Genomic DNA, 144,179 nt, shown 5'->3' with positions numbered 1-144,179 from the left:
TATTCTAAGTTCGAGGATCTGCAAGATCCATTACTTACTGGACTTGTTAAAGAGGATCTAGTTCAGGTTCTAAAAAACCCTGTTGTTTGTTGGTCTAGAAGAATAAATGTGGGGAAGGGTCCCTTTGGGATGCAGAATACAGAGAGAGAAGGTTTGTCCTGTCCTGCCTGGGGTTGGTATGTGTGTGGAGGGCTTCCTCCCCAGAAGCCAAGTAACTGAAGAAGGATAAGAGTTGTAGAGATTGAGGATTTGGGCATGACGGGAAATTATTGGCATTCTATTTTCAGCTAGTTTCTATCAGCCTCCTGACTCTCTGACCTGTCCTATACTACTTGAGTAAGAAAAACAGAGTTGGAATAAAATGGTATGTGGGGCGCTCTGCCCAGGAAGGATGCAGAGAAGCACAGTTGCATCTTGGTTCCCTATTCCCAGGAAGTTGAAGATGCATCCTTCATATATGCATGCACTCTTGGTATTCACTGTAGCAAGAGAGATGGAAACAAAATATGGTGACAGAATTTGAGAATGGAAGTTGAAGTAGAGGTATGTGCCCATCAGAGAGTTGCAGCAGAAAGCTGATGGTCATACTGATAAGGAGATCTAAGTCTCATATGGATCATTACTATTTAGAAAATTCTGGCAGGAGAGAGACTTGTAAGTGGGGCCTGTTGCAGTTATCACAGATCATGGTGAAGTTTGTAGACTGTGAGCTAATGCAGAGAACTCATGTGCCGCAGCACCTGTTAGGCACGATGCCTAGCCAAACCACAGACAGCTCTGGTTGAAGGAAGGAGATGATCTTTGAATTCAGTTTGACATAAAATGTTATAAATAAAAAAGATTAAATTTTAAATGCTAAACAGAGCTAGTTCTATTAACTACAATATTCACGAAAGTAAATAAATTAAGCCACAATATGATTAGAGATGCCATTACTCAGATGGACAGGACCAAACAAAGCACTGTTGGTTACCATCATTGGAAGGAACAAAATTACATGTTTATATTTCTAGTGAATTTTATTTCCCAGCCACCAGTTACAGAAAAATCACATCTGTATTTGAGGTCACCATATACTTTAATGTGAACTTCATTATTTCAACGGCCACATTTCTATTAATATTTTCTCTGTATCCCTTACAAAGCTCAGATCAGTGTTGAATACCTATTGATCCCAATTATTTTACCAAGTCATTTCTCCCAGAGGTTGATAGAATAAATGTGGAAAAAGAAAGACTGACATACCTGTTGAATCAGTGCATACCATAAGAATGCACACAAGGATCTCATGGGAATGCATATCCTACATTATATTATATTCTAAATTATATTTTGTCCTTGGAATCTCATTGCAGACCTCTATGTGGCTCTGACCCACAGAGTTTGGCCCATTTTCCATTATTGTTTAAAGTCTTTTCTGGAAACAAGCTCCAATTTTGGCAATCTAGATTCATTCATTCTTTCACCTAACAAATTTTTTTCAGTGTTTCCTATGTATCAGGTAGAGTTTCAGGTTATCAAGAGTGAGCAGGGTTCATTCGGTTAATCCTCTGCCTGTGGCACCAGCATCCCATATGGGCACCAGTCCTGGCTCCTCCTCTTCCAGTCCAGCTCTCTGCTGTGGCGCAGGAAGGCAGTGGAGGATGGCCCAGGTGGTTGGGCCCCTGCACCCACATCGGAGACTGGGAGGAAGCACCTGGCTCCTGGCTTCAGATTGGCGCAGTGTCAGCCATGGTGGCCATTTGGGGAGTGAGCCAACGGAGGGAAGACCTTTCTCCCTGTCTCGCTCACTGTCTATAACTCTACCTGTCAAATACATTAAAAAAAGAGTTAGCAAACCACTTCTGGTATTATGATTTGGGGGGGGGGTGTACAGTGAATTAATGGAGGAATATCACTAACTATAGATAGCAAGTGAAGCAAGTGTTATGGAGGAAACAAGACTGACCCCATGAGAACATGTGCTAGTGGAGGACAACATAGAATAGGTTGAGAGCTGGTGATGAGTAGCAATTAAGTGGTAAATGGAAGTCCGATCAGGATTTGGGAGGGGAGTACTATTTCTGACACAGAGTACTCAGCACACAAATGTTCTTCAGGGTGAAGGAACATGGAATCTTTGAGGAGCTTATTACCTAGCTCAATGAATCAGAAATTAATTAATGCTTATGTGATTCTACTGAAATGGGGAAATAACCTCCCATTTTATTTACTCTCCCCATTTAATCATACACAAAATGGTAATGGGAAGAGGTTTTTTTTTTTTTTAAAACCAACTTTCTCATTGAAGACTAGTGTTAAGGTTCTACAGATAAACAGAACCAATAGGACAAATAGGTAGGTAGGTAGATAAAGAGGTAGATAGATGGATATATGAGAAATTGGGCCACATGATTCTGAAGGCCAAAAAATGCCAATATATGATATCTGTAAGCTGTAAAAGCAGGAAAGCTGGTTATAGAATTCAGGCTGAGATATAAGGGCTGAAAATCAAGAGTTGATGGCATAAAATCTAATCTGAAGTTGAAGGACAGAGAACCAGGAAGCCATTGGTACAAGTCTTGGAGTGCAAAGACCCAAGAACTAGGAATTCTGATGTCTGAAGGCAGGAGAAGATAGATGACCTAGCTCAAAGGAGGTGGTGTTGGGAGGGGTGAGAGTATGTGTGACAGAGAAAGAGAGAGCAGACTTTATCCTTTATCCTTCTTCTGCCTTTTAATCAATCCTGGCCCAGGTTGGATGGTTATCCACATTGATAGTGTGGGTCTTCTCTACATGGTCCACTGATTGAAATGCCATTATCTTTCCAAAATACCTTCAGAAATGCAACTAGATGCTCTCTGGTCATCTCCTAGCCTAGTCAAATTGGCACAAAAAACCAACCATCATAAAACCTCTCACGGGTATCCCATGACATGGATAAAGGGTCAAAAAGATGCTAACTGGACCAGTTGACTTCAACTGGACAAGAGATTCAAGGGGAAGGACCCAGAAGAATGAAAGAGGAACAGCCTCCTAGGTTGTGTTGTGTCCATTTGGGAACTAAAATGTATCTACCTCTGCCAGTATCTTTACAGTAAGTTTAAGGGAAATGTCTTGAGAAACATTCCACCAGAAACCAATACTAAAATCGTCTCTTAATCCAAATTCCTGGGAGATGTTAAAAACTAATGCACTAGGAAGGCACAGCCTACAGGGAGAGCTCTATAGGCACAGCTCTACAGACCCAGTTCCCCATTGAAGCAAAGCAAAATTTCCTTCATTAAAGACTCAGGAAGGAGGGGAGAGAATAGGATGAAAGGAAAATCAATAAAGCAGCTACCAGCATTTTCTCCCCATCAAAGTGCCCCAAACTGATAACTGATGCACCACAATATGATGCCTCCTAGAGCCTGACTATTGAGTGTACTGTCTCTGGAGATCATAGCTAACTTCTATGCCAAAAAGAATGGAATTTACCCAATAGAAATACTGTAATTAAAAAGCAATAGTGGTTTTGTTGTAAAACAAAATAAAAGATCATATAAAGCTTAAAAGGGTCATTTATAAGAATAAAATTAAAACTTGTGGATTCATCATATAGGATCTGAGTTGCTCCCACATTGCAATCATGCTGTTCTCCAACTTTGCTCACTTGAGTTCTCTTGTCTTTCCATTGAATTTATCTCATAGAGGTATCCATAGAGCCAGGTGGACCTGGAAGCAACTCTCAGGCAGGTTGGTTTTTTTTTTTTTTTTTTTTTTTTTTGACAGGCAGAGTGGACAGTGAGAGAGAGAGACAGAGAGAAAGGTCTTCCTTTGCCGTTGGTTCACCCTCCAATGGCCGCCGCGGCCGGCGCACTGCGGCCGGCGCACCGCGCTGATCCGATGGCAGGAGCCAGGAGCCAGGTGCTTTTCCTGGTCTCCCATGGGGTGCAGGGCCCAAGCACCTGGGCCATCCTTCACTGCACTCCCTGGCCACAGCAGAGAGCTGGCCTGGAAGAGGGGCAACCGGGACTAGAACCTGGTGTGCTGGCGCCGCTAGGCAGAGGATTAGCCTAGTGAGCCGCGGTGCCGGCCTCAGGCAGTTTTTGATCACGCTGTACCTCAGTTTCTTTGTGAGGCATGAGAATTTGGTAGTGGACAGCATAGAGCTGCGGTGATGATTAGTTAGTTCATATCTGTAAAGAACTTAGTATCTGGCACACAACGTAAGCTCCATGACTATAGGCATTTTTGATCATTGGTGCCTCCTGGCACCTAGAACAGTGCCAGGCAAAAAGCAGGTGCTCCATAAGTATTTGAAAATGAATGAATGGCACATGATTCTCAGAGTGTTACCTATTTCTGTATTCCCTTAGTGGAGTCCAATTCTCTTGAGAGACATGTTTTCTCTTCTACTTGCAACTTCATAACATTTTGAAAGCAGATAAGGGCTCCCTACATCCCTGATTGAATTTTTCTTTCCTTCCTCTAAGTATAAAGAGAATGCTATCCTAAATCCCTTAGGTGTTTTCCTCATGTCCTTGGCATGGAATCTAATAACCTAAAGGTAGTTTACATGTACATCATGATTTGAGCCTTGTTCTTCTCTCAGTCTCCATTTAAGGCCCTTGATAGCAAGCTTCTTCTCCTCCCACTCTGTGCTCCAGTTTCGTTGGACTGCCGCTTCCTCCAATGTGCTGTAACTTCTTGCCTTCAAATTTCTGGGCCTTCAAACTTACTATTGCTTCACTCTCACTATTTGTTCATTCTCCCTCATCTGGCTCTCCTATGAGTTTCCCAGAGTTCAAATCAAGTGTTTCTTTCATTGTATAGTTCCATTTACTCTCTAAAGTATGTAAGGTACCTCATGTTATAATTTCCCATAACACTTCACATACTTCCTTTATATTCTTAACATAGAAATATTTGTCCTCTTTGTACTCCTACTTGATTTCAGAAGTCCTGAAGGCTAGCACTCTGTTTTGTCTATCATTGTATCCCTGCAGCCTAGCTAATGATGTAGCATTCAATAGGTTTTTTTTGTTTGTTTGTTTGACAGGCAGAGTGGACAGTGAGAGACAGAGAGACAGGGAGAAAGGTCTTCTTTTACCTTTGGTTCACCCTCCAATGGCCACTGCGGCTGGCGCATTGTGGCCGACGCACCGTGCTGATCCGAAGGCAGGAGCCAGGTGCTTCTCCTTGTCTCCCATGCGGGCGCAGGGCCCAAGCACTTGGGCCATCCTCCACTGCACTCCCAGGCCACAGCAGAGAGCTAGTCTGGAAGAGGGGCAACTGGGACAGAATCCAGAGCCTCGACCTGGAATAGAACCTGGTGTGCTGTTGCTGCAGGCAGAGGATTAGCCTAGTGAGCCATGGCGCCGGCCGCATTCAATAGGTTTTACAAATACATTTGTAAATTAATAGCAAATGAAGAGCTAAGACTTTGGAGAAAGGCATCTCTGAGTTCTGATTCTACCTTTATTACTTGACAATCCTATGATCTTGACCAGTGTTCTTACCTTTACTGAACCTTTATGGAATCTTAATTTTTACTAATGTAAAATAAGGTTAATGTTATTGATATCATAGGATTTTAAAAGATTACATTACATGTAGTAATACTTCAAAGAATAATTGGCCCATAATAAATGCTTAATAAAGTTAATGAAAATCATTATAATCATTATCATTAATAATCTGTCATGGACTGACCTTGAAAATAAGCTATTCATCTACCTATCTAGAACAAGTACTACTCAACAAATAATTAAGAACACTTGCTTTACTTATTGTATTCCTTGATTAATCCCTGATATGAGGTGAGCTAAAGATAGTATCTTATGCTTGCAAGATGACAAAAACTGAAAAAAATGAAGAAAATTGTGCATAGAAACAATGTGAACATAAAAAAATGGTAGATGACGGCAGGAGACATGCATCAGGATTGTCAGGATTGTCAGGAAGGAAGCATTGGAAGGACCTGGAGCTCCTTCTTCTTCAGCCCCTCCTCTTCTTCAGTGACAGATGGTTCTAAAGTGCCCTTGCCACGTCCTTGTGCCAGGAGCTCTTCACCTGCTACTAGTGCTTGCATGTGCAGGCGTGGTGTTCCCATGAAGAAACTGTTCAAGTGTCTCTGCCTTGATATTGCCTGTGGTCACACACCAAAACCCAACACACATTGCTGATCAGCTTTTGGAAGACAGAAAAGATGAGCAAACATTCTAAACTGGATTATAGAAGCCAAAATTTCATCAGGTTTTGGCTATTACTAGCAACTTAACATTTATTCAAACAACTACCTTTTATCATGTGATAGAATTTAAATAAATTTTACCTCTATGGGTGAGGGTGAGTATGTTGTTTAAAGGTTTCAACATTGAGTGTCCTTTGCTATAACTGTTTTTTTTGGAGGTCGTTGGTTTTGTTTCTAGGACTTATAAGTTCGTTTTGTATGTGTGGAATTAAAGTGCTGTTGTCACATCCTATAATGACTTAACAACTTACACTGATATTGAGCATTTCTTTATTGGGCCTTCTTTTACTTTTAATAATCCATTGAATGGGCACCGGTTCAAGACCTGCCTGCTCCACTTCCAATCCAGCTCTCTGCTGTGGCCTGGGAAAGCAGTAGAAGATGGCTCAAGTTCTTGGGCCCCTGCAGCTGAGTGGCAGACCCGGAAGAAGCTCCTGACTCCTGGCTTTGGATCGGCACAGCTCCAGCAGTTGCGGCCAGTTGGGGAGTGAACCAGCGGATGGAAGACCTTTCTCTCTCTCTCTCTGCCTCTCCTTTCTCTGTGTAACTCTATTAAGTACCTTTCCACCACATTGTGGCTCTGTATTTTGATAGGAAAAATTCAAAAGTAATCAATGTAGCTTGATACCAATGAGTGACAATTTTACTGAAGGCCGGTATGTTCTTCATGGTTTATTACTAACTAATATAACATATATACATAGCCCACTCAGACTTCGGTTAGAAGTAGAAAAATAATTGGAAACTGATTTTTTAGTTCACAAAATACAAAAAATATTTTATCTTTAAAATGATTCATATCAACCTGTTCTTTTTTTTTTTTTTTTTTTTTGACAGGCAGAGTGGACAGTGAGAGAGAGAGAGAGACAGAGAGACAACCTGTTTTTTTTAAAAAGATTTATTTTACTTCTTTGACAACAGAGTGGCAGAGAAAGACAGGGAGGGAGGGAGGGAGGGAGGAAACAGAGAGAGAGAGAGAGAGAGAGAGAGAGAGAAATGTGAATCTTCCATTATCAGGTGCACTCCCCAAATGGCTGCAACAGCCAGGGCTGAGCCAGCAGAAACCAGGAGCCCAGAACTCCATTCAGGTTTCTCAAGTGGTTGGCAGGGGCCCAAATACTTGGACCATCTTCCACTGCCTTCCCAGGCATATTAGCAAGGAACTGGATTGAAAGTGGAGCAGCCTGGCCTCAGAATTGGTGCTCATTTGGTATGCTGGCACTGCAAGTGGCAGTTTAACCTGCTCTACCACAAAATGCTAACCCGAACTAGGTTTGTTTTTTTTTTTTCTTTTTCTTCTTTTTAAACTCCATATAGCAACTTGATTCATGGTGGGGGAAGGGGGAGTGTGAATATAATTTTTTTTTTTTTTTGGACAGGCAGAGTTAGAGAGAGAGAGAGAAACAGAGAGAAAGATCTTCCTTCCGTTGGTTCACCCCCCAAATGGCCACTACGGCTGGCGCGCTGTGCCGATCCAAACCCAGGAGCCAGGTGCTTCCTCCTGGTCTCCTATGCGGGTGCAGGGCCCAAGCACTTGGGACATCTTCCACTGCCTTCCTGGGCCACAGCAGAAAGCTGGATGGAAGAGGAGCAACCAGGACAGAATCCGGTGCCCCAACCGGGACTAGAACCCAGGGTGCCGGCACCGCAGGCAGAGGATTAGCCTAGTGAGCCACGATGCTGGCTAAGGTGAATATAATTTACACAGAAGAATTTCACTGATTTCCATGGGAGAAAATGTAGAAATTAAGCATAGTGGATACATAGTGCTTCACTCAAAATTAACTCTTCCTGTGCCATTTTTTCCCCAGCTCCTGGTAGTTGTAGGAGCCAAATACTTTTGATTGAATCTATCTCTGGGAACTTGTCTTCAACTGAGGAGAGCCACCTTGCCCAAGATAACAGTACCTCCTCCAGGTCAATCCACACGCAGGGACTGACATACTTGGGAGAATAAAAGGTGTGACCTCTAGTCTCAGTCTGGGCCAGCTCTGAAGTGTCATACATTTTCCAGGGCTTTTCAAAGTAAAACTTACCAAAGTAAAACTTGCCACTCTGAGTCCCTGGACAGGAACCCTGCTGACTTATCACCAATGATGGCAATGCTTTACAGTCTTTGAGGCCAATTCAGACTCTTTTGAAATTTGGCAGCTTATACTGTCTTTGAAGTAAAAAAATGCTATTTGAACATATAGCTCATTTGATGCCTCCTCATATGGCACACCTATGTGTTTTTAATTCTATTAAGTACATATACAGTTAGGAATTAATCAAGAGGAACAATGAAGCTCTTTTTGGAAGAAAGAGCACAGAGGAATAAAGAGAAAGTGTTCTCTTAACTGGAAATTAATTCCACCAATTAAATCAGCAGCCTCTGGCTGAACTAAAACACTCTTTTGAACAGATCTGGAACATCAGGTCTGAAGCAAAAACATCTAACTTTTCCTGCGGGGTGTGTGCTGTGATGCGCACTTTCTTACCTTGAATAATTAGGGACAGTTCAGGCCTGAATAGGGCCTGGATTTTGCTAGCCTTCCCTGTGGCTCCTGAGGGAGGTAAGAGGCAGTAAATGTTGAAACTTGAGGTTAGGCAGGAGCTCTCCCTATATCCTGGTTAAGGGGATAACATTGCTCATAAAAACATGACACGGGAGTTTGGTTAATTTCCTGTTAATTCCTTAGACTCCAGGTCCTCTCTTGAGTTCATTGATTGAACATTACCCCCACAGTTGAACTATTTCCACGCCAGGCTCTGATCGTCACTCCAAATTCTTCCTCATCCCATTTGGAATCAAAGCTGCTAGAAGGATGCCTCTTTGGTGCCTCTTTACTCCAAAAATGAAGAATCAGTGGCCATGTTGCCCACCATAAACTATTGCAAAGTGAAGATCAACACAAATTCTAAATTCTTCCAATGAGCTGGGCATGGGTCCAGGTGTTTTTGCACATATTTTCCTCTTTTTGTCTTCCTGACAAATCCCTGGAGTGAGAATTATTATCTTCCCTCTATAGATTATTTAATCAAAACTAAGTAACTTATTCAAGGTCATTCAGCTAATAAATGGCTGAAGCAGGGTTTAGAACCTGGACCAACTCCAAAGCCTATGCTTCTTATAAAATCTCCCTGATCCACTCTTGATAGTATCTAAAGTTTCTATCATTACATTTGTTATTTCTGTTAAAGACTTTTATTATTGGAATATATTACTAAAATACAAACATGAGACAGATCAATGAGACATTAAAACTCACAAAAATATTCTGTTCTGAAGAAAAAATGAGTCATATCTTGGATAGGACCCATACAACACAAAGCATTGATGCAAAGATAATGTGCTTTGACACCAGCTGAGATTTGACAGCACCTTTTTACTAACAGAGCCCTCAAACGTGTAGAATCATATTAATCCTTGCAACAAATCTATGGAATTGTCTTACTTTTATCCCAGTTTATAACTGATGAAAGGAGTGTAAGAGAGTTGTGGTTTTTTTTTTTTTTCTTTGACAGGCAGAGTGGACAGTGAGAGAGAGAGAGAGAGAGAGAGAGAGAGAAAGGTCTTCCTTTGCCGTTGGTTCACCCTCCAATGGCCACCGCGGCCGGCACACCATGCTGATCTGAAGACAGGAGCCAGGTGCTTATCCTGGTCTCCCATGGAGTGCAGGGCCCGAGGACTTGGGCCATCCTCCACTGCACTACTGCACTCCCTGGCCACAGCAGAGAGCTGGCCTGGAAGAGGGGTAACCGGGACAGAATCCGGCGCCCCGACCAGGACTAGAACCCGGTGTGCTGGCGCCGCAAGGCAGAGGATTAGCCTACTGAGCCGCGGCACCGGCCAAGAATTTTAATAATTTGTCTAAAGTCATCACCTACTAACTGGCTTATAGGGCTCAGTCCCTGTGATTCTGACTCTGGTTGTTACTGTTCTGAAACCTTTATCTATTGATATATAGTGATCTTCAATGGTTCTTAGAACCAAAAAAATAATAAAATAAAATCAAGCCTTACTTCCACTTGTCCCAGTGACTGACTGAGTTAGAAACACTTCTTAACTAAGTTAAGAGATGAAAATAGGAAGATTCCAAGATGACTGAAAAGGGAAGGGCATACTGCACTAGGCTAGGGGTGTATAGTAAAAAGAAATGTGTAGGAAGTACATTTTCAGGGCAAAGTTAGAAAGCCACAGAGGAAATTCTACAGAAGGAAGAAGAGTGCTGGGTTGATGTGGAACCTGCAGAGTCACAGCATGAGCACAGACACAACATGTGATCCCAGCAGCTGAGACCCAAGGAAAGCATCAGCTTTGGAGAGCGAGGTGAGATCAAGCTGCAGCAGCCCATGCCATTGCTGATATAACCAGAGGGAGAACATGGTGTGAGTCTGGCCTGAGCCCTAAGAGGGAGAGTGTTCCCACTGACCCAGTTAAAAAAGAGGCATGCTTCTCTCATCCCATCCCCCCAAAAAAACGCACCCGGCAACTGGGTGAGAGATGGTAGGCACCATTTCTAGGCATAAGCAGCAGCCATAGAAGCTCTTGTGTGGATAAGACACCATCTTGTCAGCAGTACCACAGGCAGCAGCTTGGGTGTGCACACCCAGCTGCTGGTGGAGAGAAGGCAACATTCAGTGGGTGGCTCCTGTGCATGTGTGTAATCCAGAGATTCTAGCAGAGGGAAAAATCCATGTACCCCACTGACTTTGGCTGGGAGGATTAATAGGGACTGGGTACCCATGGTAAGACTGGGAAGTATCCCTAGCCTCTCAATATCACAGGCTCTGGGGATCAAACTGTCTAGGTGGAGCACCTGCAGGCAGCTGGCTCAGGGAATGTCTCTGCTTCTTTGTGGTCAGGACAGGCAAGTGAGGCAGAGTGGATCCTCTGCACCCCGTGACTGTGCGAACCTTGTGTGCTAAGACTTTGATTCCAGGAGAAGCAGCAGAATGTAGCTGGGACACTGGGAAGTCAATGTGAGTGGCTCCACCTGCTCAGAGTTCCCTGATTAACTAGGGTGGGTCATTATGACAGGATCCATGCTCACATGAGGATTGCACAGATCCTTTGTGTTATTCCTATGGCAGTATGGATGTGTATTTCCACTCTGGGCTAACACCTGGGCATTGATCACACTGGAAGAGAGGAAGAGAGGAGGTGAGGGTTTGATTCACCAACTTAAACATATCAATAACCAAGATGGAAATTGAATCAATAATAAAGACCATTCTAATAAAGAAAAGCCCTGGACTGGATAGCTTCACTGCTGAATTCTACCATACATTTAAAGAACTAACTCCAATTCTTCTCAAGCTACTGAAACTAATTGAAAGAGAAGAGATCCTCCAAACTCCTCCTATGAAGTAAGCATCACCTTAATTTCTAAACCAGAAAAAGATGCAGCAGAGAAAGAGAAGTATAGACCATTATCCTTGACGAATGCAGAAGCAAAATCCTCATCTAATCCAACAACACATCAAAAAGATCATTCACTTGGACCAAGTGGGATTTATCTCTGGTAAGCAGGGATGGTTCAACATTTGCAAATAAATAAATGTAATATATCACATTAACAAACTGAAAAACAAAAGCTATATGAGTATTTCAAAGATGCAGACAAAGCATTTAAAGAAATGCAACACCTTTCATGGGGAAAACCTTAAGCAAATTGAGTACAGAAGGAACATTCCTCAAGACAATCAAGGCAATTTATAACAAACCCATGGTCAGCATTTTAGTGAATGGGGAAAAGTTAGAAGCATTCTCACTAAGATCTGGAACCAGACAAAGTAGCCCACTCTCACCATTTCTATTCAGTGTATTCTTGGAAATTTTAGTCAGAGCCATTAGGCAAGAAAAAAAATCAAAGGGATACAAATTGTAAAGGAGGAATTCAAACTATTCCTATTTGCAGATGACGAGATTCTATTTAAAGGGAAACTGAAAGACTCCACTAAGAGACTATTGGAACTCATAAAAGGGTTTAGTAAAGTAGCAAGATATAAAATTAACAAACAGAAATCAATAGCCTTTGCATACACAGACAATGTCATGGCTGAGAAAACATTTCTAAGATCAATCCCATTCACATTAGCTACAAAAAATAAATACCTTGGAATAAATTTAACCAAGGAAGTCAAATATCTCTTTGATGAACATTACAAAACATCAAAGAAAGAAATAGAAGAAGATATTAAAAGTGGAAAAAATCTTCCATGTTCATGGATTAGAAGAGTTAGTATCATCAAAATGCCCATACTACTAAAGCAATTTACAGATTCAACTCAATCTCAATCAAAATACGGATGATATTATTTTCAGATCTAGAAAAAATTATGCTAAAATTCATGTGGAAACACAAGAGACCCAGAATAACTAAAGCAATATTATAAACAGAAATAAAGCCAGAGGTATCAAATATCATATTTCAAGGCATACTACATGGCAGTTATAATTCAAACAGCCTGGTACTGGCACAAAGACAGATGGATAGACCAATGGAACAGAATAGAAACTTCAAAATCAATCCATGCATTTAAAACCAATGTATCTTTGACAAAGGAGCTAAAATCAATCCCTGGAATAAGGAGAGTCTCTTCAATAAATGGTGCTGGGGAAACTGGATCTCCACATGCAGAAGCACGAAACTGGACCCACGCCTTACGTATTACACAAAAATCCACTCAAATTGGATAAAAAACAGTAACAAAAACAATCTCATTAAGAAATGGGCAAATGACTTGAACAGGCATTTTTCAAAGGAACAACAGACACATGAAAAAACGCTCAGGATCACTAGCCTTTGGGGAAATGCAAGACAAAACCACAATGAGATTTCACCTCACTCCAGTTAGAATGGTTCTCATACAGAATCAACAAACAATAAATGCTGGTGAGGATGTGGGGAACAAGATACCCTAATCCACGGATGGTGAGAATGTAAACTGGTGCAGCCACTTTGGAAGACAGTATGGAGATAACTCAGAAATCTGAAAATAGATGTATCATATGATCCATCATTCCTATTCCTGGGAATTTACCCAAAAGAAGTGAAATCAGCATATGAAAAAGTTATCTGTACCTCCTTGTTCACTGCAGCTCAATTCACAATAGCTAAGCTATGGAATCAAACCAGGAATCCACTAATTGATGACTGGATAAATAAATTGTAGTATATAAACACTATGGAAGACTACCCAGTGAAAAAAATTAAATCCTATCTTTTGCAAAAAAGTGGATGGAACTTTAAACCATTATGTTTAGTGAAGTAAGCTAGTCCCAAGAAGACAGATACCCTGATCTGTGGTAACTAATAGGGTACGTAAAATGTAATGTACTGGAGTGAAATCCACATTTTGAGATTTGATGATTGTTTACAGTCCTTGTCTCTACTGTTGAGCAACAATGTTTTATTTTTCCTTCATACTATTTGTTGAACTCTACTTAGTGTAGGGTTAATCTTATGAGTATGATGTAAACTGAAAGTAGATCTTTGTAAAAGTTAAGAGTGGGAAATAAGAGACAGATGGGGAAGAATTTGTGGAGCATAGGCAGGAGAGAGGGTAGAGTGGAAAGTATTACTATGTTTCTAAAACTGCATATAGGAAATACATGAAATTGTGTACCTTAAACAAAATTTTAAAAAGTGGTACTGTAAAAGGAAACATCAATTAAACAGTTAAAACATTAACATGGATCATTTTTCCCAATTATAATCTCACAGTGTTCAATGTAGCTCCATAAATCTTTAAAATGGTTTTCAAGTGTTTGTTGACAACAGAAGTGTGGAAGAATAATGAGGTAATTGAGAGAGAACTTTGGCGTTGAACTTCATCCTCACGTCATTGATATTGACTACTCATTCATTCACTCATTTGACTTATTCTCCCTTTCAGTCAATATGTATTCTTCGAGTGATTGCCAGAACTGCAGTACAGATATGCCAACAAATGAGGGAAAAATCTACTCCTTTATGAAGTTTACAGACATGGAGGTGGTTTTAATATATAAAATCATAAACAAATGAAATTATTTCAGAATGCTTTAACAGCTGTGAAGAAACTAATCAGGCTAATAGACCACATAGCAATTAGGAAGGCAGGAGTGCAAAGAAATGTTTCTGCTCTATGTGTTATGAGTACTCTTTTGAGGAGTTGATGTTGTTAGAAATCAGGAAAAGAATTCAGCCCAGAAAGTCATTTCAAGGAGAGGAAACTTCAAGGGCTAAGACTTGAGTCAATGAAAGTCTTGGGGAGTTCAAAGAATAGAAAAATGGATAGTAAAAATGGAACTTGGTTAGTGAAATGTAAAACAGTAGGAGATGGGGTGGGAGTCAGAAGCAGGGGACAGATGATGGAACAAATTTAGTGACAAGAGCTTGATTTCTTGCAATTATAAATGGAAAGAAATGGCCTAAGCAAACAGGTGAACGGTGACATCCTTAACTTGATGGGAACAACTGAGAGAATAGCAGTTTTGAGACAGATTCACTGGGTTTTCATTTGTGAGATTGCTTGCTTGTTTGTTTTTACTGTACCAAGTTACATTATCATCATACTATCTAGGGAAGGGAGTATAAAACTTAGAATTTTATGTTTTTAAGAGAGTAAGCCATTCTTGATGATAATTCCATATATCTGTAATATCATCAAGCTTCAGTTAATACTGATCTCTCTTCTCTCTAACAGATAGATTGATTATTCATACTGCAACCACACTCTGCTGGAAAGAAACAGATAAAGATACATTTATGAGATTGATAGTACAGCTTACAAATATCTGCAAAGCAGAAGACTGTGTCAATCCGTTCTATTAATGTGAGAACACCCAGTTTCTGTCTGCCTATTGCCTGGTGAAGGCTGTAGTCAGGAGTATGGATATCAGCATTCTTTCCAGGTGTCTTGGTCCTGATTATGTTAATTACCTAGATACAGAATCCCAGATCTTAGATACAGGTAGAATTTTCATGGACCTCAATTTACCATTTTATCAGTAATAAAGTTGAAGTTCAAAGGTTTCAAGTGAATTGCCAAATCACCTTGGAGATGCAGACCATAAGCCAGTTCCTCTGACAGCCAGCTCAGTGCTATTTCACCTCTGGAGTCCCTTGATGTAGCTAAGTCCCAAGTACAGGGACACCAGGCCATTTGGGAGCTCAGAGAGTCAAACAGCCCTTTCATTGATATGCACCATGTTACTCAAGAACAAAGCTGATGATTTCCTATTTCCTCAGACTCCCCTGGGGATAGGAAGCTCTGAATTCCAAATCAGAGACTCATCTTTGACTCTGAGATTTTTAATGGAATGCATCCTACTATCCTTGTGAACTGGACAGAGCAAGGACAAAATACTGTACTGACTGAGGAGGCAATGACTTGATGAAGATTATCGTGATGTGTTTGTGCTCAGTGGCCTGAGAGCAGCATGTCATAGCTTTTAGCCACATTTATCATTTTAATCAATTAATTAGATCCCAGCTTTAAAGGGCCATTAATCTCTAGATTTTATCTGACAAACTCCAGAATCTTTCTTCAGTTGGAAAATATGCTTCTCTACCTGCAAACCATGGAGTAGACAAAAAGAAAACACCTAAGGAGCTGGCATGTCATGCAGTCTTGGCTGGCGATGGTCACTGCTGTGAGCTGACTCATGTTCTTGCTGAGGACATGGCTGCCAGGTCAGTGCCCTAGAAACTCTGCTCTCCTATGGTGAAATTGAAAGACATCAAATGTTTATGCTGGGGTGTAAGGAAAAGAGGCACATATTAGTGCCTCCTCACATGGGACACCAAAAAGTAAGGAAAACAGGCACCGAGCAGAGAGGAGACAGGGTACAAACTCACAGCCAGAGTGAATTTATTCAAAGAAAATAAACTCACAGAGGTCAACCAACTGCCATGATCACAAACTGAACACGTGGCAGAGGCCCAGACCCCAACAGGCTGGGCCATTTTATATCTTAAGTGGGCTAGGGGTGGGAGTGGGGGACGGTAGGCGGAGTTGAGCTTCTCCATACTGGTTCTTCAAGTTTTGCCAGCTGGCTTCCAAACCTGGAGAGAAATGCAGGGGGTGGGGTGGGGTGGGGTGGGGAACAATACAGGAAGTGAGACCGAACTGGTCTCTTGAAAGAAGGCAGGGGTAACAAGAATCTAAAATGGCTGAGGTTTACATCCTTGTTCTGTCACAGAAGACTTGTAAGTGTTAGAATGAAATTTTCTTTTTTTTTTAACTTTTATTTAATGAATACAGATTTCCAAAGTACAGCTTATGGATTACATCGGCTCCCCGCCCCCCATGACTTCCCTCCCACCTGCAACCCTCCCCTTTCCCGCTCTCTCTCCCCTTCCATTCACATCAAGATTCATTTTCAATTTTCTTTATATACAGAAGATCAGTTTAGTATACATTAAGTAAAGATTTCAACAGTTTGTACCCACATAGAAACACAAAGTGAAAAATACTGTTTGAGTACTCGTTATAGCATTAAATCTCAATGTACAGCACATTAAGGACAGAGATCCTACATGAGGAGTAAGTGCACAGTGACTCCTGTTGTTGACTTTACAAATTGACACTCCTGTTTATGGCATCAGTAATCTCCCTATGCTCCAGTCATGAGTTTCCAAGGCTATGGAAGCCTTTTGAGTTCATTGACTCTTATCTTATTTAGACAAGGTCATAGTCAAAGTGGAAGTTCTCTCCTCCCTTCAGAGAAAGGTACCTCCTTCTTTGAAGACCTGTTCTTTCCACTGGGATCTCACTCACAGAGATCTTTTTGCCAGAGTGTCTTGGCTTTCCATGCCTGAAATACTCTCATGGGCTTTTCAGCCAGATCCGAATGCCTTTAGGGCTGATTCTGAGGCCAGAGTGCTGTTTAGGACATCCGCCATTCTATGAGTCTGCTGTGTATCTCGCTTCCCATTTTCTTGTACTCTCATCTTGTATGCCTTCTCATCCCCATTTTTACTCTTGCCCTTGAATATCTCCTGAGAATCCCTTCAGTCTAAATTGCATAGTTGTGAAAGAGCACTGCAAAGTGATAGGCATCTTGACGTCTATTCTTCATTAGCTGCGAGTCCTTAGCTTAGTCACTCAGCATGCTTGTGCTTTCTGTCAGTTTTCTATGGCTGCTGTAATACACCACCATAAATTCAGCAACTAAAAACAACATACACTTATTCTGTTATGGTTCTTAAGGCCAGAAATCCAGAATCAGCATCACAGTACTACCAGAAAGATGTTGCTGGGACAGTGCTCCTGTTGGATGCTCTTGAGTTGAATCTGCTCCTGAGTCTTCCAGATTCTGGTGGCTGCTGGTTCTCCTTGGCTAGTGCCACTCCTGCCTTCAGATGTATATCTTCAACTCTCTCTGTCCCAACTTCTCCTTGTTGCTGTCTTGGTGTATCTGTTTGTAAAGCATACTTGTGACTCTCTTTTATCAAGACATGCATGATTGCTTTTTGGGGCCCATCTGGATAAATCAAGATACTCTCCCCATCTCAAAATTTTTAAATATTTTTTAAAAAAATTATTTATTTGAGAGGCAGAGTTACACACACAGAGAGAGAGAGAGAGAGAGAGAGGGCGGGCTTCTATCTGCTGGCTCACTCCCCAAATGGCCACAATGGCCAGAGCTGAGCCAATCCAAACCCAGGAGCCAGGAGCTTCTTCTAGGTCTCCCATGTGGGTGCAGGGGTCTAAGCACTTGGACTGTCTTCCATTACTTTCCCAGGCCACTAGCAGGGAGCTGGATTGGAAGTGGAACAGCTGGGACCTGAACTGGTGCCCATATGGGTTGCCAGCACTGTAGACAGAGGATTAACCTACAACTCCCCAAAGAGTCCCAAGATCCTTAAATTAATCACACTTCCAAACATCCCCTCCCGCCTCTTTCCATATTAAATAATAATCATGAATTCCAAGGGTTAGGAGGTAGGGTCTTTTGGGTACAGGGAGAGGGTATTTTCCAGCCTACCACAAACTTCAAATGTCTTATCTGGGAAACAAAAATATTAACCCTTTAACTACTTGACTATGCTACTTTGAATTCCATTCCAGCTGTGAGACTAAAGATGCTAAGACTGGAATCAATTACAAAGTATTCCACATTTCAAAGTAATCTGAAATAAAGCTAATTTTATAGCCTGAATTTAAACTGTGCTTATAAAACTAACCCTATCTAAATCAATAGATCATGGAGATTGGTCCATTTATCACAACCATCATTTTTCCATACAGAGGCCTATGGCAGAGTGCACTAGCTGTCCACTGGTAGTTTGGATACCCTTAGCCATAACAAAGAGTCTTTGCTGGGAAGCAGCTCCCTGACTGGGGGACTGTATTTCCAAGCCCTCTTGCACTTGGGTGTGGCCATGTTTGGTGAAGTATGGGAGGAAATGATGTCTGCCACGTATAGTCAGGGATCACTCAAGACTCCCATGTAATCTTTCACACTTTCTTTGATGGTCTATTCCTTGGTTGTAGGGTCCTGGGAGAAACCTTACAAACGGAAGATGGCAGATAATTCATTAGCCCCAGTTCCTGCATGTTTGAGTAGGCCCTCACTCCATTCTCCTGCTGGTGATTAAACTTACAAAAAGATTTTATTTATTTGAATTGCAGAGTTACAGAGAGAGAGAGAAAGAGAGAGAGAGAGAGAGAGAGATTGACCTTCCATCTGTTGGCTCACTCATCAAATGGTCTCTCACATGAATTCCAGTGGCCCAAGCACTTGGGTTATCATCTGTTGCCTTCCCAGGTGCGTTAGCAGGATGCTGTTTTAGAAGTGGGGTGGCTGAGACTGATACGGGATATGGGATACCTTTATTGCAAATGCTGCCCTATATGCTTTTAGAAATAAATTTACATTGTGTCAAATCACTGATGTTTTGGAGTTAACAATCCTAACCAGCTGTCCATCACTTTCAATAACATGGCTTCCAACTAATTTCCACTGGTATTAACACATGAATTAGATGGTAGCAGAACAGAGCTGGCAACCTTTTTCAAAGCATGACTGATTGACTCCCTTGATATAGGATCCCTTGAATTTCTGCATGCTTCTATATCCTATCTGAGATACATGAAATGATGATTATAGGAGAGGTGTCTGGTTGCGTGGTGGTATGGCTTTTTTTTTTTTTACACATTTAAAATCATCTTACTAGGTCATCCTTATGCATTCTAAACTTTGAGGAAACCAGCTTATAGTGTTACTTGACACATTTTTGAGGGGACTTCAGCTCTTGGTGCAGGGGTAGATGACAGGGGGCTATATAGATTCTCTGTTTCTTTTTGAGAGCAAATCTTGTTCTGAGATCACACAGGAGGACTCACAAATTGTTTATCTGGGAATGTGAATGTACAAGTACATTTCACATTAATATCATCCTGCATGTTTATTGGGTGTTTGATTACAACAAAGTGCAAATATATGTCAATGGTAGTTATTCCAAGATTGAGATTATGGTCAACTTCGTGAGATAATAACTGAGGCACAAAATTTATTTAAAAATCACCAAAAACCTCAGTAATTATGTAAGTAATATTCAAATGCTAGATTTTAAAGGTCAAAATTAATTAAAAATGCATAATAATATTTTAAATAAAGACAGAGACAGTAGCTACCAGGTGAAAATAGAAATTTTCAAATTACTATTTCTATTTTTATATTCAAAGTTAAACCATATGCAGTTTTATGTATTCTCTACTCCCAACTCAAAGGTGAGTCCAAAGGCGCCTTTGATGAAAGATGTGTTATACAAGCACAATGATACTTGACAGACTCCATCCATTTTATGTAATGAATATTTATTATACACACTCTCTTGTGATACATTTGCTGGGAATACAACAGCAAACAAAACAGATTAAGTATCTGCTATTATGGAAGCTAGGCTCAGTGGCTTCTGAATAAGTGGGACTCCTCAAATAGTCATTGAAAGAAGACCAACGTGTACCCTTTCCCCACTCCTGCTCTACTACTGTTACCTATTGAAGCCTTATGGTTTTTTCAAAGTTTGTCTTAAATGTCTCTTCCCCCATACAGAGCTTATCTGAATCCTTCAAACACAGTATTTTACTCTGATGGCATTTACCATTTCTATCCAACTGTTGGCCACCATTTAAAAACTGTGTTTTTCACAGTTTCTTGAGGTTTTCTTAACAGGATCTCAGACTCACCCTAGTGTGAGGGGAATCTAAAGCTGAGCTTCACTCAGCCAGGGCAGACATGTGTATCCAGTTTCACCTCTTAAACTGCTGAATAGGATGCCATTTGAAGGTGCACTGTGATCAAAAGCATGTGGTAACAACTGGTCTTTATCAATTGGTCTCAATCTTAGCTAAAATAACAATGCTTTTGGAGTTTATGCCTGGCTGTAATTCATTTCACTTTGGTCTAAAGAGTCAGTAGTTATATAGGAGTGTCCTTACATCCATAGGCAATGCAAATGCACATCCAGGTATGGAAGCTACTGCCCTATATGGCTCTAAATTTTATCAGGTTGTAAATCACTTGATGATTAAGTATTTCTGATTTATCTTCATAATCTCACAGTGAAAACATTTAGTAGATGCTCATTCGAAATTTTGAGTCTTCAAGATTGTATCAGTCAGGAAGACTGGGTATGTTGTAGTAGTAATGGCAACAAATCAAAACAAATTTGTGTATATGTGTGTGTGTAGGTATATACACACAACGATGTTATTATAATGAATTAGCACATTCGTTGACACCCATTATATACATTAGATATCCATAACTTGCTTATAACTGAACATTTGTGTCTTTTGATCAGCATCTTCACATTTTGCCCACTTTCAGCCCCTGACAAGCCTAATTCTTCAGAGAAGTGAGTTTGACATTTTTACACTCCACATACAAGTGAGATTATTTGGTATCTATCTTTCATACCTATTTGGAACAATGTAAATTAGGATTTATGATCAAGAATTTGGAAAAAAGCCAGTAGTTTCAAATATTTTGATATGCCAGGTCAATTATTTACTTATTCTAATCCCCAAGCCCCTCATTTCTAAGATGGAGACAAAAATCTTACATTTCTCATGGGGTTTTGGGTGTGATGTTCTCTGATTTATAACAAATGCTCAAATGATGCCTGTTGTAGCTATTGGCTTATGGAGCCTAATTCCTTTAATGAATGTCAGAAATACTGTAAAACAGATTTCTCTTTGATTAACAGATTACATTATTTAAAGTTGCCTTATAATTTAATATTTTTCTGGACCCTTTGCTCATTTTAATCCTAAATTAGTATTATAATTATGAAAGAGCAGTGTTTAGTATATAAATCCCCGGTAAAAAGCTTAAAATAATCCTTGACTCTTAAAGGCCACAGTGTGGTAATAGGACAGGGGATGTCTTTTGCATGCTGCCAGTATTGGCTGGATGCTGAACAGACACACCAAAGCAAAGGACTTGGGGACTTGGTGGCAGCATTCCCAGGGCCATAAGCCCAGAAATGCTTTCTTCTGTAGAGATTGCTATTTATAGATTCAATTTCTGGAGGGTATAAGTCAGTCACCTCAAAGGAACTTCATCAAAGGAAAGAGAGAAACTACAAGAAGAAACTAATTTTCTTTATATAATTGTGACTTTAAACATGATCATATTGAAAGTTATACATTGAAGACGATGTATATCATGATTACATTTGTAACTTATGAGTTATTGATCCCTATAAACAACAAATCACATTTCTGTAGTACTTGCAAGTCTGCATGTGCTCCCTTTGCATGTGCATGAAGCTCCAAGTCCTAAAAAAAGAGCAAGTATAGTAATCTGACTCATTGTAGCAAATTAGACTCTTTGGTATGGAAAGTTCTCTTAACGGTGACTTCTACATTCATTTTCCTTCTGCAAACAGAAATAGAAGAGAAAAAGATGGCAATACTGAGCTTCCAGCAGAGGAAAGGCACGGGATAAAGGAATTTGAGTGTCCTTTCCTAATTATTTTCATGCACATAAAATTCTTCTTCACTGGACACTGAATCGTTGTATTATCAGGATTTGTGATGCTTTACCTAGTATGAGGGTCTGGATTGTAGTCCAATCTCATGCCTAGAAGAGAAAGGGAACTATGATGAAACTAACCTCACTACTTTATCAACTTCTGTAATCAACACAACCGCCACTTAAGAAAACATACCAGACACTAAACCAGACAAATAAACTGCTCACTGGATATAGTACCTGATCCTTCTTAATTGTTTTGATAAGAGAACATGGTAAATAAATCCTGGTTTGAAAACCTTAAATTATTTTTTAATAATGACTGGATTGAAGTGTTTGAAGAAATGGATCTTTCATGGAAATTAAGGGTATATCCACAAAGATATGGTCAGTTGGGTCAGTATCATTTAGCTTCATAAACATTTTATGCCAAGGTACTTCAAACTGAGAAATGGAATTAAAAGATAAGTTTATGTTGATGTCATAGATATTTGAAATATATGCATAAGTGGTCTTCAAAAAAATTCATGGAAAATGTGTGTTATGAAAAATGAGAATGGATTTCAAAACTTTTTGTGCCAAAATAAACTTATTTTCTAATACCATTTTCCATGATTATTTTTTGAAGTATCCTCATGTATAGAATTTATTTATTATTTGTTTAACATTTATTTATTTATTTGAAAGTCAGAGTAACAGAGAGAGAAAGAGAGACAGAGATAGATCTTTCAAACACTATGTCACTCCTCAGATGACCACAAAGATTGGGGGTGGATCAGGCTGAAGCCAAGAGCCAGTAGCTTCTTCCAGGTGGGTAGCAGGTGCCCAAGCACTTGCTTCAATATTCTGCTGCTTTTATCAGGTGTTTAGCCGGGAGCTGGATCAGAAGTGGAGCAGCTGTGACACAAACCAGCATCCTTATCGTACCTGCATTGCATGTGGCAGCTTTATCCACTATGCTACAATGCTGTCCCCTAGAATTCATTTATTTAAGGTTTCATAGTTCGTATGTGTAGGAAAGCACCAGTGAGGTAATTGCTAAAAACTTTAAAAAGGAGAAGCAAAATTTCTAACCAAAATATTGTAAATATGTTATGCATTTTATTAGTTAGGATATGCAAGGCTTTACTCTAGTGAAAACAACTCCAAAGTTTGAACATCAAGGTTTGTTTCTGGCTCATTATATGTAGCCTTCACAAGTTATCTTGAGGTCTGTGTTATACATTTTCTTTTCTTTGTGACCCAGAACAGACTCTTCTGGGAATATTGTCAAATTGTGTATCCTGGGAAATAAAGAGAACTCTAGAGAGTCTTAGAGTGATATGCAAATATTCTTGTCTAGAAATAACATATAACATTTCCACTTGAAACTTAATGTGTCAGAACCAGTCACATGGCTGGTTCAAGGAATCTATAAAGTGTAATTTTATCATATACCCAGGAGGGGTCACTATAAAAACTATTATGATTGTTAAAGAAAATGATTGGCTCACAGGTCAGCATTATAGATATAAACCATATTGAAAAAGTTAACATATCTGAAGACTATGTTAATTAGATTGTACCTGAAGGCCATCATACTTAGTAACATAGAAATAGTAATAGATACAGATGTAGACAATGTGTTGTTCAAAGTCCTTTCCGGAGAAGTGGAATTAGGTAGAAGTATTTAGTTTTGATAGATAAATTCCCACTGTAGAAACTGAAGCATCCATTTAGCAAAGCCTCATTCTTTCAGTTTCTCTGTATCTCATTCTATGGTCACCAAGCAATCTTCTGAGAATTAGATGTTCATGAGGCTTTTCTACAAAGTAAGAATGGGACAGTCAGGTGAATGTCAGCATCTTATTGCGTTAGTGTGGTTTTATTTTGAATACATTCACTTTCTGGTTTTATAAATTGTTTTCTTGCAAACTTAGTTTGAATTAGCTTCAGAAGCAAATCAAGTCCAGGTCATTGAATAAATGGTGTATTTGAGTCTATGCAACTGAGAGACAGGGATGAATAGAGAACTCACCAGAGGAAGTTAATTTACCCCACATAACAAGTGGTCCTCCCTAACCTTGTCAACATCCCTTTCCATATAGTCTCTAAAAATGTTTATTTAAATTTATCAGGAGGATGTTTATATCCCATACATCCTAAATTGAGTTGATAATCAAACTGAAATCACAAAATTAATGGGAGGGTTCCCAGGTGACACTATCTTAAAAAATGTATATACAAATGGGAGCCCAGTTCCCTATGTTTTGTTCCCAAAGTAGCATAGGAAATGTCCTAAGACAATGCATTAATGACTATAGTCTTTTTAGTACTTACAACTTAACTTGAGAAATAGAGAAAAATTTTTCTCTATGTGGTGATTTATTTGAATGTAAAGGAATGCTTCAGGTATAGTATTCTGGGCAGTAATGCCAAGGATATAACCATTCCTTATGGATACCACTTAAGGAACCAAGGGGGAGAAAATAGGGGTATTTTAAGAAGTTCAGGGAGAAACAGCATTAAATATTACTTTCAGTAAAAACCATTTTGAAATCCATGCATTTTTCCATGATATGCATTTTCTATGAACTTTCTGTGGTACCTTCATAGGAGGAGAAGCAATACAAAAGGATAATAATGTTAAATGATGATTCTTTGAGATTCACTATATTTTTATAAGCAATATGAAACACTCAGTCTCATGCATGACTGTATGTAAGTATGTTTTTAAATTAGATTTGGCAATCAAATCAATTAATATTGTAAGTACTTTTCTGTATCAAAGGACTGTGCAAGCCAGGGAGAATGAAATCCTTTATGCAACTTCAAACCCCATTAATGACTTGTTCTGTGGTGTCTAGTTGTATTTGTTACTTTAGACTATTGTGATGATCAAATTTATATATCAACTTTACTGGACTAAGGGATGCCTTCATGGCTGGTAAAAACATTGTTACTTGTGTATTTGTAAGCACATTTCTGGAAGACACTAGCATTTGAATCAGTAGACTGAATAAAGAAGATCACCCTCACCAATTTGGTTGAGCATTGCTTTGTTGAGGGGCTGGATAGAACAAAAAGACAGAGGATGGGAAAATTTGTTCTCTCTGCTTGAATGAGATCTCTCTGTTCTCTTTCCCTTGAACACTGGTATTCCTAGTTCTTGAGTTCTCAGACTCAGTCTGGGAATTACACATCATCCCCTTTCCTCAACTTCTTAGGACTTTAGATTTGAGCTGAATTTTGTCATGGGCTTTTCTGGTTCTTCAGCTTGCAGATAGCAGATCATGGGACTCCTCAGCCTCCATGACCGTATGAGACAATTTCTGTATATAGATGGATACAGATAGATTCTGAAGACTCTTGAATATAGTTTTGCTTCTAAGAGTCTTTCTCTGGAGAATGCTGACGAATAATTTCACAAATTTACTTAATTAAGTATGTGAAAGTGATTTGAAGCATCGTTAATATCTACAGGCAGCTGACTTTAAGTAAAGAATATATATAATATAATCTGAGCGGACCTCATCCAATCAGCTGAAAGACTTTAAAAGAAAATAGATTTCCCTGAAGTAGAATAACTTTTTCCTGTAGACTTCAGTGTCATTTGTAGACTTAGAGTTTCCAACCTGCTGGTCTGCCCTATAGATTTTGAACTTACTGGTTCCCATATCACATAAACATTTCCCCCTCTCTCCCTACCTCACTCCCACACACAGACACATGTTCTGTTTTCAGTATAAACTCTGCCTGATACACATTTATTTCTGGCATTAGGAAGTTGGATGCTGCTGCAACAAATATCTACATGTGCGTGGGTGGCTTTGGAATTGGGCAATGGGTAAAGGCTTGGAGAATTTTGAGAAACATGATAGAAAAAGCCTAGATCAGCTTGAAGAAAGTATGGGTAGAAATATAGCAGTGTTTCTTGTGGGATTTCAGAAAGGCAGTGTGGAGCATCTTATTTGAATCTGGAGGAAAGATAGCTTTTTTTTTATAAGGTGGCAGCAAATTTGGCTGGACAGTGTTCTGGTGGTGGTTGGCAAGCAGAACTTGTAAAGATGATGTTGGATATTTAGCTGAGGGAATTTCTAAGCAAAGTGTATGAAGGATCTCACTGACATGTGCAATCTCTGAAAAGCTGAGCTAACTGATCTCATGAGCAGCATAGTGGTTACCAGAGATCATGGAGAGTAAGTGAGGATGGAGAGAGATTTCCTGATTTTTTACAGCCACATCCAGATAGAAGAAACACATGTCGATGTTCTGCTACACAGAAGGTGGTTATAGTTAATAGTATTGTATTGTGTAATCCACAATAGTCCAAAGAGAAGATTTTGAATGTACTCAGCTCAAAGAAATGGTGTTTGAGATGAGGGATAACCTAAGTATCTTAACTTGAACAATATATAACACATCACACTATACCCATAAAGATGTACAGTCATTACCTGTCAATAGAATAAAAATAGGACTTAAAGCCACACTTTCCAGAGCTGGCTTTGTGGTGAAGCCGGTAAAGCCACCATCTGTGGTGCTGGCATTCCATATGATCTCTGGTTCAGTCCCAGCAGCTCTACTTCTGATCCAGCTATTTGCTAATGTGCCTGGGAAAGCAGTGGAAGATGGACCAAGTGCTTGGGTCCCTGAGCTATGTGGGAGACCTGGATGAAGCTCCTGGCTTTGGCTTGGCTTAACCATGGCCATTGCAGCCATTTGGGGAGTGAACCAGCAGATGGAAGATCTCTCTCTCTGTGTGTGTGTGTGTGTGTGTGTGTGTGTCTCCCTCCCTCTGTAGTTCTGAATTTCAAATACATAAATAAATAAATCTTTCTTTTTTAAAAAAAGAAACTCCATGTTTCAAACCTGAGTACAGACGAGCCAAGGGGGAGCATCTTTTTGTTGCTTTAATTCATTGCATCACAAAGATAAACTCCATGTCTGGTCATTGGTATGATCTGATAGAGTCAACTTTATATGAGGCCAGCATATCTGTTATATATCTGGTTAGATCTCTGAGAATCATATTTGTTCTTCACTTTCCTACATCTTTTAAGGAATTCTTTAACTTTCCAAGAGTCTTCCTACAAGAAGTGTTCCGCATTACTTGTCTCTGGAAATGATCTTCCCTTCCTTACTGATGTATTCTGTATCCCCTCCCGCCACTTGGGGGCCAGAGTCAGAATGGGGTGTGGTTTTGAGCATGTAGGCAGCTGTTTTAACCGGGGGAATAGATTGCCTAGACCACTAATACGCACATTGCATCATTTTAAATTTTTCCTCTATTTCTATTTCTTCTATTTCTATTTCTGCTTATTTTTACACAAATGTCTCCATTCACTAGCTTTCTCCCTTACTGCAGGTGAACAATTGGCAGGAGGCATCGGAGCACTGGAATCTTTCTACCTGGTTAAGTGAGGAGCTCAATTTTGCCCAATAGGCCTATGTTCCTAGGGCTCCTTCTGATTTTGAAAACAGGAAATCAAAGAACCTAGATGAGGACTTTTGAGGATGTCAATTTTATTTCAAGTTTTTTTTAAAAAAATATTTATTTATTTACTTGAGTGGCAGAGTTACAGACAGAGGGAGGGAAAGACAAAGAAAGGTCTTCCACCTACTGGTCTACTCCCTAAATGGCCACAATGGCCAGAGCCGAGCCAATCTAAAGCCAGGAGCCAGGAGCTACTTCCAGGTCTCCTGCGTGGGTGCAGGGGCCCAAGCACTTGAGCCATATTCTACTGCTTTCCCAGGCTATCAGCAGGGAGCTGGACTGGAAGTGGAGTAGCTGGGACTCTAAACGGCGTCCATATGGGATGTGGTGCTGCTGAGAGATGCTTAACCTACTATACCACAATGGCAGCCCCTATTTCAAGGTTTTAAAAATACAACATCACCACTGATTTTGTCTTGTAAAGAGAATATTTGCCTTCTTAGCTGCTGTCTGAATGTCCCCATATCTCTGTATTGCTCATTATAAAAGTGCTCGCTAGCAAATCAAAAAGTTTCTGCAAAGTTCTAGATATTTCTAAAAAAAAAATAACAAGAAAAATATTGCACATGTTTCTTGAGTACCATTTCAGCCATTCTTAATCATGTCTTCACCTATGTACACATTCCTGGCACAGAAAGGCACCTTCAGAGCTGAGAAACTGAACCTGGATCAAAAGTGAAGGAAAGACTTTTTCTAGCAAGTCTCCCACGTTGTGTCTGCCTCATGTCCATCATGTGGGCTTGTCAGGCTGAGGCAGGCTGCACACAACTTTTTTTCTTTTCTTTTTTTTTTTTTTAAGATTTATTTATTTATTTGAAAGTCAGAGTTACAGGGGGAATTAGAGACAGACAGAGAGGACTTCCATGTGCTGGTTCACTCCCCAGATGGCTGCAGCAGCCAGAGTTGTGCCGATCTGAAGCCAGGAGCTTCTTTTGGGTCTCCCACGCAGGTGCAGGGGCCCAAGGGAGACCTGGAAGAAATTCCTGACTCCTGGCTTCGGATTGGTGCAGCTCTGGCCGTTGTGGCCATTTAGGGAGTGAACCAGGGGGTGGAAGACCTCTCTCTCTCTTTGCCTCTCCTTCTCTCTCTGTATAACTCTGACACCCAAATAAATAAATAATTAAAAAAAAAACTTATTGTAGCCAGGTTTCTTTAATGGTGACTTGATCTCCCAGACCCCAACATTCCTTTTCTTCATGTTGTCTAGCATCCTAGTGCTCCAAATTATAAAATTCCGGAGAAAGCCAGTTAATTTACTGTCAGAATTGTGCTTGGTACCAGGCAAAGATCCTAGCTTCTGTCCTCCAAGTTGTTAATTTGCTTAGCGGTAGTTTGTAAGTAAAGCACCTACAGAGCTAGTCCCATACTCCACAACTAACATGCCTAGTGCAAAAGTGTTTTGTCACTAAGACAGAACAATGGATTTACATCTCAATTCACAGAGAAAACAAAATTATGGAATGATTTCTTTTAAAGATTTACTTATTTGAAAGTTAGAGTTACAGAGATGGAAGGAGAGAGGACAGGGTGAGAGAGAGAGACAGAGACAGAGAGAAAGACAGAGAGAGAGACAGAGACCCTTCATGGATGCAATGGGCAGGGCTGAGCCAGGCTGAAGCTGGGAGCCAGGAATTTCACCTGAGTCTCCCACTTGGGCCATCTTACACTGTTTTCCAGGTCATTAGCAAGTGCCTGGATTGGAGTAGAGCAAACGGGACACAAACTGGCCACCAAATGTGATGCCAGTGTCACAGGTGGCAGTTTAACTCTTTAAGTCACAATGCCAGCTCCCCGAATTATGGAATAATCGATATACAGTTTAAGCTGTTTCTCCCATAAATATTTTGCAATCTTCTAACATTAAATGAACAATTGGCTCATGAAAATATAAAAGTTAGTAATATTTTTAAGGTGACTGAAAATATCTCCCCTTGGAATCCTAATGTTGCCATTTATGTGGGTGAATTAATCCCTGCTCCTTAGCTTCCTCTATAAAATGGGTATATAAGGACTTAGTTCATTCAGAATTTATATTCAATTAGATAATTTCTATGTCTATTAAACACCTTAGTATAGCAACTTGCACATATTACACATTCTAAAAATGCTTGTCATTTCTTAAAAGGTATGGATACTTGAAAACAGAAAATGTAATCCCTAGTAAATTATTTTGCACCAATTGAACAATTTATGGTTTAGATGTACTAGATGTATTCAGAAAAATATTTCTTTCCTTTTTCTTTTTTAAATTTTATTTTATTATTTAAGTTATACAAGTTTCATGTATTTCATATATACAGATTTAGAAGCATAGTGATACTTTCTCCCCTACCCTCCCTCCTGCCCATATTTTAACACTTCTTCCTCATTCCTCTCATATTCCCACTCTTAATTTTTACAAAGATCTATTTTCTGTTTACTTAATGATCATATAGTTAACCTTAAATAAGTAAAAGTTCAACAAATAGTGTGAAAAAAAACCACCATTCTTCATCAAAAAAGACGAGGGCTATAAACAATCATCAAATCTCAAAATGTCCATTTTACTCTAATACATTACATTTTAAGTACTCTATTAGTTAACTTGGGTCAGGAAAACCATAGAATATCTGTCTTTTTGTAACTGGCTTTTTTCACTAAGTATAATGGTTTTCTGCTGCTTCCATCTTGTTGTGAAAGAGGATTTCATTTTTTTTTAATAGCTGAGTAGTACCCTATAGTGTATATATACCATAATTTCTTTATCCAGTCAACAGTTGATGGACATCAGAGTTGATTCCATATCTTAGCTATTGTGAATTGTGCTGCAATGAACATGGGGGTACAGGTAACTCTTTCAGATGCTGATTTGGTTTGGGCAAATTCCCAGGAGTGGGATGTGTGGATATTATGGTAGGTCTCTGTCAGCTTTCTGAGGTAGCTCCTTAATGTCTTCCACAGTGACTGCACCAGTTTACATTCCCACCAACAACACCTTTTTCCCCACACTCTTGCCAGCATTTGCGGTTTGTTGATTTCTGTATAAAAGCCATTCTAACTGGAATGAGGTGAAATCTCATTGTGGTTTTGATTTGCATTCCCTGATGGCTAGTGATCCTGAGCATTTTTTCAAGTGTCTGTTGACCATTTGAATTTCCTCTCTTGAAAAATGCCTGTTCAAGTGCTTTACCAATTCCTTAACTGGATTGTTTGTTTTGTTATTGTTGAATTTCATGAGTTCTTTATAGATTCTAGATGTTAACCCTTTATCAGTTGCATAGTTTGCAAATAGTTTCCTCCATTCTGTTGGTTGCCTCTTCACTTTGTTGACTGTTCTTTTGCAGTATAGAAGTTTCTCAGCTTGATGCGATCTCATTTGTCAATTTTGGCTTTGATTGTCTGTGCTTCTGGGGTCTTTTCCAAGAAGTCTTTGCCTATGCCAATGTCTTGTAGAGTTCCCTCCATGTTCTCTAATGATTTGATGGCATCAGGTTGTAGATTTAGGTCTTTGATCCATTTTGCATGGATTTCTGTGTAAGATGCATGGTAGGGGTCTAGTTTCATACTTCTGCATGTGGAGATCCAGTTTTCCCGGAACCATTTGTTAGAGAGACTGTCCTTGTTCCCGGGATTGATTTTAGTTCTTTGTCCAAGATAAGTTGGTTGTAGATGCATGGATTGATTTCCGGAGTTTCTATTCTCTTCCATTGTTATACGAATCTGTTTTTGTGCCAGTACCAGGCAGTTTTGATTATTACTGCCCTGAAGGATATCTTGAAAACAGGGATTGTGATGCCTCCAGCTTTGTTTTTCTTATATATGATTGCTTTAGTTATTTGGAATCTCTTGTGTTTCCATATGAATTTTAGCATCATTTTTTTCTAGATCTGTGAAGAACATCATTGGCATTTTGATTGGGATCACATGGAATCTGTAAATTGCTTTTGGTAGTATGGACATTTTGATGATGTAGATTCATAAACATGGGGGATCTTTCTATTTTTAATGTCTTCTTATATTTCTTTCTTTGGTGTTTTGTAATTTCATCTTAGAGATCTTTGACTTACTTGATTAAATTTATTGCAAAGTATTTAATTCTCTTTGGAACTATTGTGAATGGGATTGATCTTTAAACTTCTTTCTCAGCCATGGCATTGTCTGTGTATACAAAGGATATTGATTGTTCTGTATTGATTTTATATCCTGCCACTTTATCAAACTCTTTTATGAGTTCCAATAGTCTCTCAGCAGAGTCTTTTGGATCTCCTATATATATAGAATCATGTCATCTGCAAGTAAGGATAGTTTCATTTCCTCCTTTCCAATTTTTATTTCTTTGATTTCTTTTTCTTGCCTAATGGCTCTGGCTAAAACTCCCAAGACTATATCAAGTAGCAATGGTGAGAGTGGGCATCCTTGTCTGGTCCCACATCTTAGTGGGAATGCTTTCAGCTTTTCCCCATTCAATAGGATGCTGGCGGTGGTTTTGTCATGAATTGCCTTGATTGTGTTGACAAATGTTCCTTCTATGTCCAATTTGCTTAACATTTTCATCATGAAAGGACATTGTACTTTATCAAATGCTTTCTCTGTGTCTATTGAGATAGCTACATTATTTTTTCTTCAGTTTGTTAATGTGATGTATCACATTTATTTATTTGCAAATGTTGAACCATCCCTGCATACCAGGGATAACTCCCACTTAGTCTGGGTGAATGATCTTTCTGATATATTATTGGATTTAATTAGCTAATAATTTGTTGTAGATTTTTTTTTCATCATGCTCATCAGGGATATTGATCTATAGATTTCTTTCTCTGTTGTATCTTTTTCTGACTTAAGAATTAAGGTCATGCAGGCAGCCTAAAAGAAGGAGAAAGCATTTGGAAGGATTCCCTCTGTTTCAGTTGTTTTGAATAGCTTGAGAAGAATTGGAATTGGAATTAGTTCTTTTTTAAATGTCTAATAGAATTTCATCATTGAAGCCATCTGGTCCTGTTTTTTTTTTTTTTTTTTTTTTTTTTTTTGAGAGGGAGGTCTTTATTATTGATTCAATTCCCATCTTGGTTACTGTCTATTTAGGTTTTCCATGTCTTTATGGCTCAATTCTGGTAAGTTGTATATGTCCAGGCATCTATCTATTTCTTCTAGGATTCCCAATTTATTGGCATTCAGATCTTTGTAGTAATTCCTATTGATTTTTTTATTTCTGTATATCTACTGTTACATTTCCTTTTTCATTTCTGATTTTATTGATTTGGGTCTTCTCTCTTTTTTTGTTTAGTTAGGCCAATGTTGTATCAATTTTGTTTATTTAACAAAAAACTTCATTTCACTGATATTTTGTATTTTTTGTTTTAATTTTGTTTATTTCTTCTCTAGTTTTAACTATTTATTTCCTCCTACTAATTTTGGGTTTGGTTTGTTGTTTTTCTAGGTCCTTGAGTTGCATTGATAGCTTGATTGCTATAACCTTTCCTCTTAAATTTATTTTGCTGTATCCCATATGTTTTGATATGTTGTATTGCCACCTTCATTCATTTCCAGAAATTTTTTTATTTCCTTTTTGATGTCTCCTATGATGCACTGTTCATTCAGGAGCATGTTGTTCAGTGTCCATGTGTTTGCATATGATCTAAAGATTCTTGAGTTGTTGATTTCTGGCTTCATTCCATTGTGGTCAAAGAAGACGCACTGCATGATTTTTTAAAACTTTGTTGAGACTTGCTTTATGACCTACCATATAGTCTGCCCTAAAGAAATTTCTATGCACTGCTGAGAAGAATGTGTATTCTGTAACTGTGGGGTGAAAAGTTCTGTAGATATCCATTAGGTCCATTTGTCGATTAACTCTGTTGTTTCTTTGTTGATTTTCTGTCTAGTTGATTGGTCCATTTGATAAAAGTGGAGTGTGGAAGTCCCCATTACTATTGTATTGGTGTCTATGTCTCCCTTTAGATCTATTAACATTTCTTTTAAATAGCCCAGGTGTCCTGTAATTGGGTGTGTATACATTTATTATAACCACATCTTCCTGTTTAATTGATCCCTTAATCATTACATAGTGCCCTTCTTTGTCTCTTTTAACAGTTTTTGTGTTAACGTCTGTTTTGTCTGATAATAGGATGGCGACGTTTGCCTTTTTTTGCTTTCCATTAGCATTGAATATCTTTTTTCATCCTTCACTTTCAGTCTTCATGTATTTTTGTTGGTGAGATATGTTTCTCATAGGCAGCAAATAGATGAGTTCTGCTTTTTAATCCATTCAACTAGTCTTTATTTTTTAACTGGAGAGTTGAGGCCATTTACATTCAACGTGATTATTGATAAACAATAACTTGGCCTTGCCATTTTTCCATAAATAATCCTATTTTTTATTTCTTTTGTACTTTTACTGGGGGTTTTTCTACCTTCTCATTCTTTCATAATGATATCTATCTTTCTGTGTTTCTGTGTGTTGCACATCCTTAAGCATCTTTTGTAAGGCTAGACTAGTGGTGACAAATTCTTTCAATTTCTGTTTGTAATGGAAGGTCTTTATTTCACCTTCATTCATAAATTAGAGCTTTTCAAGGTGTAGTATTCTGGGTTGACTTTTTTTTTCTCTTAGGACTTGGACTATATCCCATCATTCCCTTCTAACCTGTAGGGTTTCTGATGAGAAGTCAGCTATGAGTCTAATTGGAGGTCCTCTGAAAGTAATCTAATGTTTTTCTCATGCATATTTTATAATCTTTTCTTTATGTTTTACTGTGAAGAGTTTGACTACAATGTGTCATGATGAAACTCTTTTCTGATCATGACTGTTAGAGAAGTTCTATGTGCTTCCTCTACTTGGTCATCCCTTTCTTTCTCCAAATTAGGGAAGTTTCTGTAATTATTTCACTAAATAGGCCTTCCTAATGTCTATAACATCCATGGATGGGCCAGGGTGAAGTCAAGAGCCAGGAGATTCATCCCAGTCTCCTACATGGGTGACAGGGGGCCATCTTCTGCTGCTTTCCCAATGCATTAGCAGGGACCTGAACATGAAGTGGAGCAGCCAGGCCTTAAACCAGCATTCATATGGGATGCTGATATCTCAGGCAGTAGCTACTGTGCCATAACATTAGCCCAGTCCAAAATTTCTTTACAATGAACAGTCCTACTTCTAGGGCAGGGTATGATACTTCCTGCCTTGGATCAGATGTACATGGGTATGTTAAAAAGTTTGTGGGAAATGGAATTCAACAGTTGATTTTGGTGCAAAAAATTTGTAGTCTATACATAGCTTTTTCACAATTGCACATTTTCCATGAAATTTTGAAGACCCTTCATATATTGTTAGATAGTTTCACAGGAAAATATTTGATCAACCGGGATGGGAAGGCAGCAGCATAGCACAGTTAGGAGAGTTTGGACTGTGGAGTCTGATTTCTTGGTTCTCATTCTGCTCCCATAACACTCAAGTTTCACAGCTTGGGCATGTGACTCTGTCCTCATTAGTCTTGCTCTGTAAAATGAAGACAACTGCAACAATTCCTCCCTACCTCACTGAGTTTTGGTAAGGCTCAGCTGAGAGAGGATGAAATACACAAACCCCATATGCTAAGTTGTTAAATATTAACTCCATACCCTCATTTATCTGAGCAAATTCTTTTCAAACTCCTTCAATAACTTTAGCTTGAAAGAAGGTAAAAATTTGTAAGCAAGTTAGTGTTCACTAAACATTAAATATGAGTTTCACTCTCTGTTCAAAGCCATAAAGGTAAATAATAAAGAAAGAAAAAGTATATATGATGGTCCTAACCTTAATAAATTTATGAGCTGATCATGGAAATGATATAGATTAAAAAAACAAATCCTGAAAATTTTGGGACAATGTAGACTTAAAGCCAATTGGGTGTGACCAATGTTGTGTGGATTCACACATAATTGAGGTAGAGGGTAGAAGGTTCTGAGGCATGGAGCAGCAAAGGCACCATGGAAGACGGGCACAGCTGTGAAAAGACGTAGGCATTTAGAGAGACTGAACCAAGGGAAAAGTCATCCCTTGATTGTGCCATTCCTGAGTTGAGGCCAGAAAATGATGGATAATTGAAGAGAAGAAGACAGAATCCAAAACTTAGATCTTAGCACAAGGTTCTTTATCTTTCCAGGAAAATGATAGAAATGTGGCAAATGTATAAGGAAACATGATCTATGGAATTACAGAGAAAGCAACTACTGCTATTACTGGTTCATACTATGGTCAATAGGTACAATTTATTTTTACTGATTTATTTATTTTTTATTTATTTGAAAAGCAGAATGATAAAGAGGGAGGTAAACAGGGAGAGATAAAGGGAGACAGAGATCTTTCATTTTTCCTACTTGCAACAGTTGGGGTGGAGCTTGTGGAACCAGGAATGCAGAATTCAATCTGAGTCTCTCACGTGGTTAGGAATCCAAGTATTTGGGCCATCACTGGGTGCTGCCTGGGTGCATTATCAGGAAGTCAAATCAGAAGCAGAGTAACAGAAACTTGAGCCACCACTTCACAATGGGACTGCAAATAATAGCATACAATCTCTCCTTGATTTCCAACATTATTGTGTTAATCATAATGATATCAATTTCCATTTTGTCATCTCTTGGGGTACATACCCTAAAAACCAAGTTCTATTGAAATAACTGTTAAAAAATGTAAAACAAGGCAGGAATTCATTCAGATATAATAGTCACATATGACCAAAATTAGATGGAATTATTAAAGCTGCTTATTTATTTATTTATTTATTTGTTTATTTGAGAGACAGTTATAGAGAGAGGAGAGACAGAGATAGAGGTCTTCCATTTGCTGGTTCACCCCCCAAATAGCCGCATTACCTAGAATTGGTCTGTTTTGAAGCCATGAGTCAGGAGCAGGGGCCCATGCACTCGGGCCATCTTCCATTGCTTTCTTAGGCCATTAACAGGGAACTGGACAAGAAGTGGAGTAGCTGGTTTTGCACCAGCACACATATGGGATGCCAGTGCTGCAGGCAGAGACTTAACCTACTATGCTACAATGCCAATTCTAGAATTACTGATTTGAAACTAATGTTTTTAAAATCCTTTTATTGCATAAGATCAGAGCAATTTTCTATTACCATATTTTAACTTCAGGTTTTAGTAGAAATATCTAGGGGCAAATTCTTCAATTGAATGCACCTGAAAGACAATTTGTTATAAGAGACAAATTGACCTAAAATTTCTTTTGTGCTTTTCTTTGCCAAATTAAATTTAAATAAAACTTGTGATACTGGATAAAGGCAGATTGTTTTCATTTTGAGGGCCAGTATTTCAGAAAGAACATTTGTCTTGGAATTTAACAATTACTCCAAGTATCCAGACTACAAAGTCAGGACAAGGTAGAATGTAGCTGTGACAGTGCATGATTCAAGGGCAAATATAAGGATAATACCCCTGGCTGTCCTTTGAGAAACTGCCTTGTGGTACTTCAAAGCTATGCTCATAATGGTACTTAAACCAAGCAAGCCACAGTCTGATTCCTCCGGGTTAACTCTGCAGAAGATGAATGACCACGTGGGAGTGGATGAAAGCTGAGTATTTCCCTCAGACATCTCCAAAGGCCTTCAGAGGGTCTCTTCCTAGTGATTCTGTTCAATAGTTTGACACAAAGGTCAAACATAGGAAAGTGGAGAATTCTGTGTACAATTGTGCACAAAATACCGTGTGCAATGCTCACATTATAGCCATAATTATACACTGTAATTTAATGAAAAAATAAAAAATAATAGGGTGTTGTGTGAGACTGTAGAGATAAGAAGGAAACCAGAAGAGAATAATAAGTATTTTTGATTCTCCAAAATAAATTTTATTAGAACCTCTAATAGCCAAAATGCAGTTTTAATGAGAGCACAGTGCTGATTATGAAGAGATTCAGCATATTAAATATGATCACGCTGAAATAATGAAATTATATTAAAGTTGACTAAGACTCAGGCTTTGTTGCACTCTTAAGCAGCTTAACCCTTGTACTTAAATCATCTGATTAAATAAGTCAGACATACTGTTTGCTTCTTTTTTCCCTGACTGGTTCCTTGACAGAAGAGTTCAGTTTTAATGATTGAATTGTGGCTGCACTGATGGTGTCCAGATACACAGAGCAGAGAGGATTGTGCAGTTTTAGACTAGAGGATACATTATATATTTCTTATTCATATGCATTAGAGATAGTCTATAAAATTCCAAGGTCGAAGGAATTTGGAAGGACTAATGATACATTTAGTAAAATTTGACATTTGGCTCTTGTGTAGAACTAGAAAGAGTTTGAGTTTGAAGGGTCGGAAGAGTTGAGTTCAAGTCTTAGTTTTATTTCATATAACTGTAAACCTGGCCAGGTGATGATGTCTGGGAGCATACTTTCTCATTTGTAAAAGAGGGACGGTAATAACTACATGGGTCTTTGGAAGAGCTATATAGTTTTTATGTCTGTGTTCATCGGTAATGATCATGTGTAGAACACATCCACAGGGATGTTGGATGCTGGGAAAAGAATGAAGAGACAAACGAAGCAGGCATATGTTTTCCTTCATTCTATTTCCAATGATCCAAATCTTTTCTTGAGCCCTGATTCCTTCACAAACCTTCATCTCATCAGATGTGTGATGGTTAGTTTCTCAGTTCTGTTTTTACAGATTATCTTTTTATTGCTCTTTGGTGTCTTTTTGCTCCACCTAAATAAATTGTGAACATTTGAGTGTCAGAAAGCTGTTATTTCATTATTTCCAACTGAAACCAATACGGTGCTGTCCTTACAAGATGCTTTTAATAAACATTTGCTTTCCAGTGGACTGAAACCTTGCCTGATGATGAGACATCACAAAGTTGCCAATGGAATGGAATTGCAATTAACTGCTCTGTGTTACACCAATGCATGCAACGGTGTTAATATTATGTATCATTAGTTTTGAAAATATGTATTAAAAACTTCTTGCTCTTTGAAATTAGCTGCATTTTATGAAGACCATTTGCATTTTATTTTCCACTTATCTTTTATGATATCATCAGGTTTTTATTTGCACCAAAGAATGTTCATGAATATTTTCTTAGTTGAAAAACTTCCAATGAGAAATCTAAGTTCCCTAACATTCTAGGAGACATAGAACTTAAAGTCTGCTAGAAGGATTAGTTTTTGTCTGAAAGTTTGTTTTTCTTTCCAATACTTTGTAGTATGTTTCCTGACAATTAACCACTGTGTGGTTATTGTTAGATACTATTAACTCAATACCCATTAATGCATCCCTCCCTGCTAGCTACCAGGCTTCCAGAGAAAAATATAACAATTTTTTATCCAAGGAACTTACTTTCACATGATGAGAACATAATTTTAAATACTTCACATCATGGCACAGACAGTGATGGTCCTGTATACAATATTATGAGATCTTCTGTGAAGTTTTCCTAACCCAGACTGAAGGGAACAATGAAGGCAGGGAGGAGGCAGAGAAGAGACAGAGGACACTGCTTCATGGAGGGCAGTAAAGTCTTGTTAAGAACTTGAACTTAGACCTGTGTACCATGAGGATTACAGAAAGTACCTGCTTTAGAGTCAAAGATTTCTTTGTTCTGTCACTGGCAGCCATGAGTAAGTGTATTCAAAGGAACCAAGCAAGAATGGAGAAAGCAAGATTAGAATTAAAGCTGTTAAATAGTCTGGGAAAGAGAATGAGTCCTACTTGCAGTTATTTTCCATGGAATTGAATGGCACTTCCCTCATTCTGTAAACATTGACAATAGTTAATGAATACCGACTATATGCCAGGAACTGGGTACATAGGGACACAGAGGACATCTAATCACTCTCGAAACAGGGAAATGCAAAAGTGTTCCAGGTGCTATGAAGTAGACATAATCAGGTACGTGGCAATATCACCCTGGGAACCAGGAAATACAGACCCGAGAATCCACCAGAGAAATAAGGTGCAGGTAAGAGATTTCCGGGCATGTACAACAGTGTATGAAAGTGCACAGAGGCATTTTTAAGAGATATATTATCTTCAGGGAGATGTGATTAATTCTACAAGCCAGTACACAAACACCTAAGAGGAGGCCAGTGAAGCGCACTATGCTATTAAAAGGAAAGTATGTTTAACACGAAAGCATTTTAAAAGTCGCAAAAGGATATTTAAAGGATATTTTCTCATTTGTAAAAAAAGATTTATTGGTCCTTGGACTAGTGAGATGGCAATGGTACATGCCACCTTGATGGGATTGAATTGGAATCCCCTGGCACATTTCTAACTCCACCATTTGGGGCAAGTCAGCTTGAGCATGTCCCAAATTGTACATCTCCTCCCTCTCTTATTCCCACTCTTCTCAGTTAAAGTTAAACACCTAAGAATAATTGTGTGTTAATTCAGTTCACAGTTGATCATACTGATAGGTCTAAGAGTCAAAGGGATCAAATAAACAAGACTAGTGTCTGCAAATACTAACTGATAGAAAAAAAAAGGGAGAGAACTATCCAACATGGGAAGCGGGATACATAGAGTGGGAATGTGAGAGGGAGGAGGAAGAAGGGTTGGAGTTTGGGTGGGAGGAAGAGTGGGGGTGGGTATCACTATGTTCCTAAATCTGTATATATGAAATACATGAAACTTGTATAATTTAAAAAACAAATGCCCCACACTTTGAAATCCATACATGTAATATCTACTCAAAAGTTCATGGAAATTATATTATGAAAATACTACACATTGATTTCAATTTTTTACATAAAAATAAGCTGATATTTTAATTATATTTTCAATGAACTTTTCAAGTACTATTGTATTTACTGATTGATATCCCAGGAAGTCTCTTTCAGGAGTTGAGGACACAGTAATAAGCCATGTATAACAGAGAAGGACTGACTAGCCCCAAAAGTTTCAAATGAGCTGTGCAGTTAAGTTGCTTTGGTGCTAATACTAGTAGAGACCTACGTGGTGTGAGAAAAGATAACATTAGCTGTCCACAGCACAGACTATGGAAGCAGCATAGCACAGTCTACACTGGAATCTCAGGCTAGGATAGAATATACTGGAATATTCATGTTTTAGACTCATTCAGGTCTGAGTATGGATTCTATTCCAATGTGTAGGATGTAAATTCCAGAGAAAGTAATCAATCTCTCTGAGTCTCAGTTTTCTCATTTGTAAATGCACTACAAATATTTGAATTATATATATATATATATATATATATATATATATAAATATATATGGGCTTAGGAAAGGGTCTGGATCTGAGTATGTATAAAATCATCTGAATTGTTTTTATCCTCATTCCCTGTTTTATATAAATAGAGAGAGAGAGCTTTGATAACATCCCCACATGCTTCAACTAATATACAGAGTATCCTGGGGTTTAATCAACAGAAAGGAACAGGGTGTTTATTGAATATGCAGGTTGTCTAGGCAGAAACAGCACACAGCAAAGAGAGAGCGAGAGCGAGAGAGAGAGAGAGAGAGAGAGAGAGAAACGAACCATGGGAGAATCAAAGACCTGGATCCTTAGAAGATGGAAACCTGCTTTGAATTCATTGAGGCCAGTATGGGCCCAAGCTGCACATATCAGAGTCCACTGAGTACCAACAATATACTAGGTACTGCGTTGAAGATGCAGTGATGAACCTTGGGTGCTAAGGGAGGACTGACTAGCCCCAAGGCCATTAAAGGAGCTTTAATAGTAAGTCCATTTGATATTTATGCTGGTTAATGGCCAAAGGGACAGGCCTCCTGTGGAAGGACCTCAATGTAGCCACTCCTATAAATTTGCTTGCCTTTCCACTTGTCTTTTAGTAAGTGAGCTCTTACATTGCTTAATAGAGCTGGACTACATTTTTTCACTTGCTTTTATTAGGTGTCTAAATTTCTCTACTGGGAATTAAAGCAAATGAAAAGTAATTTATGTGTCTAGAATCTATTATGACTACTAAACTCCAGTGATCAATTTAGTTTATGATGCAGGCAACCTGCACATTCTAAGATAATGATGAAAAAGAACATCATGAGATGAGGTGAACTAGAGCTTTGATAACATCCCCACATGCTTCAACTAATAGACAGAGTATCCTGGGGTTTAATCAACAGAAAGGAACAGTGGTGTTTATTGAATATGCAGGTTGTCTAGGCAGAAACAGCACGCAGCAAAGGTAAAGAAGATAGTGACTTTGTGTGCGGAGCTGAAACAGTTGTATAAGCTGAAGGATCAAGCAAAGGCAATTATTGTCTCAGTTGTTAGAGTTACTCTGCTATTTGGGTTACATTTATGTTGTGGGATTGAGGGTTTGTTATTTAGGAACCATTTTAGAAGGCAGACAATGACATAACTTCAGGAAGTACTGAATCTAGGACTTTAAAGTTGGGTAAGTCTATATGAATATGAAAAAGTAGAGGAGAAACATAATGGTTTTTAGACCCTTCATCTAACTTTGTAGACCTCCAATAACTTTTCCAGACTAACATGCAATGCCTTCTCTCTCTCCAAGGACAATGTTTAAAATATTGGAATAAGAATTTGAATCTTATTTTTCCTGGGCAAGTTGCCTACTATTTCAGAAGTCTTTAACCCCATCTGTAAAATGGGAGTAAGCACCCCTGTCTGGAGTTACAACAAGAAGTAAACAGGGAGACCTTTCAGGGCGTGGAGGGCTAGAGTCTGTGATTATTTTTCTCCCTTGCTCCTTTTGGCTCACGAAAGCACAACACTGGGACCTGGCAGAGTAATTCACCAAGCTAACAACACACAGTCTTGAATTCTGGAGCTTTCTCTGTCACTTGCTCTCCGAGTGTCCTGAGCAAGTCTTCTCCCTCACTGGGCTGCAGCCTGTGCCCTTTCCTTGTGCTCACTTCCGTAGCTCTGCTCAGGCAGTCTCTGATGCATGCACAGCTCTTCTTTTCTCCAGCTCATTTTGACCCCACTTACCCTCTGAAATAATAACACGAGGTTTTCTGTGTGCATCACTTACCGTGTGAGCAATTGTAAGCAGTCTTCTTTTATTCCTTACCTTTCCAAACATCCAGTCTTTCTCTCCCTAACTAGAACAAGAAAATACTTCTGAGAAAAAGTGTGGGTTTTATGTCTCTTGGTTTCCTTTAGTTTGTCTCAGGAACAAAATAGGTGATTAATAACACCTTATTGAGGCAATAGTCAACATTAAGTATACAAAAACAGAGCCATGTGAGTTTAGCAATGCAGAACAAGCAATGGTACCATTCTGGCAAGAACTGAATCTGGTCTTCCTGTCCAACCCAATCTACTTATTCACTATTTTTCTTTTTTTCCTGCCTCTTCTGCAGAGGCCTGTGAATTTTCTGAAAACTTACCAATGTGTGGGGAGAATTAAGAGCCTAGCTTCAGTGTGAATTTTTGTAGCATGATGTCCTTGTCCAGCTCAAACTGCAGTTTCATACCATGAGAGATTTTAAATTACCTTCTTCTGGAATCCTATGGGCAGAACTAACCTGCATATCTTGTACCATTGAAGTAGGGCACAGGGAGGTGTGTGACTCACAGCATGTTTGACTTCCAAGAACATCTTTCCATGGGGGTAATGGCTAATGAGCTCACTTCTGAGCCTGCCAACAAAGCTACCCTCAGAGACAAATATTAACAGATGGATTAATGTGGTTCCTGTACAAGGATGACATCCACATCCATGAAACACAGAAATGTGTTATGGAAATGAAGTTGGGTATGGAAAGACATGTGGTTTTGAGCCAGAGACCCCACAGCCAGCCCACACTTTTAGCCAAGCTGCTTCACATGGAAGAACCTTAATTTTTTGAAGAATGAAATAGAGAAAATAATATCCACCTTTGACACTGTTAGCAGGATAAATAAATCTATGTATGATGCCTACCTTGAATAGTGTTGGGCACAGCTGTATACACTCAATAATGGCAGCTGTGATTATTAACTTGGGTGTATCCTCTAAGTGAGAAAGTCCTTCCTGTTCTCCATGAACAGAAATCCTCTTCATCTGTCTATTACCAACTTGACATCAGCTCTGGAAGACCCCTCTCTGGATTTTCTGGGTTTCATCCTCTAGGCTCCCATTGAATGTTGTTCATGCTTCCATTGTATCATATTTCCATTTGATTTACTTTGGAGGTTTTCTTCCTTGCATGTCATCTATTTTACCAGTCTGCTTCCCTTTGTCCTTTGGCTGTTCTGTCCACCAGTCCATTGAGGGTTCATTCCACAAGCTTCATCTCTTGTCCACTGAGTGTCTAGTACTGTGCTAGCTACTCAGGTGCTGTTTTGAATATAGTTCACTCTGCATACAAACACCAACATTGGCATTCACTAGGGAGGTGACATATAATTTCTTTTCTTTTCTTTTCTTTTTTTTTTTTTTTTGACAGAGTTAGACAGTGAGAGAGAGAGAGAGAGAGACAGAGAGAAAGGTCTTCCTTCCGTTGGTTCCCTCCCCTAATGGCCGCTATGGCCGGTGGGCTCCGATCCAAAGCCAGGAGCCAGGTACTTCCTCCTGGTCTCCCATGTAGGTGCAGGGACCCAAGCACTTGGGCCATCCTCCACTGCCCTCTTGGGCCACAGCAGAGAGCTGGACTGGAAGAGGAGCAATTGAGACAGAATCTGGTGCCCCGACCAGGACTAGAACCTGGGGTGCCAGCACCAAAGGGAGAGGATTAGCCTAGTGAGCTGCGGCGCCGGCCAACATATAATTTCTGAATGTGCGATTGACGATTGTGACTGAATGTTGTGCTTTACATCTTATCCATCATTAGTGAACAGCTCTTAAAAAGATGGAATTAATGATGATCCAGTGGTGCTAGAGAAAGAGAGAGATGGCCTGAACCTCCATCAAAAGCACAGCACCCTGATACCTTGCCTTCTAACAGAACTTCCTAATTTTCAAAGTGCTTTACACTTATTTCTTATTTCTTTCATTTATTATAATTTAGACCTCTGATAGATCTTCCTCCCCAAAATTGGAAACCAACTAGAAATCCATTTTAATTTTAGAACATATAGTTTGGGTGTCTACTATGAATAAACCATTTTGCTAGGCATGAGATATCTACCAATAAATAAGAAAGATAGGAGTCCTGCCCTCAGGAAAATGAAAATGAAGACATAGGCTGCTGGAATTAAGGAAAGATCCCAGCCTTAGGAGGTACAGCTATGCTTGGCTCTGATATAGGTCTAAAGTGAGGGGAGGAGGGAAGAAGGGGGATTTGAGCCACCGCATTAAGTGTTTGTTTCTCATTGGCCATATGGCAGGGGAACATCTGTTCCACTGTCTCTGGAGATGGTGAGAGATGCTGGAAAGAGCAGGTAGTTCTGCATATTAAATTATGACCCACTAGGCAGCCAGTTAGATGAAAGGGTCTGGTTTTATAATCTCATTCTTTCCATGAAATAACCATATGGTCACCTTACAGCTGGAACATCATCCTAAAGCTGAACTGTTTGGCAACCACAGTGACTTATTTTTATCCACAAGATTAAAATTGCTTTTCTTAGTTGATTATAAACATAATGAATGACAATTGCTTTTACAAATTGGGGAAGGTAGAAAAGTATAAAAAGCAAAGAAATGAGCAGTCATACTACTTTTGCAATATTCTAGTCACCATTTTTCACTGATGCAGACATTTCTTCATTTACATCGATAACTGATTTCCTTGTGAGTGGACAGGCCTGCATTGGAGTGAGGAAAAGGGGGCGGTCACAGAATGGGAAATTCAGGTCCTTAGCAAGGCACTGTGGCGTCCAATAAATAGGTTTCAAACTTAATAGGAAGTTTTGTTTGTTTTCAGTTTTTAGGGATATCACAATCTGTGAAAAGTTGCAAGTCCCATCAAAATTTGAGCTATGTTTGAATATCTTATTATTATCCCTTAGAGCAACTTTTGAGGTAGGTATGCTTTCTTATCCTGCTTCACAAAGGAGTAAATTGAATAACAGACGCAACAAGTTAATGGGTAAGGGATCACACTCTCCTGCAGGCCCAGATGCCACTTTGAAAGGGTTCTCATTGCCTGGTCTCACTGACTCTGGATCCAGTATGATAAAAAAGTTCAGGTGCCACTCCTTAACAAGGGGGTTTAATTAAGCAGAAATAAATGGAATTGATTTGGTTAAATTTGATTAAGACTGTACAAGGAGAGTAGACACATAATGCCACATGATGTCTGCTCTCATGGCCATCAGAACACTCACCAATGTTTGTACATGGACTGAACTAGGACATGTTCTCTCTGATCCACAGGACAAGGGAAACATCTCAGCTTGGTTCTAGATAGGAGATCCTCTGGAGAGAGAGAAAAATATGTGTTTTCATGGTGAAATCACTTGGAAGATGAAGTTTTTGAAGTTTGAAGGCTCTTTTCTGAGTTTATATATTTGCTAATGATTATATATTTGCTGGTGATTCTGAAAGAATTAAATTCTTTCTTCTGAAAGAATTAAAAATGTTGAATTTATATATTATTTAAAACAGTTAATTATAGAGCAATATGAGTGGATGAATAGCTGGGTTGGAGAGAGAACTTCCTCAGGCCATGGTATTGCATGTGTGTACATGTGTGTCTATGTGTGCACATGATAAATCTCCCATTTTAGATTTCTAGGGCCAGGAGGTCCCAGATTAAGTTTAAGTTCCAGATAAACATAACAAATTATCATTGATAGGCACAAACAGAATGCCTCGTGGTGTCGATGTGAACTACTAACCCTTCTTTAAGACTTTATGGCTACATGTTGGGCTACCCAGACCTCCTTGATGAGGCCAATATTTCCTGGGGAAATTTCCTTAAGTCTGAATGTTATTTATGCATATCATCATATTGTTTCCATTGCCTGAAAAATCCCACTCTGATTCCTCATCACCTTCTATTGAAATGCCGCTGGATGCTGACTTGGCAAAGTGTACTGTAATGGTTCATTTGCTTGCCTCACTCCTTTGGTTTAAAATCCTCTGGAAATCAGGAACCATGCCTAGTACCATGGTTGAGATATCTAATAAGCATTTAATAATTTATTGATTCAGTGATGAACAAATGAAGAAATGAATGAGAGGGAGCCAAACTTAAGTCATACCTATTTTATGAAATTGTTCTATCATTTTCCTACTCTAACATCCAACTCACCCAAGGAACTTTATTTCCAATGTATTATAATACTACTAACCTTCTCCCTTTTTACTACAGATGTTGGGGACTTAGTACATGTAAGACATTAAGTGATCTCATTTAATTCTTATAATAATACAAGATATAGGCATTATTACTCTCTAAAATAGAATCAGGAAAGGTAGGTGACTTGGTCAAGGTCATGAAATTGTGAAGTGATAGAGGCAGGATTTCTCCCCAGGCAACTGAGCCCATCACCCACAGTCTACTCATTGCAGTAGACTACTTGTCGTGAAGCTGAGCATAGCCTGGACTTCTTAAGGAAATTTACCTACACTCAGCTTCACTTTCTGTTTTCTTGTCTTGCCATTAGACTATAGGCCCTGTGAGGGAGAAATTGTGTCTCTCATTTCGTTTCGTGTGGCCACCATCCTGTGAGGTTGTTGGGAAAGTGATTCTTCTCTGTACGGCATAGATGAGGAAATGATGGCTTGGGGATTAGTCTAACATCACACAAACACCTTCTGCCAGAGCCAGGGATAGGACCTAGTTCTTCAATTACAATGCCAGCTTTCTTCCCTGGAAGAAAATGCCTTAGCAAACTCCTTTATAAACAATTCAGGGAAGATAGTAGAATTCATGTAACTCTAGAATTCCAAAAATAAAAAATCACAGCAATTACCCAAATAAATGTCTTATCCTACTTAGAAAGTAGATCTAGAAAGTAGAAGTGACTTGGTCAAGGCTCTGCAGCAAGGTAGAAAGAGTAGGGTGCAAAAGAACTTTCACTAGAAGAGCTGGGTTTGACTCTTTTTTTCTGACACTTAATTTTTGATGATTGACCTTTGATATAAAGTAAAAACTATTCATATCAAAGAGGTCCAAGTTAACAGTGTCTTTCCTGTCTTTGCTTGGCCTATAAAGCAAATAATAAAATCTCTATTTTCTCCATCTGGTACAGAACCTTCTAATTGGGTTGCTTTACCATTTCTCCCCTGACTTGTGTTCTTTTGAGGTGTTCTGGCCAGCTCCCCCCAGCTAACAGGCCTCTCCACCCCATCTTCTCACCAGTCTTCTGTTTGCATCATGGATGCCAGGTCAGTCAATCGGGATTGCTTGTCTCCCTTCCAGCTGTGCCCCACAAACCCAGAGGAGGTCATTTCCTGGTTCCTGTCCTGAACCGGCACTGCAACTGCTAAAATATTAATGGTTCCCTTTGTGAAATATAATGCTGGGAAGCTTCTTAGTGTAAATCTAAATTGCCAGAGAGGCAGAAACAAAGCAACGGGGTAAATAAAGCAACACCACAATATGAAAAAAGGGCTTTAAAATGAAGAGGAAGAGGACACCCTGCACTCTGCCTTCTCCCCACACACTGCTGGCATTTTGCAGTGGGAAATACAGTCACTCAGGGCTGAGACTTGCCATCTCGGACCTCCTAGAAGGGTTGTGTAACACTGTAAGGACCCTGTGTGTTTGCCTGGTTGTCTCCTCTTCTTGTTTCACTGGAGAGAGGATGTGGGAAAGTCAGTGCTAATCAGAAAGGAAAAGGCAAACTGTAGATAAAGGGAATAGGGCTTTCTTATAGTTAAGAATGCATGTGACACTGGGCTGAGGAGGACTGAAAACACCGACAAAGAAATGTGTTTTCATGCTTTAGCCAATCCTTAAAGTAAAGCACTGATCAGTTAATGTTTGCATTATCTGATCGCCCAGGCACATTTCGTCATTGTCATCATTGCATTTCTGGTGTCTTGCCTGTTGCAGAGCTCAAATCACAACACCAAGCCCTATTTTTAGAATGGATGGATTAATGGTCTGGAAGGGTAGGGGTAGAGGGAAAAAAACTGAGCCATAAAGTTTGCAGCATAGTAAATGATAATACTTTTATTCATTTTATGCGCAAGAGAGTACAAAAGGCTGGGGACAAAGACATCACAAGAGGAAGAAAGACGGTACTATCATTGTAGAAGACACCCGTGAGCCACACATAGGCAGATGCCCAGGGCAGTCTTTCCAGGCGAGTTTGCCGGTAGCTCTCCATTTCTGCAGGGCATATGCAGACTTCACAAGAATCCTGGGGCTGCCTTTAGGTGCCAGTGACTCAAATTCCTTTTTCCATTTCCAAACTCAACCTGGCCACTCTCAAGCAACACCGGTCCCCTGCCAGTTCCCAATCTGAATCCCATTCTCAGACATTTTTTTTTCTTCTTTGTTCCTATCTTACTTGAAACTGATTCTAACAGGTGCCCCTGGCCCCTGCAATCTTTTCATTCCTGGATATGCCAACATTTATCTTCTGATTAGGAAGTTCTTCTAAATCTTTCTACTCTGTCCCAAAACTTTCTTCTCCTCATTTCACCCCCCCCCCCAATCCCCTCACTGCTGGAGCTCAGAGCTCTGTACTTGGACTTCTTAGCATGCCTGGCTCATGTGGAGGGGACAGCAGAAGCTTGTGTGCCCTAAGGGCAGAAGCCCTACCTTTGGTGAGGACCCAGGGTGACATTCAAACAGATGTGAATACAGAGAATCTTCATTGCTCCCTTCCTCAAGCTCTACCCCCACTATGCATTATCTGAATGTGCAGCCCATTTTGTTGTAAAAGCCATAGCCAGGCTGTGGCAGGTGTTCCAGGAGGCAGGCTATGTACATGCATGCTGTATATGTGGTGTACAAGGAAGCCATCACTGGTTACAGAGAATGGCAGCTTATGAATTGTGTTGAAAGTGGAAAACATGGTTTAATTGTGGATTTAATTATAATTGTGATACTAGGCAGAAAGTCCCAGGGAGCTGGCACTGTGGCCACCAGCTCAGGGAGAAGAAAAGAGAGGAGAAGAAATAGCTACAGGAGATCCAACAGATGTGAACACATGTGGGCACCCCTGGGACTCCTGGCCCCTTTCCCTCCCACCAGATTTGATGTGTGGCAAATCTAAACATTTTCAAACTCGCAGTCGTAATCAGTCATCCGGCACATTATGAACTTCCATTGACGATCCCTGTGGAAGAGGTGGAGGTGAGAGTCAGAAAATTTACACAAGTGAGAAAAAGTCACCCATGGTAGGAAGAACGTGGCTGGGGGAGGCAAGAGGCACATCTGGAGGAGCTGGAGGGGCACCTGGCCTCTCTGCTCTTAGAAGATGTCTCTGCATAGTCTGCAGAGAGCCACCAGATCCGTGAGGTCAGGTTGCCTCTTGAAGGGGTCTGATTAGGTCACCTGCTGTGTGTGGGCTCCCGCTCCTCCCTCCTCCCTGCTGGTCTGCTTACCACTGCCTTCCCCTCAAGGTACCTCAAGCACCTATGGGTTAATATTTGGGAATAAAAGCACTTGTTAACATTGTCTCTATTTCAGTGTAAAGAACTGTCTTTGTAAAAGGCCATCCATTTCTTTTTTTTTTTTTTTAATCAAGCACTCACCTTGTGCAAACCTCCATGCTATAATGCTATGTGTCATCCTTCCTACAACAACTACAGAGAAATGAAGTGATGGGAACCAGCCCCAGAACTCCTAAAAATGAGGAAAAGAGCAAATTCCTTCCTCTCCTGCACCACATTGAATTGCCTCTTTTCTGAAGTGGTTGGGCATCCAGAGATGCTCAATTTTTCAAAACGTGGTGCTGATCCGTGTCAAGGAACACTCTTTACTAAGGGCAAGGCTTATTCATCCATTTAATAAAACTGAGTGCCCATTCTGCACAACACTCCTATGGTCTAATACCATTTTACACTGAGAACAGCCATCGTAACCACTCTTTATTGAGCACCTCCAATGTATCCAGCACTGTACTCAACGCTTTATGTGCTTTCTCATTTAATCCTCACAATGATTCATTGGTTAGGTGAAGAAGTAGGCTCAGAGAAATAGGTGACTTGCTTTAAGGGAATGTATGTACTAGATGGCAATGTCTGATGCCACGTTTGTATAACTGAAATCATGGTCTTTCTCTTACATCACACTATCTTTCCAGCTGGGTGCCCATAACTCCACCAGAAGAGTGGCTGTCATGTTCTTTCCACAGTCCTGAGAAAGGACAAGAAAGGACAAAAACAAAGAAGCTTCCGTTCTTGATCATGTAAATCCTTCCAGTGCACGCAATGCACGCTGGAGTCTTTTAACCTCAGCATTATCTGTTTCCTTTTTCAATCTGCAAGACCACTTTCCAATTCAGTTTCACCTAAGCGCTATGGCTGACAAGGCCACAACTGGAAAGTGGAATTGCACACACTCTTAATTTTAGGAGAGATGGTGTCCTCTGCTCACACAGCCTGAAGCAGGCTCTGAAATTTTCAGTCCGCTGCTCCACGTGGATTGTTGAGAACAAGTGGGAACAGAGTACCCCAGAACAAGTCTCTGAGGGCCTGGTGATCCACCATTTATTGGTATTTGTTTCTGCATTTCTTCTTAACAGAGAGAAAAACTTGTTTGGGGTGCATGTTAGGAAATTGACAGTATGTCTATTTACAAATGAATTTAATTATTGCTGGCAATTCTTATTTAACTGTGCAGCAAGAAAACACAAACAAGATATCATGGCCACACATTCATACTGCTCTTCCAAGAGGCAATAAATGGATATGGAGAAACAAATGAGACATTTTAGATTTAGGATCGAATCCCCAAGAGGAATAAGGAGTTCAACAAGGATCAGTTTCCGATTTCATTCTAGGACAGTGGCTTTCTACCAGAGGCAAATTTGCTCCCCAGGGTTCAGATATCAATGTCTGCAGGGTATCAAGGGATTCTAGTGAGTGACCTAAAATACAGAGTTCGTGGGACAGACCCTGCAACAAAGAGTGATCTGGCACCAGATGTTAACAATGCACAAGCTGAGGTACTCCAGCTCAGGAGGAAACCACTACAATTTGCAAATAAGGAAAACCCTTGTTCAGTGAGTCCTATACTGTCACTATTCTCCAAGATGTGTGTCCACTTTATGAGCCTTCAAGCCACTGTAATTGACAGCAGCAAAATAACACAGGTATATTAATTTTTTGGAGAGCCAGTACAGTGACATAGTATCTTAGTTTTACATGATGCTATGTAATCCACATAACAATATATACATATCAACAGATATTAAGTGCTTTGCCAAAATATATTTATTTTGCAATGATTTAGGGTGACATTCCATTTACCACATTCTTGCTGTCTTCTTAAATAGAAAATACAGATCTAATTGTCTTGTTGACCTGGAGACATCATTAGCACCATTGAGCACCAATTTACTCTTATTCAGCTCTGTGCTTTGGGGTACACACCCTTGCTAAGCGATACCAGGATGCCACATTCTTTGAGTTCTTGGGTCTTTCCTTTGCTTAAATGTATTTGTTCTGTGTGTCCTGTCATCCAACTACTTCCTGATGAACAAGGTTCACTCCATGTTCTCTATTCCCTATCCCCTTCCTAACTCTGCTGGTTCTAGAAGAGAGGGAACTGAGTGAGTTAAATGTGTATCTAAAATAGAAAGAAGTATTGTGTGAGAACTGAGAGGTTCTTCTGTGGGCAAAACATTAGGGTTTTTGTTCATGGTGGCTGTGACATATTTTGTACCTTTTCAGAGCTACTGAGTGTCCCTTTTTTCAGAAAATTAATGTTTGTATTAAAGAAGTTAACTTCTGTTGGGTGAGATGCAATTCCAAGTGGAAAGATAAATATTCACAAGAGATAAGTTACACTGAAATTCATCTTAGGCCATTGTATAATGAGCTAAGGTAAGTTTTATTCAACTTGCAAAACATTTACTGGTAACTTTTCAGGAATCCACTTCTATATAAAGTGATTATCACTTGACTGAAAGTAGCCAAAGGACCCTTCAGAATATGAATTTACCAACACCTCTCTCTTATTAATCAGGGCCACACAGCTCTCTATGTTAAGAGAAGAGCTAAGAACTAACTCCCTGCAAGGATCATGTCTGAAGGAATTTTCTTTTTTTCTTATGGTTTTGTTTTGCTTTGTTTGAATATATTTGAGATAGGGTTGGGGAACTGATTATGAGAGAAAAGGAATGAAAAAAGTTAGTACTTTTTTTAAGTTTAGGTTCTTTGAATTTTCTTCTTTTGTTTAAAAATTTTATCCCAGCTTAATTGAGTTACAATATATTCATTTTTCATTTCTAAGCATGATTAACAGTATGAATGTTCGTGTCCCCTTACTTGTTGGAGATTAACCACCGCTATGGTGGTAGGAAGCACGGTCTTTTGGGAAGGGATCAAGTCTTGAGAGGGCTCTACTCTCAGGAATGGGATTACTGTTCTTGTGAGAGAGCTGGAGGGGAGCTACCTTGGCTTTTCCCCTTGAGGGGATCCAGGGATAAAAGACCATCTTTGAAGCACTGAGCAGGCCCTCACCAGGCACCTAATCTGCTGGTCCCTTATCTTGGACTTCCCAGCCCCCAGACAGGTCAGCAGTTGTTTGTAAGTTATCCAGTCTAAGGTACTGCTTCACAGGAGCCAAACAGACCAAGAGAGTGTATTCTGAATTCTCTCTCTCTTCCTTCAACCCAATGTAGAGATCCTGTCAAGTACAGGATTGGAGAGCGTCCAGTTTGGCAGTGGGTTCCCCTCTCCCCTTGATGTTTTGTAAGAAAAAGTACTCCTTTAAATTGAGTGAGGGAGGATATTAGACCATCAAAGATGCCAAGTTTAAGACTCTCTGCTCTGCAGCAGGCTGGAGCCCAAGGGTGAGTTCATGAGAACAGCTTACTTTGCATTCCATCATCTCCTATTGTCCAGCCAAGCCCTCAGTTAATATTTGACCAATCAGGAGAATAAAATAAGGCAAAGCTCAAGTCAAGATTCTGCTGACATGATCCCTGTGTGGCATTCATTCTAAGCTCTCCTGGACCCTAGCTCCTGGGGAACGGGCTGCCCTTCTCACCTTTCCACTGCAGAGAAAGTGGTTGTTGCTCCTCGCATATAGTGATCATAATTGTAGGAAATCATGTCCATATCCTCACCATAGTGTCCTGGGTATTCTGTTGTTAGCCTGTGCAGGAGAACAAAGGATTAGAGGAAAAAGATAAACCCATTGTTATGTTTGGCGAGCAAGCAGGAGACAGACCATGAGGAAGACACAGAATGTGACCTTGGGGGAGCTAAACTGGAGTCAGGTGGCCTCTGCAAACCATTTCAGTCTGTAGAAAGGCAGGTAGCTCTTGTTTCACCTTTTATCACCTTTCTCTAGCTGAAATCATACACTGAAAAAGATGTAGATAATGCCTCAGACTTTGAAGAAATATTGAGTAGTATTAATAGTAATCCTATTCCATTTCAGTCAACTAACAGGAAGTTTTCAAACTGGATGAAGACTTATTAGTAGATCAGAAAGTCAATTTATTGATAATCATCAGCCGGCACCCTAGGTTCTAGTCCTGGTTGGGGCACCAGATTCTGTCCCGGTTGTTCCTCTTCCATTCCAGCTCTCTGCTGTGTCCTGGAAAGGCAGTGGAGGATGGCCCAAGTCCTTGGGCCCCTGTGCCTGCATGGGAGACCAGGAAGAAGCACCTGGCTCCTGGCTTTGGATCGGCATAGTTTGGCTATAGCGGCCATTTGGGGGGTGAACCAACGGAAGGAAGACATAATACAACACAATATATAAGAGGATGTCCTGCCTGTAAAAGGATAAGTTTGCCTGTATGTAAACATTTTTTTCAGCTATTTGAGGGTACTATAAACATTCATAGGGAAATAGAATTAATATATAAATTCAGTTTTGCACAAAAGTTTTGCAATCCATGTAGAGTTTTTCATAATATTCACTTGCATGAAATTTTTGAACAATTTTTGTATTTATGTTTGTATTTATATGATGTGTATATTATGTGATATTTTAACATAAAGTTCTTTGTGTGAGTCACAATCAAAAAAGTGTTTCAAAAATACTTAACTAAAATGTAAGCTCTGCAAAGGTTGAATTGTGGCCTTATCCACCACTGTTTCTACAGCAGCTATAATAGTTCCCAATACATAGTAAATATTTGTTGAATAAATAAATGGTCTTGGGAGAGTCATTTAATCTCAGTTTCCAGATCCATAAAAAGAATGAAAGCAACCGTATAGGTTTCTATTGGCACTAATAAAATTATGTATGATGTACTGACTGATACATGGTAGGTGTTGAATCATTAGGAACCATAGTTTTTTTCTTGCCTTCCTTCTCCTGTTTCCTCCAAGATTAAGTCAATTCTAGGTCACTTCTGTGAGTAGATCCACTGTGGTTTTATTTGGTATATCTTAACCACTGTGACAAATGCCTCTCCTTCATTTAGTTCTTGACCTCTCTCTCTCTCTCTCTCTCTCTCTCACAAACAAACACACACACACACACACACACAGAGAGCACACAATGATGGCCTAATAAATAAAAGCCCCAGTAGTAGCTCCTCAGAGAGAGAGAGAGAGAGAGAGAAGCATACAGTGAGCCTGCATTGGGACTTGTCAGGAAATTAAGGGAGGCTACAAAGTAGAAGAATGGCTAGGGTTCATAAGCTGTGGCTTTGGCCTTCTTGAAGGCAAGCAGGGGAAGAGCTCTGTGTGGTTCTAACTTTCTTGTGTATGATTAGATCACTTCAGGCAGTTTGTTTTTGGCAAAGCGCACTTCATACTGAGATCTGCCACACATTTCTAGACCAATTAAAAAAATCAAACAATGTTTTAGCTTGGCAAGATGAGGCAGAAGGCAGATCAAGAAAGTGCTATTTTCAATTCACTGAAATTAGTCTATTTTTAAAGGGATCTATAAGGCCCTCATTTGCCTCCCTTCAAAAAAAAAAAAAACTATTATGTGCGTGTATGTGCTCATTCCTCTTTTTTTGTTTGTTTTAAGATTTATTTGTTTATGTGAAAGGAAGAGTTACACACACACACACACAGAAATATCTTGCATCTGCTGGTTCACTCCCTAAATGGTCCCAATGGCTGGGGTGAGGCCAGGCTGCAGACAGGAACCAGGAGCTTCATCCAGATCTCCCATGTGGGTGGCAGGGGCCCAAGTACTTGTGTCATCTTCTGCTGTTTTTCCTAGGCCATTGGCAGGGAGCTGGATAGGAAGTGAAGCAATCAGGACACGAAACAGCACTCAAATGGGATGCTGGTGTCGCAGGCAGTGGCTTAACCCACTACACCACAGCACCGCTCCCCCCATCATTTTTAGGTGAATGATTATTGGAGTGCAATTCCTCATGTCACAGTGCTTTTTCTGCTAAGATGAAAGAGTGACAGTTCATCCAAAATGAACCGAGAACTTGAATAACATATAACCACTGGTACCACATGTGACACATGATTTTGATTGAGGTGGAAAGTAATTAATATGTCAGCTATGGGCTGAAGAAAACCATTTTAAATGGAAGACATTTCTGATACTGATACCTGGCCCTGTAATCTAAGATTCACAAAGCACTGAAATTGTCAACAGATCTAATAAGACTTAGTGAATGTTTGCTGACTGATACAATATTGTAGACTGAATTGCTATTAGATGTTATGGCTTACTATGGAAGACAGTTTGGAGGTTCCTCAGAAACCTGAATATAGCTCTACCACATGACCCAGCCACCCCACTCCTTGGAACTTACCCCAAATAAATTAAATTGGCAAATAAAAGAGCTGTCTGCACCTCCATGTTTATTGCAGCTCAATAGCTAAGACATGGAATCAACCTAAATGCTCATCAACAGTAGACTGGATAAAGAAATTATGGGATATGTACTCTATAGATACTATATAGCAGTAAAAAAAAATGAAATCCGATCATTTGCAACAAAATGGAGGAATCTGGAAAGCATCATGCTGAGTGAAATAAGCCAGTCCCAAGGGACAAATATCACATGTTCTCCCTGATCAGTGACAACTAACCGAGCACCAAAGGGGAAACCTGTTGAAATGAAATGGACACTATGAGAAACAGTGACTTGATCAGCCCTTGTCCTGACTGTCAAGGAACAGCTTACTATTTTATTATTTTTCGTATTTTTTGTTCTACTTAATACCATTGGTTGAACTCTTTAATTAACATAAAATTATTCTTAGTTGTTTAAATTTAACTGAAAATTGATCCCTGTTAAAAATAAGAGTGGGAATAAGAGAGGGAAGAAATGTACAGTTTGGCACATGCTCACTTGGACTTAAACTAATGGTAGAGTTAGAAACGTGCCATGGGATTCCAAATCCCATTAAGTTGGCAGGTAACAATACCATCTTACTAGTCAAAGTGATCAGTTTCAGTTCATAATTGATCATAAAGATGGGATTAAGTGTCAAAGGGATCACATAGACAAGACCAGTGTCCGCTAATACTAAGTGATAGAATTAAAAAGGAGAGAACGATTCAACATGGGAAGCGGGATACACAGCAGACTCATAGAATGGCAGATGCCCTAAACAGCACTCTGGCCTCAGAATTAGCCCTTAAGGCATTTGGATCCAACTAAAAAGCCCATGAGAGTTTCTCAAGCATGGAAAGCCAAGACACTCTGGCCAAAAAATGACCTAAGTGAAAGATCTCTGTGAGTGAGATTCCAGTGGTAAGAACAGGCCATCAAAGAAGGAGGTACCTTTCTCTGAAGGGAGGAGAGAACTTCACTTTGATTATGGCCTTGTCTAAATAAAGTAGGAGTTTGTGAACTCAGGAGACTTCCATAGCCTTGGCAGCTCATGACAAGAGCCTTGGTTGATTACTGATGTCATAAATAAGAGTGTCAATTATTAAATCAACAACAGGAATCACTGTGCACTTACTCCCCATATAGGATTTCTGTCCTTAATGTGTTGTACTATGCAAATTAATGGTAAATCTAGTATTTAAACAGTACTTTATACTGTGTATGTCTGTGTGGGTGCAAACTGTTGAAATCTTTACTTAGTATATACTAAGTTAATCTTCTGTATATAAAGATAATTAAAAATGAATCTTAATGAAGAAAGGGATGGGAGAGGGAGTATGAGATGGGTTGTTTTGCACATGGGAGGGCGCATATGCAGGGAAGAACTGCTATAATCCAAAAGTTGTACTTTTGAAATTTATATTTATTAAATAAAAGTTTTAAAAAAAGTTATGGCTTCTTTCTCTTCACAGAGATCAGTTTTCCAATTGTTAAAGGAAAAGATTTGAGCCTATTTCTCAACATAAAGCAGTTCAATATAAGACTTTGTGAAAATGCACCTCCCTTTGACCCTACTGATAGCTAAGTGGTTGGACCTACAGTCAAATTCACAGCCCTGGGACCTGTTTGCTCCATCTGTCTGAGCTGTGGGCAGTGGGCAATGGGATTATTTGGCATTAGCCAGGAGTCTCCACTTTCATAGCATTCACTCCTACTGGTCTGCACATAAACAAATGTGGCCTTGTGCCCCAGCTCCAATTCTGCAGGAGTCATTTCCTCCACCTTATCCTATCATGTGAGAATTCCAGAAAAGCACACACCACAGATTCCTTGCCACAGAAACTGGAAGAAAATCCTGAATTTACATGTAAGCAAACAGTCTTACAAATATTTGTTTACATGTTTGTAAACATGTTTACAAATCCCAGATTTGTTTACATGTAAACAAACCAGATTGGGCTACCTGAGGAAGCTATGCTTCAGAAGCTTTTTTTGCAAAATGCAAATAAAATGAAAATGTTTTCCAGACCATGCTGTAGAGTTCAGCTCATGCTCCAGTACCATTTTATAGAAGCTTCTTCTGATGGTTCAATGGCTAATTCTGTTTCACGATTAGCATCTTATTTTGAGCATCTTACTCTAATGTTCTAAAACATATCAGCACTATTTATTTGGCATCTGATTATAATAATAGAATGCTATATACCATCTTGTTTCATGATGATGCTCAATATAGTCATCACTTTGCGGGATCCTTGGTACCTGGCACCGTGAACACTTTCTGTAAGCTAGTACAGAAGTGGGCATGGAAGGGAAACTTCACTTCACATTCTTTGGTGCGATGTGGGAAGGTTGGCTTACTTTCTGCATTCAGCTAAAAAGAAGACTCCCTTTGGACAGGCAAATCACTGAAAACTTTCTTAAATAAATCTGGTCTGTTCATCAGCAATCTTATTGCACAATGCTTTTCTAAGTAATCCACAAGGAATAAGAATATTTTAGATTACATTACTTTGTCATTGCCCTAGCATACCTAATAGGCGTTATATCAGAACTTGCTTGCACTATTTTTGCAAGGACAGGAAAAACAAAACTCAAACAAAATTACGTATAAAGGAAGGCACCCACAGAGAAACAGTCACCCTGGCTTCTGTTCCAAAGCCATGGGGATTGGTCATGATGGCCTGAGTGACAAGGACTTCTGTGGTCCCCCAACTGTGATTCTGTGTACACAGCCTGAATCCCGGGGCCCTGGGAGCTGTGAGAAAGAATGTCAAATGTTCGTGTCACTCTTTTTGTAGTACTTTGGGGGTTAATGTTTCAAACAGTTGAGATCTGTATCATAATAGCGGGGACACAGTTCTGGGGATGTCTGGGGCTTAAATTTGAAGAGGAAAGTCCCTGAACATGTTTCAAACTGGTCTCTGGGAGCTGAGTTTCCAGCTCACTGTCCAAGCCCAGGAGTGGTCAGCAGCCCACTTGTTTTGGCTTATGTTCATTCCCATGAGCCACATTGCATCACAGCCACCTGGGCCTGCACACCAGCAGGGACAACTCCACACCCAGCATTGTGCCTCCAACTAAAGTAAATACACTCTTCCCTGTTTTTGCTACTAGATGCCTGCTGCACTGCTCTCTAGCACTGCACCTGCACAGGTCTCACTTCTGAACTTAGATTCAGGGAAAGCTCAGTACCATGCAAAGAGTATGGGATTGGGAAGCACACAGATTTGCTTGAATGAAGTTCAGAACTTTGAAGAAAGTCACAGCTTGTGCATCACAGTTCCCTCATCTGTGTGAGAGTTTTACAACCTCTGTGTGTGTGGATGAAATGAGCTAATAACTGGGCACATGGTAGTGTCAGTAAATAAAAGTTATCATCATTCAGGAATTCAGCCAAAATATGTGAACTGTACTGATGCTATAACCTTTCACATCCATTGAGTTACTGATTAAGTGAATTAATGAATGGAGGAAGGAATGATTGCTTCTAGAATCCAGTAGAAGGAAGCAGACTAGACAGAACCAAGCAACAACAGCAGATTTGGTCTGTAAGTGAGAGGCTAGCTTTATTCTAAGTAGCTAGTGGGGTCTGGCCTCCAGTTAGGCAGCCATCTCTCTGAAATTTCTGCTTTTGAAGTTTGAGCACAGGTAGGAAGGCGTCTCCCATCCACAGGCAGCAAATACGCGTCCAAACCATACATATGGCACAGTCATTAGGACAGTCACTCCAGCTGATGAAAGCAGTGACTGATGTTGCTCAGGCTCAAAGGGGCTGTTGTCTGCCAGAATTGAACACTTTGTACATCGTGCAGTGCAAGGCAATGGTTGTTAGTAGAGTGCAGAAACATGTAAAGCCGAAGCAAACGCCTTTAAAATGTAACATCCGCTACTCTGACTCTGAAATACGGGGGTCTCCATCTGTGTAATAACTGCTTCCAGCCTGCTCAGAGGAGCCCAGGTGGAAGCCACCTTCCTAATCAGGGCTCTGTGAGTTGTGCTGTGGGAAGACCTTGTCAGGCAGGGGTGGGGGTGATGGGCACCACTATGGAGTGGTCTGTGAGGTCATTCCTGTCCCTGACACGCCACAGGGAGTGGTGGTGCAGACACTCCTTGCGCTATATTAAAACCTGAACAATGAAGAGAGGAGTTAATGATTAGCCTTGTAGGGGTACTTTGAGTGGAAGAGAGGAGTAGAGCGTTTTCACTAACTGATTTGCTCGTTAACTGGAGCTATCCAGGAATTAAGAAAAACCACTCTCTGGCTTATGATCTGAGCTCAGAGGGAGGGGGAGGCAGAGAAGAACTCAAAGTCTGAGCATCACTGAATCTCAGGACTGATAGAAAATGTAACCTCATTTAAGCAAATTTATGATTAATTTAAACCAAAATATATTATCCAGTGAACCTAGCGAAAGACCCTGGATCAGGAGAAGAACTGTTTGGAGAAGGAAACAGTTGCTCAGTTCAGAACCATTCAGACACACAGTCTCCTGGATGGGAGACTGTCTGGTGCACGGCTCGCAGCCCTGGAGCTGTTTGGAGAACAGGGGATTATTACAAACAGACTCTGGAGGCTTGTGGCTGCTTCAGTGACATGTGTTTGTGGCGTGCAGCCATTGGACTCAGAATTCGAATACTCATATATAAATAAATATGTATATTTATGTATATGTATATCCCTGTAGTCCAGTGGGACTGTTGAGTAACGGCGTGTCCTCATGCATCAGGAATTCACTTTCTCGCCAGAGTTCGGAGAGACGAGTGGAAGCAACTGCACAGAAAGCAGCGAGAGCAGCACCTTGGTTCCCACCAAACAAATAAAACCCACACTCATTTGGGAGCTGGTGGGATGACTTATTCTTCTCCAGCCCTGAGTGCTGTTGTTTCTCATCCCCTGAAACCTCACGAGCTCAGAGACCCTAGATGCTCGCTTAGCTAGGACACAGCAGCGGCGGGCAGCCTGCTGCACAATGGCTTTCAAACTGGGGAGGGAACAGCGCCGTCCCTACCCTCGTGTGTCCAGTTCTCTGGGAGGTAATTCAAGCTGGTTAAAGTGGCATAACGGAAGGTTTCAAACAGAAGAGTTATCAGCATTTCTCTGCAGAGGTGTGGAGAAATTGTTCTCATTTCCCTTGGTAGGGCTGTTAAAAGGATGAGAAAAAAATAATGCACATGGAAGAAGCCCACCATGAAATATCATCGTGTCAGTGTCAGGTTTCATCACAGCTTTTGCTCCTAGGGGCCTGCCCTATTTGGTTATTCATTAAGGGTCTACATTGGGCTAGGCAACATGCTGGGATGTTGAAGAAGAAGACCTAATTGATGCCCTGGAGGCGTCGTTCAATTTGGAAATCTATATACTCTAATGTCATGACTCAGACAATTTAAAGATGTCACTAAAATGTCTAGACATACTGGTGGGACGGTGACTCACTCACGATGTACCAGAGGACATACTGCAATCTCATTTTGATGCTTCTCCAAGGTCTGCTTTGAAAAAGGACCATTTCCTTTGGCAACCGTGGAAGCTCTCAGCTCTCAGAAGTTGAGCCAGCCAAGATAAAGCACACCTTAGAGGGACTTGCTTCCAAGCTGACTGTCATGTCTGAGTAATCCTCTCTTCTTCCTCCCACCTTCTAGTTCTCTCAAGGAGCAGTGATATGTCTGGATGGTGAGGTGAGGAGAGCAAACAGTGGAGGTGGGAGTGGCAGGATCACTGTAGACCAAGGCTTGGGGTTAGTTTTGCCACCAGAGATCTAGCTGAGACATAAATGTCTCTGACAACTGAAGAGAAAGTAGTTGGCTCTAGTTGTCATTCTTTAACCTTGGGACTTTATTCCTATATATTTGTATATATTCTCTTACTCATTAAATTCTCAAAATCTTGGTCGGTGAGCTGCATTTGAGGGAATCTCAAAAGTAATTTCTTTTTTAAAGACATATTTTATATATTTCAAAGGCACAGTGACAGAGAGGGAGACACAGAAAGCTTTTCTATCCAAAGCTTTACTTCCCAGTGGCTACAATGGCAAAGGCTGCGACAGCATGAAACCAGGAGCCTGGAACTCCTTTCTGTTCTCCCACATGGGTGGCAGTGGCCAAGTACTTGGGTCATTTTCTGCTACCTTCACAGGTACACTAGTAGGGAGCTGGATCAGGAGGTAGCATCCGGGACTTGAACCAGTGCTCATATGAGATACCAGCATCACATGTGGCAGCTTAACCCTCTGTGCCACAACACCTGTCACCATAAAAGCAATTTCTAAAGTGTGGGAGAGGAAGGACCCCGGAATTTGGGGAGTCTGAAATCTTCTGTCACATCACTTTACCTGGCTTGTGTCCTGTGTAGCCCAGATTCAGCTCCCAGGTGACCCCTGGAAGACTGAGGCACTCTTAGCACAACAAGTGAAATTTACACACACAAAAGCCTGTCTTTTTCAAGTCCCAGTATCCAACTAAACAGGATAACCTTCAGGCAGCAATGCTCAAAGTATGGATGCAAGTCATGGACTTCCATGAAATATGTGGATTCCAGAAAGGTTTAGTGTTGCTCCCTTTAGCCCACCCTTACCTCCATCCATCCCCAACCCGGGCCGGGTGACGACTTTTCTAAAACCAGTTTCTTGCTTGGTCGTTCACCAAAGTCTTGGGCCCTGAGCCCACTCCTTGTTGTTGTTCTGTTTGGCTGGGAAGCGGCCATGACCGCCTGGCCGCAGACTCGGCAGGCTCTCCCCATTCATCTTGGCAGACACTTTGGCCTTGCTGTGATGAGGAATACAGCTGCCCACTCACTCCTCCTCTGCAAGGGAAGAATGAGTCAGTGTCCCCCGCGGCAGATTGTCGAAGTGGACATGATTCTTGCTCCTCTGCATAAGGATTTCCAGCCACAAGTTCTGCTTCCTGAAGAATGATCTGACACCTGACCAGGTTGATCCTGGGCAGTGTCTGCCTTTGAAAGAGGGGGCTGGGTCTCTCCTGCAGCTTGGAAGGTGAAGGGGACTTGGCTGCAAGATGGGCCAGCTCTGTGTGATCATATATAATAGCAATTTGCTGTCTATACTATCTCGTTTAAATCTCACAGCAAAATGGGAGTCGACTGGAGTTATTCATTCACTCATTCATCCAATGAATGTCAGTGATTGCCCGCTGGCACAGTGGGTTAAACCACCCCTGTGACACCAGCATCCTATAATGGACCACAGGTTCAAGCCCTGGCTGCTCTATTTCCAATCCAACTCCCTGCTAATGTGCCTAAGAAAGCAGCAGAGACTGACCCAAGTACTTGAGCCCTTGCTCAAATTGGAGCTTGTTAGAGGCCCGGATGGAGTTCCTGCATCTTGGCCCAGTGCTGGCCATTGCAGTCACTTAGGGAATGAGTCAACGGCTGGGAGATTTCTTTTTCTTCTCTCTCTCTCTTTCTATCACTCTGCCTTTCAAATAAATAAAATAAAATCTGAAAAAAAAGGCTTGGCAGACATCAGTACAAAGATTCTTGCTTATGTAGAGCTTATCATTAGGGCAAAATGGAGGGTGGGGTGAAAATTTCTAAAGGAGTAAGAAAATGTTGTTTTCGGGGCCTACTCAGCTTATTAGCATGCTGTTTGGAGCCGTTTATTTGAACGTTCAGTTAACAGTGATCAAGAAGACCCCAAGTTCCAGCACTAGACTGGGCCCTGAGGATAAGATCAATGGTCCCTCCATCCTACAGACATCCTACGTCTAGGATGGAAGGAAGCAACCACAGATGAGTGCTCAGAAGCAGTCAGAAGGTAGACCATGTGCTGTAACAAAGGCACCTTTGCAGGGCAGCGGGACAGGCCACCCATGCTCGGGGCTCCAGCTGCCCAGGGGTGCCCATCCTCCCCAATGAAGTCCACTCAGAGCTGCCCTCTCCCTCTCCACTCCCTCTCCTGCTCCTGAACACTCTCCATGTGGTCACCCAGTGCACCCCTAATCCTGATGTGTTCCTTTGGAGCCTGACCAACCTAAAGTCTTGCTAATGTGGTACAGGTATTAACTGACTGCGTGCTGGCTTTTGTTTGCTCTTTCAGATAATTTATTTACTTTTTAACTGAATTTGAATCCCTTGCAACAGAGGGAGGCTGATTTCCTGGTAGGAGGGGCTGTTCTGTTAGCAGACAGGGGAAGGGCAAATCGGGGAAGGCCCAGCTCCTCAAGTTACAGGAGCAGACTCTTCCCTTCTCTCCCTTCTCAGTGGGCCAATTTATCTCAGAACCTTCCATCTGTATTTGAAGGCAGTCTGGCATCCAGCTTGCCCTGTGCAAAAGCAACTTTGGAGTTTAGGAATTTTTAGGGATTAGAGGTCTTTTGGTGCTGGGAGTTTCAATTTGTGGTCCAGGGGATACTGGCAGTGTGTCCTTTGAAGGCATTTAGAGAGTGAGAGGGCTTCTGAGATGCTCTGTAAACTTTGTACAAATGAACCCCTGAAGACCGGATCTACCGTTTCCATCATTTCTTAAACATTTAGAAGACCCAGAAGAGATGACCATCTTTCTTTTTTTTTTTTTTTTTTTTTTTTTTTTTTTTTGACAGGCAGAGTGCACAGTGAGAGAGAGAGAGAGGTCTTCCTTTGCCTTTGGTTCAACCTCCAATGGCCTCCGAGGCCAGCACACTGCGGCCGGTGCACGGCGCTGATCCGATGGCAGGAGCCAGGTATTTATCCTGGTCTCCCACGGGGTGCAGGGCCCAAGCACTTGGGCCATCCTCCACTGTACTCCCTGGCCACAGCAGAGAGCTGGCCTGGAAGAGGAGCAACCGGGACAGAATCTGGCGCCCCGACTGGGACTAGAACCCGGTGTGCAGGCGCCACAAGGCGGAGGATTAGCCTAGTGAGCCACGGCGCCGGCAAGAGATGACCATCTTTTTAAATGATGAGCTTGAGACTTCTAGAGAAGTAAATGACTCCATAGAGACAGCACAGTTAGAGTGTGGAGGGGCTTCTCTTCGTTATACATTGCTTCAATATTCACTCACCCTTCTGGGCTCATACCTTCATAGCCCGAGAAGCTGGGAACAACAAGCCACTCTTGCTTCATCACCACTCACATGGGAGACCAGAATGGAGTTCCAGGCTCCTGGCGTTGGCCTGGCCCAGCCCTTGCTATTGTGGTCATCTGGGGAGTGAACCAGCAGCTGAAAAATCTGTGTGTGTGTGTGTGTGTGTGTGTGTGTGTCTGTCTTCCTCATCCCATCCATCAAATACACATACACACACACACACACATATTTATCTATATATCTATATCTATCTATCTAATAAAGTGTGGAGGGGGAGAAAAAGGGAAGGAGAGAGTGAGGAGGGGCCGGTACGGAGACTGGAACTCATGTTTCCATGGTCCATGCTGGCACTCATTCTACCTGCTCCACCACGTGGGATCTTCAGGACTACGATTCAGGAGCTACTATTGTTGTATCATCAGCCCTGACCTTGCCTTCTCACCTGCCGCAGTGGAGTAAGAATGCTTTGTGGAAGTGATTTTGGAGAGCGTGTGTGTGAGGGAATGTCCAGGCTTCGTCATACAGGTAAAGATGTTGGGTGGTGTTTCTCGTTCCCTAAAAAAGAGAACTGTTAAGCTTTAGTACCTGTGTGTCCCTAGAGACCCAGTGCTTCCTTGGGCTTCTGTACAGACTCAATGCTTGACTGTAGAGAGGCATGACCCACAAGGCTATCCTTCCAAACAGCAGACTGCAGGGAGATAAATCACTTGAGGAATACAACCTTCAAATGCTGACATGTCAGGATCCTTTCGTCCAAGATAGAAATACCCAGCTGGTTTGCAGATGAAAGAACCCATGACATGCTGTGTTATCAGCATCAAGTGTAAGTTATCAAGGACATAAATATATACATACTCTTCCAGTACGCACTCCTCCAATCAATAGGCCAGAAACATTTGGCATGAACTCAGAGAGAAGGAAGGGAACACAATATCACAGACTGTAATTGAGAAGTAATGCATAAAACAGCAGAGTCTCTTAATTTTTTTTCTGCCTGTAACTATATACTAGACTCTAATTCATGACAGGGTTGCTTCTCAAACAGAGCCAACAGGAAATAGGTTTCCAAGTAGATGCTGCAGCCTTTGATGTGGTTAGAAGTTAGCATCATAGAGGGGAAAATGTTCCTGGGCTAAGAGTCAATGGGGGTCAGTTCAGGACTTGGCATCCCCGTGATATAGCTGGGTGAACCCAGCCAGTCACTAAGCTGCTCTATTGTTCTGTTTCCTGTTCTGACAAATTTATTTAGGAAATTTATTTCTATAGGAAATAAATTCTGTTAAGAGCATTGGGCTGGGTAAGCTGTAAGTCCCTCCCACTGTGCACATTCTTCTAACTCATTCATTCATTCATTCATTCATTTTATTCTATATACCAGCTGCAATATTCCCAGTTTTTAAGGGGACAGGCCTATCTGAGGCCAGAGAACCCCTTAGACTCCCCTCCAACCCCAAGAGTCATGAGAGGTTAGGCTTGGCTATCCACTCACCAGCAGGAATATGGGCACCTCTTGCTGTAGCGACAGCAATAAAATTGCCACTCCCGATCCAGCACTGACTCGAAGTAGCGGCTCTGGAATCCGGCCACCAGGCCATTGTTGGAGCATGTCTGGTACCTGTGGAGAAGAAAGCAACCCTCAGGAACCCAAGGACAATGGTGCTCAAGCGACCCCTTCCCAAGATCCCATCTGTCACAGTCACATGTTCTTTCACTGACTTGAATCCCTAGCATATCCCATTTTTATGTGGATAATAAAGACATAATTGTATTTGTAGATATGGCATATGTTCACTATTAAAATTCAATTGACCGGAATCTTTCAACTGAAGGAAGCTTGGAGAACATTGTACCTGATTTACCTCTATGAAGTGTAGTTAGATGGAAGAATTTGTAAATAAATGGGATATAGAATTTTACCCTGAGAATTTTTTTTTTTTGACAGGCAGAGTGGACAGTGAGAGAGAGAGACAGAGAGAAAGGTCTTCCTTTGCTGTTGGTTCACCCTCCAATGGCCGCCGCGGCCAGCACGCTGCGGCCAGCGCACCGCGCTGATCCGATGGCAGGAGCCAGGAGCCAGGTGCTTTTCCTGGTCTCCCATGGGGTGCAGGGCCCAAGCACTTGGGCCATCCTCCACTGCACTCCCTGGCCACAGCAGAGAGCTGGCCTGGAAGAGGGGCGACCGGGACAGAATCCGGCGCCCCAACCGGGACTAGAACCCCGTGTGCCGGCGCCGCTAGGTGGAGGATTAGCCTAGTGAGCCGAGGCGCCGGCCCACCTGAGAATTTTACAAATGCATGATTGCATTATTCATGTCATTTAAAATAAAATGTGGCATAATTCTTTTTATTCAAGTTTAATATAAAAATAAGACAAAAAGAAATGTAACAAATTGGTGAATTTCAAATAAACATTTCTTCTGCTATAGAATAGAGTCCTGGAAATGAGTGATGATCTCATCTGCCTTACACAGCATGCAAAGCCAAGAGGGAGCAGTGATTTGTCCGGGGCATCTCAACTCCTCACTGTTGGCCCAGGGATCTTTCTGCCACCCACTAGACCACAAGTTCGATGCGGTCAGGGTGTGTTTTGCTCAGAAGTCTATCCCCAGGGCCTTACAGAGTTGCAATAGCCCAATTACACTCAAGTTCCCTCTAAGGGTCTTTTCCTGTCCTAACAACTTAGTCATAATTCTTCAAATACATTAACCACTCTGCTGTGATTCACGGTCCACAAAGAATTTCCACTTCCATTTGACCTCAGAAGCCGCCTGTTTTCTTGTCACAGCACCTTCCTGACTAATCATGGGCTCGGAACGTGCAATCGTTTCTTTCTTTGTTCCACTTCCAGTAGTACTTTCTCCTGTTCTTGCCCTGAGCCCCATGGTGCCTTTGGTGCCGTGTGGCTGTCCCTTGTTAATGTGTTGATGAGGATGTGGTTTTCACCCTGGTCACAACAGGTTTCCACTTTATGTATAATAAGTTTTTTCACAAGCTCAGTCCATTTCCTGTTGCTATAACTGAATACCAATGACTGGGTAGCATATAAGGAATAAAGTGTTATTTAAAGAGATTCAGGGGCTAGGAAGCCCAGGAGCACAGCACTGGTGCCTGCTGAGCATCTGGTAAGGGCCTTCTTGTTAATTGTAACATGGAAGCGTGCATCACATGCTGAGACAGACCACTTGCACAAGCTCAAGTCTTTTCCTTTTCTTGTGAAGGCAAAGATGATATAATGGGACCTGTCCTTATGACCTCATCTCATTCCAATCACCAGCGTAAGGCTCCACCTCTAAATACCATCATTAGATGAACTTGGGGATTCAGATTCCAACATACGAACTTTGAAGAACATATTCAAGCCATAGCACAAGCCCATCCCCAATAGGTCTTCACCCCTCTTTCTTTGCATTTCCTCCCCACCCAGGCCATGGGTCCAATCTCTCTTCTAAGTGGGCAGAGCAGGCAGCTATTCATGTAGAATGGCCTGATAGCTGCTGGAGCATAATCATGTTTTCCAAGTAGAGATAAGCTTCCAGAAAATAGAGTAGATAAGGGAAGAATAATGGCATAAAGTAAGAACAAAAGTGCTGACTGGTACAAGAGATCACACTGACACAAAAACTATAATGTTATTAGCAACTGGATTTCATTTTGTTCTTTTTCATCGTGAGAAATGAACCTGTGGATCTGACAAAACTAGATACCAAATTCATTTCACGGCGGTGGTTAAAAAGCACCTGTCCCTTTTATTCATTTTTGGTATGTTATTCAAATATGTATTCATGTATTCTCTTATCCATTCAGCAACTTATACTATGTGACTGCTCTTCATCCATCACTTTGCTGATGTGCTGAGAGAACTGAGAGATGGACTTGGTACTGGTCAACTATGCAAATTATGTTGGAATTCCTATTTCCAGGACATCTCTTACTATCACTAATGTGCTGCCTTCCTCTAAAACCAAGGTCTTTCCTAGCTGAGCTGCCATGCAGTTTCCCTGGATCTGTGGGGGACTTCAGAAAGTTGCTGGGGGCCGGTGCTGTGGCGCAACAGGTAAATCCACTGCCTGCAGTGCTGGCATCTCATATGGCGCTGGTTTGAGTCTCAGCTGCTCCACATCTGATGCAGCTCTCTGTTATCTCCTGAGAAAGCAGTAGAAGGTGGCCAAGTCCTTGGGCCCCTGTACCCGCATGGGAGACCTGGAAGAAGCTCTGGGCTCCTAGCTTCAGAAGGGTGCAGCTCCAGCCATTGCAGCCAATTGGGGAGTGAGTGAAAGACTTTCTCTCTCTCTCTCTCTCTCTCTCTCTCTCTTTCTCTCCCTCCTCCATATCTCCTCCCTCCTCCCTCTCTCTGCCTCTCCTTTTCTCTCTGTGTTCCTCTGACTTTCAAACAAATAAATAAATATAAAAAAAGAAAGTTGCTGGAAAATGGAGTTAAAACTCGAGTTTATTTTGGTACACAAATTTTTAAAATCCAAGCTTAGAAAGAGTCTCCAAAAAGTTCATGGAAGTTGTGTATTATGAAAAAAGGTACACATGCGTTTCAAGAATTTTTGCACTAAAATAAACTTATTTTTAATTGTATCTTCCACAAGCTTTTTGATGTCCTCTTGTATTATTCTTTTTTTTTTTTTTTAACAGGCAGAGTGGACAGTGAGAGAGAGAGAGACAGAGAGAAAGGTCTTCCTTTGCTGTTGGTTCACCCTCCAATGGCCACCGCGGCCGGCACACCATGCTGATCCGATGGCAGGAGCCAGGTACTTATCCTGGTCTCCCATGGGGTGCAGGGCCCAAGCACTTGGGCCATCCTCCACTGCATTCCCTGGCCACAGCAGAGAGCTGGCCTGGAAGAGGGGCAACCGGGACAGAATCCGGCGCCCTGACCGGGACTAGAACCCCGTGTACTGGCGCCGCAAGGCGGAGGATTAGCCTAGTGAGCTGCAGCACCAGCCCTCTTGTATTATTCTACTGCTTTGGTTTGTCTTGTGCACCCCGATCCCCACAGGGGACAGAGTTCCCATGGTGGCAAGTTCCCTTAAGTAAAAATAAATGCGGGGTAATAAGCTGTTTCATGGAGTAGCAGTTCTGAAGGGCAAGCCAAGTTCCATGAATTCCCCACCGGCTGTCAGCCAGGCAGCTGGCCCCACAGTCCTGGATGGGAAGCATGTGTGTCACTTTCTCAGACACCACCCCAGATAACACTGCCCTGGGAAGATTACCGGGAACTTACAGTCTCATCAGAGCCTAAAACATGTGATAAAATTTAGATAACAGAGCATCATCCTCTGTCCTGAGCTTTGCTTTGTCTCCCTTAGTGTTTTGGTGCAGTGAGAATGCTTGGTCGTGTGGTGGTGTGAAATAATTCTTTCTAGAACTGATCTTTGTAGGCGTGCATTTTCACACTATGGAGAGCAGTACAGCATGGGATTTGGAGCCTTGGCTATGTTGCTGGACTGGGGCAACACTGCTCTTTGGTATGTCATCTTGCCAGGCTTCATAGCCACTAATAGCCTCAAATTACCTCACCTATAAAACGGGCATAAATAGACATACTAAAGTTATTAGCCCTGGATATTCTAATTAAAATTACTAAATAAATGGGCATACTAATTGGAGTTATTGTGATAACCAAATAAACAAACGTGTAGTGTCTAAGATAATGTCTGTCAATGCAAAATTATTTACGATTGCATTGTGCCTTCATTTTGTCTACACAGTCACTGTGAGTAGAATTTTTGAAAGCTTCTCCTTGGCTCCGTGCCTCTGGTTTACTCATATGCATTCCCTGAGTGGCTATTTCAAGTCCTTTGAGGTTGGTTGTCTCAGTGGCCCCCTTTGCAGTGGAGGTATATGGATATGTATTATTACCATGCATCATGGTAAAGCCCTTGAGGGAGGAGACCATTTAATCTTGATTTTGTATTCTCCACAGTGCCTGACACTGTTACAAATGTTTAGAGGGAAAATGGATCATCCAGCGACTAATTGGGCTACTCCCATTATCAGAAGCAGAATTGACACAGAAGAGCTCATCACACCAATGTATGATGGGTTCTGAAACTCTACCCAGTAGATTCTGTGGACTTGGTGAGTGATCCTTCTTCCCACTCCAGCCTTCTCTCTTTGAAACTCAGACTGCTCGGGGATGAGAATACAAAGTGAACACAGTTTCAGGTATTCCTCTCCTCATGCTTCCTTTCCCTCTCAACCACCTTTTTCAAGCTCCTTATTTAACAAATCTCGCCTAATCGTTGGCCCACATCTGTAAGATTAAATACACAGCAGCCAAGAAGGTGAGGGAAGATGTGAGGGTAGCATCTGAATGGGTAGAACTGGGACTAGAGGGGTGCCAGCGCTGTGGTACAGTGGGTTAAAGCCCTGGCCTGAAGTGCTGGCATCCCATATGGGCTCCAGTTCGAGTCCCAGCTGCTCCACTTCCAATCCAGCTCTCTGCTATAGCCTGGGAAAACAGTAGAAGATGGCCCAAGTCCTTGGGCCCCTGCACCCACGTGGGAGACCTGGCAGAAACTCCTGGCTCCTGGCTTCGGATCAACTCAGCTCTGGCCATTGCGGCCAAATGGGGAGTGAACCACTGGATGGAAGACCTCTCTGTCTGTCTGTCTCTCTCTCTCCTCTCTGCCTCTCCTCTCTCTGTGTAGCTCTGATTTTCAAATAAAATAAATAAATATTAAAAAAAAAAGTACTGGGCCTAAAGGGACTTGGGCCTAGAGGGACTTGTATCATTGAAGTTATTCAAATTCAATTTAAAAAAAAATAGTGAAGTTTTGACTCATTTTACAGCACTCGGTTGTTGCTGTTGAATGGTTTGCAGAAGAGAATATTGGTGCAAACTCTAGCTTTCCTGGTGAATGTGACATGCCCCAGTTGAGTCATTGGCATGGACTCCAGGGAGCGTTCTTTTGGAGTGTATGGGCACAGGCACCAAGCTTCAGAGATGCTTCTCTCCACCTCAGAAGACATGTCTGAAGGCTGAGGCTCAGTTCTAGTTGTACAAACTGGAATACTGTCAGCCCTGCTCCACCTGACACTAGAAACATTCTAGAAGGAGAATCACAGCCAAGTATTGCTTTGCAGAGCTGTTCTGAGATAGAGGCCCTCTGGGAGCAAAGGCAAAAAACCTTCTCCTGTGTCTGCAATATGAAAGCACTTGAGCCTCAAGATGTGAGGAAAGAGCCCTGGCAGAGTGATCAGCTGTCGCAGCTTCTAGTTCTCACCTTCAGATTTTTGGGACAGCCTCACTTAAGTCACCGTGAGGATTCAGTGAAATAATGCCTGCAAAACTCTTGGTCAAGATGGCAACCGAAAGGGCCAGGATCCAAACTCCGATGTGTTTGAGGCCAAAGTTCATGTTCATGAGCTCACAGGAAGCAGAAAAATGGCTTTGGAATTGTCTGTCAACTCTGCTCAATTCTCTGGCCAGGCTTTCCCTCTGTTGTCTGTATTCTCCATCAAGTCCAGGGCCGTTGGACAGGCAGAATGGCTGGGGTTGGAACTGCTTTTGCTTGTGAACTCCTCTGTGGAGTTCTAATCTCTCCTTCTGGTCCCTGTTGGTCTTGATCCAAACTGCTAGCAATATAGGGGGTGAAGATGAGTCAGTTGTGGGACAGGGTAGAAGGGAGAGCACCATCTTGGTAAAAAAACAAACTCTCAAAATAATAAAGTAGATAAGGGAGCCAATTATGATGGCCTTTTTATTCCAAGTCCCACAAACAGATGTATTTCAAAGGCCACTAGCTGGTCTACAACCCTAATGTAGAGGTGGACCAAGACAAGATGAGTTCCTCATCCTGACCAGTGGCTAATCTCCTGGGTTGGGAAGACTATGTGACATAGTCTCTTTAATTCCTCCAAATTTCTTCTCCTCTGTCTTAAGCTGGACAAGGTTTTAAGTTATACCCACTGTATTTCAGTTTTGCAGAACAAGGCTTTGACTTTCGTTAATACTATTTTCCCCATAATAATTATCTGAGGTGCTATTGGGCATTTGTAATATAGTCTACAGAGTTTACAGTGTTCATTATCTTTCTATAATTATTCACCAGAATTCACTCTATGCCCGGTGCTCTATGTGGTCTAGAATCTTTTTCCAGAGGACTACTACTGATAAGCAGATGTGATAAGACAGATTCTGGAGATGCAGTGGACTTGTACCAAAGACAGAGCAGAAGAGAAATAGGGGATTGGATGGGGAGCACGGGGCAGTGAAGTGGCAAGAAGCAGAGACACACCCACATAGGGGGCAAGTTTGCCCCAACCAAGGGGCTTTTAAAGTTCTGGATTTTCCTCTTGAGCCTGAACAGAATAATTCCTTCCCAGTCCCACTCTTTCTGCTAATACACATACCCACTTTTATGAAAATGGGGATAATAATCCCTATCATGACAGTATTATGTGAAGAATGAAGAGACGGTACATGTCACATGCCTGGCATAGAGCCTGGCACAAAGTATGATATTAAAAGGCAAGAGAAGGCATAGTTGATTTTAGAGTGACCATAAATAGCTATAATTTAATAGAAAGGGAAGCTACATTCTAGTCTCCAAAAATCACTTTCTATAATCACTGGGTTCTCTCAGAAAGTAGATGTCAGAAAATTAAAAAAAAAAAATTAAAGGCTCTTTTTCCCTGAAGAAGCCTTCCTTCTTTGACAGTTATGACCCATACCGAATTTCCTTCCTGTGGCATGTTGATGTCACCATCACACATTTCAACTAATGTGTGTTGTCCCTGAGTAATCTCATGGTACCATGGTGTGACCTTTTGGAAGGCAGACACTGCACCATGTACTACTCGGCCTCCTGCCACAATGGTGCGCACATGAACAGCCTCTGTAAACAGAATGGGGTGGGTGCACACTGCAGCTAGGTAAGAGTCTGCTGTCTTCTGTACATCCAGGATTTTCTTTTAAGAATTATTTATTTATTAGAAAGGCAGAGTGAAAGAGAGAGAGAGAGAGAGAGAGAGAGAGAGAGAGAGAGAGATCTTCCAGGCTCCTGTTCACTCCCCAATTCACCACATGGCTAAAGCTGGGCCAGGCCAAAGCCAGGAGCTAGGAACTCCATCCAGGTCTCCCATGTGGTGGCAGGGCCCAAGTACCCAGGTGCATTAGTAGGGAGCTGGATCAGAAGTGGAACAGCCAAGACCTGAACTGGTACTCTGACATAGGATGCTGGTGTTGCATGCTGTACCACAACACCTGCCCCCAACCACATGCATGTTTTAAGTCTGCTAGTCTGTCTTCCAGGTTTTAAGATGGTAAACCACAAATGAGCTGTTGAACAACTGACCTGGATAGAAAGCCTAAGTAAAGAACAAAGGGAGAACACCTCTCCCAAATATATATACATATTCCTGACCCATTTTGGAAAAATGCAGATGGTAGAAGCTACCCTAAAGGCCTCTGAGTAGATACCGATGATCTTGTGAGATGTATATAATGTACACTTGATATCTAGAGGTTGTGATGAAATTATGTCTCTCTTGTTTTTGATCACTGGTGTGGTTTATTTTTATTTATTTTTTTGACAGGCAGAGTGGACAGTGAGAGAGAGACAGAGAGAAAGGTCTTCCTTTTGCCGTTGGTTCACCCTCCAATGGCCGCCGCGGCTGGCACGATGTGGCCGGCACACCGTGCTGATCTGAAGGCAGGAGCCAGGTACTTATCCTGGTCTCCCATGGGGTGCAGGGCCCAAGCACTTGGGCCATCCTCCACTGCACTCCCTGGCCACAGCAGAGAGCTGGCCTGGAAGAGGAGCAACTGGGACAGAATCCGGCACCCCGACGGGGACTAGAACCCCGTGTGCTGGCGCCGCAAGGTGGAGGATTAGCCTAATGAGCCGCGGCGCCAGCCACTGGTGTGGTTTTAAATGCACGAGTATCAGTTTGCACAGAGCAGTCATAGTAGCAGTGAAAAATGATCTTTATCAGGGACTTAGCATTTGCCAGACACTGTGCCAGGCACCAAATAAACATTAACCATTTAATCTCCAATGCAATCCTATGAAATAGCTCATGTAGTCAGTTTCCCATAACCATCATCATTTTATGTATAAGAAAACCCAGGTATAGAGACGTTAAGTGCTTCCCCTAAGGACACACAGCCAGTAATGTACATACGTGAGGGATCTGCAACAGTTACAAAAAATAGGTACTATGAAAAAACTATGCATGGACTTGAAAATTCTTTGCAACAAAACAAAGTTATCTTTTAATTCCCCCTTTCCACAGAGTTTTTGAAGTACCCACCTTATCTCACTTAATTCTCACAATTCTAGGAAGTTGCTTTGTTGATAAAAAACTGAAGACTCAAGAGTTGACGGGAGTTGCCGAAAGGTTGTAGTGGAACTGCATTGTGAGGGTTGTTCTGTTCGACTCCAAAGTTCATAAACTTTCCATTACTTCAAGATGCCTCAAATAACTGCCCCTACCCCCAATCCCCACAACACACGCAGAGGAAAGTATTCCAACACTGTGGAAATATCTTATCGATTGGGAAGATTATGTCTGGCAGGTACCCAGATGGAAGCAACTCTTCCACTTGGAGGAGTGAACTTTTGCCATTCTTGCGAGAACAGATAGCAACCATTTTTGCAAAGCTCAAGTTCCCCCAGACAATTGATTCCTGGTACTTAGCAGAGTGACCTAGATGGAAAATTGGCAAGAATCCTAGATCTGCCTGCCGTACCTTGTTCTCCCACACTCTGCCTTCTTGCCCTCCAAAGTCATTCTTACATGGATATGATGACTTCCTTTAGTTCAGCACTCACTATGGCTTTATCCAAGAACAAAAATAACATTTCATATCCACCTGTAGCCTTATGGCATTAGATTCACTGTCTTGGGTTCTGCCTTTAACATGCACTATAATGAATAAGAGGCCTCCCAATGTCTCGGAGCCACATCTCACCTATACAATAGAAACAATAGTTAATACCTGCCTCCTTCACTGTTGTAAAGACCAAAGAAGATTAGACTATCAGTCACTCAATGCTAGAGACGGTATGTGTTCATCTTCATGCTCCTTGAATCTAGCAAAATTTGTGATATTAAGCATTTAGTAGTGAAGAAATGAGCAAATGAATTTGTGAGAGTGTAATTCTTTATACACTATAAATTAGGAATAAGGTCATAGAATTTGTATTTAGGTAATGACTTCATTTATTTATCAAGTTGCTGCATTTTTTTGCCTTAATTCCTAATCTATGATGTAAGGAGGTTGCTGTAGATGACACCAGAGTCCCCTCCCAATGCTGGGATGTTTGCCTTCTGCTATGCTCTGCCTAACTTTTGAACTCCCAGTGCATTCTCTGCCAGCTTGGAATCTTATGTGTGTTTTTTAACCCTTGTATTTTGAAGAAAGTTTTGAGTTATAGGAAGATAATACACAAAATTCACATGTACTCTTCATCCAGCGTCCCCTGATGTAATATTTAATAATTATGGTGTATTTATGAACACTAAGAAATTAATATCGGCACAGTGGTAAACTCAGACTTTATTTGGATTTTACCAGCTTTCCACTAATGTCCTTTTTCTGTTCCAGGATCCAAACCAAGATATTGTTTAGCATTCAGTTCTTATGAATTTTTAAATAAAGAGTTCACCATTTTTTAACAGTTTATGGAGACATTAGGATTATTAGGAGATTGAAAACTGAATACAAAGAATTCTTCCTGCAGTAATTAAGTGTATCAGCCACCCTCTGCGACTTAGGGATCTCAGGAATGTTGAGCATCAAAGGTATGAGAAAAATGTTTTCCCCATAAGAAATTCTGCAGACTTTCCTGTTGATGATGATGGGGACACTGGTGAGATATGGACTGCCTCATGCAACTAATTAGACTGAGTTAGTCTCTTGCGACATATATTTGAGGGGCTCACTTTGTTCCGGGTCCATTGTAGGCGCTGAAGAGACTATGATCATGAGACAAAGTCTCTGTGTTCGTGAAGCTTCTGTTTTCATCAGGTAAACAAGCAATGAACAACACATATCATTGGTGACAAGTGCATCACAGGATACAGGTGGGTTGAGGGATTAATGTGAGAAGCGTTGGTGGGGTCTATGAGTACTAAACACTCAGAACCAGGATGACTGTTCAGTGCTGGATAGAATGTTGGACCTAATTATGGTCAGATTAAGGAAAACTGAGCTCCTGCCCAACATGTACCTTGATGCTGACATGGCTCTGTGGGAAATATCTCCTTTCTCCTCTTCTCCATCATGAGCTCAGGAATTCATCTCTGATATTAACTGTCACTTCAGGGGGGAAGTGTTCTTTGACACACAAGAGGAAAAAGAAGTGATGGCATGGAGAACACTCTTTCTCTGAATGTGGACTGCAGGTAAAACTGGTTGCCCAAGTCCCAGATGCAGTAAATCTTTCTTGCCTGCCTGTTGATAGGGTGTGATGTGCCATGTTCCTGTTCTAGACTGCTATTTGCTTTAAAAATCTCTCCTAGTTTCTCCTATAAGCGTCACAGTAATTACCCTTTAGCAGTTGATAAGATGAGCAACACCCATTCTTTTTCCTTTCTTTTTCTTCCAGAATGAAGAACTGAATGCCACAGACACAGAGCTAAGAGACAACACAAGCAGGAGCTCTGAATCCAGGGTTCCTGATTGCAAGCCTGGGGCACCTTCCATCACATGACACATAGCTTAGCCTCACTAGAACATCTCAGCTTTCTCTTGTCCCGCAGAGGACCTGGTGCACAGCCACCTTTTCCAACCCAAGTTAGAGAACACCCCCGAGCACACTCTGAGATGGCAAGATACCAGGGGACCCAGGTGAAATCTCCTGGCTCTAGTTAGTGACAGAGGCCATGTCCATACTTCAGAGTGGGACCTGAAATATGGTTCTCAGTAGAGAAACCAGGATAAACCCCAGCATCACGAGCCACTCAGCCAGGATGGCACCTCCTTCTAAAGACAGTGCCCCCCGAGCAGACCTCTTTGGCTGATCCTATGTCTGCGATCAAGTCTCTGTTCAGAGTCCCTCCCCTCTCTTTAAACAAACTTGAAGCTAATTTTGTTACACAAGGCAGCCAGATTGCACAGCAGTGTGACCAACTCTTCCCCCTGAACAGATTAAGAGCCTGAATCCAATAGGAAGATGTAATTGCTCCCCAGCCTGTGAGAAATTTCTTTCCTTCCAGATTTTTCTGCGAGACGGGAGTCTGAACTCAAAGTCATAATTATCTAAAAAACACGTTCCTGGTAATTGGTATCAGTCCCCAGGCAGCTGAGTCCTAGCGTAAAGAACTTGTTTAGCTTGTTTGTGAGTGCCCAACCCTCTGATCAGTGAGAGAAAAGGAGAAACAGAGAGTGGAGGGAGGAAGAGAAAGGTCCCTCAACCCTGTCCACCAAAGATGCAGAGGCAGGGAGGTGGAACAGACTGTCATCCGTCAGCCTCTCACTTGGCTCCCCATCGGCCAAAAACATCATGCAATTTCACCTTCCTGTTTGGCGTTTTCTTCAAGTAGTTTGGGAATATATGATAACTCAACCACGGGTTGTCCAGTGTAAAGCTAAACATCATTGGATGTGAACAAGGGACGCCAACATGCTTGAGAAAGCCAAGCACAATTTCAGGGGTGAACTGCAGTTCTGTGAAGCCTGCAGCGATCACGCTGTGTGACCCTCCAGGTGGGAGCTTAGAGAGCTCGGTGTCTGGGGCAAGGTCACCCGCATGTCATTAGCACCAGCAGCAAACCCAGACTTCCCGATTCAGAGGCCAGAGCTCTTCCTCTGGGATTGGAGGAATCACTGCAGAGTGTATTTCACTGTGGCTCTTCTGAGGGGTGTTAGAAGGTCCTGTGACCACACGAAGGTTCCTCTGAGACAGGAGAACCAGAGGGAGAGTTGTAACTTGGTTGTTTCCATCCTGCATGCGAGACAATGGGCTGGCTGTGGGGAGTCTGGACACTCTCCTCTAGGAAATCTGGTCTGTGCACCAGCCATTTGTCAGACAGAGTTTGAGATCACTAACTTGGCTTGCCACAGGCAGTAAGGGTAGATGAAGATGGCCCAGCAAAAGCTGTCCAAGTAGCCTACTGCCTCAGTTCTCCCACTCCCGGCTGCCTGTGGGACCCCTCTCCCTACCCAACCTACAAACTGGCAGAGTCCCTCCCCAGTCAGGAAGTCACGCTTGTCTCCGTCCCTTTAGGGCTAGGTTTCTGCCGTGCTCTTGAAACTCCCACCCTCTCCCAGGACCAAGAGCTCTGGCACACATGGGGGCTGTGGCCTGGTTCTCCCATCACAGAATCAGCTGTTGCGCTGGGGCCCAGGTTGGGTTATGGCAGCCAGCTCTCATAAGCCCATCCCAGTTGCTTAACACCCAGTCTTAGGAGCAGAGACTGGATCTGCAACCAAATCCCTGTTTTCCAGTGAAGGAAATGTTGATCTCTACCACAGTCTCTCTGCTTATAGGTTTTATAAAATAACGTATAGATAGGTTTTGAGCATGAGATGAGATAATCCAGGTAAAGTACTTAGCTTAGTGGCTGCTCAGGGTAAGCACTTGATCAATGGCAGCTATATCATTGCTTAGAGACCTCCTCTCTGGCCTGGCTCCTTCACCTATCAGGATCTTTTCTCCTTGAACTTCCTGCAATTGTTTTGTCTTCTGGCTGTGTGACCCTAGGCTTAAGCCTGACAACTCCAGAGCCCCACTCCACCAAGTGCTGCTCCACCAAGGGCCTGCTGGAACCCTTCTCAGGGCCCTAGTGTTTTCTGCATATATAGTCCACCAGCTGGGCTTCCTCCTCACTGCGCATGCTTCCCTCCCTCAAGGGTCAGCCTTTACCCTCTCACCCAGCGCCGCTGCAATCCAGCTCCACTGAGGCTGCTGTGAATCAACCCGCCTAGCTGTCAGTGGCTCCTGAGCCAGGACTGGAGCTGGGCCCTCCTGGAAGAAGCGCAAGTCCATGCCACTGACTTGCAGTCACGCAAGTCAGGCAGAGTGCAGTCATGCAAAGGCAGCACCTCTCTCTAAACACTTTTAGGAAACTGGTTTCCAGCAACGCAGGCCACTTTAAATTCCAGCAGAGAGAAGGACCTCGGGTCTCATAATCAAGAGGGCACGTTTCATCAAGCCAGCAGAGAACTGTTCAATTACACTTCCCTTTGCTTCAATTTCTTTTTCTTCTCTTCCCCAGTCACTGGCTCTAAATCAATATCTCTCACACTATCTATTCTGAGGGCCCAATTGTTTGCTTTCCCCACACTATAGTGTACCAATAGTTGTGTGAAACAACAGAAATAAATTGCTACAGAATAAAAATGTCATTCGATTGTCACAGCAATGTGAAATTGCTGTAATTTCTTCAATATTTTCCATTTCTACACTTAACCAGACCCACACCATCCCCTGGGCCATGCTGAGAGTATTGCTGCTTCTGAAAGGAACGGAACCCCAAAAGAGTCCATCTGCCTCGGACGCCCTCTCTGCCTGGGCATTTGTCCTGTGATATTTGTCCACTCCGCAGTAGCTCTGCCCCACCCAGAGCATGCAATGGCAAGCTGGGGGTGTGGTTTGCATAGGCTTTAGGTCGTTTCGATCCCCAAGAGTCCAGCAGCCCTCAGGGTAAGGCAGTGCAGCAATGTCCCCAGCCCAAGTGTGGCAGCAGCCCCTTACCATTCCATGCCAGCCCTGTTGATCTCCTCCCACCAGCACTCGGTGGGCTCCCCGAGGCTCTGGGGTGTGGGCATGCAGGCGTAGTTCCATTGTCTGTCAGAGCCTTCCTTCTTGTTGAAGATGCTCCTGACGGCCACCACCACCTGGCCATGAGGACACTGGTAGCTGAAGCCCTGCCGATTCAGATTCACCCACCCATCATCGCTGTAGTCATGGTACTGCTGGTATGGGTATCCATAGTAGTCACCATACTGGCCCCAGGCCATGGTGACCAATGGCAAAAGTGCCCACAGGAGAGAGAAGTCCATGCTGCCTGGGCTCCTGGCAAAAAAATGTCACCCTAAGTTTGCTGGGCTGACTTTTATACAGCTGCCACTGACATGTGGCTTCCAGATGTTGGGGGAAAGGATCCAACTGCAGTGTGTCATCGCTGAAGCAGAAGTTTTCCACGCTGAGAAATTGGCCATAAGTACATTCGACTTGTTTTAAGGTGGAATTTTAGGACTATGCAAGGAACATGTACATTAGAGAAACTCCCTGGAGAAAGAACAACTTTGCAGATAGTTCATAAAAGCCAGCTGCTTCACACCCACTAGAATCATTGACCTGAAAAAGCCTGGTGAGGAGCACGTTTGTCACTCGTCTCTCAGCACCTCACACCGCTCTGCCCTGCACTTCCAGAATTTCGTAAATCCCAGACAGTGACCTCAAAACACCAAAATAATCGGATGGAGAGATGAGAGTCATTTAGATTTCTACATGGCTGAATGCCTGGTTTCTTTTTCCAACATCTTTGAATCCTTGAGTATGAGCTACTCTTGAGAATTCCTGTGGTGCATATGTATGTACGGGCAGATTAGTGAAGCATTATCTAAATGTAAGCCTCTTCCCAAGATGCGGATATTGGACTCAGCCACATCTAGAAACCATGCTCTGTTCTCAATATGTAAAGAGGTTAATCTGCATAACCCACATTTTATGCTTGTTTTTTTTTCCTTTCATATCGAGTTTTCTTTTCATTAAAGCACAAAGTACATTAACAAAATGGATGTTTCAAGACATCTAGTGTGTAGTCATGTAACCAGCATCATAATCAGGTCAAAACAATTGCATCAATCTAAAAATATCTCCTAATACCCCCTTGTAGTCAAATCCTCACTACCACTGGTAACCACAGGTCTACTTTCTGTTAAATGAATGGAATTCTTCCATATGTAGCCTTTGAGTCTTTCACTTAGCATAATGCTTCTGGGATTCATCTGTGTTGCTGTGTGTGTCAGTAGTTTGTTCCCTTTCACTGCTGAGAAGCAGTCCGTAGTATGGAATATCTATCAGTTGGAGAACATTTGGGATTTCCAATTTTTGCAAATTAATCATGTATAAGTAATTATGTAAAAGTAATTATGAATAAAGTTCATGGAAAAATCATAAGTCTACTTTGGTGCAAGCGCTTTCGGAAATCCAGTCATAGTTTTTTAAAACATGCATTTTCTATGAACTTTTGAAGCCCCATAATGGAATACTACTAGGCCATAAAAGAATGAAATTTCGTCTTTGGCATCAAAATCAATGCAATTGGAGACCATTATGCTTAGTAAAATAAGCCAGATCCAAAAAAGACAAACACTATATATTTTTTCTGATTAACTGCAACTAATATAGAGAGTACAAAAACCAATGTGTCCAGATAGACTGACATCTTATTATTTGATTGCTATCTATAACCTTTGCCTATACCCCTGGTTAACAGTTGTGTCTCTACTTTTTAATTGTAGATTTCTTTGTTTAGAGGAGCATGGAGCCTTTGATGTACTTATAAAGCAAACTGAAAATACGTTATCACAAAAAATTAAAAGTAAAAAAGGAAAGAAAATAAAAAAGAATCCTTTGGGTGTGTCTTAGGCATGATATTTCCCATTTGTCCTCATGGTCAACCTGAAGAAAGTCTCTTAAAATCGTGATTGTTGACCAATTAGATTAGAAGTCCCCCCAAGAAATTTTTTAAAATACAGACTCCTGGGGGCCGGCGCTGTGGCACGTAGGTTAATCCTCTGCCTGTGGCGCCGGCATCCAATATGGTCACCAGTTCGAGTCCCAGCTGCTCCTCTTCCCATCCAGCTGTCTGCTATGGTCTGGAGAAGCAGTAGAGGATGGCCCAAGTCCATGGGCCTCTGCACCCTTGTGGGAGACCTGGAAGAAGCTCCTGGCTCCTGGCTTTGGATAGGCACAGCTCTGGCCATTGCATCCATTTGGGGGAGTGAACCAGTGGATGGAAGACCTTTCTCTCTGTCTCTCCCTCTCACTGTCTGTAACTCTACCTCTCAAATAACTAAATAAATTAAATAATAAAATAAAATACAGACTCCTGAGCCCTACAGTAGATCTACTAAGTCATAACTTCACAGGGGTGTCCAGGTATCTATATTACAAAGAAATGCTTTCCAGCTGACTCTCATTAATACCAGTGTTTAGGAAGGAGCTGCCTACAGGCATGTGGAGCCAGGGGAAAATCACACTGTGAATCCAGACTCTGCCCAGCCTGCAGCACATTACCAGACAGGCTCTCAGGACAGATTAAACATCAAGATAGTCTTGAAGAAAGCCACACATGGGCAGAAAGCAACTGTGTGTATTTGTGGGCGTGTGTGCAGTTGCTCTGATGACCCCGGTTTTTAACTAGATTATCGTGTTATCTTACTCATAATGTGTATTGGTGACAAATTATTTGGATTCATTTGTGAGGTTGAAGAAGCGAAAATCTGAAGAGCTAATTAAGCTTGCGTCTTGTATTTAGCACTCTCTTTCCCCACGACTTCTTTCCCTAAGTAACTGCTCAGTGCTGGCAGCTGGAGTTCTCTTCATTTAGTGACCACTGTGATTTAGAATATGCTGGAGCAATCATTATCAGTCTGGTTAGCACTTAAATATTACCTGGGAAGGTTTAGGAAATGTCCAATATTGAGCAATCCCTAGACCAATCAGATCAGAAATTTCCGAGAAGGGCCCAGACAATAGTGTCCTTTAAAACCTTCCCGTATAATTTTCATATGCAGTCAGAACTGACAACCACTACTTTGGAGGGTTTGTTTTCCAGTTTATCATCCTGATGCTTGAATTCTGCATTCTTGGTGTGACTTATACACAATCTTACATCTTAAAGAAGACATTGCAAATCCTTGTAAACATTCATATTTATTATGTATTTATTTTCCAACAATTTCCAGAGTCTGCCTGGTCCTCACTCTGCATACTTCTCTTTTGTACAGCTAGAGTTGCCATGGTTGGACTCCCTGTTATCTGCAAAAATACCTTTATGCTTTAGGACACTTTGAGTGTAAACTCCTGTTTCTTGGAGCTCAAATTACCTAATTCATGCAAGGTTTCAGGGGTTCCAGGAACTGTTGGGGCCTTTGGGAGAGTTGTGGGAGGCTCACAGAATGGTTTCCATAAACAGGCATTAGGGCCATAAGTTCAATGTATTTACGACCTACCATATGTTTTTAACTAGATTATCGTGTTATCTTACTCATAATGTGTATTGGCGACAAATTATTTGGATTTATTTGTGAGGAAACTGGTCAGGGAATGTTTTGGCCCACATTACTAGAGGTGGAATGATATTACCCCAGGTATTTGGACAGCTATTCTGCAATTTTTCCATCATTTTATCAAAACTGCAGTTAGCAATTATAAATTGACATTCAGCAATAATGGCCAAATAACATATTTATGAAGTTATCTATATGAGCTCACAAGAAATGAATTTGCTCTATGGATTTCTGCTCTCAAAGAATACTCTACAGGCCATGGGGACCTAGTGGTTAGACCTAGTTAGAGCAGTGGTTTTCAGAGGGTGATTCTAGGACCAGCAGCATCAGCATCACATGGAAGCTTGTGAGAAATGCAAACTCTCTGGTCCCACGCAGCCCCACTGAATCAGACACTCTAAGAATACAGCATGGAAACGTGCGTGCTAAGCTCTCCAGGTGACCTAATGCATGCTGAAGTGAGGAGCAGTTCAGAGGAAACTTCAGAACCTGCTGCTTAAATTGCAGAGCTTATTTCATAAGGAGTAACGTTATGGTAATGAAGCGTATCTGCCCCAACTCATTCGTTTTGACTCCAGAGTTTACACTTACAACCATTGGGCCAGATCATCTCCAAGTAGCTCACAGATGTGTTGGCAAGACTCAGCCACTGAGCATTTGAAACCATGAACTCCATCTTCTCCCTCCCCCTCCTCTCTTCTTCTTTCTCTTTTTCCTTCTCTTTTTCCTCCTCTTCCTTCTACTTCTTTCCCGTTTCCTTCTCCTTCCTCCTCCTCTCCATACTCCTCCCCCTTCTTTGGCTTCATGGAGATTGAATTAACCATTCAAGATAAAGACTATGACTTTCAGTTTATTCACAGAGTTGTACAACATCACTACAATTAATTTTAGAACATTTTTATCACCCAACAAGAACTCTGTACCCATTTTCAATTAATATACATTTACAGTTAAACCATTAGCCCTAGTTAAAAACTACACACTTCTTCCTGTCACTGCAAGTTTATCTATTCTGGACATTTCAAATAAATAGAATCATTCAATATGTTACCTTTCATGATTTATTGCTTTTACTTAGTATAATGTTTTCAAGGTTCATCCATGTTGTAGCATATATCCATATATCATTTCTTTTTATTGCCGAATAATATTCTACCATGTGGATATACCACATTTTGTTGAACCATTAAAAAGTTGATGGGCATTTGCAAGGTTTTCACTTTTTAGCTATTATGAACATTCATGTCCAAGGTTTTGTTGGACATATATACTTTCATTTGTCTTGGATAAATATCAAGGACTGCAATTGCTGAACCATATAGTAACTCTGTGTAATCTTTTGAGGAATTTACAGCGTGTTTTCTAAAATTACAGCACCATTTTACATTTCCACCAGCAGTGTATGAAGGTTCCAATTTTGCTACATCCTCACCAACAATTATTATTAGTCCTGAGACCTGAAAACTTGACAAACCCGTAGCCACTCTGATGACACTTTGGGGGACATGGATCTACTCATATCTGGAAACTTCCTCAAACACACAATCCATTGTTGAAATATTCTGAGTATTCCACATTAGCCTGATCTGAATTGGTAACCCCCAGAATAACCCTTGAATCATCTCATCCCTCAGAGATACTTTTATACACTCTGGATTGGCATCTATCTTATTGTAGGTTAGAAAGGAAGAGTGTAGACCCATGGAACTGCCCTAGAGAGAACTGAATCCACAGAAGTATTAAGGTCCATGGACAAGGAGTTGTGAAAGCGGAGGACATGGTTCATCCTACTCCCTGCATGAAGTTGCTAGTCCCAGATGAGTAAATGTTTAGCCTGAACTATTGGTGGGGAATTATTGGATGGTTCCTGCTGTACACATTATTTTTTCTTTTTCATTCTGGTGTCTGGTCGGGATTTTTCTGTAACTCTATGGGGCCAGAGTGCAGGGTCTTTAGATAGATGCTATAAGTAATTCATGGCAAGTTCCTGCTGAATCATCCATGTTCTCCCTCCAGAAAGGGTATTTGCCAGCTTCCCCACTCAGCTGTGGGAGGTCTTGAATGGCCAGAGTGAGCCAGATTGTCCTTCCCATCCTAAGTGTTGCCACCTTTTGCACAACCTTTCGATTTCCTAAGGTTTTTTGAATTGGACACCCCTCAGCCATTTGGTTACCCTGAAGCACCACTGAGGTTAAACAATGCTTATACTGTAGGCAACAGAAGAAAGGAAGAGAGCCAATGTTGAGGAAAGAAAAGGAAGGAGATTAGCAATGGTAAATAAGGTGTGCCTATGTAGATACTCTACTATGTGCTTCACTGTGACAGACAATCAGTTGTCCCACAGTTTAAGGACAAGTCTTTTGTGGTTTGGCAGAACGAAATTTAGAGATAATTGGTTACAACCTTGAAACTCACAGCTAGTACAAGACACAAAGGGGACTTAGATTCATCTATTTGTTTCTCTTGGTGAGGAGATTATATTTCCCTAGATACTAAACGATCACAGCAGGACCTCAGAACAATGACAGATGGTCTTGATGAGAATAGAGCCTCTGGAATTGAAGTGTCTGAATCAGAATCCTGATTCTGCGAGGCAGACAAAGGACCTTCAACCAGGTGTCCTCAGCCTTAGCACTATTGATGGTTTGGGTCAGATACGTGTTGTTGCAGGCTTTCCTGTATATTGTAGAATTTTTTAAAAAAGATAAACTTCCACTTTGCTTATGGCCTCTTCCAAATACTGATGAAGTTTGTGGTCACAAAAGGCTTCCATAGCTTTGGCAGCTCATGGCAAGAGGCTTGGGTGATTACTGACATCATAAATAAGAGTGTTAACTGTTAAATTAATAACAGAAGTCACTATGCACTTGCTCCCCATGTAGGACCTTGGTCCTTAATGAGTTGTATTATGTGAATTAACTGCAAAACTTGCTCTCAAGAAGTACTTTATACATTGTGTGTTGGGGAGGGGATGCAAACTGTTGAAATTTTTAGTTGGTTGGTCTTCTGTATATAAAGTTAAATTAAAAATGAATCTCAATGAAGAATGGGATGGAAGAGGGAGTAGGATGTGGGACGAGAGCGGAGGTGGGAGGGTGGGTATGGGAGAAAGAACTACTATATTCCTAAATTTGTACCTCTGAAATTTGCATTCATTAAATAAAAGCTTTTTTTAAACAAAGATTTATTGTTTTATTTATTTATTTGAAAGGCTGAGTTACAGGGAGGGGAGAGGAGAAGAGAGGAGAGGAGATGAGAGGAGAGGAGAGGAGTGGAGAGGAGAGGAGAGGAGAGAAGAGAAGAGAAGAGGTCTTTCAGCCACTGATTCACTATCCTAATGGTTGCAGTGACCATGGCTGGACAACGTTGAAGTGGGAAACTTCATCCAATTGTCCCACGTGTGTGGAAGGGGTACAAACACTACAGTTATCTTCTGTTCTTTTTCCCAGTTACATTAGCAAGAAGCTGGATTGGGGGCAGAGTAGCCAGGACTTTAACTGAAGCTCATATAGGATACCAGCATCCTCAGGTAGCAGCTTAGCCACAGGGCCGACTCCTTGTAGGTTGTTAAGTAGCAATCCTGGCTTCTATTTATTAGATGTCAGGAGCATTTCCCCTCTCCGCCTTGTGACAATCAAAGGTGTCTCCAGACATTGTTAAATGTCCCCCCTGGTGATCAAATCACCTCTGGTTGAAACCACTGAATTAAACACAGCCTGTAACCTCTGTTTTATCATGCATAAAATGGAAGGTCAACACAACGTTTGCCACTCACCACAAGATTGTTGTGTGAATCATATCAAATACAAAGGCTTTATCAATTAGAAAGCTTGATACAAATGTAGGTTGTCATTATGGCCTCAGACACACACTAGAAATTAGAGTTGAGGGAATCATTCAGCAAACCAATGTAATGAGCAACCCGGGGGCTCTGCAGGGCAACAGAGCATGCATGGGCAGATGATAGTCTGGAGGGCTTGAGCATGAGAAAAACTTGGAGAAGGTGGTGTCACCACTCTCAGGGGCTGTATCCATCCTGCACATGAGCATGGGGGGTGGCACTGGTCCCTGAGAGTGCATTTCTAGGGAAAGTGTCACTGGGCACTAGAGGCAGAGGTGAGGGACAGGGATTTGGAATGTTCCAGCAGTGGGCAGATAAAGGAGCCATCCTGATAAAGAAGATCATTGTGAGCACGGGAAATGGGGTGGCATCTCTGGTGGGAGTGGAGTAGGACAGTGCTAAGCCAAGTGCCTAATTAGTTTTAGGGAATCTCCAAGGATGATGAAGCCCTGAGATATGTAGGCTGCTCCAGATATTGCTTTAGTAAATATATCATGTGCTTGCAAGTGGAGTAACAGAAAGCAGAATACCTACACCATCTGGAGCTCATGACCTGTTAGAGAATGCATCAAATCTTCATTGAGGAGGATTTGAATGTGTATAAGAGAAAAGAGAGAAAGCAATTCAACCAGGGAACACTTTATGTGATGTCATTCTAAACCATATTTCCTAATTTGATATTGGTTTGTCAGTGCTTAAACCTGAATTTTACAAAATAACAGTGTAGCATTTCATATATGTGGTATTGTGCATAATGTATAAAAAACACAGCTCAGCAGGTAGTCAGCGCTCAATAAATATTTATTGTTTTCCATCTGCAGAGCTTTCTCATGATCTCAGCTCACCTTTTTTTTTTAAGATTTGAGAGAGAGAGAGAGAGAGAGAGAGAGATTGATTCCTTCTGGTGTTTCACTCCCCAGATGACTTAACAGCTAGAGCTGTGCCAGGCCAAAGCCAGGAGCCAGCCAGGAGATTCTTCCAGATCTCCCATATGGATGCAGGGGCCCAGACACTTGGACCATCTTCTGCTGTCTTCCCAGGCCATCAGCATGGAGCTGGATTGGGAGTGGGGCAGCCAGCACTCACACTGACTCCTATAAGCATAACCTGCTGTGCCACAATGCTGTCCCCTTCAGCTCATCTTTGCTCAAGCTCATAAAGGTGCTCAAGCTGGCTTTATGAATTCCAGTTACCACTTTGGAAATGTAAGCTTAGGAGGTACAACAAGGTCCAAGTCACAGAAACACTGGGTGACAGGGTATATACATAAGCCTACGTTCCCCAGCTGCAAGTCAAGTTCCTGAAGCATCCCACATTGGTCTGGTCCATGAACAGATTTGATATGGCAAGACTGGGTGAACCTGTCCTTCAGGTAGGAGAAATGGCTGATGCTCTAGTGCTTTGGAAGAGTCAGTTCATAACATTTATCCCTATGCTCTGAACATGCTAAAGGAGAAGTGGTGAGGCCCAGGAGTTAGCAGGGGAGAAAGCCTCTCTGAAAGCAACTTTCCCGTCAGCAAAGTGAACATCGCCAATGGTCTGTCACTTTTGTCCTCCAGCACTGTCTGCGGCTTCCCGGAGTCACACCTTGACTTAACCTTTAACTAAAACTCACGTTTAACATCAGGTGAGTACTTGGACCACCAGGTACCATTGCTGCTGGTCTGTGTGCTCTGAGCGAGGGTCCAAGCCACCTGCCGCCACTGGAGGAGCCCCTTGGGCCATAGCAAGCATTAATAATGTCTTTCATCTTTGACTCTACAATGGCTTTGGATCTACAATGGCTTCAGCAGTGTGTTCCGGTTCCTAGAACTCTATAAGAAATCTGGAAAGCCTGTATTCTTGGGTTTGGACAATGAGGACAAAACCATTCTTCTTCACATGATCAAAGATGACAGATTGAGCCAACATGTTCCAACACTACATCCGCCATCAGAAGAGCTGACAATTGCTGGAATGACTTTTACAACTTTTGATTTTGGTGGGGATGAGCAAGGACACCGGGTTTGGAAAAATTAACTCCCAGCAATTAATGGGATTGTCTTTCTGTTGGACTGTGCAGATCATTCTTGCCTCCTGGAATCCAAAGTTGAGCTTAATGTTTTAATGACTGATGAAACAATATCCAATGTGCCAATCCTTATCTTGGGCAACAAAATTGACAGAACAGATTCAGTTAGTGAAGAAAAGCTCTGTGAAATATCTGGGCTTTCTGGAGAGACCACTGGGAAGAGGAATGTGACCCTGAAGGAACTGAATGCCCGCACCTTGAAATGTTCACGTGCAGTATGCTCAAAATATATTGACTGATGTTTGGACAATGAAAATAAAAAAGTTTTCTTTCTCTGCACTGATTCTATTCACAGCTTCCTCATGAACTTTTCTCATAGAACAAGGAAAGTTGTCCAACCATGTCTGGTGTTGAGGAGTCAAGAGTCTCCGTCAGCTCTCTCATCGCCTAGGGGTGACATGGGCTCTTCTCCACGCTGTCGGGAGGTAACGCTGCCCACGGACTGGTACAGGTCAGAATCCTGGGGAGTGAAGCTGTGAGCCATCATGGGGTCACTGAAAAGAAAAACAAGTCTCACCACTGTGGTGCATCTCAAAAGAAAGTGATTTTATTTTTTAAAGGAAGTGTTGCTATTGTAATTGGTCTCCCTTCTAACTTTTTTGAGTTCACAATTTTCTTGGTCCAGAGTTTTCTATTTTTTTTTTAAACTAGTAAATGGCATTTAGATACTTCATAAAATTATGAACCAATACAATTAGAGGCGAGTTCAGTTGGGTGGCCTTACTCTTGCTGAGTTGGCAGGCTGGTGAGAGACACTCCCTGAGCTCCTGCCTTGTAGCAGAAGGCATCACCTTGTGCTCTGAGAGTAGAAAAGGGGTGGAACCCTGGCATCCCAGTGGCAGGCTTCCACTGTGGTAAGCTAGGGGCATCCCTCACCCCAGAGTATAGACATCGTTAACTGTACAGGAGTTCATTACAGAGTGGGTTGTTACTATTTTTACTTATAAGATTACAAATTTCAGTCATCTTTGCTCTTATACTATTGTAAAATTTCATTTCTCTGTATAGCACCTTTTCATTGTCAGTTATAAAGTGATTTTGCCTCATTTCAGAGTTGAGAACATCTCATGTAGTCATATACTGCAGGTGTGTCTCAGCTACTTTTGCACAGATTCTGGGGGAAACTTTTCTGAAAACAATGACAAAGTTAATAGCTTAAGAACTCTTAATTCTGTGAGTTGAGGACTTAAAAGTCTGGTATTATAGTACATGTTTGAATCCAGGGAAGATTTACACAGTGGGCTTTAAAACTTCCTCTTGCAGAATTTGGCCCCTTTATTGGGCCATTCATGAACCTTTTGCTTACATCTTTTCTTCTTACCAGTTATCTTTTCTTATTTTTATTTTTTGGTGTTTGTTTAAAGGTCTATATCTGTAGCTTTTCCAGATTTTTGGGTTGGAATGAAACTACTTCTCTCACTTCACAAAATCAATGGGGGAAAACAAGAACACAGGGCCCACTGTGGGCTGCTCCTTCGCAGGCAGCCTCATGTGTCAGTGAGTACCCAGGATACAGACATCAGCATCCCCCGAGTGGAATGAATGCTGTTTGTATAGCGTTCCATTTTCTCAGTGCCACGCGTGCAGTTGGGTGTTCATGATCTTAGCCTGTGTTCTACCCTTGCGGTGGAAGGGGAAGGGACAGGAGGTGGTCTCAGGTGCAGAGGGCACATGTGTTCATTTTTCCTTTAATAAAAAGTTCTGGGTAATTTTTGTGATGGTGATGCATATCTGCAGAGGACTGAACTGAATTCTGTGGATTCCTCCTTGCGTGAGGGCAGGGAGGATGCAGATAGCATATTTCTGGGGTGAGAGAGTAGCATTCTGTAGTTGGATTTCCTGTTCTTTGTCTTCAGTACTGACCTGCAGCGAAAGCCTGCTGTCACTGCCAGGGGCCCAGTGCAGAGGCCTGGGGGAGTCAGCCTCAGAGGCACATGCATTGCTGGATTAAGACACTGTTGTTGGTTTGGAAAGGGGATTAAAGCCTTAAGTGAAAAAATGTAGCTAAGGGTAAATGAACTAGGTAGTTAACTTGTGAACTTTTTTTCTTAACAAAGCTTTTATTTAATGAATACCAGTTTCATAGGTACAGCTTTAGGAATACTTTTGATTTCCTTTAGCTAAAGGTTACCTGTACTTCTCAACTCATAGACATGGGAAGTATGATTGCTTTAGTGTTAGTTTTCTTTTTTTCTCTTATTTCCCCCCAATCACTTTGTAGCAAGGCAGAAAACCATGGATTCTACAGAAGTCAGCTCTTTGTGAAAGTGGTTTATCTTGGCCATGAGAAAAAGTAGAGATGGCAAAGCCAAGTAGATGTCCAGTTTGTCTCTTGCCCACAGAACAGCATACGTGTAATAATATAGCTGAAAGCAGAGTATCAGAGTTCCTGTATGGGAACTCCTGGAATTGAGACTTTTCATTCCATTTTTTTAAAGATTTATTTATTTTTATTTGAAAGTCAGAGTTACACAGAGAGAGGAGAGGCAGAGAGAGAGAGAGGCCTTCTGTCCGATGGTTCACTCCCCAATTGGCCGCAACAGCTGGAGCTGCGCTTTCATTCTGTTTTATCAGAGTATTTATATGTCCTATTTCAGAGAAAGTAAAACTGTCATTTACAAAAGAAAGTCAATCTGTACCCTTAACATTTTAATAAAAAGTTAAAACAAAATAAAAAATGACTCACGTTTAAGTTCATTATCCTTTAGCTGGGATTCACATATGTTCACATCATCCCATTCCTGTAGCTGCACATGTGCACTTCCTTTCAGCCTTGCACTTTACATCAAAGGGTTTCAAATGTCAGACTTAGCCACCTGAGAAGCCTACAGCTGCCTAACTGTAATGCTATACTGCCACTCAAAACTACAGATGCCTGCAAGGGCCATAGGCCACCTGCATCACAGTCATTGAGAAGCATGTTAAAGACAGAGTCCCAGGGCCCAGGTCAGCCTTAGCAAAGTGAGATTCTAGAGATGGGGACCAGGAAATACTTTTTTTAAATAAAAAATCATTTATTTATTTATTTATTTGAAATCAAGTTACAGAGAGACAGGGACCATCAGACAAGTCTCCCATCCAATGATTTATTCCCCAGACGGCTGCAATGCCCAAGGCTGAACCAGACCAAAGCCGGAAGCCTGGAACTCAGTCCAGGTCATCCCATAGGTGGCAGGGGACTAAACACTTGGTTCGTCTTTCACTGCTTTTCCCAGGCCATTAGTAGAAAGCTGGATTGGAAGTGCAGCAGCTGGGGCACAAAGCAGCTCCCTTATGGGGTGCCAGCTTTGCAGGTGGCAGCTTTACCTGCTATACCACAGCACCAGCCCAGGAATACACATTTTTAACTACATCTCATAAGATTTTTATGCATACCAAAGTCTAGGACCGTAGGCCTAGATGTATATTTATTTACTGAGAAAGTTTCTGATTTTGTATTCTTACCCAAACATTCTACAGAACCAGGCAGGGCTCCTCTGCCAATTACCTGGCTGTTGGTCCACGTGCAGGCTATCCCCTGGCTCTACAGAACGTGGGCTGTATGGAGGCCTTTGCACTGTAATCCTGCTTTCAGGGAGCCTGCCACCTGCTCCTGCTCGCACACCACCCACGCAGTCAGTGACAGAGCAGAACTGAGAACTGCAGCAGAGTCTCCTCCCTCCTGTCCCTATCAACAGCCTGGAGCTGAACACACTGCACACTAATTAGTACTATTTTCTACCTCAGCTTTTTTAAATGCTGCAATATTAACACCTACCAAAATAATTCAACTCTCTACAGTGGGCTGCCTTCCCCTTCACAGAAGCACCAATAGAGTGCAGGATTTCTGCTGCGTAGCCAAAGCTATGCAGGATGTGTGTGTGTGTGTGTGTGTGTGTGCATGCATAATCATTTGTGTACCCACACATGCATGAGCATGTTTACTTGTTATGCATCATAAAAATTAAATGAGGCACTACATGTGGAGTGTTAAGAAGAGGGCCTCATAGTAAAAAAGAAATGAAGTATTTTGCAAGGTTATGTATAGGATATTCTCCATTTTACTTTCCAGATCTCTTCTCTTTCCCGCACTGCATCCTGGGAGGCTCCACGTGCTGCCTTATTGCACTCTCCTGCCCTCTGGCTCTTTGCTGGGCTAGGACAATGGGGCCACCAGCAGAATACAGAAGGATGGGAGGAGAGGGGTCAAAATATTCATCCCCCAGCTCCCTGACTGCCAAGCCCTGGTGTCTATGTGCAGCCTTGGCTTTTGTTGGCTGGCCCATCTTCCAAGGCAAAGGTTCCCTCATTTGCTCATTCTGCCCCTTCAGGACTGGGGTGGTGATGTCACAGTGATTTGCAGATGTAGCTCGCTCTGAGTTATTCATCCTTAAACTTGCTCACGGCTTTGTACATAGTTCTTCTAACAGTTTTCTCTAGCGACCCCGTGGAATAGGCACTGGCTTCCTTCCAGGTCCTGAAGGATATAAGGGGTAGCTGGCTGGATTGGACACAAGGAAGAACCTGAAACAGCGTGACTTCCTCAGTTCTGGACATCTGCCTCCAGCTGCTGTGGTCCTTGGTGACTCGAGGCAACGACTCTCTTCCCTAGCACCTTTCAATTCACTATTTTTCAACTTCAATTCTCTCATCATTGCATCCAAACCCCAACTTTGCACCCTTCAGGAAGTCAAAGGTAAAACTTCACTCGAAAATGCACAGATTCACTCTGATTCACCTTATGTAAGTCAGGTCTAAGGTTTTCCCTACTAGCTCTTGGTGACTTGCTCCTGTAGATCTTCCAGAGCAAAGGAAAAGGAAATCTCACCACTCTTCATGCTTACATCAGTGGGGCTAACTGTGGCACACTCTTCTGTATGCGTTATCTTGAATGCCATCTTTGCTCCCTTTGAGGGTCATTGCCATCTCGATTTTACATTGAGGAAGACTGATGCTTACAGGCAAATCTGCTCAAGGTCATGAAGCTGGGGTTGGCCAGGGCATCGTCTGTTTTGATGTCTGTTAGAACACAAAGCTTGTGCTTTCAACATGAGGACTTTCACGATTGCATCAGAATTACTTAGTGAAAAACAATAGTAACAATAATTATCATAATAATAAAGTGCAAAATCCCAGTCTGTAACAGACTGATGGAGGTCTGAAGCGGGACCTGGAAAATGGGAGTCCACAAAGAACCTGCAGGACCCTTCTGTCTGAGTGCTCTTCCCTGACTCCCCCTGCCTTGCCCCTGGAAACTGTCTCCTCCTTAGAACCCAGCTGTAGTCTAAGTTCCTGGGAAGTCTACCTGATCTTGACTCAGAAAAGCCCCAGCTCACACTCTCATGGCCTGATCACATTTGGGTTTTGCATAACTTTTATAATTATTTGATAGCATCTGACTCCCCACACTAGATCCTAAGTTCCACAAGAGCCAATCCTGTGCCTGTTTGTGCACATTGTTCTTCAGGTCATGATATGATTCTTGGTACATTGGAAATCCGTGACTATGGGGGGTATTGAAAAATTTCATGGAAATTACACATTAAGACAAAATTGCCACGAATTTTAAAAGTGTTTTGCTTCCAAATAACCATCTTTTAAATTCCATTTTCCATACATTTTTGAAGTAATCTCATATTTCTCAGATGTCTGTTGGCTGAAATCAAGAGACTAGACCAAGTGACTCTTGAGGTCAGTCTTTTGACCCTAAAAATTGCTGCCTCCAGGAGCAAAGAGTGAATTCTGTTTGGCTGATGCTTCTCATAACATGAAATTCAGAGCAAGAAGTTGCCCAAAAAGTGTGGTTTTTCTGAGTTACTATTGGTTGACAAATGAGCTGAGGATAGCCAAGCAGCTGCTGCCTGATGAACTAGACAATGAGCCATCTGAAAGCAAGGATAGCGCCTGTTGTGTTCGCCACTGAATGCCCCCAGCCCCATGAAGGACTGGTGGACTGATGGTGGATGCTGTCTCTGTGTGCTTTTGCATGGATGAGTTAAATGCAGCCAACAGCAATGAAGTAAAGCACTCTTCACTCTTCCTTTTTCAGTGCATATTCCTCTTCCCTCAAAAATGCTTTCAGGAGTCACTGAAGCAAGACGTGAAATAATGTGGCCCTCTAGCTAGTGACATTACAGAGAAAATAATCAACAGAACAGCACACCATGTGGCAACATTCAAAATGAGATGGTTTTAGGGCAAGGAATATAATTCATGGAGGGAAATATCATGGTTTGTAAACCAAAGTAAGCAACAGTTTCAACTAAGCCTCTAATTACACAAAAAAAATGCAAAGAACTTCTGGTCTTTTTGGTTATAGCAACATACATAACAAAGCAGTGTAGTATAAACCTTGTTCTCTGTCTCTACTTAAAGATATGTGTGTATACGTGTGTGTGTGCGTGTGTGTATACAGATGCATCCCAAACATACATAGTTGGTTTCTCTACCATTGTCATTATTTTTGTAGCATTATGACAGGACCACACAGCACATTTCGGTTGGGCATCCCAAAGAAAATGCACTTTAACTCAAAATCCTTAGCGCTGTCAAGTGATTTTGTCCTGATAGGCTCCATGGATCAAATTATCAGTATATCCTTGAGATATTTTGATCTTAAGAATTTTAATCAGTGCCTTACAGGAGCACACAGTGGTCCTTGTTTCTCTCTCTCTCCCTCTCTCTCTCTCTCTTTCTCAACCACACTACTCTATTTATTTCACTACAGACAATAGCAATGGTGGTTTCTTGAGGCCTAGTGTCACAAATTAGTATTTTCCAAAAATTTCTGTCTACCTGACTTTATTTTGGATAAAGATCTTTGCAGATACAATTAGTTGAGAATTTCAAAATGAAATTTTGGGTATGGGCAGACCTATGGGCCAATGGCTGTAACCCTGTAAGAGGAGGAGAGGTAAGATGGAGGAAGCAATCAGAGGGATGCACCTATAAGCCAAGGAACTCCAAGGATTTCTGAGAGCCACAGAAACTAAGAAGAGGCAAGGAAGGATTCTCGCAGAGAGGTGTCAGAGGGAGCTCTGTCCTGATGACATTTTGATTTCTGACCTCTGGCCTCCTTAATGGTGAGAAGATACATCTCTTTTGTGTAAAGTGTTCAGTTTTATGAAAGTAGGTTGCAGCAGTCTCAGGAAACAAATGCATCTGAATTCTAGGGGGATTTACTATGGAGGGGACATGGTCACCCGTCTAGTAGTTACAACTGAGTGCAGTCCTGCCCAGCTTTCTCGGCTTCCTTCAGCCACCGTTCTTTCTCAAACTGCACCCCACTTGCGCTCGATTGTCTCCACATTTCAACTGGGTTGGAAGACGCAAGGTTGTCTTCCTGATCAGCCACCACACTGAGGGACTGCGTGATGCACCTTGGCAATGAGGGGCAGTGAGCTCTTGGGGAGGAAGAGAGGGCACCTCAGGCAAAATGAAATGAGACAGTGCAGGGAACAGATGGGTAAACATCTCTCCTTTCTCCCTCCTATTGTCTTCTCTGAGGCACGCATTCTCCTGCCAAAGGTGTCAGAGAGGGAAAGATTCCCATCAACAGTATCTCTCAGCATCACCTCATGCTTCACCTCTTTCCTAACCTCCATTGCACATGAACTTGCATCTTTGAAAAGCAGCCTTAATATTCTAGCCACAGTCTCTGGCTTCTAGCAATCCCTGGGAACACAGAGTGGCAGAACTTGAGTCAATCAATGAATGCCTTTGTGTCTCAGTTTCCTCCTGTGTAAAAATGGGAAAATTGCTCTACTTCATATAATTTTTGTGGGAAATTAAGTAAGTCAACATATGTAAAACACTTGAAAGGTGTCAGGTGAATAGCAAGTGGTAAATAATATTGGTTGTTACATGATACCAGGAGATCTTAGCTTTGATACCAAATGCTAACGAGAATTCTCCATTAAATCCTTATCCTGAAGGAACAATCTGATAATTGCATATATCTCACTTTAAAGAAATTGAGAAAAGAAAAAGAAAAAGAAAGAGCAGCATGTGTAAGAAATTATTAGTGGGGAAAGGGCCTGAGACAGTGAATACTCAGACGACAGGATTGGCATCAGTCCTCATTCCAGGCTTCATTAGCCTTGGTAGGCTAGGGCAATCTGACTGTTATCTAGTATTGTGGCATTTTGGGGCACATGACAAAGAATCTAAGCATACCGCAGGCCCAGGAAAAAGATTATAGGGCTGGACAACTCAATTTTAAGCAAGTCCCCAGATACCAAGTGAGATTTGGGGACAATTTGAATTTGGAGAGTATTGTAGGATCCAGATCAGTAAAAATATATCAACAATGGAATTGGGGAAAACTACAAGTTAGGGGCTATCTAGTGCTGAGATAGTAAAGTTATCCATAGGCTCAGAGAGAATAAGCAGACAGCTTAGAACATCTACAAGGATAACCACAGTTGAATATGGATTAGTATAATACCAATAAGCACTAAGAATTTCCAGGGAACGGTGACATCACCTAAAGAGCAAAATGAGGTACCAGAAGCCAACCATTCAGGAATTGAAATTTCCAATGCTTAAATGACCACTTTCAAACAGTCGTTATAAGAAAACTCAAAGAATATCAAGGGAATCCAGAGAAATGATTCAGTATTCTAACAGAGATTTGATAGATGTGATTAAACAAAATCAAGCAAAAACCCTTCAACTGAAAAGTACATTAGGCAAAACTAAAACTGTGATAGATGGCATAAATAGAAAGATAGATCAAACTGAAAAAAGAATCAGGGAGTTCAAAGAGAGGCGATTTGAAAAGATACAACTGAAGGAGGAAAAAGAATCAACAGGAATGAAGAAAGATTATGGGACTATGGTTTAGCATGAAAACAGAAAACATTCCAGTTATCTAGATTCAAGAATAGTTTGAGAATGTCAAAGGAGCAGAAAGCATATTCAAAGAGATATGGACAGAAAATGTCTCAAACCTAGAGAAAGATATAATTATCTATGTACAGAAAGGTCAATGTTCATCCATCAGATTCAATCAAACCAAGTCTATTTGCCCTAAGACATATTATAGTCAGTCTTTCCAATGATATAAAAAAGAGAGGATTCTCAAGGCTGCAAGAGAATGCAAGCAAATAACACGCAACGGGGTCCCAATTCACATGACTGCCAACTTCTCAACAGAAACCTTATAGGCCAGAAGGGAGTGGGATGAGACTTTTACAGTAATAATGGGAAAGCAAAATCGTGAGTACCCAGCAAAGCTATTCTTCAGATATGAAGGAGAGATAAAATCATTCCCCAGAAAACAAAAGCTAAGAAAATATGTCACCACTAGACCTGCCTTATAAAAAATGCTAAAGGGAGCTATTCAAACTGAAAGAAAGAAATGCTAACAAGTAAGAAGAAGCTATCAGAAGTAGAAAATTCACTGGTAATATACAAATTCAGAATGCTCTAGTATTGTAAACATAGGGTGCAAACCATCTATATTTTTACTGAGAAGTCTAAAGTAAATCATAATTCCTTCACTAAAATGTTAAGAGACAGGCAGTATAGAAAGCGATGAAACATAAAATCAGAAATTCAAAATGTGGAGAGGAATGTAGCACAAGTGTGGAGTGCTTTAATAGGATTTTTTATCTATTTTTTTTAGAAGATGTATTTATTTATTTGAAAGTCAGAGTTACACAGAGAGAGGAGCAGCAGAGAGAGAGAGAGAGAGAGGTCTTCCATCCTTTGGTTCATTTCCCAACTGGCCGCAATGGTGGAGCTGTGCTGATGAAACCAGGAGCCAGGAGCTTCTTCTGGGCCCCCCATGTGGGTGCAGGGGCCCCAAGGACTTGGGACATCCTCCACTGCTTTCCTAGGCCACAGCAGAGAGCTGGATTGGAAGAGGAGCAGCCAGGATTAGAACCAGTGCCCATATGGAATGCCAGCACTTCAGGCCAAGGCGTTAACCCACTTCGCCACAGCACCAGCCCCTCTTATCTATTGTTTTGTTTTGTTTTTCTCTTTCCCTGTCCTTATGTGGTAAAATTGTGTGGAATTTATGAACTTATTGGTGGAAAAGATTGAATGAAAAGAAAACAACAGGGATCAAAAGTAGGTAAACAGGGAAGAATCAGAATATACACATGGATTCATGCATACTTTGATGCAAAACAAGTATGTTAGGTTCAATCCTTGCTTTGTAGAAGGATTTCTAAAGAATATGAAAGTATCTTCAGAGTTTTGCAGAAGTTTTTCTTAAAGGTATTTTATCTTCAATATTTTCACTTTCATAATTTCTCTTGAGATACCAAAATGATTACATGAATGTACTGAAATAACTTTGGTAGAAATCAGAACTTAAGCCTTTTTCAGATTTTAAGCTTGTTAGAGATCATATCCTTAGCTGTCTATCTTGCTTTCACATATTATAATATCCAAACTTTAAAAAAAAATAGAAATGTTAGATTACTATATATTATATTTAAGTTTAAAATGCCTGGAAAATTAACTATTTTCCTTACAAGTTGTTCCTTTTTTATTTTAAATTAAAAAAATGTTTTTATTAATATAAAGAGAACAGATTTCATGTATTTCATAGGTAAAATTCTAAGAAGATCATCACACTTACCTCCCTCCCTTTCTCCCTTCCTTCCTTATTCTCTCTTCATCTTTCCTTTTTTTAAAATTTTTGTGAAAACATGATTTCAATCTACTCTATAGTCATAAGCTTGATGCATCACCAATCATAAAATTCAGCAAGTAAAAAGTATAAAGACCACAGTTCCACAGGCATATAAACAGAACAACAATTAAATCACAAGATGTCTATTTAATTCCTATTTATTTTTGGTATTCTATGTTAACAACTACACATAAGAGATGCCATCTAATTATTAGTAACACTGGGGAAACCCTGAAAGACATTGGCATAAGCAAAGACTTCTTGGAAAAGATCCCAGAAGCACAGGCAATCAAAGTTGACAAATGGGATTATACCAAATTGAGAAGCTTCAGCCCTGCAAAAGAAACACTCAACAAATTGAAGAGGCAACTGACAGGATGGGAGAAATTATTTGCAAACTATGCAACTGATAAAAGATTGATATCTAGAATCTATACAGAGGTCAAGAAACTCAACAACAACAAAACAATGCAGTTAAGAAATGGGTGAAGGACTTGAACAGACATTTTTCAAAAAAAGAAATTCACACAGCCAACAGACAAATGAAAAATGCTCAGAATCACTAGCCATCAAGGAAATGCAAATCAAAACCACAATGAGGTTTCACCCTCACCCCCCTTAGAATGTCTTTCATAAAGAAAACAACCAACAACAAATCCTGGAGAGGATGTAGTGGGAAAGGTGCCCTAATCCACTATTGGTGGGAATGTGAACTGGTGCAGCCACTGTGGAAGACAGTTTGGAGATACCTCAGAAATCTGAATATAATCCTACCATATGACCTAGCCATCCCATTCCTGGGAATTTACCCAAGGGAAATAAAAACAGCATATGAAAGAGTTCTCTGTAGCCTAATGTTTATTGCAGCTCAATTCACCATATTAAGATATGTAATCAACCCAGATGTATGCACACTGTGGAATACTACATAGTGGTAAAAGAAGTGAAATTCTGTTGTTCACAACAAAATGGATGCAACTGGAAACTATTATACTTAGTGAAATAAACCAATCTCAAAAAGACAAATACCATATATTCTCCTTGATTTGTGGTAACAAAATACCTAAAAGGTAATCTATAGAAGTGAAATGGATATTTTGAGATGTGATTATTTTGAAAAGTCCTTGTCTGAACTGTTGAGAAACAGGTTTTTTTCCTTCTTCATATTATTTGTTGAACTCTTTACTTAGTGTAGGGTTAATCTTATGTGTATAAAGTTAATCGAAGATAGATTTTTGTAAAAAGAAATTATAATGGGAATAGGAGAGGGAGGAGGAAGAAGAGTGGGAGGGAGAGAAGGGTGGAAAGAATCACTATGCTCCTAAATTTGTATTTATGAAGCGCACATAGTTTGTATACCTTAAATAAAAGGTTTCTAGCTAAAAAGAAAAAAATATAATATTTGTGTTTTTGGAAACTGGCTTATTTCATTAAGCATAGTGGTTTCCAATTGCATCCAGCTTGTTACAAAATAAGATTTCATTTATTTATGGGTGAGTGGTACTCCACACTATATATATATATAGTATATATATATATATATACACACACACACATATCTATATCTATATCTATATCTATATCTATATCTATATATATACACACACACCACATTTTCTTTATCATTATCAGTTGATGGATATCTGGGTTGATTCCATATCTTAGCTGCTGTGAGTTAAGCTGCAACAGCCCTTGTGGCCATTTGGGGAGTGGACTAGTGGATGGAAGACCTCTCTCTCTCTCTCTCTCTCTCTCTCTCTCTCTCTTTGCCTCTGCCTCTCCATAGCCCTGCCTTTCAAATAGATAGATAAATAGATAGATAGATAGATAGATAGATCGATCGATAACCTGACATTTGGCACAGCACTTAGACACTACTTGAGATGACTGACTCCATATCAGAGCATCTGGGTTTGATTCCTGGCTGCACTCTAGGTTCCAGCTTCCTCCTCATGTGTACAAGGGGAGGCAGCGGTAGTGGTTCAGTAGCTGAGTCCCTGCCACCCATTGGGAGAATCAGATTCCATGTCAGGCTCCTGAATTTGGCCTGACCCGGCCCTGGCTGTTGCTGGTATTTGGCGAGCCAACCAGCAGATAGAAGATCTTTATACATCTGTATGCCTCTGTCTCTCTGCCTCTGGAAAATAAAAATAAATAAATATATAAAAATACATCATTTCTTCTTGTTCCTTCCAACTGCAATAGCAATTAATGCTTTTATAAAATTGTATCTCAACAGCTCTAAAGGGCTTACTAACATTGCAATGCTTGGTTGCTTTCTGATTAGCCATGGAAAAATGTCAGCTCTTGTTGCTCAAGAAAAATACTGCCCTTTGAAATTTAAGGCATCACTTACAGTCTAATTCATCTTCAGCATTCTCAGGCCAGGAGAGGGAAGTTCCTCTGCCAGGACAAACTGAGATTAAAGCAGGAGAGGGACTGTATCAGGGACCCACGGCATTCTGCAGTAAAGACGGCAGTACTTACAGAAAGTTCTGAGTCCTCCAGGTGAGAACGGCTGCGGACGTTCTGGGTAAGGAAGGAGCCTCAGCCCCTGCCAGGCCTCTGTCTCTGGCTTGCTGCAGCACACTTTATGCATCCTTATTACAAACCATGGGCTGCTTCTGGACCACCTCTGGATGTTTCATGGGCCACTAAAGGAACTCGAAAAAGTTTGTGGAAAAGGAATTTAAAGGATGAGTTTATTAGGTGCAAAAACTTGTTTAAATCCATTTGTAGTTTTTAAAAAGATTTACTTATTCATTTTTTTTTTTTGTTTTTTGTTTTTTTTGACAGGCAGAGTGGACAGTGAGAGAGAGAGAGAGAGAGAAAAGTCTTCCTTATTTGCCGTTGGTTCACCCTCCAATGGCCGCCGCGGCCGGCACGCTGCGGCCGGCGCACCGCGCTGATCCGATGGCAGGAGCCAGGAGCCAGGTGCTTTTCCTGGTCTCCCATGGGGTGCAGGGTCCAAGCACCTGGGCCATCCTCCACTGCACTCCCTGGCCACAGCAGAGAGCTGGCCTGGAAGAGGGGCAACCGGGACAGAATCCGGCGCCCCGACCGGGACTAGAACCCGGTGTGCCGGCGCCGCAAGGCGGAGGATTAGCCTAGTGAGCCACGGCGCCGGCCTTATTCATTTATTTTTGAAAGGCAGAGTTACAGAGAGAGAGAGAGAGAGAGAGAGAGATCTTCAATCTGCTGATTCACTCCCCAAATGGCTGCAATGGCTGGAACCGGGCTGGTAACAAAGCCAGGAGCCAGGAGCTTCTTCTGAGTCTCCAACATGGGTGCAAGACCCCAAGGATCTGGGCTATTTTCTTTTCTTTCTTTCTTTCTTTCTTTCTTTCTTTCTTTCTTTGACAGGCAGAGTGGACAGTGAGAGAGAGAGAGACAGAGAGAAAGGTCTTCCTTTTTCTGTTGGTTCAACCTCCAATGGCTGCTGCTGCTAGCGTACTGCGGCAGGCACACCACGCCGATCCGAAGGCAGGAGCCAGGTGCTTATCCTGGTCTCCCATGGGGTGCAGAGCCCAAGCACTTGGGCCATCCTCCACTGCACTCCCGGGCCACAGCAGAGAGTTGGCCTGGAAGAGGGGCAACCAGGACAGAATCCGGCGCCCCAACTGGGACTAGAACCTCCACCGCAGGTGGAGGATTAGCCTATTGAGCTATGGCGCTGGCCATATTTGGGCTATTTTCTACTGCTTCTCCAGGTGTATTAGCAGGGAGTTGGCTGGGGAATGGAGTAGCGGGGTCTTGAACCAGTGCCCATATGGCATGCTGGCTCCACAGACTGCAAGTTTACTGGCTGTGCCAAAGCACCAGCCCCTATAGTTTTTTTTTTTTTTTTTTTTTTTTGGACAGGCAGAGTGGACAGTGCGAGAGACAGAAAGGTCTTCCTTTTTCCCTTTTCCCTTGGTTCACCCTCCAATGGCTGCTGCGGCCAGCACGCTGCGGCCGGCGTACCACACTGATCTGAAGCCAGGAGCCAGGTGCTTCTCCTGGTCTCCCATGGGGTTCAGGGCCCAAGCACTTGGGCCATCCTCCACTGCACTCCTGGGCCACAGCAGAGAGCTGGCCTGGAAGAGGAGCGACCGGGACAGAATTCGGCACCCCAACCGGGACTAGACGTGGTGTGCCAGTGCCGCAGGTGGAGGATTAGCCTATTGAGCCATGGTGCTGGCCCAGCCCCTATAGTTTTTTATAGTACACATTAGTAATGAGACTTTTGTTGTACTTACTTATATATAATATTTTAATTTAAAAAATTAACAGAAAGATTATACCTATTTTTGGGGAAACAATATGACGTTTCACAACATGTGTATGTTGTGCTATGTTCAGTCAGGTTAAATGTACTTACCATTTAACATTTCTTTATAGTGAAAACATCCAAGATTCTATCTTTTTTTTTCCCAGAGGGCTTTTAAGGTTTTGTTTATTTATTTGACAGGTGGAGTTACAGAGAGTGAGAGGGAGAGGCAGTGAGAAAGATCTTCTGTCCACTGGTTCATTCCTTCAATGGTGGCAACGACTAGAACTGGGCTAATCCAAAGCCTGGAGCCAGCAGCTTCTTCTGGGTCTCCCATGTGGGTGCAGTGGCCCAAGCACTTTGGGCCATCTTCTACTTCTTTCCCAGGCCATAGCAGAGAGCTAGATAGGAAGTGGACTTGAACCAGCGACCATTGTGATGCCGACACTGCAGGAGGCGGCTTTACCCCCTTCGCCACAGTGCTGGTCCCCCACCATTACATTTTCAACTTCTGTGAAAAATACTACTTTTTAAATTCTATACATGAGTGAAAGTCAGTTGATATTTGTCTTTCTGTGCTTGGCTTTTTTCAATTAACATAATGATCTCTGATTTCATTCATTTTACTACAAATGATAATTTTCATCCTTCAATGGCTGACCGATATCCCGTTGTACTAGTGTATCATATTTTCTTTATTTATAAATCCATGAGTAGACATTTAGGTTGTTTCCATTTCCTGGCTATCGTGGAAGAGCCCTGCATTCAACATGGGAGTTCAGATGTCTCTGCACCAGATGGATTCTGTTTCCCTTAGACAGGCATCCAGAAGTGGGATTGCTGGGTCATACGGCAGTTTTTTGTTTGTTGCTCTTTTTAAGAGTCTATTTATTTATTTGAAAGGCAGAGTTACAGAGAGAGGAGATGAGAAGGAGTGTGTGTGTGTGTGTGTGTGTGAGAGAGAGAGAGAGAGAGAGAGAGAGAGTGCTCCATCTGCTGGCTTGCTCCCCTAAATGGCCGCAACTGGGCCAGGCCTAAGCCAGGAGCCCGGAGCCCGGAGCTTCCACTGGGCCTCTCATGTGTGTGCAGGGGCCCAAACACTTGGGCCATCTTCCTCTGCTTTCCCAGGGACATTAGCAAGTAGCTGGATTGCAAGTGGAGCAGCTGGGCCTCAAACCGGTGCCCAAATGAGATGTCAGCATTGCGGGCAGACTTTTAACCTGCTACGCCACAATGCCAGACCCCCATATGGTTGCTAGGGACCTTGGCTAAGTTTCACTTCAGTGTCCTCATGTGTTAAACAAAGGGATTTGATTCTATAAATCAACTTATCCAACTTTAGCAGCGACTGATTTATGACTAAAATATGTTCCTTAGGGGTGGGTATTTGACCTAGCAGTTAAGATGCCAGTTAGGATGTTTGCATCCCGTATTAGAGTGTCTGGTTCAGTACCCACCTCTGGCTCCTGACTCCAGCTTCCTGTTATTGCAGAACCTGGGAGGCCGTAATGATGGACAGAATAGTTGAGCTTCTGCCACCCAAGTAGGAGACCTGGATTGAGTCCCCAGCCTCCAGCTTTGGCTCCAGCCGGGCCCTGGCTGTTGCTGTGAGCCTCTGGGGAGTAAGCCAGTGGATGAGTACTCTCTCTCATCCTCTGTCCATATCTCCCACACACCTCTGTGTGTGTCTCTCTCTTCCTCCCAAATAAATGAATTCATGGAGATATATTTATATTCCTAAAAGTGGATATACTTTTTAAGCGTTGATAAAGCTCTGTCCCTGAAGCATTCAATGAACAATAATTATGGACAATAACTGGTTTTTGAAAAAGATTAGAAGCTGGGTTTTCCCAGCCCCTTCTCCCCCTTCCTCACTGATTCTTTCCCAGAACTGTACTATTCTGCAAGAGGAATTGTTTTTAGTTTACTAAAAATACCATGATTTTCTTATTCCCGGGACTCTGCCTGGTATTCCAATGGTGCAGAACACTCTCCACGCTCTCTTCCCCACTCACCTGACACACCCCAATTCACCTGCAGAATTCAGCCTAGGTGCCACCTCCTCTGGGAAGCCTTGTCCACCCTGTTCTCCGCTCTGCACAGTGCCTCTCCTGTGCATTCTTGTTCCCAGCGCTTCTATTTACCACTTTCCACACTTTATTGTGCTTGTTGTTAATTTTTCAGGAATTTACTCTAGATTGTAAAGTCTCCAGAGGCAGATATGTTATTTTACTGTCCTTAAATTTCAACTCCAGCAGATTATTCAATCAATAATAGATTCTTAATAAATATTAATTTTTACTGTTATATAATTTTAAACTCTGAGCTATTTTAGACCATCCACAATCTTTAGTAACAGCGCTTCACCTCTAAGAAGCACTCTGATATTCATGGCTGTCAGTTGGTTCTTCTAAGTACTCTTTGTTACAGTGAATTGCTCTGTAATTTACTAATATCATTATACTACCCAATAAGTGTTTGTGCATTTACTGCATGGTGAGCTGAGAAGCATACTGTTTCCATAGAGTGTCCCCTAGGGCTTGGATTCCCCCCCATCTCCTTTGTAGAAATGGTCCAAATCTGTGCAATTGTCTCCAGGTATACTGCTTCAGGTATATTGCATGAGACAATGAAAAGGAGCATTCATTGTCATTTATGGTAACTCCCAAAATTCCCACATCCAAACTCTAAGACAGAACACTCATGCACAAATGTTGACTCTGAATCCTCTGACGTAATGATCCAGAGGAGTCCAGGAGCAAATATCTGAATAGCAGGTGTCTTACAACGATGCATTCTCTCCTTCTGCCTCTTAATTACTACCTGGTGTTAGCTAATGCCTTTCGCTTGCTGAGTGGAAGGCTTTGGATTTATTTGCAAAAATGTGGAAAGCACCACTGGTGTTGCAAGGGTCATGGTGAGAATTACTCTCATTTCTTTCTAGGATCAGTTTACATTCCAACTTGCAATGTTCCAACTAGCAATAGGAATGCAATTTCATGGAAAGAACTTCCATTTCCCTTCCTTCCTTCCTATAAATTTGTTTTCTGGTCATGAGTTAGAGAAAGGAACTATCTGACTTTGCATCAAATTCCTACTCTTCAATGTTCCATGAGGCCTCAAGCAAATAAACTTAGCCTAGATCTCCCCACCTGTAAACATTGAAATAATGATCTCTAGTTATCAAGATTATTATGAGGCTTTGTGTCTGTGAAGTACTCAGGCACTACCTGGCAGGCAGCAAATATTCAGTAGTTGAGAGTCAATCCTGTATGGTTTCTATAGGCTCTCACAGCCCTGCCTTTTGAGACTTTTCACCTGCGTGTCTAGTACGGTCTGGAAAGCTTGCCCTCTCCTGCCTGTTGCAAAATTGCCTCAAATAAGCAGGTGAAGGTGGCATCGGAGGGGAAGGGTTCTGGAGTCAGCAAGAACTCTCTTTGGCAATTGGAGTTATCTGGGTCCTAATCCTGTGTTTGCCCAGTTGTAAAACAGAGAAAATCACAATGCCTGTTTCATGGGATTCTTGTGAAGCTGAAATCAGAACATACATGGGAAAGAGCACAGTGGTTGGAAGAAGCTTCCATAAATGATCCCTGTTAATCACACAGGCGGTAAGAACTCAGCTCAGATGCATCCTCCTCCCTGAAGATTTCTCTGATCACCCAAGATTCAATTGCTCTCACGGCCGCCATAACATCAGGGAAATTGCCTTGCTGCCACACACTAACACTGGTAGTCAGTATGTGAAACTCCCATTCGGGGCCTGAGCTCCTCTGGGAGGAAGACTGCTTGCTTCAGCCATGAATTTTTTTGTTTGTTTTCTTTGTTTTTTTTTAAAGGCAGAGTGGACAGTGAGAGAGAGAGACAGAGAGAAAGGTCTTCCTTTTGCCGTTGGTTCACCCTCCAATGGCCACCACGGCCAGCGCACTGCGGCAGGCGCACTATGCCGATCCGAAGGCAGGAGCCAGGTGCTTCTCCTGGTCTCCCATGGGGTGCAGGGCCCAAGGACTTGGGCCATCTTCCACTGTACTCACTGGCCACAGCAGAGAGCTGTCCTGGAAGAGGGGCAACCGGGACAGAATCCGGCGCCCCGACCGGGACTAGAACCCGGTGTGCCGGCGCCGCAAGGCGGAGGATTAGCCTAGTGAGCCACGGCGCCGGCCCAGCCATGAGTTTTTTACAGTCAATGGGGCACCACGTAAAAGCTGAAAAGCCTTTGTTAAACTGAACTGAAATAATGAATCAAAACAGAAAACTCATTATGTGAACTGTGGTAGCTAGGAAGAGAGGTGCCATGTGCCCCAAATAAATAAATAAATAAATAAAGAGCATAGACAACCTCAAGCAGCTGAAGAAAATTATAAACTTTATTTCAGGAGGAAACACATACTTTCTCAAGCAGCTTAGGGGCACCTTGAATCCACACATGGATTGTGGGTTCCTGCCCTGAGGCATCTTCTGTAGACTTGTATGAGAATGGATTGATACCAAGAGTGAAATTCAAGGACACAACTTCAAATTCCACATTCCAGAGGTATCAGATTGAAAACAAGAGAAATCTGAATTCTCTTGAATCCAAATCCAGTCTGCATCATGAAGTATTCACAACCAGCTTCAAATAATTAGCCTTAAGTTCCTTTCTGCATAATTGCAAATACAATTAAATTTTCCTAATATATCAAATGTTCTACTTACTTTAAGAATTTAAAGCAACTTCCCCAGGAAAAAGATAGTTTGGCCATCAGCTCTGAATATAAACAAAATAATCACAATTTGGCAAGAAGCAATATCCACACATGAAAAATCACTGGTCTGACTTCTCAGAAAGTCAGGAAAACACACTTCAGGAAAGACTATCACACAGAACTGGGCTGAAATCATCACAAACTCCCTTTTAAAAAATTTCTTAGTGGATTGAACATTTTACGATTGTTCCAATATGTTGAGCAAGAGATAAGACAGGTGGAAATGGAAAGCAGATGTGACTCCAAGGAAAATGTCGAGATTATGGCACAATTGTAACATGGCTAAAATGTCTGTTTCCAATGAAATGTATTGACTGTCTTAGCACTCTTCAAAACACCTACTTTCCTGCTTACTGACTTGTTCAAACTAATTTATTCATGCAGGTGTTTCCCCAGTCCAAGGAAACATGTGGTCCATTGCTCCTGTTGCATATTCTCCCCTTCATTTCTCCCATCTTTTGGCTACAATGTCAGAGTAAGAAGTGGAATAGTCTGTATTACCTCACCTTCCTGTTTCAGTGCCTGAAACCCTATTAAATTAAATTCCATGTGCCAAGGTATTGGGTCCCCAAGTATGCTCCTGTACAATGTAAATATTTCTGGGGTGGTTAGTGCTTTAATGAGAATATTAAATATGGTCTCCCATGTATCATGTATATTATTTTATTTAAAATTTTGATTAATATGGTCATACTTGTACATTTTATGGGGTACAGTGTAATATATACTTTTGGGGGCATCTTAGCAAAAATGATTATTTTGAAGTGATCCCCCAAAGATAATCTTTCAGTAGGTTCAGGTTTTACATTTAGATCATTTTGAGTTGATTTTTGTATAGTGCAAAAGCTGGGAGTGAGGATGTAGCTTTGTTTCAGTTTTTGCATATGGATATCCAGCTTTCCCAGCATTATTTATTAAAGGACAGAGAAGTTTTTATTTTCAGAAAAAGTTTTTAAGAAGAGGGAGAGTTGGGGCCAGCGTTGTGGCATAGCATGTTAAGCCACCACCTGTGAGGTCAGCATCCCATATGGGTTCCAGTTCGAGTGACAGTTGCTCCACTTCTGATCCAGCCCCCTATTAACATGTTTGGGAAATCAGCGGGGGGTGATCCAAGTGCTTAGGACGCTGCACCCACATGGGAGACCTAGGAGAAGATCCTGGTTCCTGGCTTCCGCCTGGCCCAATCATGACTGTTGTGGCCATTTGGGGAGTGAACCAGCAGATGGAAGACCTCTCTCTCTCTCTCTCTCTCTCTCTCTGTAATTCTGCCTTTCAAATAAATAAATAAATTTTTAAAAAAAGGAAGTGGGAGAGTCTCTATGCCCCTACAAAACAATGAAGGACATTTGTGTTAAGATGAATATTTTGGGAGGTAGGGGGCAGGTTGGAAGTCCCCAGAACAGGACAGCACACTGACAGAACAACTGGGAAAATGCACTGGGGAAACTCGGCTTTCTCCAGTTTCACTCCAAATATTTCCAATTGGTTCACAAGAATTATATGCATCACTCTAGCCTAAATGTGTCAGTTACTTTATTTTGAAAACTTTTGCACATGGTAGGCTGTAAAAATATTTGTGGAATGAATGAAATTATCACCAACACCCCTGAGCCATATGATAACTAAGTTAAAAATCCTTCTCATTAAAATGCAGTTTAAAGCTGAGGTCCCCTTAGAGCTGCCTGACTTTTGTTGGTAACAGTATGGCCATCTGTCCTGAATAAATGTCTTTAAGGTCACTTTCCATAATTCTGCATCCCGTGTTTCTTTCTAGTCATGGAATCTGTGTATTTCATTTCTATTATATTTCCTTTGTTCTACATTATTGCTCCATTAATAATACCACTGTGATTGCTACTAATTATGTTCTCGACATTTATTGAACATCTAACAAGTGCCAGGCATTAGAATAACACTTCACAATGCATTAGTTCATTTGCACCAAGTGTATGTTAGCATTGTTCCCCCCCCCCCCGAAGTTCAAGGTCATCAATCAGTAGGCAGTGGAGCAGGTGTCCATCCCTTATCATGTGCTTCACAGTCAAGGCTCTCCAGCCCTATGCCACACAGTTTGCTGTGCAGTGAGAGGACAAGTGACAGTCAAGGTTGCTGACAAGTGAAAAACAGTCCACCCTATTAATTGCTAATTAATTGCTAATTAAAGTAGAGAGAAAGGCTCCCGAGAAATAATAAACAGGAGTCCCTGGTGCCAGGTAGGCTCCATTTGATCTGGAATGATAAAGCGCCCACTCTTCTAAAGCTGTGCCCACAGTGCCTGCTGCTCATCAGGCAAAATACAAGTAGGTCATCTGGCAGGTGGCGTTGCTGCCTTGCTGCTCGGTGCAAAGCTGTGGGTGACATTAGGAACATCTGAGGCCTGCAAGTGAGCTTGAGAAGCATGCAGTTTCTCTCCTGTCCCTTCCTAGTTCCTATGGGACTTCACAAAGCCCACCCAACTCTTCTGTGGGCAGCTCAGAGCTCCCTGGCCCCTTATCCCTGACCTTTCTACCTTCCTGTCCTCATAGCCTCTTTCTTCTCAGCTAGCCTGGTGGGTGCTGCCTTTACAAGCCAGTGAACTGGAACTATGTTCCTGTTCCTCCTTACAAAGCAATAAGGTCTGGTTTGTGCTTGTCACCCCAAACCAGCTGGGGCTGCCTGGGCTCATACCTTTCAGCCCCAGGGAAGCACCTTGGCTTTCTGAACACTGAGTTCCAACCTTGCCAGGGTGGGAGGGCCCATGCTGAAGCTAATGTCTTGCTAAGAGTTAGAGCTACCAAGTCCACGATGCCATCTCTGCTAGTGCATTTTAAATACACATTCTCATTTAATAATTATCAGATTGCTGTAAAGAAGATTAGAATATCCTTGATTTCCCAACTGGAAAGCTAACACTCAGCTAGGTGAAGGGACAGACCCAGGCATCTGCTACAGAATGTCAGTACTGAGATGGAAAGTTGTGAAGTCAATGCTTTCTCTCTCTCTCTCTCTTTTTTTAATTATTTATTTATTTGAAGGTCAGAGTTACACAGAAGGAGGAGAGGCAGAGAGAGAGAGAGACAGAGACAGAGAGAGACAGAGACAGAGAGAAAGAGAAAGAGAGAGAAAGGTCTTCCACCTGATGGTTCACTCCCCAGTTGGCTGCAACAGCTGAAGCTGCGCTGATCCAAAGCCAGGAGCCAGGAGCTTCTTCCAGATCTCCCACGCAGGCACAGGGACCCAAAGACTTGGGCCATCTTCTACTGCTTTCCCAGGCCATAGCAGAGAGCTGGAGTGGAAGAGGAGCAGCTGGGTCTCAAACAAGCACCCATATGGGAGGCCGGAGCTTCAGGCCAGGGCGTTAACCCACTGTGCCACAGAGCTTTCTCTTACACCACACCACTGCACTGCCTCTGCAGCATCTCCTCTCTGTGGGCTGCTCCAACAAAAGATAAGGAACCTGCTCTCTTGGAAAGGCTACTCTTTCCAGCTGAAGTCTGGGTCCTTGAATGTGTGATTCACCAAGCCAGAGCAGGTTTCCTAAGCTCTTCCACCTCTAGCTCACTTCCCACTGCAACTTAATCATACTGGATGAATTACAACACCTGGTTTTGTAACAGTTCATTCACCTGAGGTTAAATCCTTCTTTAACTGTGTTCCATGCACCATTCTTAAAACCCTGAAATCTTACTCTCAAATTTTGTTTCTAGATTTATTTTTATTTATTTTAAAGAACTACAGAGAGGGGGTAGGGGAATCTTCCATCTGCTGGTGCACTCCCCAAATGGCCAAATCAGCCAGGTCTGGTCCAGGCCGAAACCAGGATCCAGGAGCTTCATCTGGGTCTCCCAGTTGGGTTCAGGGGACCAAGGACTTGAACCATCTTCTGTTGCTTTCCCAGTTGCATAAGCAGGGAGCTGGATTGGAAGTGGAGCATCCAGGACTCAAACTGGGGCCCATAAGGGATGCTGGCATCTCATACAGTGGCTTAACCTGCTACGCTAAAATGCTGGCCCCCTACTCTCAAGTTGTTGAAAAGCCAGTGCTGCTATGCTATTTCACTGTGTGATACCCTAGGCCATGCTTCAGAAAACCTGGGCATGGAACAATGCAATGATCATGGGCACTAGGACCATGTGGCTGGTCCCAAATTATGCTGCATAAGGACTGTATAATTTTAAGAAAGTCAGGACCTCTGGACTTCGGTTTGTTAATATCTATCTTTCAGAGTATGTATGAAAATTAAAGATCACATTCCTAGCAGGTCTAACAATGAGGGGAATCTTGATTAGCTGTAGCTATTTTTACCACTTCCAACATTTCACTAGTATATGGCTTAGGGAAGTCTCTGCCTGGGCCAGCCTTAGCCCTCCTCTGTAGAATAGAGGTCATTTGAACACTATGCCATCCATTTGCACGAAAGCTGCGTAAGATGTACATTATTATGGTAAAACATCAAGAAGATGCCAGGCACCAAGTCAATCACTCACAGTCATTATGCTATTATACAAGTACTTTTCTCCCCAGAGCTACTGCTCTTGCCCAGCACTAGTTCATTCATTTCACTTATCTTCTCTTAAGATCTTTCTGTAGCTGTGCCAGAAGGATGATCTGATGCCCTTTCCTGACTTTTATTAAACACAGGATGAGCTGTTAATTATCCAAAAACTAATCAGGTTATACATAGTCAGGTTTTCTGGACCAACTCAAATAGCCTCTTGTGTTTTTTTCTTTTTCTTTTTTTTTTTTTTTTCAGGCAGAGTGGACAATGAGAGAGAGAGACAGAGAGAAAGGTCTTCCTTTGCCGTTAGTTCACCCTCCAATGGCTGCCGTGGCCAGGGTGCTGTGGCCGGCGCACCGCGCTGATCCGATGGCAGGAGCCAGGTGCTTCTCCTGGTCTCCCATGGGGTGCAGGGCCCAAGCACTTGGGCCATCCTCCACTGCACTCCCTGGCCACAGCAGAGAGCTGGCCTGGAAGAGGGGCAACCGGGACAGACTCCGGTGCCCCGACCAGGACTAGAACCCAGTGTGCCGGCGCCGCTAGGCAGAGGATTAGCCTACTGAGCCGCGGTGCAGGCCTGTGTTTATTTCTATTTTCTGTTTATTCTATTTATTTGAAGGGCAAAGAGAAACAGGGACAGACAGACATCTCTCATCTTCTGGTTTACTCCTCAAATGCCCACAACATTTGCTGCTGGGTCAGCCTGAAGCCAGAAACTGGAAACTCAATCCAGGTCTTCCATGTTGGTGGCAGGGACCCAAGTACTTGAGCCATGATCTGCTGCCTCTCAGGGTGTACATCAGCAGGAACTGGGAATTGGGAGCTGTGACTGGATTCTAACCCAGGAACTCTGACGTGGAAGGCAGAGGTCCCAAGTGGCATCTTAACCACTGTGGCAAATGCCCATCCCACCTCTTATTGATTAATTATTTGGGGTTGATTCATTACCATTCATTGAACACCTGTGAAGTTGCATTTGCTTTATATGTGTATATATATACACATTTACTTTAAAAAGTTTGTGGAAAATAGAATTAAACATTAGTTTATTTTGATGCAAAACAATTTATTGTAAAAAATCTTTTAACAGTATGTGGGGAAAATCATATTATGAAGAAACTAGGCATGGATTTTTTCAAAGATTTATTTATTTATTTGAAAGTCAGAGTTACACAGAGAGAGAAGAGGCAGAGAGAGAGAGAGAGGTCTCCCATCTGTTGGTTCACTCCCCAATTGGCCACAATAGCCAGAGCTGCACCTATCCGAAGCCAGGAACCAGGAGCTTCTTCTGGGTCTTCCACGAGGGTGCAGGGGTCCAAGGACTTGAGCCATCTTCCACTGCTTTCCCAGGCCACACCAGAGAGCTGGATTGGAAGAGGAGCAGCTGGGACTAGAAACGGTGCCCATATGGGATGCCAGCGCCACAGGCGGCAGATTAACCTACTGTGCCACAGTGCCGGCCCCAACATGGATTTCAAAATTGCACCAAAATAAACACACATTTTAAATTCTATTTTCCGTGAACTTTTTGAAATATTTTCATATATATATATAGTGTGTGTGTGTGTATGATACACACACATATACATGCACATGTATACACTTACATACATGTATGTGTATGGAAGTACCAAACAGGAAAAGCAAATTCTGCCTTACAATTGGGTGAAAAGACAATCATAATATTAGATATTTGCTGAAGTGCAGTGCAAAACACTTTATGTACATTACCATCTCTCATCCTCACAGTTATCTTTCAATGTGGATATTATTGTTTTTCCAATTTTAAAAAGAAAATACAGCACTTTTTAAAAGAAGTTCAGAGAAACTAAATACACTTTCTAAGGTCCCATTTCTAACCACTTAATAGGTGAAGAACTTGCTTTTTCAATCCATGTGTCTGCTATCTCTACATAGGGAAGTCACTGGTTGTGAACTAAATACTTTGCAGGTCTTATGTCATATAATAATATATAATCTTGTAATCAAAATATCACTAATCTCCACCACAAATAGTATGAGATAATAGCAGTACTAACCAGAAAATCAGAGAGATTATGTAACAAAACTTGGTCCCACCTGCTGTCACATTAAGAAACAGATTTGATTTTATCTCATTCCAGAGCCCACACTCCATCATGGTATCACTTTTTTGCTTAACCACAGTGGTCATATGTGAGCACACCTTTCAATTGGAGCATAATTTGACTAGAGGAGAAAAGCTGCAAGCCATGAGTGTAATTCTGGGTGAAGGGAGGAAACACAAAACAGGTAGCATAGAGCCAGCAATGCTTCTCAAACTTGGAATATGTAGGCGTGCCTTCCAAAATCTTTGTTATGGGCACCAGGATTCAACCTACATCTGCTAAATTAGAACTGCAGGAGCTGGCTATCTATTCCATTTAAAACAGATTCAAGTTGCTTTGATGCTAACAACGGTTTGAAGGCATCTAGTCCAAGGCCAGTTGTAAAGGAAGGTGGAGAAAGACAAAGGTTGGAAAGTGCACATTCCCTGGATCAAACCTAAATTTGCCTTCAGGTTATAAATGTGATCTCATATCATGATTAATAACAAATCAGCTAGAATATAGCATTGGGCTAATAAAACTATCCTCACACAGGAAAGTGCCCATCACAGACTTAAACATTATTAGCTAAAATCATCATTGCTTCCACAGTTCTTAGATGAAAACAAGCAAACAAAAAACAACAACAAAAAAATCTGGAACAGGTAATGAAGGTAAATCAGGGGGCTGGACCGCCAAAGATAGTATGCGTTTCACCATCTGAGGCCAGAAAATAGAGGAAACACTGAATATCCACTGGACTGTAAAGTCCTTGAAGCAAGAGACTACGTTTGGTTTAGCTTGCTAGCACCTTCCAGGGTTAGAAGACGCTGTGATTAATGCACTGTTAGGTCTTGCCTTCAGGATACATCTATGCTTTTTCTTAGCTCCTAGGAATGTCAGCTGTTACTAACTCATAGCTGAGGGTCTTCCCAGGCAATGCCTTTGGTAGAATAAAGCTCCTTGACCACCATATTGTTTTCTCTACAGTTGTAACGTGATGACTGGGCAACACAATGGTACCATGACTTGGAAAACTTTGCCTAAATTCAGGACACCTCTTAAGGACCAAACCCAGCTCCAAGATGAAACCAAGGCCTTGGTTGAAAATGCATCACAGTTCAAATTCTCCTTCTACACAGTCTCATTTCTACCCCCTCTCAAAATTGCTGTAGCCACAGCACTTCTTAATACATTTGCAAGGAAATCTGTATTTCACAATCTGTAGCCCAAGGAACTCAACCTCAGATATTCATTGTAGGGTTCAAATAATATTTGTAGAACATTGAATGAACACTGGAAATGGGGTAAAGTTGGCAGCAAAATGAATTCTATTTAATACCAATACCCTTCAGGAGATGAGAAAGAATGGAAATCATGGCCCTGTTCCATAGTTTCATAAGAAAACATTCCATATATATGGGAGCATGTCCAAGTAATGCTGCTATAACATATTGTTTTAAAAGACTTTCAGTGGTTAATGCAGGTCACAGTAAACAAAAATGTCCAAAATGACCATAATCATCCAATTTTCTGTCAACAAATTTTTAAAAGTCTTTAAAATAAAGATGGTTTGTCACATGTAAAATCCAATAGACCTAAAATTTACAAGTGGACATTAAGTTCTCATCAATTTTCATCTGGCCAAATTAACTAAAGGAGAGAGGGCGGTCTGTACAACTGTTAGTGTCTTTCAAGCCAGATTCAGATTACATTAGTGTACGTGGATCAGCAACATGTGAATTAAGTCTGGATGTTATGAATGCAATCATTAAGGCCACCACCTTGGCATAGGTAGAATCTGCAAATATCACTGGGCTCATATTCCTTGTTACTCTTCAAGATTCTGAGAAAAGCACCTGATTTCTTGGTTTCCAGGGTCCCTACCCTATTTATTATTTCCTTTTCATTTGTATATCAGGTAACTGTCATTTATGCCACTGTTACACGTCATTATGCCATTCCAGTTTGGGACACATAATGGCCCACGAGAAGATGGAGAAACAGAAAATCCCCTTGCTGCCACCTTCCTTCACAATGTAACAGACCCCTGGCCTCAAACTCAGTTTCTTTTTTGTCACTGCCACTCTGCATTTAATGGGCAGAAGGTCTGCATGGAAAATGGTTAATATGGGGATTTTAAAGATCTCAGGGTATTTATCCTAAGAATGTCTAATAACAAAATTTGTAATAGCTTCCTTTGTTTAGGTGCCAGGCAAGGTTTCTTCTCTCTTATGGGCATTTCATACTCATTATCTTGAGCCTTCATGAAAGTCAAATATGTAGATAAATATTATTTTTCCAGTTGCATAAAAGCAAATAGATTGCTCAGGATTGCACAGGGTAAGATAGAAGACCTGGTATTCAAATCCATTAGTGGTCTAAAAGGCAACACTAAGACATTCTGCTCCTTTATTTTTTATAAGTTATTTAAAGTTGAAAACAAAGTAAAAGCAGGAATCAAAAGATGAGTAAGTTTTTAAACCACTAGTTGTCCTGGAGAAATCTTTGCTTCCTGGTAAACATACCTGTTGTAGAATCACACTCAAATTGGAGGGCAAATAAAATCAGAACCCTGAAGGACCAGCTTTGTACCAGAAAAAAGTAGACTACATTAGTAAAACAAAAGTGGGGGGCAACATTGTGGTGCAGTGGTTAATCTGCTGCCTACAACACTAGCATCTGATATTAGAGTGCCTGTTGGAGCCCTGGTTGCTCTGCTTCTGATCCAACTCTCTGCGTATGCACCCAAGAATGCAGTGGAAAATTGTCCAAGAACTTGGACCCCTGCCACCCATGTGGGAGACCCAGATGGAGTTCCTGGTTTTTGGCTTCTGCCTGGGCCAGCCCTGACCATTGCGGCCATCTAGGGAGTGAATCTGCAGATGGACTATATCTCCCTGTAATTCTGATTTTCCAATAAATAAATAAAACTTTAAAAAACAAAAAGAAGGAAAAAGACACAGAGAAATAGAGAGACAGAGATCTTCCATCTGCTGGTTCCTTCCCTAAATGCCTGCAGCAGCCAGGGCTGGCTCTGGCTAAACTCTGCATGAGAAGTGGGCATCCTAAGTGGTTCTGTTCACCTTTGTGCTCCACACACACCCTAAACCACCCCTGAGAATCTTAGTCTCAGGCCCCAAGGGGTTTCTGTACAGCGTTCTGAGGTGTGAAAAAGAGGACATACATCATCTTGGATCAGACAAAAATTACATTTTTATTTCACCAACCTCTAATGGAAGTTTAATATGTTTTCCGAATTATAAATATTGGTGGTATTTAAGAATATCTTTGCGGCTGGCGCTGTGGCACAGTGGGTTAAAGCCCTGGCCTGAAACGCTGACATCCATATGGGCGCTGGTTCGAGACCCGGCTGCTCCACTTCCTATCCCACTCATTGCTATGGCCTGGGAAAGCAGTAGAAGATGGCCCAAGTCCTTGGGTCCCTGCACCCACATGGGAGACCTGGAAGAAGCTCCTGGATCCTGGCTTTGGATCAGCACAGCTCCGGCCTTTGCGGCTAACTGGGAAGTGAACCAGTGGATGGAAGACCTCCTTCTCTCTGCCTCTCCTCTCTCTGTGTAACTCTGACTTTCAAACAAATAAATGAATCTTTTTTTAAAAAAATAATATCTTTAACTTTAATCCTTAACCCAACAGAAATTGTATATTTTTAAATATTATTTTGAAGCTATTACAAGTGTCTTGAAATATCATTTATGCTTATCTCTACTTAGAAATTACATTAGTTGTTAGACACTGCTAAATCATTTATCCAATACTTTATACATGTATATTATACATGTATAATATAAATACATGTAATATACATGTATATTACTGTATTGTAAGTATTATAATATTTGGTAATGACACTTGTCATTTACAAAAGAGACAAGGTCTCTTTTGTAAACGTATGCAGTAATTTTTGTAATCTTATGCAGTTATCTCACACATCTGAACACATTATTGAGGCGAGTCTGTGGGCTTTACTGTAGCAAATTGTGAGATCCCCTGCTGTATGTCATGTATGAGGGGGACTTTTTTTTAAAAATGAGAGATGTGGTGCAGGGAGGGCAACTCTTCCTGATCTCTGCAGAGCCATGAGGTTCATCCAGGAGAAACTCCTCCCGTACGTCTTGCTAGACCTACGAATGCACAGGTAGGGTTATCTCTTTGGGTAACTTATTTCATCATGATCCCAGAAAGAGAAGTAAGTACTAAGTACCAAGAAGCAAGTACCAAGCTCAGCAGCTGCGGCTGTCTCTGATGCTGTGACTCAGGGCCCTGCAATGCTGGGTGATCATTTGGGAGCTTGGTACTAACATCTGGGTTCCTGTTGGGCCTTCCCATGTGATCCTAGGCAAGTCCTTCAAGGCTTTGAGCTTCAAGTTCTTCTTTTCTATCATTAAGATGATAAGCTGGGAAATTCGTAAACTGCTTTACAACTTTGAAACTACTTCTACATTATCCCTTCATTGCTTAAAACACCACTGTGGGGCTGGGCAAGCAGACTCCAAATGGTCAAGGAATAGCCCAAGAACCTGTGGGAATTGTTGTATCAGAACTCAACTCTTCATATCCTGAGCGAAATACCCCCTCCTCAATACGGGCAGCTCCACACTGCTTCCCCTCGGAAATATTCCCTGGGGCATCTCTTCTGGCTGTCTTCCTCCTTCAAGACACAGTTGCTCAATGACACTTTGCTTCTTCTCACGATGGTCCTTTCTGTTCTCCTCTTATTGCATGTGACAGGTATGTTTGGACATTGGGTGGATTCCCAACCTAGCTGAAACACTGCTGTGTTCTGTTCCTTAAGATCTGGGTTCTACCACAATTTAGCTGCTGGCCCCTGGGCAAGTCCCCTATGCTGTCTGAGCTTTTATTTTCTCATTCGGAACTGGCGATAATATCAATTTCAGAAGTTTTTGTGAAAATAAATTATATGCCACTGAGTCCTAAGAGCTACCAAAATAAAGACATTGAAATTAATTCAATAAAGGGGCACAGAAGGACCTCAGGGAACACAGACCATTCAAATCCTAACTGTGGCACTTTGAGATTGTGCAACCCTGCACTTAGAACTTGTCTGTGATATAAACATTTTTAGATTCCTATTAAAGGTTTTGTGAAGATAAATTGATGCAATGTGCAAAAGCCCTTCAAGCCCTGCCTGGAACACCATAGCTTGTGTTGTTATTCTTCCTGTTGTTTTTTTTGTTTTGTTTTGTTTTCTTTTGTTTTTGTTTTGTTTTGTCTATAGGAGAGAAATCTTTTCTCATATATTTTGTCCCACAACATTAAGCACAATGTGTTACAAGTCTTTATTTATTTATTTTATTTTTTATTTTTTTGACAGGCAGAGTGGACAGTGAGAGAGAGAGACAGAGAGAAAGGTCTTCCTTTGCCGTTGGTTCACCCTCCAATGGCCGCCGCGGCCTGCGCGCTGCGGCCGGCGCACCGCGCTGATCCGATGGCAGGAGTCAGGTACTTCTCCTGGTCTCCCATGGGGTGCAGGGCCCAAGCACTTGGGCCATCCTCCACTGCACTCCCTGGCCACAGCAGAGAGCTGGTCTGGAAGAGGGGCAACCGGGACAGAATTCGGCACCCCGACCAGGACTAGAACCCGGTGTGCTGGCGCTGCAAGGTGGAGGATTAGCCTAGTGAGCCTCGGCGCCGGCCAAGCACAATGTGTTACAAATAATAGATGCTGGGGCCGGCGCTGTGGCATAGTGGGTAAAGCCACCGCTCAGTGCCGGCATCCCACTGGGTGCCGGTTCAAGTCCCGGATGCTCCACTTCCTATCCAGCTCTCTGCTGTGGCCTGGGAAAGCAATAGAAGATGTCCCAAGCCCTTGGGCCCCTGCACTTGTGTGGGAGACCTCATGGAAGAAACTCCTGGCTCCTGGCTTCAGATTGGCACAGCTCCGGCCATTGAAGCCATTCCAGTAGATGGAAGACCTCTCTTTCTCTCTGCCTCTCCTTCTCTCTCTGTGTAACTCTGACTTTCAAGTAAAAATGTTTATCTGAAAGAGTTACACACAAAGAGAAGGAGAGGCAGGCGGGGGGTGGAGGGAGTCTTCCATCCATGGTTCACTCCCCTTTTGGCCGCAAAACCAGAGTTGCGTCGATCCCAAGCCAAGAACCAGGAGCTTCCTCCAGGTCTCCCACATACGTGCAGGGGCCCAAGGACTTGGGCCATCTTCTACTGCTTTCCCAGGCCATAGTAGAGAGCTGGATCGGAAGTGGTACATCCAGGACTTGAACCGACACCTATATGGAATGCCGGCACTGCAGACCGGGGCTTTAACCCACTGCACCACAGTGCCGGCCCCTCTCCTTTTTTTTTTTTAAATTTTATTTATTTATTTGAGAGGCAGAAATATATACAGAGAGAGGGAGAGATAGAGAGAAAGATCTTCCACCTGCTGGTTCACTCCCCAAATGGCCACAATGGTGAGAGCTGGGTCAATCTGAAGACAGGAGCCAGGAGCTTCTTCCCGGTCTCCCACATGAGTGCAGGTACCTAAGCACTTGGGCATTCTTCCACTGCTTTCTCAGGCCATAAACAGAGAGCTGGATTGGAAGAGGAACAGCTGGGATGTGAACTGGTGTCCATATGTGATGTCAGTTCCGCAGGAGGAGGCTTAGCCCACTATGCCACAGCACCAGTTTCTCTCCTCCACCTCTAAAGACTGAAGATGTATAAGATGGTGCCTCACAAAGTACATGGAAAATGTAGTCAGGATAAATTTCTTTCTGTGCAAAAATATTTTGAAATCAATGCATAGTTTTTTCATAAGACACATAATCATAACCTTTTTGAAGACACTTGTATGCATGAATTTCATTTTTGCACCAAAATAAGCTTATCTTTTCATTCCATTTTTCATGAACTTTTTTGAAGTCTCCAAATTACATATGTAACATTTCTTGATTTCATTGCATATGCAGCTCTTTAAGGTCCCACATACCCCAGTTAGATGGTGAGCTCCATGTGAACTGTATCTACATTTATAGCTTATCACATCTTTGGGAGTAGCCTAACTCAGGGAGAGGGCAAGACTCCCACTGAATTTTATCTGCTGAGTACAATTGTTCAATTCATTTCAATAGCTCAGGGCCCTGGCAGAAGTAGCTGCTGAGGCTGTGAACATTTCTTCTTTCTTCTTCTTCTTCTTTTTTTTTTTTTAGAAAAGAAGCATCTAGATTTAACATCAATAGAGAACTAAAACATCCATTGGGGATGCTGTGATTTTTTTTTTTACTATAGCTGTTAATTATCAGCTGACAAATGAAAAAGAGAAATGTGTATAGGAATTTAATGTTAAATTAATAAAATGCTCAGCTGGGTACTACGACAAAGCCCTATCAGATATAATGAAGTTAGCTATAGTTCTAGCTCATTAATTCCAGGATCCCATGATACCTGATATCAAACAAAAATGAAAAGACCTCTAACAAGCTGAATTATAGCATTTCTGGAGATGGATATCTTACATTATGGAGTACTTTATACTGTATACCTAGCTTGCATTTGTATCATATCATTAAGTCTCACAATAGCCCTATGGAGTGGGTAGTATTATCTCTGTTTTACAAGTGAAGAAATTGAGTTTAGTCATCACTGATCAAGGCAATATAGCTAGTGTGTTTATTATTTGTTTCTACATAGTAACTTACCCTCACACTTATCAGATTAAATCAATAAATATTTATCTCACAATTTCTTTTTTAAATTTTTTAATTTCAGAATACTTTTAAATTTACAGAACAAAGACTGTGAAGTAGTACGAAGAGTTCCCATATACCCCCACCCAGCTTCTCCTATTATTATTAACAGCTCATGTTAGTATGACATACTTGTCACAGTTCAGGACACTGCTTGGCTGGGAGCCTCGTGAGGTTGTAGTAAGGTGTGCTTGCTAAAGACTCAGCTGGAGTTCCAGGTTCAGGCATGCTCATTGACAGAATCACTTCCTTTTCACCTGTCAGGGTGAAGGCTTCTATTCCTCATAAGCTGTTGTCCATAGAGCAGTTCACAAAATGACGGCTGGCTCCCCTCAGAGTGACAAATGAGAAAGCGAGACAGCACCCAGTACAGAACCATGGGCATTTTACAACCTGGTCTTAAAACTGACTTCCCATTATTTCTTCTGCGTTATGCCCATTGGTGGTGGTGGTGGGGCAGTCAGTAGGTTATCCACCCTCAAGGAGAGGAAGTTCAGAGGGGCATGAATACCATAAGACGTGTTCACTGTCAGCAATCATGCAGCAAAGTACATCCTAGAGCTGCCTCCACACTAGGCAGTGGCGAAGAACTTGGGTTAGTATTATACTTTTACATCACGGGAATGCAACAAGGGTCAATTACTCCTTCATTCACCCGGTATGTATTGTAGGATCTATTCTTGACATAAGAGATACAGAAATAAAATAAGTGGCCTGAGGAAAATCACAGCATGTGAGTGAAAGATGGACAAACAAACGCGGTGGGATCAGGACTGTGCAACAGAGGCTCCGGCAGCATTGTAGGAACAAACATGAGGCACACAGCCTGGTCCCAAGACTCTTCCTGGAGGAAGGGGCTGTTGTCTGGGACTGGTGTCTATGGACTTGATGGCTTGGCAAGACTTGGTGAAGATGGAGATGTACACTTTTCCAGCATTTTTTTTTTTTTTGACAGGCAGAGTGGACAGTGAGAGAGACAGACAGAGAGAAAGGTCTTCCTTTGCCATTGGTTCACCTCCCAATGGCTGCTGTAGCCAATGCACTGTGGCAGGTGCACCACACCGATCCGAAGGCAGGAGCCAGGTGCTTCTCCTGGTCTCCCATGGGGTGCAGGGCCCAAGCACTTGGGCCATCCTCCACTGCACTCCCAGGCCACAGCAGAGAGCTGGTCTGGAAGAGGGGCAACCGGGACAGAATCTGGCGCCCCGACTGGGACTAGAACCTGGTGTGCCGGTGCCACAAGGCGGAGGATTAGCCTATTGAGCCGCAGTGCCGGCCTTCCAGCATTTATATAAGGCAGAAGTTTGCAAGAACATCACTCATTCATCAAAGTGAAAATTATTTAGTGCAACTGCTAGGAGGTAAGAAGCTGATATCTAGGCAGGAAGATCAAGCTATGTGCATTAGTTCTCAACCCTCATTGAAATATAAACACCAAGAAAGTTCTTGAAAATGCCTGCTCCTGAAATTAAATCAATGAAATAAAAGTCTCCGAGGGTGGGCTGGGCACTGATATATTTACACTCACTCTAGATGACTCCAAGTTGTTGTCAGGGTGCCTACTGAGCTGGATTATACCAGGCCTTGTTGATTATGCTAAGAAGAAAACACCAAAGAAGATTGACAAAAGGACTGTGATGTGATGAGGCTTGTTCTCATACAGTCTGGAAGACCAGACAGAGAAGGAAAACCTGGGAAACAAGAGTTAGGCAAGGAGGACATTGCAATAATACAGACTAGAAATGGAGATTAGGAGTAAGGAATCAGAGGAGTTGCAGCAAAGATGCAGGGCAAGGAATTCACTTCAGGATATTCCCTCAATAACTTGATTGCACATGAGTATAAAGGCTGAAGAAAGAGCAATGAGTGACTACAGGTTCCTGGCTTGAGTCAGTATGGGGGATGCATTTCCCAAAGAAAGAGAAGACAGGATATCCCACAAGGATCAGTGAGAACATATGTTACAAACATGAATTCACTTTGGACACCACATTCATGGTGGGGATGTCCAATGGGACCCTGGAAGCATGTGAAGAAGCTGAAAAGAGAGCTGTGAGCTGAAGATAATTAGAATATCATAAAGTCAAAGTGCGATAATAAGATCAACAAAGGAGAAGAGAGCTAGGAATAGAACTCTGAGAAAGCGTGATGATTAAAGGGCTAGGCAGAGAAAAGGAAGCTGTCCTCCAAGACTGAGAAACAGCAACAAGAGAAGAAATACAAGAAGGTAGTGGCACCTAGGACAAAAGAGTAAAGAGTTCATAAAAGAGGCAATCAACATGGCCAAATACTACAAAAAAAAAAAAAAGAATGATGATGGAAAGTTATGAATAATCCTTTTTTGAGTGACAGTTATGTAGCAAGCACTCATAACTTTCAATGAGGATTTTTTAGCTATGAATACAAGAAAGGCCCTGATTTAAATGATAATAACACATATTAATTCATTTGTCAAGAAGTCTATAGGGAGAAGATTTCAACAATACTACACCAGGGCTGATCAGGAATGACACCTGAGAGTCTGCATCCAGTAAGGTAGCCAACCACCTATAAAAATGTTAAGTTTCTGCTAACCAACAAAAACTAAAACATACATGCTGAGTAGGCAACCAGTAGTTTCTGCTACAAAGGGTCTTCTTGGGTACCCTTCATAGCACCTGGTCCTCTGTATCCATGGGTTCTCTGTTTGCAGTTTCAATCAATGATGAGTCAAAATATTCTAAAACAAATGGGTCTCTACTGCACACGTGCAGATGTTTCTTCCTTGTTATTCTTTAGCAATATGGTGTAACAACAATTTGCATTATATTGGGTGTCATAAGTATACAGTGGCATGTACCTAGGCTATATGCAAAAACGTCATTTTATATAAGGGGCATGAGGATCCATAGGTCTTGGTAACCATGGAGAGAATGAAGACTAGAAATAATCCCCTGTGAATCCCAGGGCAACACAATCTCCTTCTTTCTAGATGAAGGAACCATGAGAGGCAGAGAGAGAACCAATTCCAGACACACATCCTGGAGGTGGAGGACCTGTGACTCAGACCCAGCCTGTCTCACTCCCAACACTGTGGTTTTAAACTGCTCACAATGAAAGTTCCTTCTATGGCTCCCCAGCTCCCCATCAAGGAGCACACACTCATTTCTTAACGCATTTTTAGGCACTTGCTTCCTCATTCATGGATTTGTGAAGGTGTTCTCTCTAAATAAGCTACTGTGGTCTTACATGTCTGTGACTTCGTTGGTTTGTGACTAATTACTTCTCCAACTTGTCGAGATTATTCACAATTCTAATTTTATTCTGCAAGGTGTTAGTCACTCTTTTAAACTCAGGATTAACCAGAGAGAGACACATACACTTTCAGCTGCATCTTTCAATTTCTGCCTGTGGTCACCTGTACGCTGGGTGACCATCACCTCCCCTTGAGCATGATTCATGGTGCATCTACCTGGCAGGACCATGGCCCTAAGGCACTGTGTTTTCCACACTTGTTAGCAAGTTTGCCATGCCACAGGGTCTTATGTCTTACGGGTGATAAGATAGGCTGTATTTATTGCTTAGTTTATCTACACAACAGCCCATCAATCTGCCACAGAAGAATATTAAATCGGTTTGCATGAAATGATTTTGAAGCTGGTTTTTGCTATTATAAAAAGCTGTGATCACCCATGTGTTAGCAAATTCATCATCTGACTTTCTCTAGGGTCTTTGTAGGAAACCAGGTCATAATGATTGATCAGCCATGTTCATGAAATTTTTCTTTATTTTGCTTGGCTTCCTGGCTTCTTTCTTCCTCTGACATTGCTCCTCACCTCTTATTCATTCCCTTGAATTTCTTTTCCATAAGAGGTTGAGCTAATTTAGCCCTGCAGCTTTGTTCAGTGATGAAATAGAAGCAGTCTTGAAGGATTGTTTATAGATTATCAAACGTCCAGTTCCTAAAACTAATATCTTTCATGCACATGACTGTCTTGCCTTCTGCAGTATAGATTTTTAAGGATTTCTTTAGTGTTAAGGACCAGCTACTTTCTTCTTCCTGCTCAATTATCTGTTACTTCTCTATGGAATGTGGGTTGATGATAGGATATATCGAAGACAAGCACACAGTGGGAAGTTGTTACCATCAAAAGAGCTGATCATCGTTATGATTACATTGTTTGAGTACTTTTTGTGTGCACAGCACCTTCATAAATTATAACTTTTAATTTTCATATCAACCTTGTAGAGTAGCTACTATAAATAGCCCTGTCTCATAGCAAGAGAAATTGAGGCCTGGAACAGTTAAATAATTTACCCAAGTTTACACAGTTAAGGATTGACAACTTGAAATTCCAACTTAATTTTTTTTTTAGCTCCAGAGAAGGGAATTTTGAACCATTCTGCCAAATTCTTAAGTAAGCAATTAGCAATTTCCTCTTGATTCATTCATTTAAGTCGCATATGGTTAAATCCTGCTACTGCGTGCCCAGGATTTGGGTTTTATACGGGAATGACATTTATCTATTCTTTAGGGTGAATTCTTTATTATGGCATCCAAATTTTCTTTTACACAGAAAGCAAAGCCAACCTTGGTAACAAAGGTGGCAAGTCTTAACAAAGGCTGTTTAGGAGAGGGCCTAACTCCTCCCAGTCCTGGACTGGTCTGAGCTAGAATGGGTGCCTCCCAGGAGAGACGGAACCTCAGCACTGAGTCTCCTTTGGCAGAAAACAGAATAAAGATGGGCCTACCTGATTCGCATGCGGGAAAGCAGCTATCTTTTGCATTTTTAAAAACAAATTTCTGAAAGTCAAGTGTCAGCTAATATGAAAGATGGAACCCTGGAAACCATGGATGTAAGGGGAGTTTTCCACCCCTTTAGAGAGGATCTACTAGGGACGTCTGTTGGGTGCTCCTGAGAACTGCAGGCAGCTCCAGGGACCAGTGAGAGCACCCCTGGATGACTCATCCAGCTGCAGGTCAAGCATGAAACAGCATCCTGATCCTTTCCCCTAAGCAACAAGAGTCACTTGTGCAATGACAGCCAACCTTGTCAATCCCAGATCAAAAATGAAGACCCGTGTTCTGCATATTCTCCATCTCGTTGTTTCTCTATGTTGAAGTCTGGTTTATTTCTTCACATCTATCTTCCATGTCAGCTGTATCCTTCCAACTGGTTCAAATCTGCCCTCGGCCTACCCAGTGAACCTTCATCTCTCAAGTACTTCCTGTGCTTGTACTATACTTGCTTTTATAGAAATTCTATTTGATCTCTTTTAAATGTGCTTGTCACTTTATTCCTTGCTCATACTGGGGCACCTCTTTCATATATTTCAATATATTAGATGTATTCATTTGGTAAACTACATCTGACAAACTCAACATCTGAAGTCCTTGTGGTTCTGATCCAACAACCTGTTTGTTTATGTTGACTCTCATTCCTGCTACCTTGCTTCTTCCATGCTGTTCAGTGATTTAACTTTGTATGGAAAAGTCTCCTGGTGATGGTGCATTTCTTCCAGAAAAATGTGTACTGGAGTTGGCATTGAGACACAAAGAGTCAGGGGCTGCTACTAGCAACAGCTACATTGCCTATCAGAGTGCTGCTCGGAGCCGGGCTCTCTGCTTCTGATTCAGCTGTGCGCTGATGCACCTGGGAAAGCATCAAAAGATTGTACAAGTATTTGGGCCCCTACCACCCATGTGAGAGCCCCAGATGGAGTTGTTGGCTTCTGGTTTCACCATGGTCCAGCTCTGGCAGTTGCAGCCATCTAGAGAGTAAGTCAGCAAATAGAAGATCTAACTCCCTCCCTCGCCCTCCCTCTCTCTCCCTCTCTCTCCCCCTCTCTCCCTCCCTCTCCCTCCCCCTCTCTTCCTCCCTATCCCTCCCTCTCCCTGCCTCTCTTTCCCTATCTGTTGTTCTACCTTTGAAATAAATAAATCTTTAAACAAACAAACAAAAATTCAATGGTGAAAGAAAAAATAATTTGTGTTTGTTTTGCTTAAAAAGTAAATAAAATTTCAACTCGCAGTTTTTAAAACTAAATAAATAATACAAATGTGTTATGAGAACCTTCAATAGGGCCAAATTTCTGTGAGAAATACTCAGAGTATACTTTTTCTGTCTCCATATAAGACTCACCTTAAGAAAAACTTTATGTTGCTATTAATATTTTTTGTGTAGGAGTGTTCTATTTTTGTTGTTGTTTTTAAGATTTGTTTTATGTCTTTGAAAGGCAGGTGACGATGGGGTGGGGAAGAGAGTGAGTGAGCATGTACACTCATGCATGAGACAGAGAGAGAGAGAGAGAGAGAGAGAGAGACTATCTTGAGTCTGCTGGTTCACTCCCCAAATTGCTACAATGGCCAAGGCTGGGCCAGGCTGAAGCCAAGAGTCAGGAACTCCATCTGGATCTCCCACATGGGTGGGAGGGGTCCAAGAACCTGGCCCATCTTCACTGCCTTCCTAGGTCCATAGGCAGGGAGCTGGATCAGAATCAGAGCAACTGGGGCCCAAATCAGCACATATATGGGTTTCCAGCATTGCAGACGGTGGCTTTACCTGCCACACCACAATGTCAGGCTCTTATCTTTCAAATGAAAAAAAAAAAAAAAAAAAGGCCTTCTAATCCTTTCTCCCTCTCCATGCCTTCAGGAACTCCTAGAACCCGAATGTTGGGTTTTTTAATAGTATCCTGAAGATTCCAGACAATATTTTTTAGATTTCTAATTTCCTCTTCTTTTCTTTGGTTTGATTGTATATTTTCCTGTGCTCTGTCTTCTAAGTCTGATATTCTCTCTTCTGCTTCACCCATTCTGTTTTTAAGGCTGTCTAATGTGTTTGTCATTTGATCTATTGAATTCTTCATTTCATTATGATTTCTCGTCACTATCACAGTTTCATTTTCTACTAGTTGTTTCATTTCATTTTGATTCCTCCTTAATATTTCATTTTCATGAGAGAGATTTTCTATCTTATCCATTAAGGATTTCTGTAGTTCAAGAATTTGTTTTTGAAAACTTCTTAATGTTCTTATCAATTTTTTGAGATCCACTTCTTGCATTTCTTCTATCTCATCATCTTCATAATCTTGAATTGAGGTGTCTATTTCATTTGGGGGCGTCATAGTGTCTTCCTTGTTCTTGTTACCTCGGCTTTTGCGTTTGTTTGGCATATTGGAGATATTCTTTGGTTTTTTTCTCGTTATACTGTGACTCTAGATTAAGAGGACTGTCTGCTTTTGATGGATTCTTAGAGGCTGTGATGGGTGTGGCCAGAGAGCTCTGGTTCTACAGGGTTAAGGGTGTGCCAAAGGTGATTCACCCTGATTGTTCTCTTGCTCACGCTCTCTCTCTCTCTCTCTCTCTTTTTTTTTTTTTTTTTTTTTTTTGACTCAGTTGGGACGTAATTCCACACAGCTGAGTGGAATTGAGAGTAGCTGATGTATGAAATCTGGCCCCTGTGGGTATTCGTTTGCTTACCAGAGTCAGGTTTTTCTGCTTGGCTAATGAGGGGCACCTGCTTTACATATGCAAAATGGCGTGCACCGCTTTACTTACATAAAATGGTGCCTGCCCTTTGTCTTGCTCGGCTTTGTAAGGTGAGTGGAGAGAAAGGCTAAATGTCCCTGCCGGTTCCCCTTATTTATTCAATTTTTTCTCTCCTTCAGCCAGCCTGGTGAACTTTCCCCAATGGGCTTTCAGGCCTCGTTCTCTGCAGGAGGACTAAAAAATGCCTGGTTTACAGAAAATCAACAAAGGCTTTTGAGGGGAAGGAATAAGTTATGAAAGAAATAACACATTTTTACTTAATATTTAATTTTGTCATTTATTAGTAACATATTTACCATGTGAAGTTATATCTCACTACAGATATTGATGATATGAATTAATAGTTGTAGCATTAATTATTTTTCACCATAAATATCAGTATCATGAATGATTGGACAATTAAGAAGCAAGATTTTTGTTTTTCCATCACAGATCTAACCCAAACTGGAAGCATTCATACTTTGTACCTCAGTGTCCTCACATTGTAGATGATCAGGGAAGTACCAAGTGTACAAGAATCTGAAGTCTGAAATCCATTGCTGGAGCTCTACTAGGCGTTAGCTGGATGGTCACGAGCACTTGACCTGCTACTCTCTTAATTATATAAAGCAGGAACAATGATGCCACTTTTGAGGGTTGCAGGGGAGGCCATGTGAGAGAACATATATACATAAAGCAGACGCCTTAGCATTTGACTTAATGCTTACTAGTGGTTGCTATCATGGCAAGTATGTGCTTAATGTGCAGCTCTCCTTCTCAGAAGAATTTTTAGTTGGACTTAGAGATTTGGAACAAATCAAAATCTGCTTAGGGACTATCAACCTTAGCTAGAAAACGGGACAGAAAACAGCCGTTGTATGAGCAGAGAGAGGTCTGACCTTCAGTGAGACTGGAAAAATAATTTATGTTTGCCCTGGAAAGCCTATCTAATAGAAGCTTTAGCATCTATAACAACGTGGTATAAATCCACCCACATGGACCTGAGCTTCACCCTGGGTCTACTCCTGTATCCTACATGTGTCACTTTGGGCAAGCCAGGTAACCTCTCTGAGACCATTTTTACTTGTAAAATTGGAACAATAATGGCTATCCAGCAGGGCTTTTTTTTTTTTTTAACTTTAACAGGACATTTGTTTACAAACAGTTTATAACACAACAGCTACTTATTAGAGCAGTTTTTACTACTAAAAAGAACAATAGGACTTTCTGCATGTCGGAGGACGACTGCCACGAGACTGAAAAGACTTTCAAAAGCCTTTTATCACTTAATAATGCCACCTGCCTCTTTGTCGATTTATGGTGTTTCTTCGACCCGTGGATTGATACACTTCAGTCTTTCCAAAACACACTACTTAAAAAGAAAGTCCTCCCCAGCTATTCTTCATATGCAATTTGGAGTGGGTCCAGATCTAAAACACAAATATGTAACATCCCCACTCTAATCCACACTCTCTACGTTGGCCCATGCTCCTGCAATACTTCTAAACACTGAGCATCCACTGTAGAAGTACAAAAATCAAAGTAACACCAGCACACAGCCTTGAGAAGGGCCAAGGACTTGTAATCTCCTTCCCTCTTCCACTTGCAAAGTCTTGAAGAGGCAGAAGGCTAACTCCGGGTCCTCCTTAAAGTCTGAGACTCTTCATCTATGAAATCCAAATCACTCCTCTGGATACTCGCCCAGAGCAACATTCTGGCTTTGAGTTCTCTGGATGACAGCCATGATAAAGTCATTGCTACTGCCAGCGTGTAGAGCAGAAACATGGAAAACACCACTCAGGCAAGAACACAGTCAAGCGTTTCTAGGATACCTCGGCCAGGGGAATCTGTAACCAGCTTTACAGGAAAGAGAAACCATGCCCTCCCCTCCCACTTGGCTAATTATCATCAGGATTGCAGAATGGAAAAGTGCTGGAGAGACTGAAGAACAGTCTAGAGAGAATCATAGCTCATGAATGTAAGAATAGGGTCTTAATCTGCATTTTCCATCTCTTGGGACTCATGTTTCCTCGTTTAGGAAAAAATTCTATAGAGAGCAAACACTCTGTTCTTTATTGTTTCTCTCTCTCTCTCTCTCTCTCTCTCTCTCTCTCTTTCTCTTTCTCTCTCTCCCCCCCTCTTTCTCATTCATTCTTTGGATTTTAGATACAGAGATTTATTTCAATTCATAGGGCAGGTGTTTGGTCCAATGGTTAAGATAGTGCTTAGGATATCTGCACTTTTGTAAGTGCTTGATTCAAGACCCAGCTTTCGTTTCAATTCCAGCTAATGTGTACCCTGGGAAGTAGCAGGTGATGGCTCAAGTACTTTGGTCCCTCCCAGTCACCCGTGGGGGAGACTCAGACTGAGTTCCTAGATTTGGCTTCAGATGGGAATCTCAGTCTCTCTCTCTTTCTCTCTCTCCCTCCCTTGCTCCCTCCCTCTCTCTAATAAATAATACAAGCAAACGAAAAAACCAATGTGTGACACACTTTCACATTTGATGATGTGATGCATGTGTTCTTAGTTTACATAACAATGTCTCACGCCTTTTTATAAAATCTCTTTTCTTGGTGCTGCGATGAGTCTCACTATTGATTGCATCTCAGCTGAACGCTATTCCCTCTGCTCATGGACATTTATCTGTGCTGCCAATAATGCTGCTCTGTTCATTTTTCTACATGGTGTTCTATGGGCCTGTGCAAGAATTTCGCAGCCACATTCCCAGGAAAGAGACTGTTTTATTGTAGGGTAACAGCTACTAATCACTAAAAGCTGCTGGATTCTTTTTCAGAAAGACTATGCCAGTTCCCACTCCCACCAGCTATGCACGTGGGTTTCTGTCTCCCCCAAACATGTTGAAAGCTTGAAGTCATCTTATTTTTATAAATTTTTGCCAAATGGAGTTAATATTAAATGCCATATTGTTGTTGCTTTGATGTTCATGTCTCTTTTTCTTCTAAGATTGACAACCTCCTTAACTTTGGTCATTTAAATGTCTCCTTTTATGCATCGCCCATTTCTTCCCACTAGCTTTTAAGATTTACTTTTTCTGCTTATGTCTTTAAGCCACCTGAAACTTGAGTCTATATGGCCTGACATAGGAATCCAGATTTTTACTTCTTCTTATAGTATGGCACTTTCCCCAGGCTGTCTATTAAAGCATTCCTCAGCTCTACCATACATCAAGTTTCCTGATATATCTGCTCCAACCCTGGGCCTTTTTATGTGTTCCATGTACGGAAACATACTACTGGATTTGACAGGGTGAAGTTCCCTCTGCTGTGGGTGCATGTGCATGTGTGTGTGCATACAATCCACTTAGTTATTGTTGGATTTTCATTCTTCCACATTTTGGAACCAGTTTGTCAAGTTTCTTAAAGATTTCTGCTGAGTTTACATTGGAACATATTGAATATATAGAATGATTTAAAGGCCACTGACAAACCATAATATCAAAAAATTTAATTCATTATCATGTATTTTTCTTTAAACAGAATTTGAAACACGCATGAAATTTTATGCATTCACTGTTATTTTTATTCCTAAGAAACTGTGCATATTTCCCATACTGTGAATAGTATTTCATTCTTTACTACTATTGCTTGTGAGTTAGTGTAAATTGAATTTGTATCAGGCAGTCTTGTTAGTTTTGATAGACTATGATTCTGCAAGGTTTATTACACATCTGACTCATGAAATGGCCCACTGAAGCCAGATGCACCCCTACTCTTCATATTGTTCATCACAAGATTTTCTTAAATGAATAGACCTTTTCACAAAAATACTTTCTTTTCTTTAGTATTTCTTATGCCTGCTTGTACTATAAGAACTTTACATGCATTGTCTCATTTGGTTCTCATAGCAACCCTATTTTATTTTATTTTATTTTATTTTTCTATTAGCCACATTTTACAAGTGCAAAAAAAAGGTTAACAGAGAAAGTTATCTCAGGTCACACAGTCAGAAAAAGACAAGAACAGGTATCACTGATTCTAAAGTCCAGGGTGTACACAGTGGGTCCATACCTGTTCATCCGCAGCCAGGTAAAGTCTGTAATATTCATGTATCCAAACACTTTCAATGAAAAATGTGAAAGCTTTTTTTAAATTTTTTTAAATTTTATCCAATTTGTTCTCATTGTACTTATATAATGATAATTTAATATAATATCTGACAACATATACAAATTAATAATGATTAAATCTGATCACTAATAATGAGTACAAAGTTGGAGACTGGTATCTTGTCTTTATAAAGTGTATTTTCTAATAATTACTTTTATTGTGTCTTAGGAAAATATCAGTTGCCAACATTCTGAATTTTTTTGAGATGAGATCTTTGCCAGTGTTAATTTGAGAAGCACTGATTTAGACTACATGCCTTTCTTTATAAATCTCTCTCTTGCTGGCTTAAGTGTTTGAAGGTGCAAATAGAGTAGAACAAACCTATGAACTAGTATTTATATTACAGTGCCCCATTGTCTCAGTAGTTTGAAGTAGGTGACCTGTGTTTCTGAGTAGATGAGAGCCACCTGAGCAAGCTGTTTCTTACAGAGTACGCCACAGAGAATTCCCTACAGTTTCCCCATCTAGTCCTCTCTGCCACTTTAGACCTCAGTGCTCCTTTGGTTTAAAATGTAAGAATCTGCTGGGCTGAAACACCAAACCAAACCTGAGCTCTAACCTGGGGAAAGGCCTTTCATTTTGTCAGGAAACTACTAATCTAAAGACTCAACTCACCCCTATTAGGCAAAAGATAATACTGAGCTTGAGTAAGAGCATGTCTGGAGACCAGTTACAAGGTTGTTGATGATGTTAATGAAAATGATCTAATTTTAGAATACTGAAGTATAGTATGTGAACATAGATTGAGGTACGTAAGCCATCAGCACAGCTGAGTTTGTATAGTAATACTGAGATGCGTCATCAGATATCTGAGAAGGGAGATGTGACATCTGTAGGGAACTACAGAATTTAAAAACACTTTAGATCCTATCATGCATTTCAGTGTGAGCTGGGTAGGATAAGATAGTCTTCCGATAGAACTTTGAATGTTGTGATAGAGCAATGCAGTGAATTTACAATCCAGTTGTATTAAATTATCTGTATTTTTCAGTGTCTAATGTTAGTGTGTTTCAAACATAATAATTAATAGAGCTAGTTGTTGAACACCACATTTAGTGGAGTATTAAGCCTGTGATTATAAAGTAAATTTAAAGTAAGTTATTGCAAATATTAGAAGAAAAAAAAAGAAAGGAAGGAATGGGGGGAGGGAATTATCATGAACATAGAATTGTATATTTGAATACATAAAATCTGTTCTCTTTATATTAGCAACAAAAGAAAAAATAAGTCTTTACATGAAGAAAAATTTTGGTAGCATAAGTGGTATTGCTTTTATCTTTGGATTGTAAACTTTTATATGTCATTTAGATAAAGAGTTTTATAGCAGTACAATTTAGCTCATGGAAAAAAATGAGAAAATCCAAATATTTAATAATAGGAGAATTTTTAGTAAGCCAGATTTATAAATACAATGAATGAAATGTTTACTCATAATTGTTTAAAATAACTAAGCAGAATACATAAATACATAATAATGGCTCTACAAAAGAATATTGAATATAAATCACAAAATAAGAAACTGGAACACCTATACAAATTACACCTGCTTAAAATCATGTCCATATATTCAGAAAAAAATATTTAAAATGTAATCATGTGGGATTTACTGTGTGTTTGTAAAAATTTTTATTAATTTATTTAACAGAAAGAGAATGCTCTCATCTACTAGTTTACTCTCCAAATACCCACAATGCCAGGCCCTGGGCTGGGAAAAAGTCAGCACCCAGGAACTCAATCCAGGTCTCCCATGCAGGTGTCAGGAATCAATTACTTGAGCCATCACTGAGTCTGAATTAGCTGGAAGCAGAATTGGCATCCAGGTACCTCAATATGGAATACAAGTGTCTTAACAGCCAGGCTATCTGTTCCCTGTCACATTTTTGCTTAATCTATATAAGCATAAGAAAAACATTGACATGTACATTTATATGTGGCAATTTTATGGAAATCACACCAATATAAAATAGCTTATGTAAATTTTGAAACTTTCATAACTGTCAGTGGTAATAGGTGGTGCATAAAAGGAGAGAGGAAAGGGAGGGAGGGAGGAAGGAAGAAAGGAAGGAGGGAGGGAGGGAGCAGGAGGGAGGGAGGAAGGAGGGAGGGAGGGAGGAAGGAAGAAAGGAAGGAGGGAGGGAGGGAGCAAGGAGGGAGGGATGGAGGGAGGAGGGAGGGAGGGAGGAAGGAAGAAAGGAAGGAGGGAGGGAGGAGGGAGGGAGGAAGGAGGGAGGGAGGGAGGGAGGCAGCAAGGAGGGAGGGAGGAAGGAGGGAGGGAGGGAGGAAAGAGGGAGGGAGGAAGAGAGGAAGGAAGGAGGGAGGGAGGAAGGAAGGAGGGAGGGAGTAAGGAAGGAGGGAGGCAGGAAGCAGGGAGGGAGGCAGGAGGGAGGGAGGGAGTAAGGAAGGAAGGAAGGGAGGAAGGAAGAAAGAAAGGAAGGAGAGAGGGAGGGAGGAAGGAGGGAGGGAGGAAGAGAGGAAGGAGGGAGGGAGGCAGGAAGGAGGGAGAGAGGAAGGAGGGAGGGAGGGAGGGAGGAAGGAGGGAGGAAGGAAGGAAGTCAAAGGGTGTTTTTTGAACCATCTGGAGCAGAGCTTAGCAAATCCTGGCCTGGGCAAATCTTGCCTGCTGCCTGCTTTAGTAAGTCAAGTTTCTTTTGGAAGACAGGCACACTCATGTGTTTACACACAGTCTCCGGCTGTTTTTAAGCTACAAGGGCAAAGTTGAATACTTGCAAAAGAACCATTTGGCCTGAAAAACCTAAAATGTTAACCACATGGCCCTTTACCAAAAGTGTGCCGACTGCTAATCTAAATGATTACTTGAGGAGATATGAATGATTTGATTTCCATTTCAGAAACAGATATGAGAAAGACCCAAAACTACTTCAGGACCGTTGGGTCTAAGTCTCCCAGTAGGTGCAACTGATCAACTGAATGATTACAGGCTTGGGAGCCTTTGGGAAACAATGATTACACTATTTTCAGTATTGAGAAATTTCAGAGCAGAGGGTTTTTACTTCTAAGCAAAACAGTCATCCATCAGGGTACAGAGCTGTGTGATTTGACCGTGGAGCAGAAGTGAATAAATATAACCTAAATTGCATCAAGGGTCACCTGGCTCCCTAAAGAACTTGGCAAAGCTGTTGTGCAGGAAGCTGTTTGTCCCTGCCTAGAAGCACACATGGAGGCATCAACTTCAAAAAGAAAAGCTTGATCTACAAATTTCCTGAAGGTGTCAGAGCAGGAATGAGTCTTGGGGAAACCTAGTCAGCGGGAAACAGAGGGAAGTGCAGATTCCCCTTGCAGACCCTACTGAATGCCTACATCTGAATCACAGGCGTTTTTTCTCCTGCTCTGTCTTCCAAGTAGTCCTTGTCTTGCTCCTTCCTTCCCCTGGCTATATGCAGGTGGCTTGTTCCAGAATGGCTTCATATTTTGTATATTGGAATTAGCCATCAGAAGCTTCAAATGTGACTGCTTCTTGTCTTATAGTCTTAGAAAATGTGTCTGGAAGCTTCCAGAAAAGGGAACTCTGTTTTGAATTTGCCTCTGTGAATACAGTTTTGATCTTTAATGGGGGAAATTAGCTCATTACCAAAGAAGAAAATTAGTAGGTATCAGTAGTTTCTGGAATGAGGTGGAAGATATTTTCCAAGTTCTTTTTCTCTGATTTCCCTTCTAGTGATCATAGGTAAAGTCATATTCAAATCAAGAAAGATCTGTAGCTTATTTCTTATATAGCATATACTTACAACATATCAGAATACAGAATACTTAACTAAACACACACACACACACACACACACACGGCATGCACACTTGAAATGTGGTTGACAACAGCCCCAGAAAGCAGGGCACTAAAGATAGGAAAAGAGATATGGTGTCCCCAGCAGTAGGGCTTGGGGTCCTGGGAAATCAGGGAACATTGTTTCACCTTCTCTTTCTGCCCTTTCTGTGTTGTTCTTTTCTTCAACCCTTTTTTCAAGTCTTCCCAAAGAATCCCCAAACCAACAGCCAGAGAGATCCTCTAATTTCTCCCTAGGGTTTAAGGATGTTTTCTAGAGGCTGGCATGGTGGTGTAGCGGGTAAAGTAACCGTCTGCAGTGCCGGCATCCTTTATAGGCACTGGTTCAAGTCCTGGCTGCTCTACTTCCAATCCAGCTCTCTGCTATGGCCTGGGAAAACAGTAGAAGATGGCCCAAGTGCTTGGGCCCCTGCACACTCATGGGAGACCCAGAAGCTCCTGGCTCCTGGCTTCAGATTGGCCCAGCTCTGGCCATTGTGGTCAACTGGGGAGTGAACCAGCAGATGGAAGACCTCTCTCTCTCTCTCTCTCTCTCTCTCTCTGCCTCTCCTACTCTCTCTGTGTAACTCTGACTTTCAAGTAAATAAATAATTTTTTTTAAAAAAATGATGTTTTCTAACTATGTACAACTCTGGGGCAGAGACGGCCACTGAGTTTATCTGGGATCTCACTACCCCAACACGCTCACCTCCTTCTTTCTCCTCCCTTTCTTTAGCCACCATAGGTAGCTGCTAAGAGCACTACTCTGGAGCCCAAAGGGACACTGCAGTGTAAGCACAGCTTCCCCCACCACCAGCATGCACCTTCCTGACTCCACAAATATCTGGAACAGCGAGGAAGCCAGGCAACTGATGGTGAGGTCATGCTCTGCTTTGCTTTTCCAACCCACACCTTTTATCTGAAGACACGGGGAGTCTTCACTCTCTGGAAGCCAAAGGCCCAGGCATCCCTTAGATGCTGGAGGCAGGGAGGTGAGCAATCACATTTGAATAACATGGAAACCTTGGGTAATTTAGTCCCAAACCCAGTACTTCTTTCTAGCATCACTAATTTCTCCTACCCTGAGCAGAGTCTAGATTGAGACAAGAGAGGAATCTAGGGTGCAAAGCTGAAGGTGGCATTCCCTCTCGGGGGCAAGCTGATTGCATTGTGCAACCTTGAAGTGAGTACCTCCTTAGAAGTCTGTATCACCATGATGCTACTTAGGATCCTTCTTTCTGTTGCCAGGCCTCTCCATACAGATTAGAACTTTTGTCTTAGACATCCTTGCATTTCCTGGAGTTAGTACAAAGAATGACATGTAGAAAGTAATCACCAAATGGTAGTATGCTTTGGTAAACATTTTAAAATAAATACATGAACGGCTACAACCCAGCACAGCCACTAGGGAGTTACCGAATTTTCAGGCAGATTTCTCCTTGGCTTTCTTCTCTGTCCTGTCAAGCTGAGTTTGTTCAGGATTCATATCTCCCGAGGCCTTCCCAGTAGACTTTGTCTCATTGCCTTGGAAGCCTTTCCCATACTAATGATTTCTCAAATTTTATTTCCTCCCTGTGACTAATTTTGAGTAGTTCCTCTGTCTTCAAGTCCATTGTGTGTTCCTCAGTGTCTAATCCTTCCAGCTAAATTCTCATTGGAAAATTGCATTTATTTCTAGAAGTTTTATTTGGGTCCTTTTAAAATATCTTATATTTGTGTCCCCACTATGGCTGCATTTTTCTTTTCATCCTTGAACAAATGGAACATGTTTATAGAAACTGTTTCAAAGTTCTTGTTCCATAATTTCATCATCTCTGTCATTTCTAGGTCTCTGTCAACTAATTGATGGTTCTCCTGGTCATGGGTCACATTTGCTTATTTCTTATGGCTGGCAGTGGAAGACAATCCTCACTATTTTATTCATACACTTTCTTCAGACTTACTCTATTTGAGTAAATCTAATCCCCTCCACCCCTGCCACCACCCTCGTGATAGAACTTTCCCCTCTTCTCCCCTAAGTGGGTCCTTCCTTAATTTTCTCTCCCAGGATCAGGAGGAAGTGAAGTGATAACTGACTGTGCCACACTGTTGTTTCTTGGTCACTGTTCACTTGCTTTTTCCTTCTAATGTATGCACCGTGTACTTCCAGTCCCATTCCTTTTCTTTTGAATGCATCTTTCCATCTCTAGAACTATTGTCATTGTTAGAAGATTTTAGCATCGGTTTACAGTTTCCTTTTCCAAAGTCTCACTTCCTTTCCTGTTCCTCCTGATGCCATGCTCTCTGCTGACTTCAGCATCTTGCTCTCACTAACTCTTTCAGAACCCTGGGGTCCTTCTTTCCCTGATCTCAGACATATAGTACTCACATATAGTGCTCCTTTCAAGTATCATTTCCACACTGCCTACCCTCCTTCTGATAGGGGTCCTTTGATTCATCTGCAGCACTTCACTTTCTGAAGCACTCTCCACGGTACAAGTGACATATTCCTACCCTTTCTTAAATCTTAAATTCGTTCTTTACTTTCAGCTACTTTTCTTGCCTCTTCTTAGAAAGTCAAAACCAAGATATGAGGTCTGTCAACTCCAGTCAACTTCAAATTTCATTTCTGTGTTCTTTCATTATATCTCTTTCCTTCCCTCCTGCTTGGAAGGACATGACCACTTTAATGTTATTCTATCAGTGCACTGGGGCACATCCCAGTATTCTCCAGAGCAGGTTAGTGGTTCCTCACCATGTGTTCCACAGGCCTCTAAGACCCTTCACTTGTAACATACATTTCCTGTTATTGTTTTTGCTTACTTATTTATTTTTTTTAAACTTCATTGACTGTTATCTTTTTCATGCAGTTTTAATTTCTAGTATATATCTTTCCTACCAGACATAACTTGTGTGATGAATAAAATACCAGCTACATAATCTGCATGACCCAGTGAAAAATGGGAATGGGGGCCATATCTTCTATAACTACCAAGAATTCCAAGCAACAGCAGACACTAATCATTGGACATTTCTAATTACAGGTTCCTGTGTGAATGCACATCTTACTTATGAAACTAGCTCTGGGTGGCCTGAACAATAGATTGGGCTACTTAACCTTTGGAATTCTGGTTCCTAGCGCTATGCCTAACACATATAAACATAAACAAACATTTGCTGAGTGAACAAATGAATGGTGAATTCCTCTCAGTGACTTTTTAAATCTTCCAAATCTTCTTTTCTCAACCCAACATCCTGCTACCTCTATGACATTTCTACCCACATTCTTTGGTAAGAAAATAGAGGCAATCAGTTCACAATCTCGTAGAAATGCCCATTGTTTTCCTTATCCTTTGGCACAGGGACCTCAGTCCTAACACCCACATCACTCCCTGTACTTCGGAGTACATCCTTGACCATCGTATGGCCCATTCCTTCTCCTGATTCAACTTTCCCATGGGGGTTTTCCTTTGGAATAAAAACAGTCCATACCTTTCCTGTCTTAAAACAAATAAAAAAATAAACAAAACCTTCCTTGACCACCATTTCCTTCTGTGGCTACCATCCTATGATTCACTTCTCCTCATAGGTAACCTTATTGAAAGAATAGCCTACCTTACTCTGATGCAGCAGTGTCCCTCAATACCTACACATCCTCCACACACTACAATCAAGGCACTACCTCTCTTACTCTCATTCCATGGAAATATTTTGACAGAATTCGGCATGACTCACCGAATTCAGCATATGGTTTGAGGTTCCTAACTTACTTGGCTGAGCTATCCCTTACCTAAAATTACATAGCTCCTTGGCCTCTGTGGGCTCCATTTTATTGTTTTTTCCTTCCATTCCACTTCCTTATGTTCAGTTTTCGCAGCTTGCCTCCTTTCAAGTATCATTTCCACACTAATAACTCCCATATTTATCTCTAATCCAGACCTTTTGAAGCAATTCTTTGCTGGTGACTCACACATCTCAAATTCCTTACTCATAAACTGTGTTTACAGTCTTAGCCTTTAAGTTTATCCCCAAATATTCTATTAGGTTTTTAAAATGGGGACTCATTATATTGGTTGCTATGATGTTTCACCTTAGGAAACCCAACATGCAATAGTCATCCCAAATATATCAATTTTATTTGTCCCCCTTATCCATTTAAATACTAAACTATAGATACTAACTTTTATATTGTCTATGAATCTGTTTGTTTTCTCCTTTGACTCCTATATACTACATTTTTGGTACTCTTAGTTATCACAGATCAGGGAAAACTATGATATCTGTCTTTTTTGGAATGGTGTATTTCATCATAATGGTTTCCAGTTGCATCTATTTTGTTGCAAAACACAGGATTTCATTCTGTTTTACTGCTGAGTAGTATTCCATCATGTATATTTACCATAATTTCT

General features: G+C 41.6%; 1 protein-coding gene, 1 long non-coding RNA gene and 1 pseudogene across 4 annotated transcripts; 2 read left to right on the top strand and 1 right to left on the bottom strand.

Annotated features, from left to right (window-relative positions):
• The first annotated feature begins 41,643 nt into the window (after positions 1–41,643).
• LOC127493552 (uncharacterized) lies at positions 41,644–81,363 on the top strand. 3 transcript variants are annotated; one of them, XR_011390319.1, is made up of 4 exons: positions 41,644–42,004; positions 47,755–69,420; positions 71,299–77,408; positions 77,933–81,363. It is a non-coding gene; the product is annotated as an uncharacterized lncRNA (long non-coding RNA). The 3 variants fall into 3 exon arrangements; XR_011390320.1 differs by adding an exon at positions 77,650–77,729 and having other exon boundaries at positions 47,755–77,408; XR_011390318.1 differs by having other exon boundaries at positions 47,755–77,408.
• Positions 48,600–81,572, bottom strand: DPT (dermatopontin). Its single transcript, XM_002715598.5, has 4 exons — positions 81,023–81,572; positions 66,857–66,982; positions 53,622–53,729; positions 48,600–49,740 (listed from the first exon to the last, which is right to left on the bottom strand). Exons 1-4 carry the CDS (start codon positions 81,328–81,330, stop codon positions 49,674–49,676), a joined length of 609 nt encoding a protein of 202 aa, XP_002715644.1. The 5' UTR covers positions 81,331–81,572; the 3' UTR covers positions 48,600–49,673.
• An 8,585-nt stretch (positions 81,573–90,157) lies between these two features.
• On the top strand, positions 90,158–90,721 carry LOC100349002 (small COPII coat GTPase SAR1A pseudogene; annotated as a pseudogene).
• Positions 90,722–144,179: the final 53,458 nt, after the last annotated feature.

The sequence above is a fragment of the Oryctolagus cuniculus genome, chromosome 7 (assembly GCF_964237555.1).
Source record: "Oryctolagus cuniculus chromosome 7, mOryCun1.1, whole genome shotgun sequence".
Classification (NCBI taxonomy): Eukaryota; Metazoa; Chordata; class Mammalia; order Lagomorpha; family Leporidae; genus Oryctolagus; species Oryctolagus cuniculus.
Note: the sequence above shows the minus strand (reverse complement) of the source record. Positions and strands in the feature narration are given on the sequence as shown.

Bases quoted from the DNA above. Each gene is read 5' to 3' on its own strand.
- DPT (XM_002715598.5), bottom strand. From the start codon at position 81,330: ATGGACTTCTCTCTCCTGTGGGCACTTTTGCCATTGGTCACCATGGCC. The intron at 53,730-66,856 runs GTGAGTGGATAG...TCTCCTGCACAG, and splicing joins AGGTGCCCATATTCCTGCTG to GCTAACAACAGAATACCCAG. The intron at 49,741-53,621 runs GTGAGAAGGGCA...CCTCTTCCACAG, and splicing joins ACTTTCTCTGCAGTGGAAAG to GGATCGTCAATGGAAGTTCA.